Source organism: Carassius carassius, chromosome 47 (assembly GCF_963082965.1).
Source record: "Carassius carassius chromosome 47, fCarCar2.1, whole genome shotgun sequence".
Lineage (NCBI taxonomy): Eukaryota > Metazoa > Chordata > Actinopteri > Cypriniformes > Cyprinidae > Carassius > Carassius carassius.
This window is the reverse complement of record NC_081801.1, coordinates 14,162,352-14,304,970: the sequence shown is the minus strand read 5'-3', so window position 1 is coordinate 14,304,970 and position 142,619 is coordinate 14,162,352. Positions and strand designations below refer to the sequence as shown.

At 36.8% G+C, this 142,619-nt stretch overlaps 12 protein-coding genes and 1 pseudogene across 19 annotated transcripts in view; 5 read left to right on the top strand and 8 right to left on the bottom strand.

The window, feature by feature from the left end:
• Positions 1 to 45,175, bottom strand: part of LOC132130641 (pyruvate carboxylase, mitochondrial) — a 126,040-nt gene extending 80,865 nt beyond the window's left edge. The window contains exons 1-9 of the mRNA XM_059542413.1: positions 45,017 to 45,175; positions 40,167 to 40,308; positions 39,246 to 39,430; positions 37,852 to 38,017; positions 37,499 to 37,644; positions 37,169 to 37,286; positions 35,727 to 35,878; positions 26,026 to 26,144; positions 3,665 to 3,827 (exon numbers count right to left, since the gene is read on the bottom strand). Coding sequence (XP_059398396.1) covers positions 3,665 to 3,827; positions 26,026 to 26,144; positions 35,727 to 35,878; positions 37,169 to 37,286; positions 37,499 to 37,644; positions 37,852 to 38,017; positions 39,246 to 39,430; positions 40,167 to 40,308 — 1,191 coding nt within the window. The 5' untranslated portion in view covers positions 45,017 to 45,175. The remainder of the gene's footprint in view (positions 1 to 3,664; positions 3,828 to 26,025; positions 26,145 to 35,726; positions 35,879 to 37,168; positions 37,287 to 37,498; positions 37,645 to 37,851; positions 38,018 to 39,245; positions 39,431 to 40,166; positions 40,309 to 45,016) is intronic.
• Positions 45,176 to 45,874: 699 nt separating this feature from the next.
• Positions 45,875 to 49,554, bottom strand: LOC132130674 (calmodulin-1). Its single transcript, XM_059542454.1, has 6 exons — positions 49,225 to 49,554; positions 48,367 to 48,397; positions 48,140 to 48,283; positions 47,950 to 48,056; positions 47,710 to 47,845; positions 45,875 to 47,490 (listed from the first exon to the last, which is right to left on the bottom strand). Exons 1-6 carry the CDS (start codon positions 49,225 to 49,227, stop codon positions 47,462 to 47,464), a joined length of 450 nt encoding a protein of 149 aa, XP_059398437.1. The 5' UTR covers positions 49,228 to 49,554; the 3' UTR covers positions 45,875 to 47,461.
• A 762-nt stretch (positions 49,555 to 50,316) lies between these two features.
• Positions 50,317 to 54,657, bottom strand: LOC132130671 (4F2 cell-surface antigen heavy chain-like). Of its 3 annotated transcripts, none has more exons than XM_059542450.1 (9): positions 54,533 to 54,657; positions 53,367 to 53,604; positions 53,055 to 53,245; positions 52,440 to 52,613; positions 52,072 to 52,160; positions 51,804 to 51,946; positions 51,284 to 51,593; positions 51,149 to 51,202; positions 50,317 to 51,051 (listed from the first exon to the last, which is right to left on the bottom strand). In XM_059542450.1, the coding sequence occupies exons 2-9, from the start codon at positions 53,579 to 53,581 to the stop codon at positions 50,704 to 50,706; spliced, it is 1,524 nt and encodes a 507-aa protein (XP_059398433.1). In that variant the 5' UTR covers positions 53,582 to 53,604; positions 54,533 to 54,657; the 3' UTR covers positions 50,317 to 50,703. The 3 variants fall into 3 exon arrangements, with proteins under 3 accessions (XP_059398433.1, XP_059398434.1, XP_059398432.1); XM_059542451.1 differs by having other exon boundaries at positions 54,528 to 54,551; XM_059542449.1 differs by lacking the exon at positions 54,533 to 54,657 and adding an exon at positions 53,680 to 53,818.
• A 2,526-nt stretch (positions 54,658 to 57,183) lies between these two features.
• On the top strand, positions 57,184 to 58,877 carry LOC132130675 (barrier-to-autointegration factor). Its single transcript, XM_059542455.1, has 3 exons — positions 57,184 to 57,327; positions 57,875 to 58,045; positions 58,150 to 58,877. Exons 2-3 carry the CDS (start codon positions 57,920 to 57,922, stop codon positions 58,294 to 58,296), a joined length of 273 nt encoding a protein of 90 aa, XP_059398438.1. The 5' UTR covers positions 57,184 to 57,327; positions 57,875 to 57,919; the 3' UTR covers positions 58,297 to 58,877.
• A 1,371-nt stretch (positions 58,878 to 60,248) lies between these two features.
• On the bottom strand, positions 60,249 to 63,126 carry LOC132130676 (guanine nucleotide-binding protein G(I)/G(S)/G(O) subunit gamma-3). The gene is made up of 3 exons (XM_059542456.1): positions 62,966 to 63,126; positions 61,750 to 61,849; positions 60,249 to 60,606 (listed from the first exon to the last, which is right to left on the bottom strand). Exons 2-3 carry the CDS (start codon positions 61,846 to 61,848, stop codon positions 60,478 to 60,480), a joined length of 228 nt encoding a protein of 75 aa, XP_059398439.1. The 5' UTR covers position 61,849; positions 62,966 to 63,126; the 3' UTR covers positions 60,249 to 60,477.
• A 2,742-nt stretch (positions 63,127 to 65,868) lies between these two features.
• On the top strand, positions 65,869 to 70,336 carry LOC132130673 (seipin-like). Of its 2 annotated transcripts, none has more exons than XM_059542453.1 (11): positions 65,869 to 65,932; positions 66,496 to 67,043; positions 67,216 to 67,297; positions 67,550 to 67,693; positions 68,262 to 68,396; positions 68,545 to 68,642; positions 68,762 to 68,903; positions 68,980 to 69,061; positions 69,145 to 69,210; positions 69,523 to 69,582; positions 70,160 to 70,336. In XM_059542453.1, the coding sequence occupies exons 2-11, from the start codon at positions 66,727 to 66,729 to the stop codon at positions 70,306 to 70,308; spliced, it is 1,275 nt and encodes a 424-aa protein (XP_059398436.1). In that variant the 5' UTR covers positions 65,869 to 65,932; positions 66,496 to 66,726; the 3' UTR covers positions 70,309 to 70,336. The 2 variants fall into 2 exon arrangements, with proteins under 2 accessions (XP_059398436.1, XP_059398435.1); XM_059542452.1 differs by having other exon boundaries at positions 70,103 to 70,336.
• Positions 70,337 to 71,305: 969 nt separating this feature from the next.
• LOC132130670 (nuclear RNA export factor 1-like) lies at positions 71,306 to 82,370 on the top strand. Of its 2 annotated transcripts, none has more exons than XM_059542447.1 (21): positions 71,306 to 71,568; positions 74,619 to 74,841; positions 74,929 to 75,097; positions 75,221 to 75,304; positions 75,407 to 75,511; positions 75,691 to 75,771; positions 75,856 to 75,925; positions 76,026 to 76,114; positions 76,711 to 76,818; positions 76,903 to 77,012; positions 80,417 to 80,453; positions 80,610 to 80,681; positions 80,763 to 80,818; positions 80,898 to 81,005; positions 81,142 to 81,203; positions 81,369 to 81,484; positions 81,564 to 81,606; positions 81,703 to 81,775; positions 81,857 to 82,039; positions 82,162 to 82,222; positions 82,306 to 82,370. In XM_059542447.1, the coding sequence occupies exons 1-21, from the start codon at positions 71,535 to 71,537 to the stop codon at positions 82,342 to 82,344; spliced, it is 1,923 nt and encodes a 640-aa protein (XP_059398430.1). In that variant the 5' UTR covers positions 71,306 to 71,534; the 3' UTR covers positions 82,345 to 82,370. The 2 variants fall into 2 exon arrangements, with proteins under 2 accessions (XP_059398430.1, XP_059398431.1); XM_059542448.1 differs by having other exon boundaries at positions 71,311 to 71,568; positions 81,706 to 81,775.
• Positions 82,371 to 82,795: 425 nt separating this feature from the next.
• LOC132130069 (peroxiredoxin-5, mitochondrial-like) lies at positions 82,796 to 86,431 on the bottom strand. Its single transcript, XM_059541691.1, has 6 exons — positions 86,261 to 86,431; positions 84,402 to 84,536; positions 83,899 to 84,030; positions 83,737 to 83,775; positions 83,549 to 83,613; positions 82,796 to 83,116 (listed from the first exon to the last, which is right to left on the bottom strand). The coding sequence occupies exons 1-6, from the start codon at positions 86,270 to 86,272 to the stop codon at positions 83,011 to 83,013; spliced, it is 489 nt and encodes a 162-aa protein (XP_059397674.1). The 5' UTR covers positions 86,273 to 86,431; the 3' UTR covers positions 82,796 to 83,010.
• Positions 86,432 to 90,412: 3,981 nt separating this feature from the next.
• LOC132130942 (steroid hormone receptor ERR1-like) lies at positions 90,413 to 106,692 on the bottom strand. Of its 3 annotated transcripts, XM_059542823.1 has the most exons (8): positions 106,498 to 106,692; positions 102,427 to 102,532; positions 98,487 to 98,876; positions 97,988 to 98,104; positions 97,753 to 97,866; positions 97,426 to 97,593; positions 94,833 to 95,102; positions 90,413 to 93,581 (listed from the first exon to the last, which is right to left on the bottom strand). In XM_059542823.1, exons 3-8 carry the CDS (start codon positions 98,869 to 98,871, stop codon positions 93,328 to 93,330), a joined length of 1,308 nt encoding a protein of 435 aa, XP_059398806.1. In that variant the 5' UTR covers positions 98,872 to 98,876; positions 102,427 to 102,532; positions 106,498 to 106,692; the 3' UTR covers positions 90,413 to 93,327. The 3 variants fall into 3 exon arrangements, with proteins under 3 accessions (XP_059398806.1, XP_059398807.1, XP_059398808.1); XM_059542824.1 differs by lacking the exons at positions 102,427 to 102,532; positions 106,498 to 106,692 and adding an exon at positions 101,794 to 102,025; XM_059542825.1 differs by lacking the exons at positions 102,427 to 102,532; positions 106,498 to 106,692 and adding an exon at positions 100,993 to 101,016.
• Positions 106,693 to 115,565: 8,873 nt separating this feature from the next.
• LOC132130797 (high choriolytic enzyme 1-like) lies at positions 115,566 to 118,226 on the top strand. The gene is made up of 8 exons (XM_059542611.1): positions 115,566 to 115,716; positions 116,228 to 116,284; positions 116,641 to 116,805; positions 116,876 to 116,993; positions 117,326 to 117,504; positions 117,636 to 117,717; positions 117,809 to 117,936; positions 118,040 to 118,226. The coding sequence occupies exons 3-8, from the start codon at positions 116,652 to 116,654 to the stop codon at positions 118,045 to 118,047; spliced, it is 669 nt and encodes a 222-aa protein (XP_059398594.1). The 5' UTR covers positions 115,566 to 115,716; positions 116,228 to 116,284; positions 116,641 to 116,651; the 3' UTR covers positions 118,048 to 118,226.
• Positions 118,227 to 119,469: 1,243 nt separating this feature from the next.
• LOC132130831 (potassium channel subfamily K member 4) lies at positions 119,470 to 129,111 on the bottom strand. 2 transcript variants are annotated; one of them, XM_059542655.1, is made up of 8 exons: positions 128,853 to 129,111; positions 125,292 to 125,394; positions 124,859 to 125,120; positions 124,030 to 124,144; positions 123,721 to 123,881; positions 121,896 to 122,082; positions 120,867 to 121,000; positions 119,470 to 120,542 (listed from the first exon to the last, which is right to left on the bottom strand). In XM_059542655.1, the coding sequence occupies exons 3-8, from the start codon at positions 125,045 to 125,047 to the stop codon at positions 119,910 to 119,912; spliced, it is 1,419 nt and encodes a 472-aa protein (XP_059398638.1). In that variant the 5' UTR covers positions 125,048 to 125,120; positions 125,292 to 125,394; positions 128,853 to 129,111; the 3' UTR covers positions 119,470 to 119,909. The 2 variants fall into 2 exon arrangements, with proteins under 2 accessions (XP_059398638.1, XP_059398636.1); XM_059542653.1 differs by having other exon boundaries at positions 128,880 to 129,111.
• Positions 129,112 to 134,140: 5,029 nt separating this feature from the next.
• On the top strand, positions 134,141 to 137,328 carry LOC132130107 (protein RD3-like; annotated as a pseudogene).
• Positions 137,329 to 138,036: 708 nt separating this feature from the next.
• LOC132130106 (syntaxin-5-like) overlaps positions 138,037 to 142,619 on the bottom strand; it is a 4,936-nt gene continuing 353 nt past the window's right edge. The window contains exons 2-11 of the mRNA XM_059541759.1: positions 142,166 to 142,366; positions 141,964 to 142,034; positions 140,161 to 140,216; positions 140,005 to 140,075; positions 139,789 to 139,905; positions 139,653 to 139,709; positions 139,501 to 139,582; positions 139,313 to 139,410; positions 139,115 to 139,236; positions 138,037 to 138,624 (exon numbers count right to left, since the gene is read on the bottom strand). Coding sequence (XP_059397742.1) covers positions 138,465 to 138,624; positions 139,115 to 139,236; positions 139,313 to 139,410; positions 139,501 to 139,582; positions 139,653 to 139,709; positions 139,789 to 139,905; positions 140,005 to 140,075; positions 140,161 to 140,216; positions 141,964 to 142,034; positions 142,166 to 142,363 — 1,032 coding nt within the window. The 5' untranslated portion in view covers positions 142,364 to 142,366 and the 3' untranslated portion in view covers positions 138,037 to 138,464. The remainder of the gene's footprint in view (positions 138,625 to 139,114; positions 139,237 to 139,312; positions 139,411 to 139,500; positions 139,583 to 139,652; positions 139,710 to 139,788; positions 139,906 to 140,004; positions 140,076 to 140,160; positions 140,217 to 141,963; positions 142,035 to 142,165; positions 142,367 to 142,619) is intronic.

The following is a 142,619-nucleotide window of genomic DNA, read 5'->3' as shown; positions in this document are numbered from 1 at the left end:
GAAGCAGAGCACCAACCAGTTTTCTAAAGGTAATGGAGGAACATCCTTATCAGAGAGAACCAGCTTTCTTTTGATACAGCCAAGACCCTTGTGGCTGGATGGAAGAACAAAGATTTCAGCCAGGCATTGCACATCCGAGGATGCATATGGACCATACAGGGTTGCCTAGCCAATGAGCTGGTGGAGTGAGGACATGACTGGATGATTATAGCATGTGGCTTGTGGGCTAGTCATATCCTTGGGGCATCTCTATGTGTATGTATACACATCTAGTCAGTAAGATCTCGAACAGAGACTCTCAGAGATCCCGGTTAACCTTGTGGCTCAAAACCAGATAACCGCACAAACAGACAGCACAATTTGCATCTGTGAGATATACGGACAGATGTAAGGCTTGCAGCTCAACATTGACTGGGCACAGAAATCTGATATCAATATTTGTTCAATTATTCATCCACAAATAAATTATTTCTATACAGCCTCAAAAGGTAAAAGCTTCCGTCAGCAACATCTCAGACAATTTCACACCTCCACGATATCACCATATGCATGTACACACTTCAGAAGGACGCAGCTACAGAATGTGTGTGGGACTTGTTTGTGGTGGTCAATGTTCGATTTACACTGAAGCTTTCGGCAATGTCCAATATTTGGAAGAGCAGTCCTCATCCCTTGTGGTCGTTCCAGGCGTTTACACTTAACCAGTCATCAAAAAGTACTCTTCAAGGGCACATAGCAGTCCAAAAAGGGGGTGTTTGTGAGCAACCTCCTGAATCATGGACATATCCTACTGTATATCATTTAAGACACAGCCCAGGACTTACAAAGTGGCCTGTACTGATATTTAGGGCTGCAACAACTAATCGATAAAATCAATAATAATCAAAAATCAATCATGTCGTGTCGTGTAGATGCTGTGTGTTTCACTGTGAAAGTGAAATTACTTTGTTTGGCCTTCCAAAAGAGGACACGACTAGAAATCATGTTTATATCACCTTTATAATGGGTTTTATGTAGTGGTGGGCCGTTATCTGCATTAACGTGCTCCGTTAACGTGAGACTCTTATCGGGCGATAAAAAAAAAATATCGCCGTTAATCTATTCTCAAAGTTGGGTTGGGAGCTGGGTCTACGCAAGCTATGATGACTTTCACCTTGATATTTTAGCATGGATGTACACCTAGCCGAATCTGTAGGGGGCAAGAACGAGTCTTTAAACCTGTGTGTATGCCTACTGTGAAATTACCACATCAAACATGACGTGCTAACACGGATGCAGCTGGGTTTGCTTCAGGGAATTTTTTTGAGAAACCCGTTCTCAAAGACTTAACGTTACTTTTAGTCATTATTTTATTTGGGTAGCACACATATTCTGAATGCCTTCGGCAGAATTCAAATGAGCCATTGTAATCTAGATTAATCTAGATCAATTCCAAGATTATAGTGAGATTAATCTAGATTGAATTTTTTTTTATCGATGCCCACCACTAGTTTTATGTTTATGTCTCATCGCTCCGGCCGGACAGGGCATCACAGTATGTTAAAGGAACACTCCACTGTTTTTTGAAATAGGGCTTATTCACATTATTTCCTACATTTAGATAGGTGGGCAAATGCATTTTTGTGTCAGTGCATGCATTGTTTTAGTTTGACTGGGTCGGCGTTAGCTTAGCTTAGCACAATGAATGGAATCCTTTGTTGCCAGCTAGCATGGCCTGAGTAAAAGTGATCAAAAAAATAAAAAAAAACCCACCTAATTACTTCTTGTGGCCTGCGTATTCACAACGAGTACAAATAGCGATCCAGATTAACACTAGGCGATTTCCTAGGCAGATATTGACTTGGGACTATATTATGGGGAAGCACAGGCGAAGCACTGCTGCTTAGGCGAAGCACTGCTACTTCAGCGCAGAGATATCACGCAACACATGAAATCCCACGAATTCCGTCAACATACCGGCGTGCAACGCATCAAAAAAACAGAAGAGGAAGAACATACCAGCGTGAATAGTAGCTGCCTGGCTATTTTCCTTACAGTACACGAATGGCGATGAACATGGCTGATTTTGACACTATCAGTGTTTCATGTAGGAAGAAAAGGGCTCCAGCCTACATTCTCTACAGATAGTACCAGTGCTTATGTACTACTCAGTCAACTGACTCATCTTCTCTGACAGTACAGGATCTATAATAATAAAAATATATAAAAAATAATATATATGTGTGTGTGTGTGTGTGTGTGTGTGTGTGTGTTACATAAACAATGAAGACCGTTCTGCTACCTCCTTTGGTCAAAATGCTAGTAGCCTTCTCCTCTCTAGTAGTTATACTAAAACTCCCGAGTCCAACTCGGTGAGAGAAATATAGCTAGCTAACTTACCCCTTAGTCATTTCATTTTACAGGTTCGTAGTCTAGATAGTAGTCTAGTCTATCCGTAGTCTAGTGCAGCATCTATTTTACATCCGAATAAAAACACAGATTAACATAAGGAAGAGAAATAAAAGACAACTTACATGTGCACTTTGTTCTTCCTGTGCTTTGAAAATAGATGGGACGGCCGTATCTTTCAGACGTAGTACCGTCTTTCTGGACCCATATTCCATTTTTTCAAAAGTAGTCCTCTGGTGCAAAATGTTCTTTGCAAACACGATACTGCTTTATTTTGTTGAGAGGCGTTGAACTACAGATCTCCAGAGCTGCTAGCCATTTATTTCTCAGTTCCACATTAGATGGAATTCTGTGAAACATTACATTCGTGTATGTCCTTTGCTTGTTCTCACAACCTTTTGCTATGCAGGTAATAACCATGTTTGCTGTAACTTCTCAAAATAAATCATCCAAAAGCGAAGACACTCGGTGCAGGTCACGCCGGTATGTTCTTCTTCTTCTGTTTTTTTGACGCGTTGCACGCAGGTATGTTGACGGAATTCATGGGATTTCATGTGTTGCGTGATATCTCTGCGCCGAAGTAGCAGTGCTTCGCCTAAGCAGCAGTGCTTCGCCTGTGCTTCCCCATAATATAGTCCCAAGTCAATATCTGCCTAGGAAATCGCCTAGTGTTAATCTGGATCGCTATTTGTACTCGTTGTGAATACGCAGGCCACAAGAAGTAATTAGGTGGGTTTTTTAAATTTTTTTGATCACTTTTACTCAGGCCATGCTAGCTGGCAACAAAGGATTCCATTCATTGTGCTAAGCTAAGCTAACGCCGACCCAGTCAAACTAAAACAATGCATGCACTGACACAAAAATGCATTTGCCCACCTATCTAAATGTAGGAAATCATGTGAATAAGCCCTATTTCAAAAAACGGTGGAGTGTTCCTTTAAGGGCCGTAACTTTCCATCACACGCTTGAGGTATTTGGCCAATCACAATGCACTGAATAGCTGGCCAAACAGAACACACCTCGATTTTCAGACCGATGAGCCTTGTAAAAATTGGCATGTTTCAGAAGGCAGGGCATAGAGGAGAAACAATAATTTACAGTATTTGGAAAATAACTTGCTTTTTTTTTACCTTAAATCGCATAAACATATTTCATTATACCAAATAATGTTCTTTTTAGTAGCAGCATATGACCCCTTTAATGTGTTCTTCTCTGGAAACATTGCTGAGGGCAGATGTGCGATAGCCCAGCTGTTGAATGTAGGACGTTAACCTACCTCCAGTCTTCCTGTGTCAGGCTGGAAGCCACGTGCCGGATCTTCTGTGGTCACACGGCACTGGATGGCATACCCATTGATCCGTATCTTATCCTGTTTCAAGCCCAGCTCTGGCAGGCTGCGACCTTCACACACTCTCAGCTGAGCATGTACTAGATCCACACTGAATGACAGAGAGAGAGAAACAGAAACAGTGGTTACATAGCATTTGGTAAACAACAAAAACACACCCTGCCACGGGCTCCACAGCCAAAAAGATCACATCCAACACAGACACTTTATCACTCTAGACGAGTACATGTCATCAGGCCAGACCCGTTCAGTGGTCTGGAATCACAACAGATTCACTCAAACTATTTTCAGCCGCTTGACATTCCAGCAGGTGCAACACGTCTAGGCAGCATTCACACCAGTGAGGCGAGAAAGCGTGAGATGCCTGCTTGCTCCAATAACTTCTATTAGACAGGCTTGACAACTAGCAATCCGCTTCATAGCGCTGCACTCGTTTGACAAGGAGTGGGATGAGGGGATTGTAGAAAGGAAACGAGCGAGTCACTCAGCGACATACAAACAGGAAATGCCTGCTAGATTCATGGCTAACAGCTAGTGCCTGCTCCACTCCGGCCTCAATAGCTTCACAATTAAATCACTCCCTCAGCTCAATTGAATGAACCAGGCTTTTCCTGGGCTGATTGGCTACATTTGGCTGAATATACCATCTTATTGGATAAGTGCTTTCCCCAGTGTAAAGTTGGATTTATTAAGAGCCATATAAATCACACTGATATATTTACTCACCCTAGATTCACCGAACTCATTCCTCATGTCCCACAAATCAGGTCAATTTTATTCTTAAAAGGCGCAAAGAGGATTGAACCGGATTGACTCTAATGAGGGAAAAGATTCATATACTAGCAAACAGAAACACTAGAAAACCTGCAGCCTTTTCTAGGAAATCAATGTCAGCATGTAAGGGAACGCTAAAAGGTATTTATTCCCCATTACAAATGCTTTTTTCATCATATATCAGAAGGAATAAAAGACATTCAAAAGGCTAAAACTTCACATTTCAACCCCTTTAAGATGAAGGAATAATCAAATTACAAAGTGTTGGAGTGTGTGCGCAAGACAAACCGTGAAAGCACCAGTGGGTCCGAAAATATTTTTAACCAATTAAATTAGAGCGAGATAGTATTTGCTTTCATGCTGTGCATCAATAATTTATGCTACAAAGTGTCTGCTTTTTTATCTCCAGCATGGAGGTATTTAGAAAATGTAGGATTTCTCAAAGGCCGACATATATAACCACACAGCATGCTTTTGATAACACTGCGGCAATGCATTTATATGCACATACACACATGGTGAAGGCAAAGGCAATATGTTTGCACAGCTCTCAGCATTATCTTGCTAAGCCTCATTAATTTTTTAACAACGGTACAAACGGTCTCTGAATATTGCACGTATATGTCTTTATGACACTGGCGTCTAATGATAACTCTGGTCGTAATAGCTGCAAGCTGAAATTACCAATTGATACATCAAAATCAGATTAATGGATTATCCCTATTATTTTTGTCATGTAAATACTCCAGCAGATCTGGAATTGTTAAAATTACATTTATCAGATATTTGGGAACAGAGTGGCAAATAGTAAGATTGCAAGTTTAATCCAAACTAGGAGAAACCATTCTGCTTTTTTTTTTTTTTTTTTATGGACCCTGATCAAGACTCCAATTAAGTCTCTCCAATTACTGCACCGATAGCAAGTCAGTGTGAATGAGCTCATGTTTACAACATTAATTCTGCATTCAAAAGCTATTCTTAGACGCTATATGAGTATTAATGTTAGGTTAATCTTTCAGAAAACCACTAAACAAATTTTAAACGGATTCTTGAGTATTAGGTGAAAAGTGCAAAACTAAAGTTTATATGTACTTCAATTTATTTATTTTTTGGATTCAGAGGCATTCACTTATGTTTTCATGCAAACTATTTATTCCCAACATTTTTCCTTATTTGCCCATCACACAGTGTCAACAATCTGATGTATAAATAATAGAACCATCATATCAAATATTTAATATAAACTGAGAAATCTAGCACCGAATTTAAATTAAGAATGAATTGAGGATACAGAATGAGACTTATCTGACGTTTTAGACGAAACAAAAAAAAATACAGCTTTGAAACCTTATAAAAGAAGTTTATTTGTAAAATGATTCTCTTTGTATTGTCAGGAAGAAATCTTCCTTTAAAAGAAACAAACACACTTAAATCAAATTTCCCTTTCTCTACTGTGACATACATCCAAACTTTCTCTCCAACTGGGATGAAATCAAACATTACTTTCTCATTGTTGGACTGGTGCACACGTCAACAGAGCAGAGATTTCATAGCAAGGTGGATAGGACATTAACAATTTAGCTTTGCAAGTATGATGTCTAAGTTTAATTAATTTATGATAAACACTGCAATATTCCATAAAAAAATATTTATGGAATTTAAATTTAAGCCAATAACTAAGGAGTTTGTAAGCCTTCATTTCACAAAAAACAGCTCATAAAAGTTGTTTCTTCAAGACCCAAGAGTGTATGATCAATGTATAATCTATTTAGCAGTTTGGTTTTTCAGAGCTGGACAGGAATAATAATCTGCAGTAGTGAAAACATATTCTGGGATTCAATGTACTCATAAAATCACAGCTATAAGGGGCCGCTGGTCCAGTCTCAAGGGCACAATGTTCACTTCCTCACTCCCTCACTTCACTCCCTCAAGCTTCTCCTGACTATATGCATCTATACCATTCCCATATCAATACTAACACCAAGCAATCCATGCCCAGAAAGTTACATTGACTTCTGTAATAATGTGAAGCAATAACTTAAAAAGGATTACTGCAGTAGTATAAGAACATGCTTTGATTCAGCAAACATGCATCACCCACCAAACTTGCCAAAATATACAATATCCATAATTTCATAATTGTTTCATGACTAACCTGTTTTAAAAGCATCAAAATGAGATGAGAATACACAAATAGTTTCATTTTAATCAGTGACTCATCTGTCGGTGACTCTTTTTTTCCTGGCATGCATTAAAATCGCGGGCAATTGTGCATTATGTGGGATAATACAATAGACTGTGGCTGATAAATGAACCATTTCTTAAAAGGGTGTCATCAGTTTCTTCAGTCTTCAACTATATGGCAATCAGAACGGTTTAAGCCGAAGAGGTAATGGGTGGTTGTGGTATGTCTTTTGCCATACAAGTTAGTCATATTAATTAATATAAATATATTAGCTATATGGAAGTAATTATCAGACAAATTAGTTTTAGTTATGTCACTACTTTCTTCAAATTCCACCAAATATTTCAATATATCTGCCAAAATGACCTGATACTTCAAAGAATCCATGACATCTTTCATATAATCTAGATTTCCACTACCTGCAACAGCAAAACACCCCCATAACAAGACAGATCCACCTCTATGTTTGACCATAGGGATGGTGTTTTCCCATTGTTCCAAAAAGTCCAAAAAGTTCCAGTTTGGTCACATCACTCCATAAAGCATTCTTCCAGAAATCCACAGGTCTATTTAAATAAATGTCAGCATATTCAAGTCAGCCTTTTGTGTTCTTTTTTGGTTAAGAACAGCATTCAGCTGTAGGTGTACTGACACGAAGGCCATTCTTGTTCAGCGCTCTTCTAATAGTTTGCATTGAAATGTGTTTTGCTCCTCTCATCAGATCTTCTTGCAATTATGTCAGTAATTGAGGGTTGCCTGGATCAAACATTGTATAAAATTGTGATTTTTCTTCCAGGGTTTTTGATACAACACATTTTAAACAAAGCCGCCAGCTGTGTCTCTATGAATTTTAGTGTCTTCTTGTAGTACATAGACTTTCTAATGTACAATTTACATTAGAACAAATTCTAATGCACAATAAAACAATTTCTCTAAATATTTGGTATTAAGTTTCCAAAGGCTTAACTGCGTTACCCTACCTTACAAATAAACAACTTAAAAACAGCAAATCTGAACAGGAGTTCAATGATGACCACTTTATTTTAAAAAAGTAACTTACAAATATTTGCACTATATATTGCCATTACAGATACACCAATGTTTCAGACAATAATTTGTATCCTGCCGATAAAAGCAAAAAAAAAAATCTTATCAATTGTTTAAACCCAGTCAACAATCGGGGCGATTATTTCCTGTCAATCAGCAACTTGCATTAAGAAAATGTTTCTTGTGTTGAATTTAGTGCTGTCCAGGTTAATGCAATAATAATCCATTAACAGGTTTTATTTGACCCTATGAATCACCTGTAACTTAAGCAAGGGTTGCTAGGTCCTCGGTTTCCCTTCACAAAACATTATTTGTAATGCGCCTCCAATCAAATTATCACAACTAGCATTGTGCTTTGTTTCTTCTGATAACAAACAAAGTCTCAGCTTTCAAATCTTAAACATTTTACCACAAAACTCAAACAATTAATGCCATTTTGATGCTTTTAAATGTTACTTAACAGATCGCTGTAGAGCCTCAATTCAAACGGCAGCACGGAGCATGAGTCTCTTCCACTTTAATACGCGTTTTAGTGCAAAATAAATATGAATGAACATCAGAACATGTTGAAAGATACAGTACCACTTACTAAAATGTATCAAGTCTCATATAATCACTCATAGACAGCGTTTCAACCAAAAGAAAGACTTCAAATAAAACAGCTTATGAAAAATGTCACCTAACATGGGTGGTGAATCATTTTAATTGCAATTTTATTTATCTTCTCTATTGACAGTGCTGGTCAATACCTTCTGATAAAGAAAATTTCACATTTACAGGCAAAAAAAAAACACCAACATTACACACTTGCTACCCCCTAACTGCTATCGTGTACTCTTCAAATCACCAGAGATCACAGCATTTACAGCAGCCTACAGTCAGACGAATGAGAAAGAGTGACAAACAATGAAGACTGGGAGCGTCAGACACACAAAACGAGAGCAGAGAGAAAAGGAGGACAGCAGAACCGAGCGATTACAGCAAGCAGCATGAGAATGGTGATGGGAGCAGCTCAGTCATGAGGTGGGGGGGCCATGTTCATATATTCAGTCTGATTCACTATTGCATTTTAATTGCCAAAGCCAGGCAGCAGCATATGCAGAAATTATGTGGGAGTGGAGCAATCCCAGTCAGTCATACAACACAGACTGAGCTGTCATGTTATTGACTGTGTGTGTGTGTGTTCTCCCACAATGTTTAATATCGGTCCTTGCTGCTGAATAGGATCATACCAGAATTTGAAGTAATCAACATATGGTGACACTTGAGTGTCCAAGCCAAAAGAAAGTCAAAGTCTGAAGTGTGACAATATTCCCTCAACAATATCTCCTCTAATTTTTGTTGACCCATTTCTATACATGTATACACACACACACACACACTTTATAATTTCAACATAATAGAATGATTGAAAACATGACTGAAATATTTAGCTTTCTCTCTACCATGTGTAAACGTTCAGGGGTAGACAATAATTTAGTTTACTTTTTTTTCTTTTATTGTAAATAATGAGTTAACAACTGTAAATACCTACACATTTACTATATAAACTATATACAATAATAGTAATAAAAAACTATTGATAACACTACGATAATAATAATAATAATAATAATAATAATAACTAGATAAAAAAGACAAAGTTTCAGTTGGCTTGAGAAAGCCTGACCAGAAAGTTTGAAAAAGTTTGAAAAACTTTAAATGTGACGGTTTCAGTCTAAAATAGTAAAAAATTTAAATAAGTTTTAAATGCATAAAGTTTGAGCGATCGTTGCTATGTGGTTGCTAAGGGTACCGGGGCTTGCTAAGGTGTTGCTATGCGGTTGCTAGGGTACCCCGCAGGGGTTGCTAGGGTGTTGCTATGCGGTTGCTAGGGTACCCAGGATGGTTGCTAGGGTGTTGCATTGCGGTTGCTAGGGTAAACAGGGTGGTTTTTAAGGTGTTGCATTGCAGTTGCTAGGGTACACAGGGTGGTTGCTAGGATGGTTTAGATAGTCGCTAGAGTGTTGCTATGATTAGATAGATAGATAGATAGATAGTCAGATAGCTAGTCAGATAGCTAGTCAGATAGCTAGTCAGATAGCTAGACAGATAGATAGACAGATAGATAGACAGATAGACAGATAGAAATAGTCAGATAGATAGATAGATAGAAATAGTCAGATAGCTAGTCAGATAGATAGATAGATAGAAATAGTCAGATAGCTAGTCAGATAGATAGATAGATAGATAGAAATAGTCATATAGCTAGTCAGATAGATAGATAGATAGATAGATAGATAGATAGATAGATAGATAGATAGATAGATAGATAGATAGATAGATAGATAGATAGATAGATAGATAGATAGATAGAAAGTCAGATAGATAGATAGATAGATAGATAGATAGATAGATAGATAGATAGATAGATAGATAGATAGATAGATAGATAGATAGATAGAAAGTCAGATAGATAGATAGATAGATAGATAGATAGATAGATAGATAGATAGATAGATAGATAGATAGAAATAGTCAGATAGCTAGTCAGAAAGATAGTCACATAGATAGATAGATAGATAGATAGAAATAGTCAGATAGCTAGATAGATAGCTAGATAGAAATAGTCAGATAGATAGATAGATAGCTAGATAGATAGCTAGAAACAGTCAGATGATAGATAGCTAGAAACAGTCAGATGATAGATAGCTAGAAACAGTCAGATGATAGACAGACAGACAGACAGACAGACAGATGGATAGATAGATAGAAATAGTCAGATGGATAGATAGATAGAATTAGTCAGATGGATAGATAGATAGAATTAGTCAGATGGATAGATAGATAGAATTAGTCAGATGGATAGATAGATAGAAATAGTCAGATGGATAGATAGATAGAAATAGTCAGATGGATAGATAGATAGAAATAGTCAGATGGATAGAAATAGTCAGATGGATAGATAGATAGAAATAGTCAGATAGATAGATAGATAGATAGATAGATAGATAGATAGATAGATAGATAGATAGATAGATAGATAGATAGATAGATAGATAGATAGATAGATAGATAGATAGATAGATAGAAATAGTCAGATAGATAGATAGATAGAAATAGTCAGATAGATAGATAGATAGAAATAGTCAGATAGATAGATAGATAGAAATAGTCAGATAGATAGATAGATAGAAATAGTCAGATAGATAGATAGATAGATAGATAGATAGATAGATAGATAGATAGATAGATAGAAATAGTCAGATGATAGATAGATAGCTAGAAATAGTCAGATAGCTAGATAGATAGCTAGAAATAGTCAGATAGCTAGATAGATAGATAGAAATAGTCAGATAGCTAGATAGATAGATAGATAGATAGATAGATAGATAGATAGATACATAGAAATAGTCAGACAGATAGATAGATAGATAGATAGAAATAGTCAGACAGATAGATACATAGAAATAGTCAGACAGATAGATAGATAGATAGATAGATAGTCAGATGGATAGATAGATAGATAGATAGATAGTCAGATGGATAGATAGATAGATAGATAGAAATAGTCAGATGGATAGATAGATAGAAATAGTCAGATGGATAGATAGATAGAAATAGTCAGATGGATAGATAGATAGAAATAGTCAGATGGATAGATAGATAGAAATAGTCAGATGGATAGATAGATAGAAATAGTCAGATGGATAGATAGATAGAAATAGTCAGATGGATAGATAGATAGAAATAGTCAGATGGATAGATAGATAGAAATAGTCAGATGGATAGATAGATAGAAATAGTCAGATGGATAGATAGATAGAAATAGTCAGATGGATAGATAGATAGAAATAGTCAGATGGATAGATAGATAGATAGATAGATAGATAGATAGATAGATAGATAGATAGATAGATAGATAGATAGATAGATAGATAGATAGATAGATAGATAGATAGATAGATAGATAGATAGAAATAGACAGACAGACAGACAGACAGACAGATAGAAATAGTCAGATAGATAGATAGATAGCTAGAAATAGTCAGATAGCTAGATAGATAGATAGATAGATAGATAGATAGAAATAGTCAGATAGCTAGATAGATAGATAGAAATAGTCAGATAGCTAGATAGATAGATAGAAATAGTCAGATAGCTAGATAGCTAGACAGATAGATAGATAGATAGATAGATAGATAGATAGATAGATAGATAGATAGATAGATAGATAGTCAGATAGATAGATAGATAGATAGAAATAGTCAGATAGATAGATAGATAGAAATAGTCAGATAGATAGATAGATAGATAGATAGATAGATAGATAGATAGATAGATAGATAGATAGATAGATAGATAGATAGATAGAAATAGTCAGATGATAGATAGATAGCTAGAAATAGTCAGATAGCTAGATAGATAGCTAGAAATAGTCAGATAGCTAGATAGATAGATAGAAATAGTCAGATAGCTAGATAGATAGATAGATAGATAGATAGATAGATACATAGAAATAGTCAGACAGATAGATAGATAGATAGATAGATACATAGAAATAGTCAGACAGATAGATAGATAGATAGATAGATAGATAGATAGATAGATAGATAGATAGATAGATAGATAGATAGATAGATAGTCAGATAGATAGATAGTCAGATAGATAGATAGTCAGATGGATAGATAGATAGAAATAGTCAGACAGCTAGATAGATAGATAGATAGATAGATAGATAGATAGATAGATAGATAGATAGATAGATAGATACATAGAAATAGTCAGACAGATAGATAGATAGATAGATACATAGAAATAGTCAGACAGATAGATAGTCAGATGGATAGATAGATAGATAGATAGTCAGATGGATAGATAGATAGAAATAGTCAGATGGATAGATAGATAGAAATAGTCAGATGGATAGATAGATAGAAATAGTCAGATGGATAGATAGATAGAAATAGTCAGATGGATAGATAGATAGAAATAGTCAGATGGATAGATAGATAGAAATAGTCAGATGGATAGATAGATAGAAATAGTCAGATGGATAGATAGATAGAAATAGTCAGATGGATAGATAGATAGAAATAGTCAGATGGATAGATAGATAGAAATAGTCAGATGGATAGATAGATAGAAATAGTCAGATGGATAGATAGATAGAAATAGTCAGATGGATAGATAGATAGAAATAGTCAGATGGATAGATAGATAGAAATAGTCAGATGGATAGATAGATAGAAATAGTCAGATGGATAGAAATAGTCAGATGGATAGATAGTCAGATAGATAGATAGATAGATAGATAGATAGATAGATAGATAGATAGATAGATAGATAGATAGATAGATAGATAGAAATAGTCAGATGATAGATAGATAGCTAGAAATAGTCAGATAGCTAGATAGATAGATAGATAGATAGAAATAGTCAGATAGCTAGATAGATAGATAGAAATAGTCAGATAGCTAGATAGCTAGACAGATAGATAGATAGATAGATAGATAGATAGATAGATAGATAGATAGATAGATAGATAGATAGATAGATAGATAGATAGATAGAAATAGTCAGACAGATAGATAGATAGAAATAGTCAGATAGATAGATAGATAGATAGATAGATAGATAGATAGATAGATAGATAGATAGATAGATAGATAGATAGATAGATAGAAATAGTCAGATGATAGATAGATAGAAATAGTCAGATAGATAGATAGATGGATAGATAGAAATAGTCAGATAGATAGATAGATAGATAGATAGAAATAGTCAGATAGATAGATAGATAGATAGATAGAAATAGTCAGATAGATAGATAGATAGATAGAAATAGTCAGATAGATAGATAGATAGATAGATAGATAGATAGATAGATAGATAGATAGATAGATAGATAGATAGATAGATAGATAGAAATAGTCAGATAGATAGATAGATAGATAGATAGATAGATAGATAGATAGATAGATAGAAATAGTCAGATGATAGATAGATAGCTAGAAATAGTCAGATAGATAGATAGATAGATAGCTAGAAATAGTCAGATGATAGATAGATAGCTAGAAATAGTCAGATAGATAGATAGATAGATAGAAATAGTCAGATAGATAGATAGATAGATAGATAGATAGATAGATAGATAGATAGATAGATAGATAGATAGATAGATAGATAGAAATAGTCAGATGATAGATAGATAGCTAGAAATAGTCGGATAGATAGATAGCTAGAAATAGTCAGATAGTTAGAAAGATAGCTAGAAATAGTCAGATAGCTAGAAAGATAGATAGATAGATAGCTAGATAGATAGATAGATAGATAGATAGCTAGATAGATAGATAGCTAGATAGATAGATAGATAGATAGATAGATAGATAGATAGATAGATAGATAGATAGATAGATAGATAGATAGATAGATAGATAGATAGATAGATAGTCAGATGATAGATAGATAGCTAGAAATAGTCGGATAGATAGATAGCTAGAAATAGTCAGATAGTTAGAAAGATAGCTAGAAATAGTCAGATAGCTAGAAAGATAGATAGATAGATAGATAGCTAGATAGATAGATAGATAGATAGATAGCTAGATAGATAGATAGATAGATAGAAATAGTCAGATAGATAGATAGATAGATAGATAGATAGATAGATAGCTAGATAGATAGATAGATAGATAGATAGCTAGATAGATAGATAGATAGATAGATAGAAATAGTCAGATAGATAGATAGATAGATAGATAGATAGATAGCTAGATAGATAGATAGATAGATAGATAGATAGCTAGATAGATAGATAGATAGATAGAAATAGTCAGATAGATAGATAGATAGATAGATAGATAGATAGATAGAAATAGTCAGACAGATAGATAGAAAAAAAAAAAAGTCAGACAGATAGATAGAAAAAAAAAGTCAGACAGATAGAAAAAAAAAGTCAGACAGATAGATAGATAGATAGATAGATAGATAGATAGATAGAAATAGTCAGACAGATAGATAGATAGATAGAAATAGTCAGATAGATAGATAGAAATAGTCAGAAAGATAGATAGAAATAGTCAGATAGATAGATAGAAATAGTCAGATAGATAGTCAGATAGATAGTCAGATAGATAGTCAGATAGATAGATAGATAGATAGATAGAAATAGTCAGATAGATAGATAGATAGATAGATAGATAGATAGATAGATAGAAATAGTCAGACAGATAGATAGATAGATAGATAGATAGATAGATAGATAGATAGATAGATAGAAATAGTCAGATAGATAGATAGATAGATAGATAGATAGATAGATAGATAGATAGATAGATAGATAGATAGATAGAAATAGACAGACAGACAGACAGACAGACAGATAGAAATAGTCAGATAGATAGATAGATAGAAATAGTCAGATAGATAGATAGATAGATAGATAGATAGATAGAAATAGTCAGATAGATAGATAGATAGATAGAAATAGTCAGATAGATAGATAGATAGATAGATAGATAGATAGATAGATAGAAATAGTCAGACAGATAGATAGATAGATAGATAGATAGATAGATAGATAGATAGATAGATAGATAGAAATAGTCAGACAGATAGATAGATAGAAATAGTCAGACAGATAGATAGATAGATAGATAGATAGATAGATAGATAGATAGATAGATAGATAGATAGATAGATAGATAGATAGATAGAAATAGTCAGACAGATAGATAGTCAGATAGATAGATAGATAGATAGAAATAGTCAGACAGATAGATAGTCAGATAGATAGATAGAAATAGTCAGACAGATAGATAGTCAGATAGATAGTCAGATAGATAGATAGATAGATAGAAATAGTCAGACAGATAGTCAGATAGATAGATAGATAGAAATAGTCAGACAGACAGACAGAAAGATAGATAGTCAGACATAGATAGATAGATAGATAGATAGATAGATAGATAGATAGATAGATAGATAGATAGATAGATAGATAGATAGATAGATAGATAGATAGAAATAGACAGACAGACAGACAGATAGATAGAAATAGTCAGATAGATAGATAGAAATAGTCAGACAGATAGATAGATAGATAGATAGATAGATAGATAGATAGATAGATAGATAGATAGATAGATAGATAGAAATAGACAGACAGACAGACAGATAGATAGAAATAGTCAGATAGATAGATAGATATAAATAGTCAGATAGTCAGATAGTCAGATAGATAGATAGATAGATAGATAGATAGATAGATAGATAGATAGATAGATAGATAGATAGATAGAAATAGTCAGACAGACAGACAGACAGACAGACAGATAGATAGAAATAGTCAGACAGAGATAGATAGAAATAGTCAGACAGATAGATAGATAGAAATAGTCAGACAGATAGATAGATAGAAATAGTCAGACAGATAGATAGATAGATAGATAGATAGATAGATATAGATAGATAGATAGATAGATAGATAGATAGATAGATAGATAGATAGATAGATAGATAGATAGTCAGATAGATAGATAGATAGATAGATAGATAGATAGATAGATAGATAGATAGATAGATAGATAGATAGATAGATAGATAGAAATAGTCAGACAGACAGACAGACAGACAGATAGATAGAAATAGTCAGACAGACAGATAGATAGAAATAGTCAGACAGATAGATAGATAGAAATAGTCAGACAGATAGATAGATAGAAATAGTCAGACAGATAGATAGATAGAAATAGTCAGACAGATAGATAGATAGATAGATAGATAGATAGATAGATAGATAGATAGATAGATAGATAGATAGATAGATAGATAGATAGATAGATAGAAATAGTCAGACAGATAGATAGTCAGATAGATAGATAGAAATAGTCAGACAGATAGTCAGATAGATAGTCAGATAGATAGATAGATAGATAGATAGAAATAGTCAGACAGATAGATAGATAGATAGATAGATAGATAGATAGATAGATAGATAGAAATAGTCAGACAGACAGACAGACAGACAGATAGAAATAGTCAGACAGACAGATAGATAGAAATAGTCAGACAGATAGATAGATAGAAATAGTCAGACAGATAGATAGATAGAAATAGTCAGACAGATAGATAGATAGATAGATAGATAGATAGATAGATAGATAGATAGATAGATAGATAGATAGATAGATAGATAGATAGATAGATAGATAGATAGATAGATAGAAATAGTCAGACAGATAGATAGTCAGATAGATAGATAGATAGATAGATAGAAATAGTCAGACAGATAGATAGTCAGATAGATAGTCAGATAGATAGATAGATAGATAGATAGATAGATAGATAGATAGATAGATAGATAGATAGATAGAAATAGTCAGACAGATAGATAGATAGATAGATAGATAGATAGATAGATAGATAGATAGATAGATAGATATAGTCAGATAGATAGATAGTCAGATAGATAGATAGATAGATAGATAGATAGATAGATATAGTCAGATAGATAGATAGTCAGATAGATAGATAGAAATAGTCAGACAGATAGATAGTCAGATAGATAGTCAGATAGATAGATAGATAGAAATAGTCAGACAGACAGACAGAAAGATAGATAGTCAGACAGATAGATAGATAGATAGATAGATAGATAGATAGATAGATAGATAGATAGATAGATAGATAGATAGATAGATAGATAGATAGATAGAAATAGTCAGACAGATAGATAGATAGATAGAAATAGTCAGACAGATAGATAGATAGATAGATAGATAGATAGATAGATAGATAGATAGATAGATAGATAGATAGATAGATAGATAGATAGATAGATAGATAGATAGAAATAGACAGACAGACAGACAGATAGATAGAAATAGTCAGATAGATAGATAGATAGAAATAGTCAGATAGATAGATAGATAGATATAAATAGTCAGATAGATAGATGATAGAAATAGGCAGATAGATAGATAGATAGATAGATAGATAGATAGATAGAAATAGTCAGACAGACAGACAGACAGATAGATAGAAATAGTCAGACAGATAGATAGTCAGATAGATAGTCAGATAGATAGATAGATAGATAGAAATAGTCAGACAGATAGATAGATAGATAGATAGAAATAGTCAGACAGACAGACAGACAGATAGAAATAGTCAGACAGACAGACAGACAGACAGACAGACAGATAGATAGAAATAGTCAGACAGACAGACAGACAGACAGATAGATAGAAATAGTCAGACAGATAGATAGTCAGATAGATAGTCAGATAGATAGATAGTCAGATAGATAGTCAGATAGATAGATAGATAGATAGAAATAGTCAGACAGATAGATAGATAGATAGAAATAGTCAGACAGACAGACAGACAGACAGACAGACAGATAGATAGAAATAGTCAGACAGACAGACAGACAGACAGATAGATAGAAATAGTCAGACAGATAGATAGATAGATAGATAGATAGATAGATAGAAATAGTCAGACAGACAGACAGACAGACAGACAGACAGACAGACAGATAGAAATAGTCAGACAGATAGATAGATAGATAGATAGATAGATAGATAGATAGATAGATAGATAGATAGATAGATAGATAGATAGATAGAAATAGTCAGACAGATAGATAGATAGATAGATAGATAGATAGATAGATAGATAGATAGATAGATAGATAGATAGATAGATAGATAGATAGATAGATAGATAGATAGATAGATAGATTTTGAATTTTTGACAGTTGGAGTTTACGGAATGTTCAGGTGAGCAGAGACTTTTCAATGTAAGTCTATGGGATTTTTATTATTTTTAATCATCATTTTGATGAAAACCGTAAATTCGATCAGTTAGAAAAGATAAAGCAACTTGAGTCAGATTAGTCTGAAGAGCTGGGCTGAGTTTGGAGTCTGTATAGTTAAAGCTCTAGGAGGAGTAGCAGTCAGAAATTTAGTCTCAGAAGAATAATAATAAGTTTAAATAGAATATCAGTAAGTTGGCTTTCTCAAGCCAACTTAATAAATATAATAAATACTCTAATAATAACAGAAACATGTTAATTTTAATATCATATACTGATTGAACACATTACTTATATTTTCTATATTATAAAGTTAAGGATAGAAAATGGAACAAATTAAAAAAAAACTTAAATAGAAAATTAAATTATAACTAAATATTTAAGGAGTATATAGATGTTGATTTATTCTTATAAATAGTTACAAATTTAATGTATAAATCATTTGAATAATAATATCTTAGTACTAAAATTAAAAGAATATCTAGAGATATTATCCATACATAAAGTATCTATAGCTAGAAAGAATGACAGATTGATAGAACAACAAAAAGATAGAAAGGCAGACATATGGACATTCAAAGTATTGTTCCATAATCATATCATCCTATCGTCAGCCTGTGAGATCATCGATAACCAATATTATCATGCTAATTTATTACTTAGTTTCATAGAAAGAGAGTGGACCAACTCCAGGGTAAGGCTAAAAGCATCCCAATGTTACTGTAGTTGTTAATTACACATATATATGCACATATACACATATAGATGTCATTTCAGAAAAAAAAAAAAATTATTGAATTTGTATTTAACATGATAACAATTTTATAGAACCACTGTACGTTGCCACAAAACCTGCCTCAACTGAAGGCAACTCCCATATCATACAAAGATTTCACTCCCTCTCCACAAATGTTTGGGTCTGCTTTATGGAGGAATAGCATCAGAAGAGCACAGACGAGCCCCTGTGCAGATTAATGGAAACTCTGTCCCTCAGCATCTTATCTCTGGTCATAAGTGTGTGCAGGTGTCTGGTCCAACCAGCCTGTTTAAACAGCATCATTACACACCGCTGTTGACAAAGCGCTTGAGCCAATCAGCCTATGGATACCTGCTGCTAAGGAAACACACACAAACACACCTGGAAAGGGATGCTGGCACGGATCAAGTCTCGGTCATCACAGAGGGCTCTCAAGGGCCCCCTAGGAGCGGTTGTTTTTATCTCCTCCATTCAGAGCCAAATAAGAAAGCACAGAAGCTTTACACATCAATACCACAACAAATCCAAACAACTAAAATCTTGTTGACAGTAAACAGTGCTCCATTATCAGATGCAACACTATACAGGGGAAAAAGGTCACGACCAAACCCACAAAGGAATGAAATCCCCCCCCCCCCAGGAGAGAGAGCAATGGGTTTGTGTGGGTAGTCCACATTCAGCTTAAATAACCTCACGTCAATCAGTTTCTTCCCTCCTACACCATTACCCTCAAATTCATTTTTTACCTTTAATTACCAAGTGTTCTCTCCAGCTAACTTTCACCCTTAAAACTTTTGGCACCTCGAACATCCCATAATGATCTATACCATTAGCCGGCGGTCCATTAAATGTAAATCAATACGCTTGCAGAAAACTCACTACAACAATGCACTAATGTCTCAGCCCGTTCTCCTGTTAGGTGAGAATGGTTCATCCACCTCATTCATCTTGCTTCTCTCTCAGTGTCTTTTTCTCGCTCTCTCCTGCACCTCCATCACTCCGTCTACCCAAGCCCCCTAATGCCCTTGTCCAATCTCTTCCCTGCAAAAATGGACCAATACAAATGAGCAGCTGCAATTTAGCAACAAACCAAAGTAATTAGAAACCCATTACCAGGGTCACCCAGAGACAGTGCACCCACACACACACCAACACAAATAACATACTTTCTCTCACACACACACACACACACACAGAAAACAAACATGAATAGAGAATGAGCATGAAAAGTCATGGCGTAACCGCACAGCTATGAGGCGTGGAAGGAGGCAGTGAGTGATGTACTGAAGCACTCTGTCAACTCTTTGCCATGCACTTGCAGGCTTCTGCATAACTGAGGAGAAATGGGGAGAGGAGACTTACGAAACCAGAATCCTGAGCATCAGCATCAACTCTTGTTCTGGTCAAAGGGTCAGGCTCATTTTGATTTATTTGACATTATGATATATTAATTTAATGTGTTGTCATATTTACCGCTCTGCGTTTTCAGAGGACTGTGGGACATGATGGAGCCCATTCACTTGTCTAATATCTTCAAAACAGAATATGTATGACTTAAACCAACATAAGCCAACATATGACATATTACATTTATGGGCTCATGTACCTCTCTCATTCAGCCCTGATATATTATACTATAACAAATGTCATTATACCGTAATAAATGTTGTTACCAGTGCCAGATTTTCTTCTGGCGTGAAATGACTTATTTTTTCCGGTCTGCTGCCTTTCATGTCACAGCTTCGGATAGTTGCTAATGAAAAGAGCCAATTGGATTGAATCTTGCCATTTTTGTGGGCAATATTCATTAGAAACTAGACAGATTGTAAACGGTCCAAGAGAATGACAGTGAAACAATAATCCAGAACTGACAGGAACAGATTAGTACTAAACAACTGTATTTTTTCCACCAACTCTTGCTGTGGTCAGCCGTCTTTTTACTGTCCTAAGACTTTCTGACCCAAAGCAATGACAGAAAGATGAAGGAGATATCAAATTATAAAAACATGATGGATAATTATGGGCAGCTGGCATATTTTATTACCTTGCCAGTGGCAGAGTGGCAGAGGGTAATTGATCTTAATTTCTGTGCCCAAATGAAGGTCATATCACCGACACAGAGAACAGAAGACTAGGACAGAGGAAATACCGCCTGCATACAAATACACAGCTGAATATGATTGTCTCAGGATCAGAAATACACACACCAGTGTTTAAAGCGAGAGTAATTGGCAGGAAGGGTCAGGAGGAATGAGGCTGTTTCTGCAGGAGTCTGAAACAGCCTGGCACAAAAGAAAACACATTTTTCCTGCCCTTTTTGTCTTGCTTTAGAGGCCTACACTCATAAAGGAAACAACCTAAAAAAGCACTCATGTCATTTGCATGCTTTAATAAACCATTATGAAAATACAGACTGCTTCAAAAGCAAAATACAAGCCAGATGATAATACAAATTTTATTCACCTTAATGGAGGGCAACAGTGGGAGGTGTATTATTAGTAAAAATACTGCAGCTGCTGTGTCAAAAATGTATATTACAAATATAAACTATTGTTTAAAAGTTTGGGGTTCAGTAAGTATTTCTTGAAAAAAAAAAATGCTTTTATTCACCAAAAAAACTCTTACAAACTCTTACCAAAACTTTTGAACAGCAGTTTATATTAAAGGTCCCGTTTTTCGCGCTTTTTTTGAAGCTTTGATTGTGTTTACAGTGTGCAATATAACATGTGTTCAATGTTTCTTGTGTAAAAAAAATAAAAATAAAAAAATAAAAAAAGTATACCGTATCTGTATACTGCCGTTTTCACGGTCATAAAAACGGGCTGATGACTTCCTTGTTCTATAAAGTCCCTCCTTCAGAAATACGTAGCGAGTTCTGATTGTTCCAGCGGTTCCTGTGTTGTGATTCGACAGCAGCTTAGCTCACACGGCCCTCCTGGAAACGCATTTGGGCTAGTTTTGGACTAGTTTTGAGAAGCAAGTAAGCAGGAGCATGTGCTGGAGATGTACTTATAATCACAGGAGCGTTTTTACTGACGAGATGCGCATGAAAATCAATAATTATATAATAATAAACGCACCAAATTCAATAATAAAATACACTTACCGATTGTGGTCCATAAACAACACCTTCTCCAGACAAAGAGGGAACTGCTCCATCTTTCAGGAATAATCTTTGTGCGAATCCAGCATTAAACGGATTAAGATTGAGAAAGCTGTCCTCAGCAAAATGTGCTGCACATAGTTTTACATGTGGATTATAATTTTCAGGAACCGAGTTAAACATAAATTGTAACCATTGATCTCCAAATACAGCGTCCCTGGGAACACCAAACAAAGGTGATTGGACTCCGAGATAGGGCTGAAACGATTCCTCGAGTAACTCGATTACAAAAAATGGCAAATTCCTCTGCCTCGAAGTCTCTTTTAATTTATTTTAAATCTCACGTCAGGTTCTTTCGCAATGATCGTTTTAATGTTACAACGCGTTTACATCACCCACAAGAAGCGCTTCTTCATTCATTAAACACACTGAAGCGCGCGTGACGCTCCGGTGATTTCAGCGTCTGCTGTCTCACTAAATAAGGATGTGAACACATGAACAACATCTCCAGAACTGCTCTGACAGTCACTTCATGACTATCTGACCGTTTGATGTGAGTAAAACTAGCGTCACATCACATAACCAGAACTGTAATGGTATGTCAACCCGTCAAAATAAAAGTCCGGTTCAGTTATTGCAGTTTAGTACCAAAAAGTTAAGTTTGCTTAATTTTCAATAATTAAAAGATAAATTAAATGTTTTGTGTGTTTAATGTGCATCTCAGAAAATGCTTTATTTAAAACCCCAACTGAATGGCACTTAAATGCACTTAATTCATCTGTCAACTTTATTGTCATTGTTCACAGTACAAGTACAGACAGAGAAACAATGGGTAATAATTAAATGTTTATTTTTGATGTATGCATTATTTTTGATGTATGCAAGACCCAGGAGTCTTATTTTAACAAGACCACGCCCCCTTTTTTGTGTATTCCTGTGGGCGGAGGTTAGTCAAAAAACCGTTTTAGTGACGTCATTACTGCAGGAACATGAGGGATGTAGTCCAAATGGGTCGTTTTTTGTAGGCAAATTCTGTTAAATAAAATATCTCGCTTGGCATTGAACTTTGAGCTTTAGAATTGTACAGATATTATTTATACTCTAACAACAACATTACACACTAACTAAAGTTTAAAACATGGGATCACAAAGAACGGGGCCTTTAAGCTCATACCCACTTGGTCAGCTACAGCCATTTTAAAAGGTTTATTTTTTTGCTTGTTTTGTTTTTTGCACATATTATTATTATTTATGTATTACACATTATATTTGTTTCTGGCTAGTTTTTCCTTTTCTTTTTTTAATAGACAAACTGTCTATTTGAACTTTCACATCATGAACAATCTATCCAGTATAATTAAAATATTTCAAATGATCCAGATTTCTCAATTTTGGATCATACAATTTATATACAAATTTAATATAATAGTACATCTAACATAAAAACACATGCTGAAAAGAGTGAGAATGATTGGCACTGGACATAACATGAATGCACACCGTGTAATCGGGCTAGTCAAGTTTCAGAGTGTGTGTGAAGACTTGATCCCGGACAAGTGTAAAAGCCAGAGAGTTAGCAGAGCAGAGCAGGTGTAGGGATGTAGAGTGACTCAGTATGAGGACCCGAAGGTGGCTGCTGGTGAAGGTCTTGGCATACAAGCCCAACTGCTGGCTGGATAGCTGGAAATCAAGTTCATTACAATCATGCGTTTCCGAGGCCTCTCTCTCACAGCTGGGTTGCCACGCGATGCCAATTGCAAACTGACAGCTTCAATTTCAATTTAATGAATGGAACCCTGGTACATCTGCACAGTCACGCTCTGAATTCACTAAGTCAGGACAAGCAGCAAAGATGCAAAATCGTCTGGAAAGGTCAAAATCACATGTACCGTATTTTTCGGACTATAAGTCGCACCTGAGTATAAGTCGCATCAGTCCAAAAATACGTCATGGTGAGGAAAAAATATATATAAGTCGCACTGGACTATAAGTCGCATTCATTTAGAACCAAGAGAAAACATTACCGTCTACAGCCACGAGAGGGCGCTCTATGCTGCTCAGTGTAGACTACAGGAGCACTGAGCAGCATCTCTGGCAGTATAGAGCGCCCTCTCGCGGCCGTAGACGGTAATGTTTTCTCTTGGTTCATTTCTCTCGGTTCATGTCAAATTAATTTTGATAAATAAGTCGCACCTGACTATAAGTCGCAGGAACAGCCAAACTATGAAACAAAGTGCAACTTCTAGTTCGGAAAATACGGTACTCATTTATGCAAGCATGCATGTGTATAAACTTAAAATTCTAACACATTAATTAATCCTTTGAGTTTTTAATAATCTTTTTTTTTTCCGGCACAATATGAATTCAGCCCATATAAAAAATAAAAAATAAATGTGTTGGCATTAAAAATGGTGTTAGAAGAATCACTTTCCCCCCTCTATATTTAAACTAACACATTTTGCTCTCCTTCTGTGTGTCTTTAGCCTCTGGGATGGAAAAGATAACAACAAACCACTTCCCTCCTCTCAAGACGTGCTTCTATCTGAGCTTTTTACTAAAATGAGGAAGGATGGGATTCAGATACAAGCCCACTGAGAATCTTACAGGTTTCAAAGGGTCTAAGATGATGATGTCGTGCACTGACATTTTAACAGACGGAGTACAATACAAATTTTGAGTGTTAATTAGTGTTATGGGGCTGCTGAACATCGCCCCACAGTTATGCAAGTTTAATTGCATTTGGCCACACAAAATGTCTTCATAAATGTCAACGAATATTTAGCCGAGTCATTATTTTGCAGAAAAAAAAAGCATATCTTCTCAGAATCTAAATGTCAGACAGTCAGGTGGTCAAAAACAGAATCATTATTTTTTGCATTTGATAAACATTCAGTTTTGTGTGTGTGTGCATGTATTATATACAGTACAGACCAAATGTTTGGACACACCTTCTCATTCAAAGAGTTTTCTTTATTTTCAAATTGTAGAGTCACACTGAAGGCATCAAGGGCTATTTGACCAAGAAGGAGAGTGATGGGGTGCTGCGCCAGATGACCTGGCCTCCAGTCACCGGACCTGAACCCAATCGAGATGGTTTAGGGGTGAGCTGGACTGTAGACAGAAGGCAAAAGGGCCAACAAGTGCTAAGCATCTCTCGGGGAACTCCTTCAAGACTGTTGGAAGACCATTTCAGGTGACTACCTCTTGAAGCTCATCAAGAGAATGCCAAGAGTGTGCAAAGCAGTTATCAAAGCAAAAGGTGGCTACTTTGAAGAACCTAGAATATGACATTTTCAGTTGTTTCACACTTTTTTGTTATGTATATAATTCCATATATAATTCCACATGTGTTAATTCATAGTTTTGATGCCTTCAGTTTGAATCTACAATTTTCATAGTCATGAAAATAAAGAAAACTCTTTGAATGAGAGGGTGTGTCCAAACTTTTGGTCTGTACTGTATGTATATATATATATATATATATATGTGTGTGTGTGTGTGTGTGTGTGTGTGTGTGTGTGTGTTTGTACATGCATATACTCAAAATCAGCGAGAACACAGCAACATTACTGATTGATTTGTACTTTTCAACCCATTCTTTTTCATGAACGGAGAGACACTTACTCTGTGATCTCCTCAGTAACTGTGTGCTCCACCTGCAGACGGGAGTTGACCTCGATGAAGTAATGTTTACCGTGTTTATCCACCAGGAACTCCACTGTGCCTGCATTCTCATATCCAACCTGAGGAAAGAGATGAAACGGCTATGAAAATTACAATGTTTTCAGAGACTTACATCCTAATGAAAAATAAAATAAAACTTTTTGCACAATTTGTGATTCCCTAGTGTCACAGCGGATGTAAGTACTGTACATGTGTACTCTATATGTGCAGATAAAGTTGGACATATACAAGTCAAATTTTATATAAAGGTGATAATAAAGGTACATGTTGCCACCTTTTACCAAACTCAGGACTAAATACAGTTTGAAAGATCTGCATCATTTTGTTGATTACAAGTAATAAACATTAAATATAAAAATGTAAAAAATAATAGCTTTGTTCCAATTAACCAAATAAATATTTGATTATCATACAATAACTTTAGTAACAGGGTTGAACGATTGAGCTTGATACAGTAAAATAGAGTACAACAAACTACTTCCATACTGATTTTTTCTAGATAATAGTTTATCTAACAATTCTTTCTCCAAAGGAACCTGGATGTGTCTTTAATGGGACACTGCATGTATGTAATGGGACACTAAGTGTATGTTATCCATAAAATATGCCACCATAAATAATGCTAGTTAAATTTTTTTATGACAGTTGTGGCTAATATCAAGTTACCATATTTTTCTTGCAACAATAATAGTATGGTATATTTTTGTGGAAATTATAGTACATTGTGTAAGGAAGGATTATTGGAAAGGCAGCAAGACAGCAGGTTGCCTCTTAGTGGGCCACGTCTTGACACACACCACAATCCCGTCCCCAAATTTCGCAGGAGTGCAATCCAATTTGTCCTTAGGCCTATCGCAGCTGCCAAATTTCCTAATGCAACACATTTGGATACACACCGCCTCTCACACACACACAGTAGTGTTTGGAGTGTAAAGCATCCTTGATAAATGGCTGCCAACACACACTGAGATCAAACAAGCAACCCTTCAAATTCCTGGCTGATATTCACACTCACACCTATTCGAAAATCTCGCAAGCCCTGTGAGACCACAAGAAGACATGAAGACTGTACAGTTAAGACTTGAGAACATCCATCATTCTCAGCACCTTCTCAACCATGTGCTGAAATACAGCGAGCAGATTAGAATTATTAGACCATCGCAATGAAACAGATGAAACTAAACAAGACAGAGCACAATGCCCATGAAAAGAAAGGTAGACAGGTAATTAAATGGGTAAAATGAAAGGAGAAAAGGATGGAGAGCAAGAGAGGGGGACAGATGGCATTCCACCGAGAGGACTAAATAGGGTGATAAAGAAGGGAGAGAGATGAGCAATTATGAGTTTCACAGCTTGATACAATTTCTAATTACTTCACAACATTCAAGGCATAAACAGGGTCTGCTAAAAACAGAAGAGGACGAAGAGGGAGGAAGAGTCAATATATGAAATTATAACCGACAGAAGAAGAGAGAAACAGAAGAGGAGCTTAAAAGAAGAGCTGTGACCACCATTCAAGGAAAACTGTCTCAAATTCAAATTCGTGGTCAATTATTATGAATTAAATTATTCAACTAAAACTTCAGACTTTTTTTTTCATCCCAATGGAACAATCAGATATCATTTCCACTAAGTTTCTATTAAAATTCTATATTTTCCTTAAACCTTTAAATACATGAATGCACAATCTTAATCCCTATTTACAAGAAGTCTAGCATGTGATATTTTATTATATAATTTTCTTTTATTGCAACAGTAAAGACATTTATAATGTTACACAAGATTCAGATTTCAAATAAAAGCTGCTTTATTTATCAAAGAATCCTGTAAACAAAATTATAATGATTTCCACAAAGAAAAAAAACTAATAAAGGAAAAATCAGCTGTGTCAGAGGAACATTTTAAGTTACTTTAAATCACAAGATTATATTTTTACTGTTTTATCAAATATAGTAGTTTTAATTACATTTACATTCTTTCATTTTTATTTTATACATTTGTATATAGACATATATTAAACCCCAAATTATTTTCCATCATGAAACCTGAATAGAGGCAAGGAAAGTGGATTGCGATTTTATACTGCCAAGCTAAAAAAAGGACAAAAAAGCAGCATTAAAATTTCATAAAAGCAGCGTTTACCATTTGAGAGGCTACATTGAAGTCTTCTGAAGTCATTTGATAGCTTTGTGTGAGGAACGGTCTGAGAAATGTGTCAGTGTTTACTAATAATGTCTCCTGTGGTGTAGCCATCAAACTCTCACTTTTGTCCATTTATTCATAGTTTGTCACATGACAAGAGAAAACCGGCAAACTTCATAAGACTCTGAATAAGGGTTGTATGAGTCACAGACTGCTTTAATAGCTCTTTTTTGAGTTTCAGTCTAAATCACTTTTCACATCATCATAGTGTCAAATCCATTTTCCATGTATTCAAAACAGAAGCCCTGACATTCATCTTAAAATCACTGCTGCGTTTGTGTTTTACATCAAAACGAAAATATGGGATGAAAATAGACAATTTGCAATTTTATGTATTCCTTTTTTTTTTTGCCATCCAATTTTGTTGTACCAAAAAGAGCAGCTCAGATATTCTGCCTAACACTTTGAATAATATGAGGGATGATAGGATGTGTAAATGATATTCGGGTGAACTATTCCTTAACACTTGTAGATTCAGTTAAATCCTTGCACGAAAGAGACAGAAGTAAGAGTGAGAAAACCGATTCTGGCAGAAGAACGACATGCAATCACTGGAGTTAAACAGCGTTATGTAAATACCCTAATCTATTACTGATGATTAGCAGCGAAGATGCTTTCTGTTCACAATTAACCTCAGCATGCCTAAAACGCATGCAAACGGGGTTTATGACAGTGAGCGTTGAGTCAAAGCTGTGATCCCCAACCTGTGCTTCAGGCACTGTGGGTGGAGCAACTGTCTCCATGGCAACAGCTGACATGAAACAAAAAGGCATTAAAACTGGCGGGATGTTTTTGTCATGTTAATACCATTTAATTCCATATTATATGTCTAACCAGCATATAAAAAAGCTGCAATAGTGACCACAACATTAAGCGGCCCCCCAAGAAGAACAAGGTCAATGAAAGGTGTGTAACATAATTGGTGAGGAGAGTCTTCCCACATTTTCCTTCCTCCATGACAACATGGTTATCCATTTAACAGGGCTACGGCAAAAAGGACAAATTACAAGGCTGACCATCATGGGGTCAACACAGAGAAGTGTATGAACTATTGAGAGGAATCTGTGCCGGCAAACATGCTTCAGGCCCTCAGAGAACATAAAGGAACAAAAAGACAGACATCCAGCAAAAAAAAAAGGGGAGCATGAAATGGCGATAGCTCTGAAGGTCAGACAGAACACCGCCACATTCTCTCTTTTTATTAGTAAGGACATGGATGAGATGTCTCAACTCTGTAGCACATGGTTGAGTAAACCTATAAACAGATGATATCTGTTACATGTACATATAAATAAAAAGAATTTTGTCTATTTTGTTTTTTAACCTTTTTTTAGCTAGGGTTAATTTAATTAGGGTTAATTATATATTACAATGGAAATAAAACCAAACATTGTGTTTATTGTCTCTATTAAGTGGTTATATTTCCAGTTGACAATGTATCATCAAAAAGATTTTAAAGTTGTGTCCTTAGGTTGCATAATAAATCATTTCAAATAAACAAATTGTCAAAATCACATCACCCTTTACAAAGTAAACTCCACTAATTAAGGCTGCATCATTTTATCTAATGTTTATGTTTGTGATTAGGGCACAATCTTAACTTTTCAGCTCTGTTACCAAGTATACATATTTGTAAACATTATTATGAAATTATTCAAATAAATCTTAGTAGTTTCAAAACTTTACACATAACTACCTGGCAAAACAATCAACCCTGTTACCATCAAGTTCAACTCTGTTACATTTCGAAAGACAATGAAATATTAAAATGGAACTAAAACCTAAAGCATGAACGTAAACTTACAAAGAAAATAAAGTATTATTTAAAAGTCGTGTTTTTAAAAATCAACCCTGTGACCATGATCTTTCTGCCCTATTAAAGTAACAAATCATTCAAAAAAATAAATAAAATAAACTTTAAGAAAGTAACCTTCACTGAAAGTCCACTCATTTTAATAATTTTATCATACGTTTAGTTTTGTCAGTGAGTAGGGCACAAGTTAACAGGTCAACTCTGTTACCAAGTGTATATTTGTAGACATTTAGTATTAAGTTCTCCAAAAAAAAAAAAAAAACTAAAACAAAAACAAAACAAATGCATTATAGTTTCACAACCTGAGGATAAATAACTGGCAAAATCATCAACCCTGTTACCATCAAATCGGTTCCCTTTCTAAAAGGATTATTATAAAGGATTATATGTATAGATTTGGCACAATGCAATTCATTAATGCTTATGCAAACTACTTATCTAATTAAATGTTTAAAACAATACCACATATCTAAGAGAAGTATCATAAATCAGAAAAATCACCTGTCTCATGGAACACTACAGTTTATATTCTTACGGCTACTGTTGGAAACGGTGTTTAACTTCTGCTAAAGGGTTAAGTCATGTTTGCCCCAATATGAAGAACAGGAAACCTTGTCACACATGACATTCACATTTCTGTAACACACAGTCCTAAACATGATGGTGACAGGCCATTTCGTTCTTACAGAATCATATGACACTTCTATCACACTTCCAAAAGAGGAATCAGACAATTAAAAGATCTAGGGAGAATTTTCTTTGACATTAAAGATGAAGCGTGAGAGAACAAAGGAATACATCCCACTGCCCTTAAAAAAAAAGCTGTACTCAGCAATAGGACATGAGACTGAGGGGAGCTTCAAGTGTCTAAGGGAACATGTTAAATGCTCAAATGAGGTTTTAAAGCTTGCTCTGAGAAATCTGAAAGCCTGGCCATCTTCTCCATTTCCCTCGTCCATATGATAGAACAGATGGAGGAGAGATTTTAACTCGCTCACTCTCTTCATCTCTCTTGCTCTCCTCCTTCACCAAGTTCCCTCACTTCTTATACGGACACACACACACACACACACACACACACACTAGATTTCTCACGCTCACACACGCATGCACTTAAATGCTAATACATTCATAATCTCCAGAATGCCAGACAACTGACAGCAGAGAGTCCAGAAGGAGTGAAAGACGGGTGACCAGCACACTATTTTATCTGTAGTGTCTGTTGAATTCAGAAGTCATCAACAGGAACTCTGCACCAATAAATTAATCTTTTCAGCGTGGCAGAAGATTCCAGTCTATCCAAATATAATCATGCATTTTTATTCAAGATCTCTCTATCTAAAATTGCTATGTATTAAAAAATACTATGCAAGAAATGTCATGTTTGTGATTCATCAGACTGACAAACTCTGCAAGGCAGGCTTGCAATTGCGCATATAGAGAGACGTGGTGTATCTGTGCGTGGACATGATTACACATGCTCGCACAAACAGGTCAACAGAAATTGCAAAAACTACTGCCGACCATTAAATGAAATGAATTGCAAGTGGCTTAACAGAAACATGTGTGATGTTCTGAGTCCACTTGCTGAAACGGATATTACATGTTCAAATATGAAATTTACTTCCCTTGGTTGTTAAAGGGATAGTTCACTCAAAAGTGAAATTGTGTCATCATTTTCTCACCCTCATGTCGTGCATGACTTTCTTCTGCGGGCCATAAAACATGATATAAAAAAATATATATATTAAGGTCCAAAATTACATTGTACCCTATTAACACCAACACAATTTCACAGAAGAAAGTCAGGTTTGGAATGACAAGAGGGTGAGTAGGGTTAACTCTCCCTTTAATGTGACTAAAATTGCAAAAGCATTAAACGCAAAAGATGAAACACTGAAGTTGAACAATTTCAAGCAATTCTTCTACTTCATACCAGAGAAGTCAATTAAATCTGCACCCAGTCTGAGAGTAATTAATCTTTTCCCTTCAGAAGCAGGCTTCAATATACTGAGTTCAGAATGACTCTCTCTCATGAGGTCAGATCATCGGCACAGGCACATGTCAATAGTCAGTCAATAATGTGCGCTCTTCAAATACAGCTTTCAAATGTCACTCAAAAACGCATCAGAACTTCAAATATAAACACATTGGAGCAGCACATTCAATACCAATAATGATAGAGAACACAACAGAGGGCAATAGCGGGTTTCCATTTCAGTTTATGCATTTCTTCAGACATTTTTATCCAAAATGACAGACATGCACATGTATCCTCATTGGCACTTGATCAAAGATGCAGCAAAAAGCACCTGTCAAGAAATACTGTAACTCTTTTGATGGCAAGCTAACTGTCAAGTGTGGCTTGAGTTTTCAGCTTGTATAAATGTCTTGCTTAAATCAGACTGAGAACTCTACTTGCATTTATATGTGACACGAGCTGAATGGGGACAATTCACTCAAAAATGAAAATTCTGTCATTTATTGTCGTTCCTAACCCGTAAAGCCTTAGTTCGTCTTCAGAATACAAATTAAGATATTTTTATTGAAATCTGAGAGCTTTCTGACCCTCCATAGACATCAATGCACCTGAAATGTTACCAGGTCCAGAAAGGTAGTAAGGACATTGTTAAACTAGTCCATGTAACATCAGTGGTTTAACCGTAATGTTATGAAGCTATGAGAATACCTTTCTGTGCGCAAAGAAAAAAAAAACATTATTTTTGTGTCCCTTGTGCACAAAAAGTATTCTCGTAGCTTCATAACATTACGGTTAAACCACTGATGTTACATGGACTATTTTAACAATTTCCTTACTACCTTTCTAGGCCTGGTAACATTTCAGGTGCATTGATGTCTATGGAGGGTCAGAAAGCTCTCGGATTTCATCAAAAATATCTTAATTTGTGTTCTGAAGACAAATGAAGGTCTTATGGGTTCGGAACGTCATGAGGGTTAGTAATTAATGACCGGATTAAACATTTTTTGGGTGAATGTCCCTTTAAGAGCAAAAACTGTTTAAATGGCGAACAGGGTCTGTAGTTTGTGTTACAAAAGAAAAACTCAGCCTCAAAAAAATTTTAATGATCAATATTGTTAGCAGCTGATGCCATCTGCAATAGTATCAGACAAGCCTTTGCTCTTTTCTCGAGTACATGGAAGTCCTGTGTTGGTTCCTTTAAACTGAATTCAGAATTTATGCAGAAATGTGTTAAATGTTGTTACCGGATCAGCCACAGAGGATAAAAACTTATTTTTTTCCTCTTCCAAATCTTTAAATAAACCCTGACAGGTGCATGCTGTCATATGTCAGCCTTCATTCCCAAATGAACAAGTACAATTCAGTAAGGACACCAACATTTGCTCCAAGGTAAATTAAGCTTACTAAGTTAAATGTTAATTCATTTACTTATTGATTAGGGTCAAAGCAGAGTTCATAGTGCCAGGTGAGCATGTTCTGTTCACTTAACACTGATGTTATCAGATTTCATTCTTTTCAAAAGCTGCTTTTTTTCCAACAAAGTGTTTGGCTTGATTCTGATCTGCAATCTGTGCGGTTTCTTCGAGGGAAGTCATGTCCTAATGGTTAGAGAGTCAGACTCGCAATTGAAGGGTTGTGAGTTCGAGTCTCGGGCCGGAGGGAATTGTGGGTGGGGGAAGTGCATGTACAGTGCTCTCTCCACCCTCAATACTACGACTTAGGTGCCCTTGAGCAAGGCACTGAACCCCCAACTGCTCCCCGGGCGCCGCAGCATAAATGGCTGCCCACTGCTCTGGGTGTGTGTGTGTTCACTGCTCTGTGTGTGTGCACTTTGGATGGGTTAAAAGTAGAGCACAAATTCTGAGTATGTGTCACCATACTTGGCTGAATGTCACGTCACTTTCTAATCACGTTATGTTATTTAACAATTTCTTTAAAAGAAAAATTGCTGATAAAAATTGCTGTAAAATGTCCTTATACATTTTGGCCTACTTAAAAATAATATCCAGTTCATTAGAACCTATTAATATTACTTAAAATTATGGTTTGTTTGAAAAATACTGTAAGGTTTGTCTCGGTTAGCAACAATGACCAAGAGGGGAGGAGCTTATCAAAGGATAAACTCACTTGGGTTGCTGTGCAGCTTCAGATTTTCCCATTATTTTTGTAAGCTGGTGCCAAAAATCTCTGCTAAAGAAAAAGCACCACTCTCTCTCATATCTCCAGCAGATAAAAAATTAAAATCAGAATTGAGAGGTTCAAACCTCCCCAAATGCCAGTGCAGGCTGTGCATATGCTCGCTCAGACTGGCATAAAGAGATCAGAGTCAGCCAGATGAACAACATATGAAGAAATAAAATAAAATAAAAAACTCCTGTAATAATAAACAGATATCAGTGTCAAGACCCATCTGGATATGATTTGAAAAACATGGCACAAGTAGTTTTATGGAGGAAACTGGTTATCAATAAAAGTAATGGATTGCTATAGAGATATTCAGGAGCTTTGTTACTCTCTTTAAAGCAGATGTTAGTGTGTTTCTTTAACAGCTTGTGTGCTGCAGCAAAAACAGACATGTTTATGCAGTGAAATGGATGAATGGAAAAGTTTGATTATAATTGTTATTCATCCAAAGGCACCGCAGCGCCACCTGCTGTCTAATTCACTGTACTGCATCCTCAGGTACAGCAATCAACCTACATTTACATTCACACCATTTTGTTTTCTAAATGACTTCATTCTTACTAGCTGCCAATAAAAATAATAATAAAAAATTCATGTAGTAAAAATTTTAACTAAACGTACTGTAAACAGATATGACGAGAAAAAAAACAATGCCATATATTATGCAATACACTATAAATGTTTTCGAACAAGAAAAGTCTAGAAATATATTACTTTTAAAAAAAAAAAAAAACGGTCAGTAATCGGAGACTGACCCGCTTGACAAGTGTGAGATGAACAGTGCAGAACACTGTAAACTACTAATAGTTACGGTGTAGTTAGCTTTGTGAATATGCTTCTTCTGTACCACTGAAAAAAATGCATAAAGAAATGTGCACTTATTAATATAATGTTATTCTTTCAGGAGATTTGTGTTCGTAAGTACAGTATCCAAAAATTATTTTCATTATATAATGTTAATCATTCAATTTAATACTTCTTTTCATTTATTAAATAGTTTTATAATTTAATCATTATTTCTACTACTACTACTACTACTATTATATTGCCATTATTATTATTCAATTACTAGTATTAAATAATATTAATTTATAATGGTTTAATTTTGCGCTTTAAACTAAAACGTTCTGTTGGCTAAAATGTGTTCTTCCAGGACAATAAATTAAGTCAATTGCCTAAAATAGTTAATATACGTCAAGACAAAATATTTACTACATTTAATGGATGTCTTCATATAAAGACAAAAACTGTAGAGATGAGCAGGTCTAGTCAGTGAGATTCTGTGGTAATATCAAGTTATTCAGATCAAGTCGTTTCACTCATAACATCCATTAAAACTCAATGTTTGAGCAGCAGTTTATCCATACATTACTTTCGAACCGTAAACTTCTGTAAATCAGCATTTGTATACAGTTTGGAAAAAAGCCAGTGCTACCATCTGTCAGATGTTTTCACTTGTACCTGTCGAGCGAGGTTGACGGAGTCAGCAGTGAGTCGGTCTCTGAGGTGTTGGTCCAGCTGTGTGGCCGGTGCGATCTCCACCACCTTCTGGTGTCTCCTCTGGATAGAGCAGTCCCTCTCGTACAGGTGAATGACATTGCCGTATTTATCGCCTACACACAAAGGACTGATCAACTCATTGAGCGTTACACAGAAGTCTTAAACCCATCTGGCACTGTAAACAAACCCATCTGCCAGTATTTCTCCAAAATATAATAACAAACAATCATATGACTAATCAATAATGCACTATGCATATCAGCAGGAAACAGAGAACTGCACCATTCTGTTCATTGTTGAGAACAGTGTGCTAATGTTTTAATCATATACCAGACAAAAAAAAAAAAAAAAAGTAGAACTATTTACTTATCCATCCTTATGTCTTTCCAAACCTTAGTGACTTTCTTTCCATGGGACACAAAAGGAAACATTTGAAAGTCCTTGTTGCTCTTTTACATTCAATTGCAATAAATGAGGACTGAAGTTTTCAGACTCTAATAAGAAATATATTATAAAAGCTATACACGACTTGTGTATATCATTTCTTCTGAAGCTTGGAAATCTTGACATCACACCTTTGCTTTGCATGGTTTGTCCATGAGAGAAGTATCGATTCATACACAATTAGTTGCTTTGTGAGACATTCGATCTTTTCAACATTTCTAAATGATTTATTCATAGCTTGGACTGATCAGGTAAACCTACAAGCAAATGAGTGGTTTTAGTGTTGTGTTTTATGTTTTAATATGGTTTTATTATGGGTTTACTTATTGTACAGCACTTTGGTCAAAGGTTGGTTGTGTAAAAGTGCTCAAATCAATAAAAAAACTAAGAAAAAAAAGAAAGAAATAATTTGTAATCAGGTTGAATCAGACTGAAGAGTCTTCATATAAACATTTAATTTGAGATCAATCTGAATGAAAATTTGAGTAGAGTAGATCTTTCATAAGGAATATTTTTGTTTTTAATATTTCATGTTTAAAAAAAAAAAAAAAAAGATTTTCTGACTTGAACATAGCAACTTGGCACTGCGAATGCCCCAAAAATTTGGATTCATTCAGATTGACAAAGATTGTAAACATATCTACCGACTCGATCCGGTGAGAGTTTAATAACTAACTAAAGGGGAAGATTTTTTGTGAATGAAGATTTAAATCTTAGTCTTACCTCGCACTAAGCTACTACACGGCTTCAAAAAACTGTAGCAAACAAGTCATGTGGGCCACTTTTATAGTGCTTGTGTCCTTTTTACAATTGAAAACTTCAAGAACAAAGATCAACAGTTTTCCTTTTGTGTTCCACAGTAGACGGAATGTAATACATGTTTGGAATGTCATGAGGGTGAGTGAATGATGATGGACCATTCCTTTAATATTAAAATACTTGATCTGCAGTTCACTCACCCAAGATCTGCACCTCGATGTGTCTGGGTTTCTCAATGAACTTTTCCACAAACAGAGCTCCATTGCCAAAGGCTGCCAGGGCCTCAGAGTACGCACGCTGATAGTTCTCCTCTAGTTCCTGATAACACACGAAGCCATAGAGTCTCCCAGTGCAAATAGCCAGCAAACCAATTCATACAGCACAAGTAAATCAAGAGTAAAGTGCACACAATTTTGCGTTCATTTAAAAGTCCTCCGTTGTCAAAGATCACAAATGTAACTCAGAAGGAACCGAGCAAATATTAATGTGTTCCAATCCTACACAAATAGTGTTACTCTTGGCCATAGTACCTCATACTCCCTGACCACTCTCATTCCACGTCCTCCTCCTCCGTAGGCAGCCTTGAAGATAATCGGGAATCCGTAAGTGTTGGAAAACTCCTGAGCTTCCTGCAAAGACGAGATGGGAGCGTCTGTTCCAGGTACCACCGGCACACCTGCAGGATGACCAGACACATCTGCTTCATTACATGCGTTTTCTTTCTTTTTTTTTCTTTTTTTTTTATTCGTCCACTCCCATGAAGCATGTAAATGTAAATGCTGTAGAGTCAGTCTCCCAGGATCTCAAATAATGATGATAAGATGTGATAAGAGAGAAAACCGAATGGTGTTCCCCCTAGGAGACCTGTTGACGTATGCTTCACCTGCACTGATGGCAATGGAACGGGCCTCAACTTTGTCCCCCATCTGGCGCACCACGTCTGGGGTGGGGCCGATAAAACGGACCCCAGCATCCACGCACGCCTGAGCGAAATCTGCTCGTTCTGACAGGAAGCCGTAACCTGGGTGGATGGCATCCACGTCATTCTCCTGCCAGACACAGATTGCAAAATATCACCAATTGCCAGCACAAGTATTCTCTCACGGTGAAATCCTGTAATATCTATTCAAATGACTGTGATGCTGTCACCTTGTTGTTTATTTTTGAGAATGATAAGAGATGACACCGAAGACAGCTGAGATGACTCCAGACTTTTGAACCGTAGTGTATTTGAATCATCGGTCTGATGATTCAAATACACTACGGTTCAAAAGTCTGGAGTCATCTCAGCTTTCTTCGCAAATAAACACTTTCATTCAGTAAAGATGCATTGTACTGATCAAACGTGATATATTTCCATTTCAAATAAATGCTGTACTGCTGAACTATCGTTTCATTGAAAAATTCTTATGAAATGTAGAAACAGCTTTCTGTAAACAGCTAAAAGTTTTGTTTAGTAGCCTGTATTCAAGGTTAGCCGACTTAGTTCTCTAAACAAGCCGAGGCAAGAGGTTAGGAATGTTACGTGTGCTTAACACGACATGGGTCATTTTCTAAGACACATAAGGCATAGTGTTAAACTGACAAGCTGTTAAAGCCATGGATTTATTCATTGATTAAGCCATTGACTGTCTGGTTGTCCATTGATTGTTGCCTGAGGCATTTAATCAGAAAATGAGATGTGGAAGAACGATTATTATTTTACAATTAAACTACCATCTCTTCTCAGTCAGACTCTGAACCCTTTGTCAGAAGGCATAATTATATACAATTACTGCTCTTCACAGACTTGTTTTTGCTCGGTCCGATAACTGATAACCGATAACAAGCTGTGTGTGTAGTTTACATGTCACGAGATCCTAATCTGCTGAAACACAAACACTTTCAACAAAAGCTGCAGGTGTTAACAACATGTGAATACACTCCACACCAAACACAGTTCTCACGCGGATTCAGGATCACTGTCATTTAGAGTGTTTTGGGCCAGCTGATGGATCTGTCAGCTGTTGTGTCAATGCTATATATCCTACATTTTCATAAGTGCAAAACTCGAAAATATGGTTTTCGGAGACATCTTTTTGCTGAGCAAAAAAAAAAACTTTTTGCAAACTTTTTTTTTCACACACACAACATTTTAAATGTTAAATTAGAAATGTCATATTATACTTGCAAAAAAATACATTACAAATTCTTGAAAAAAGTAAATGTACGCAATCTGTATGTAATGTAATCTGGTGCAAAAGATTAACAGAAAAGCACTCAGGTGCAAAGTCTGACCTTGGCCACTTTGATGATGTCTGGTATATGCAGGTAGGCTGCTACAGGTGGCAGCCCCTTCCCAATGAGGTAAGCTTCATCTGCCTTTTGTCTGTGCATCTGGCCCGTGTCCTGCTCAGAGTAGACGGCCACTGTGCGGATCCCCAGCTCTGTGCAGGCCCTGAACACCCGGATGGCAATCTCTCCTGCAAAAAGCATTGAATTAAATACAATTCAAGAAAATACAATTAATTTATGCCATCATGTGTTTTTATACCCGAGGAGGACAGAGAGAGACTAAAAACAAATAACTGCCTTTATGATTTCTGCAGCTGAAGGAATCTATAATGCTATTTTAAGAAATACACTGACATCAGAATTCTGTCTAATAACAAGAAGCAGAACTACATGCATTCGTGTTGTTAGAAAAACAGACATTAAAAATATATTCTAAAAATGGCTTCAAACGATTCAGTTCGATTTGGTGAACTGGTTCAAAAAGATCCGGTTTCATCGAATGATTCGTTCACGAACCGGATATCACAAACTGCTTTGTTTTGAACTCTCTCTCACAACAGACACGGAAGAGAAGACAATGCTGAATAAAGTTGTAGTTTTTGCTATTTTTGGACCAAAATGTATTTTCGATGCTTCAACAAATTCTAACTGACCCTCTGATGTCACATGGACTACTTTGATGATGTTTTTCTTACCTTTCTGGACATGGACAGTATACCGTACACAGTTTCAATGGAGGGACTGAGAGCTCTCGGACTAAATCTAAAATATCTTAAACTGTGTTCCAAAGATGAACGGAGGTCTTACTGGTTAGGAACGACATGAGGGTGAGTTATTATCCCTTTAAGCTTAGTATACACTAGTATGTACAGCACAGCATGCAGTGTGCAATCAGTTTGTAATCCATACTGAACACTGACGCACCTCGGTTGGCCACCATGACCTTTTTGATGGGTTTGTATTCCAGAGTGTGGGGTGCGGTATGGGCGGAGCGGGTCATACTCCACACCCTCCTGATGGCCAACAGGCCCAGGGCGAAGCGCTTTCCTCCCACCTGCAGCAGCATCTAGTAAGCGAGAGCAAAGATAGATGGGTTACAAAAGCTTATTTTGCTGTAGCGATATCTTCTGAGTGTTATCTGCATTTCTAAAGAACCAAAGTGATTAGTAGCCTCTCTCACAGGAGCCCAGCTACTGCTTTTATGGAGATAATAAAAAGAGTCAACGCTCAAACTAAAGGGAAGGTGAGGTCCAAGATAAGAATGCATGAGACAAGAAAGCAAGCTTGATAGAGTACAAATGAGCAAATAAATAAACTATCAACAAGAAATACTGGCCTCTACTCTGTGAGAAGATACTCAAGGCTGTCTTAAAAAAAAGAGAGAAAAAAAGCTGTATTTCAAGCATATCCGCATACCACTGCAAAACATGAATACAGTCCAGTGCCCACAGGGCCAAACTGAACAAAACACAATATCATATTGCCCAAGCGCACAGCTTAAAAAGCTGAGACTGAACACCTGAAACAACAGCAGTGCCGATTAATCTCAGTGGGAAACACTGGAGGACCAGAGAGACTATGAGGAGACAGGAGACAAGGGCAGAATAGCCTAGAAAACAGACAATAAAAGGAGATTCACATTAAAAATCTGATGAAAGAACATGACTGAATCAAAACATGATGTGTGTGCAATCAAAAAGTAAAATAGCTCACTTGGCTTATCTACTACTATTCAGGTGTCAAGAGGCAAAAACCATCAGTGCATCGAGTGTGCTCTCACTTACATTCAATGAAAAATTACTAACTAAACCGTAACTAAAACTCCATGGGTTCATTTCTTTTTTTTTAAAGAAAAGAAAATTGTTAAGAATTAAAAACAACATGTTAAATGCAATTAAAAGGGCTAAATAGCATATTATACTGAATTGTGCTATTTAGACTAAATAAATAAAAAAATACAACAATAAAAAAAATTTGATCAATCATTTTAAATACAACAAGGGAATTTAGGCACCCCAACTAGACATGGGCCGATTACCGGTTTCAAGGTATACCGCAATCTGAAAATTTCACGGTTTCAAAACCACTAATATTTTCCATTATACCGTTCTTGCGGTATGCGCTGTTTTCCATGTCTCCTCAAAGACTGAAAGAGTAGAATCCCTCAGGCTGAGAGCAGTGTAGAGAGTCACACTGAGCCCTCCTCGTCCTGTTGGTGCGAGCGAGCGGTCAGTCCCGTGTGTGTAGGGTGGCCAAGGTACACCTTTAGCATTCCTTTCAGTCTGGTGCCCATGTTACCAATTTGGGGATTTTGTCACCATATTTAGCTACTTTCTCATTGTTGCTGTGACTGTTTTTTTTTGTTTTTGTTTAGTTTTTTGTGACAAGGAGCTATTTCAGCTATATTTAAAATAAAGTAAGCGATTTTTTATATTTTACTTGGCCACACCCTGCTGTAGGCCGTGACCTCTCACGTTTGCTCTCAATCATGCCAATGAGTCTGCACAGTGAACACACCAGTACTCCACGCCTGCCATGATGCACACCACAATTTCATTTATATCAGGGTACCAACTACTCAGTGCATGAACATCTTATTTTAACCACGAACACAAAAGTTATACCCCAATTCATGCACAGTCATGTCAACCAGATACTGAGAGACACAGTGCATCATTTGTGCCATGTGTGCAGGGATGCAGTATTTTGCACTTACTTTGTAATAGAGTGTGTTGACCGAAATAACATAGTATGAATAAAGATTTTGTTTTTGGAGAATCATATTATCTCTTATCTGTTGTATTTGAGCAAGACAGGGATGCACTTTGGTGACACATAAAAAAAATTCCATCATATTGGGACATTCATCCGAGTAAAAGAGAAAAAAAACAATAAATAAGATGCATTTAGGAAACAGATGTTTTTTCAGCTGTTTGAACTCTCATTCTGATGGCACCCATTCGCTGCAGAGGATCCAGCGGTCAGCAAGTTATGTAATGCAAAATTGTTCCTGTCTGTTCCAAAGAAGAAACAAACACATCTACATCTTGGATGGCCTGAGGGCAACTTTTTGTTTTTGGGTGAACTATTCCTTAAACATGGTTACTAAATGATATAAATGTAAAATTAAGAAAACTGAACATGCACATTTAAATATCATATGTCAGGAAATAGTGATATTGTAACAATATAACATGCATTCCTAAAACACCATTTGACCCAAAGTTTGTACTTCATTTTATGTATAAGACAATTTTGATTTCTCTAATCATTCCATGTCATGTTAATAACTTTGCTTACTGTTTGAACTATGCGGTCCATGGTGATACTATTGAAATCTTCTGTTTAGGAACATTATGTTACTTTTTTTTTTTTTTTAACCATCCTGGTACTCTGATGGGTCAAATGACATCCAATGTACTGACGCAAAACCAGTTGAAAAATCAATGCTTTAAATCAATTCATTAAAAGAAACACCACTTTGTTCATATTTGCCAACTTTCTAAAGAAAACATGCATTTGATAACTAAGGGGATATTGCAAAAACGTGCTCAAAGGTCTTCCTGCTTCAGAGGAAAGATATTTGCACAGCATATATGGCCCCTCAGATGAAAGGGCAGAGAAAAAAACATGCATTTATACCGAATCAGCAAAACACATAATTGTTTAAGAAACGTTTAGGCTGATTTCTTCTGGGAGCACATTTAAGGGGTCTCATTTCACTCAAACTATTCTGTGGTTACGGAGTGGTTCAACTGTTCCTTAAACTTGTCTGCTCTTAAATAAGGAACATCCCTCTGCCAAAATCACAACAATACAGTGTCTGTCCTGGCTGAGAGAGAACATGGCACGGTCACACGAGCTCTGCGGCAGAGACACAAACTGAAGCTGCTGTAAACAATAGTGTGAGAGTTTAGGACAGTATGGAGATGGGGCAATGTAATTGTTCGCATTCTGCATGTGTAATGGGGCATGTAAGATAGTGAGGGGGGAGTTGGTTGCAAAATGATCATATCTTCCTGACTGGATGGAAGCAGGTGGCTATGAGAGAGGTTTACTGAACCATTCAGATTAAACTTTTAACTCAGGAGTATGTTGGCACAGCCTGTGGTTTCCTATATAAAAAAAAAGGAAAAAAAAAAAGAATTGTACTCCACTCAAAAGAAAACAGATCCACTTACAAACTCACACACAGCCCGATTTATGCTGTGAGAACACAAGGCCATTCATTTGCATTTACAATGGGAAAAAAAACTGCCTCTTTTCGTATTCGATCTACTAAACCTTTATTACTCGTTAAAGCAACGGACAAAGTGGATTCATTTGTCTGTTACACTCAAACATAAGGCCAATCCAATGTTTAAACTTTCTTCTGTTTGTTCTTCTGATTTAAATGTTTTAATCTACTAGATAGACAGATAGACAGACAGATAGACAGATAGACAGACAGATAGACAGATAGATAGATAGATAGATAGATAGATAGATAGATAGATAGATAGATAGATAGATAGATAGATAGATAGATAGATATTCCTGCTTTTGGCACTTCACAGGTTCCCACCACGTGGCTGATGATGACTCGGATATATCCCAGAGTTCAAGAGTCATCAGATTCCAGGAGATGATCATAGTGTCATATTATCAGACACCTGCTGCTTTTCATAAAGCATGCTCAGTGTTATGTTACTGTGTTTAATATAACAAAAATCTGAGTCAAGGGTGATTCTCTTACTATGGTAATGTGACCAAGAGCAAATCCAAGAACTTCCAACTTCATATTTTATTGCAGTGACAACAGCATAGCTGTAAATTGCAGAGGATCTTGTTGAATTTAGAGGGAAAAAATGGTTTATGGACATCAAGATTATTTACATAAGAGAAACTGTAGATCACTGTAGTGTAAATGTAATGTGTATCAATATTTATTTTAAGGTATTTAAAATCACCTTTCTGTGTGACGTTCATTTTTAATCTTTCAATTTTAATTCCTTTTTAAGCTCTCAATTATGAATAATTTCCACTCAAGGCTCAACCCATCAAAAATATTTTTAAACTGGACATTAATTAACATAGCTGCAGAAGAACCTTTTATAAAAGAGATATGGTTTATCCTAACCCCCCCCCATGCATGACATTCAGGTAACCAATGCAACTTTGCCATAAACAAGATAAAGATTCCCCAATATTTGTAATCTGGTTTGTAATCCTTCCACAAATAAAAGGCTCGTGGTTAACGTGTCAATAAAAAAACTAAAAAATATAAAATAAAAAAGGTATCTTGATTACGATTAAAATGCCATCGACATCTGCCAACTTGAACCTGAAGTTGAATAACCACTTTCTCATTAGAAAGCTGCTTGCTGCTTTGCTTTTCAAACTGACTTGCAGTAATGAAGGGTTTATGTTTGGCTATGTGTTGGCGAATAGTTTATAGGTCAATCAAGTGAGCTAAACCCAACAGCTTGTCCAGTTTGATTCATTCAGTTGGCACATGGGTTAGCAAACAGGAAAGCATGCCTTTTGGTCGCATGCTGCACGACTTCAAAAAACAAACTCTCTGTTTCATAAATATTTACTGCAGAAGACACGGCTGTCTGTTCATTGAAAATAAATAGACTTATGATTAAGTTTACCCATCATGCAGCTAATGTTTAGTAGGACAGCAACTTTTACACATCATACATGTAATATAACAGATTACGACAGCAGTCTAAAAAAAACGTGCATCATCGGATCTGATGAAGGGATTACATGCGAGAATGCAGTCTTACCTTCTTATTCTTGACTCAAAGCAGTCACGTTCTGGTGGTGCCCAATCCTGTTCCTTGAAGAAGGAAAGTGCAGATGTAAAAACCTCGATGCGCAAGATCAGTGAATATCAATGTTACGTCGCAAGCGTGGATACGTAGTGGAGTAACTATGCGCCTGGTCGGACCTCGCTTATTTACATCATCTGCCAGTGTGTTACACCGTAGGCGATGGCCGGTGCTCAGTTGTGTGTGTTCAGGTCGTCTAAGTTGGCTTGTCCTGCCCCAAATCACTTTACACTCTCTATTATTATTTGGCCCGTTGCAATATTCTCCTTGAATCAATAATCCACCCTTCTGTATGCTGCTAAACTATTGGTGGATGCTCTGAGACAGGCCCCACGTCTCCCTTGTCATTGATGTGATTGGTTGCCGCTAAAATCGGCAGTAAATTATTCGTTCTGCGTCACGTCAATCAGCAACAGCTCTGTACAGGCGCCGCTACTGGACATTTGGGGAAACTAAACAGTACTTGGGTGTTGTAGTTTCACGGTGGGATAAGACTACAAACGGATAATGGACTTTCGGTTTGACAAATTCAGAAATTATCTCTTAACGGTTTTGTGTGTAATATGTGCATTATACATTATGTAATGTGTTTTTTTAGATGATATGCTGTAGACACTATGGTTCTTAAATGGACTAAAAATTCAATTCAAAATTAAAAAACAGCTTAATATTGCCTTGTGCAAACAAATGACAATAAACACAATAGATATACATTAAATACACTTTTCTGACTCTCTTACACTATTTTTTTAATATAAGCCCATGCAGGTTTACAGATATATAGGCAACAGTGTTATGAACAAAACGAGGTAATTTAGAAACAGAGGTCCAATACGTTTATTTCGCAAGAAAAACAGAGTTCTGCAATGGAATGCATAACCTTTCATGTTTTACTATATTACCTTATGGGCAGAAGAAGAGAGAGGAAAAAAAGAACCAGACAGTAAACTTAGATCTCAGAATGAAAAAACTGCATATAAAGATCATAAAAAAAGAAAACACAACAGTAGAATAAATTAAGAACTGGGGCAGAAGATGCAACACTACCACCATAATGAATGTGATTCTACCATTAAGCGCTGTTTTGTTTAACCTTGGTCTATACAGTTACAAAAAATGGATTTCATTCAAAGCACCTGCATTCACAGGTTTCAAGGCAGCAGTTGCTGCACCAACATGGCGAACACAGTCTAACTGGACGACAAGCATTTCGCACCATCCCAATTGCCACTGTGCATGAACCACGACAGGACCATGGAAGAGGAGAACATGCTGTTCAAAAAGGTTTCTATGAGAAAAGATCCTAAAAAGATCATAATATGCAGGTGTTTTGATGTATACAAATATATCGAACAGCCTGCAGGAAGAACCAACACACAGCTTAAATGTAATATTTTTCCCTAGACAGAAATGGTCCACTGACTAGGACATCAAGTGCAGCATCAAAATGTAAGACTGTATAATAAGGTATAAACTATTCTACTTCTTCAGTACAAACTCCACATGAATAGAGCTCCAACCAAACATTAAACCTCTCTACACCAGTCTTGAACAAATAGGTGGCATTTGCTTTGCGGTAGTGAAATTAGTGAGAAAATGTGAGTTTGAAAGAAGGTCAAAGCCTTTTTCCACCATGTTTCTCTGAAAGAATACAAAAAGGGGGCAAATAAGCAAACTAACTGAAATAATTGGTCCCCAAATAACCATTTCCGGATTATTCTACACAGGATTGTCTAATTTTCGTTAGTTTCGTTAGTTATGCAGTCCCTAAAGAACAAGCCCTATACCAAAACGTAAACTGTACTTCGTGGCTCCACTTTAAACCCAACACTCGCTCAGACACACAGTTCTACACTTACAAAAACAATCACACTATGACATGGAAGTTTGAGCCATTTTGTTATATAAAGCCCCTGATTAACCATGAATGGTTATTCACCATACAGTTCTAAGACCACTGAGCAGAGGTTGCATGAGAAACATGCAGTTAAAGGAGAACTAGCAAGTTAGAAAAAGAGGCAAGCTGGGAAGAAGAAAAAAAAACACAGAAACATGCCAAACGTAAATAAAGCATGCATTGCTCTTGTCCATATACCATGTCACAATCTTTAAAATAATGATACATGTGTTACACTGCTATTATCATCACCATCATATGCAAGGTTTGAACTTTGTTGTGCATGTAAATATTTTCTTCCAAAGAAAACCAGATAATGTAGGGAAAAAGCTGACAGGAGATCATGTTGGAAAAACAAGCAGAGTAGAGGACTGATCAAATTAAGGGAAAGTGAAGGAGATCAAAACTAAATGGACAGGAGTAAGAGACTGGGTTGTGAATGCTTGTTGAAGGTTGACAGTGAGAGTGCTGCCCACTGTTTTGCTCCTTTTGGTTTCCAGTTTTTACTTTGCTGTCATCATCTGCACAAACTCTGTAGGGTAAAAAAAATAAAGTATGAGATCAACATGCAATTCTTCATAAACTGATTTCACAACTACTCTGCAGTGAATAAACTACAACTAAAGCCTTTCTTGGTGTCCGTTTTAAGAAATGTTCTCAATCTCCTTAAACACAAGCTCAGCGTTTCAGACAAAATATAAATTCACATAATTAAAAAAAATGCATCAATTAAATTAATATATGGAAATACCTTCATAGTTGACCTGACCGTCCCCATCAATATCTGCCTCCCGGATCATCTCATCCACTTCCTCATCTGTAAGCTTCTCCCCCAGATTTGTCATGACATGACGCAACTCAGCTGCACTGATATAGCCGTTTCCATCCTGCAAAGCATTAGTCATTGAGACAGGTGAACATTCTTCCACTTTTTTTTTTCTATAGAAATAACTTCAATAAGAAGCATTTATAAGCAAGTACACTTCCATACCTTATCAAAAACTCTGAATGCTTCTCTGATCTCCTCCTCGCTATCGGTGTCCTTCATCTTCCTGGCCATCATTGTAAGGAACTCTGGGAAATCAATTGTTCCATTGCCTGAAGGGCAGAAAAAGCCAACAGATTTAGAAAAAGAGAAGAGCTATTCTAACATGCCATTATTTGTGGAAGGGCTTCCTCACCATCAGCATCAACTTCATTGATCATATCCTGAAGCTCTGCCTCTGTAGGATTCTGGCCCAAAGACCGCATGACAGTCCCCAACTCTTTAGTAGTGATGGTGCCATCACCGTCTTTGTCAAATAAGGAGAAGGCCTCCTTGAACTCTGAAAAACAATAATAATAATACGTTTATCATCAAATTGCTGGTTTAAGATAACGATTTGAAGCAAAGGTTAATCTCGCATACCAGCAATCTGCTCCTCTGTTAGCTGATCAGCCTATAGGAAGGACATAAAAAGAAAAAAGTTATTATTTTAATAGCACTGGCATGTCTTCAAATGTTTTCAATCAGTCTGAAGCTCAGTTGTGTTGTTTGCGTCTTAAACTTAACGGAAGGTGTTTAACACCTGATACCTTGTGTTTCACAAGTTTGATGATGTCATTCATGACTACAACGCCTAGCTCTGGCGTTGTGAATTAGAAAATTACAAAACGCTTTAAAAGGCAGACTATCCTGTTGTATTTGAACACATTATCATAGTGTGTTGTTTAATTTGTCCATAATGAGGTTTACAGTTACTTAAAGACCAGCTGAATGGATTAACGTTAGTGCGCATGCTGTAGGGAATTACAAACACGTTGTGACAGATCAGATATATTAGAAGCAAAGGCTATTTTTTCACAAGGGACGACACGGGTTTTGTCTAATGTAAATGAGGGCGATCTTAACATCCATCATCGATGCTTTCCAGGCTGCTGTCTGCATGAGGAGAGCTAGCAACAGGGAATCAGTCAAGGATGTGCTAGTATAGCGCATTTTATTCTATAAACATCTCACGCCCATTTGCGATTAGAGGAAGCGCTCCAAAAAGTCACACCGAAAGCGATAAAGCTGTTTATTGTACAACGAGAAAACTGTGTGTAACCCGTTTATGTGACGTTAGCCCAGGAGCTCGCGCGCTTTCAACTGAATGACGGTTAGCTCTCGAGGAGCTAGGCTAACAGTAGCCCATTTACACTCATCACTTCGCCATGGACGCTCAGCCATTTTTTGTAGCTACGCTGCACTTTAGCTATTAGGGTAAAGAGTTATAAAGTAACTTACCATCGTATTTGAGTGAGAACCACGTTAGGCTGTACGTACAGGAATTAAACGGAAACCCAAGCGTTTGCTTTCCACCCGTGCGAGTGTCGAGCACTATCTTCTGCTGCTGTGCGCCCAAATGTCAATATCACTACGCTTTGGTACTTTGGTCCAAATTGGGACGCCGCACTCCTTGACAACAACGCTGTTACTATGGTCTTCCTCCGCCTCGTAGTTGAAATTTTCGCACTCTAAATTGCACGGTGAAACTGTTCCGTTTTCGTTTATATAATGTTAACCGATATATTATACGGCGTTGTTTAATTTTCAATTTTTGTATTATTCTTCTCATACGCCATAGCACACAAAAGTGGTTTTCAGAGTTGAATGAATGGTCCGGAGAGTTTATATATAGAAGTCTGATGGCGCTCGTCAGCTGACCTAGGAAATGTATTTTGATTGGTTGACAGCCACCTGCAATGCGTCAGGGAGTCCTCGAAGAGAGCAGTTCTTAAAGAGACAGGCGCATCCTGCAGATGCAACACTAGCAACATGTAACAGAAAGAGTCTGCTGGTGTAATTACGTCTTTTTATGGTCAGTGCTATTAGGTTCTTGGTCAGGTTTGTGGTCCAAAATGAGTAATTGACCTAGAAAAGTTGAGTTGTGAAAAGGTAGAGGACACAAAAAGGAAACTAATCAAATTTGAATCTTTTTTAGATCTAAAATTTCAAAATATTATCTTTCATAAAAAAGGTTTTGCTTCTTGTGATCATTAGGTCTATTTTTTCAGACATCATACACACTTGATATAATTTCCCTTATCACTCTTAGGCACTGAGCCGATCTCAGTAGGGGTTAATAAATCTGTAATGAGTTAAAATAGCCAGGTGAGACTGTGCTCTCCATATGCATAATGAATAACTCTAAATAAAGAAGTCATCAGAAGAGACACCTGATATAATGCTATGCTGGAGACAATGAGAGGCGCTCCATTTTATGGCAGTAGATTTTAATAATTCAGCCATGTCTCCGTTACATTATGCTGGCAACACTTATGAAAACAGACGAGGGAACCCCACCTGAATACAATGACAGAACAAAAAACAAAGATGAACTGCTCCACTTAATTTATTGTCAACAGCTTTCATTTTCATGCATCTTTTTAGCCATTACATATCAGGAACAGCCATTGAAGTTTAGAACATTTTTTGTGTGTAGGATTGCGCTACATTTTAGAAACTAAAAAACATAAGGTTCCAAATAAAAACAAATCATTTTTCTTCCTATGGAATGTATTCCAAGTAACAGAATAAAATAAAACTACCAACTCAACCAAATTTAGTAGTCATGTAGTGCATGTGATGCATGTAACAGTACAGTACAATGTGATAATATATGCCAGTGTTTTTGTACTAAAGGATAAATAATGTAACAGGATGGCCAAACAAACGCTTGTAATATCAACATCCTCACACTAACTGCGGGTTTACAATGTGTCTTCAGGGAGTGTAAGGGAACTTCAGCATTATACCCTGTTCTGGCTTCAGCTTTAGTTGTGCAAGATTAAGCACTTCATCAGCATGTTTATCATCACTAGTACTGAACACTACAGTAGCATGTTCAGGGATCTCAGCATGCTTTAGATGAAGAGTGACATTTTCTTCTGAGTGCCAGTTAAGTGCAATGATGAAGCGCTCATTCTGGTCCCAGCTTCGCACATAGGCCATGGCGGAGGGCGAGCTGAACAAAGGCAAGTATTCTCCATGCTGCAAAGAGCGCTCTTTCGACCTTTTTTCACTCAAGGTTTTGAAGAACTTACGGAAAGTGGTTATTTCATCCATCTTGCTCTGTAAGACAAAACATGAAAATGTAACTAAAGCTGCCAGTCACAACATTAAATAGGGTCATTCTGGAGATTCAGCACTGTGTGCATATGCTCCTTACCTCTGTCAGATTTTCTTGAGAGTCTTCCCATACCATGGTGGGGTTTTGGGTCACCTAAATGGAAGGGTAACAACATTTTAGGATCTGCTCTTGGAAAAAATCTGGATCTGTGTAAATTCTCTTACGTCCACTCACCTCATCTTGCAGTCCAATCTCATCCCCATAATTAAACACTGGTGTGCCTGGCAGAGTGAGCAGCAGCAGGTAACTCAAATTGACTTTGACAAACCCCACCAGTGAAGCCAGGTGTCCAGCAACACGCCCACCTATGTTCCAAGCCAGTCTGGTCTGACCGTAAGTGGAATACAGGCGATCAACAGTACGAGCAACATCCAGAGCAGATGTGGTTCTTAAAGCACCAGTGAGGAGCAGGTCCACACCAGTTTTGTTCATCACAGCAATTATATCATCAGGAGAGGACTGTTCCGTAACACCAATTAAGACCCTGGAAAGAAAAAAGCAAGAAAAGTCAGTGTAGAAAACAATACAATTAATATAAGCAGCATGTGGAGCTGTTTGGTTGGCTACACAATCTCAAAAAAAGAAACGGCCCACTAGTGTCCCCTTGACTGGAGATCAGTTTGTAAAAGTTGCTCCTTTACCTCACAAAAGATTCCACTGATAAAATGTAAAAGTTCAACTATGGATTGCTCACTTCTTTTTTTCCACTGATTCCGTCTGGTTGTGGATTAGGACTTCAACATCCTCCCAAAGGGACAGGGCTGCAGTGGAAACCTTCTCGACACCGTAGAAGAGGAATCCATCTACACCTTCTCCTAGCCAATGGATCAGAGCAGGCTGCAAAGACAAAAGTCACAATTATTACTCTGAAAACACAAGTGCACAAATCAATTTCAAGTGACAATGTCGATTAAGAAAATTAAGAAATTATCCAGATCTATTGCTCACAGTCAAGGTCATACCTCAAGTTTGACCACAGTGCTGACAGCATCAGCAAACCATGGCTCTTTGCCTTTATAGTTAGGGGTCAGGTCCAAAACAACAGAGATACCTAGAAGTGAACAAAAAATAAATGCATTTAATAAAAAAATAGCTTCTATATAGTGCTGAACTGCTAGTGCTGCTTTTTTTGTGGAACTATCTATTGACAAAATGAAACAGCATTTATTTGATTATACACTGCTTGGATCATTATTACAGTGATTAATACATTTCTGATATACGTTTTGCAACATTTTGCTTATTTAAATCCAGACAGTGAGTCAGATTGCAAAAAAACAAGATAACTCAAGTAGAAAATGCTTCATTTATAGTGCAAACTATAACTCACCTCGCTTGTGTGCAGCCTTAATGAGCTCTTGAAACTGTATCAGATTACCAGCCTCTTTAGAAATCTCAGTCAGTTTCAGTTCCTCAGGCTCGTCAGCACTGGACACATGGATCGGGCCAATGATCAGACCCTTCACCTTCAACTCATCCATCGCCTGAACCTTTTCAGCCAAACCTGAGAGGTAACCAGTCAGAACGAAATAAATATGCAATATTGCAAAACATTAAAGACATAAAATAAATGTGGAATGTTTAAGATCATGGATCACATTCATGTTAATACTGACTTCATTGTACCTCACATAATTATTATTTTTTTTAAATATATAAACACATTACATGAGGTTCTGCCACCATTCCTTTAAAATCAATATGATATTCCTTTAACATAGTCCACAGACTGGTATATGAGCTGAGCAAACAGGATGGCATGGAAGTGGATAAGGGAGGAAACCAGATTTGTCGAATCAGCAGTGTAAGTACAGAGCAATTAATGTGTTTGAACATGTTTAAAGCCTGACATCCGCCTTTAATCCCTTAACTAACCCATCCCTGCAAACCCATCCCTCCTATTTTGGTTGCTTGGATGTTGGTCCATTGAGTCACCTGTCTTTACCTTTCAGATCTGAAGACTTTGTAAAAGAGTTCACATCTCCAATCTGGTACAGTGGTCCATAGTTCCACCAGTTCATCTCAGGGAGGGGCTTGCATCGAGGAGCTTGAATGATAATGGCAATCGCACCAGCTAGCATGCCCAGCCAACCAAGCCAGAACAGGATAAGAAGTGCCCAACGAACTTTAACCCACCTATTCAAGAGAGAGGGGAAAAAAAACACCAGTGATAAATCGTTAGTACCTACAAACTTGAAAATCCACACCAAGGTCTAACTGAAATAAAATAAGGTTTAACCAAAGGGGCATTCTGTACCCTGGTGTTCCAGCTACTTTCATGAGCTCTTCTTTGGATAACCCGGTGAATTTGCTCTCCTCATCTGGAATCTTCACCTTTACAATGCCATTCTTCTCAGATACAGGCGAGATAGCGTAACTATTTCCAGCCTCCCTCTCTGTCATAGGCTGCTTCTCCTGCTCCACCTCATTGAGCTCCACATCTTTCATATCCACTTCAGAATTGTTGCTCATTTTGTCAGTTTATGTCGACCGTCCTGAAAACAAAAGGAATCAGCTTAGCTGCAAGCACTAACTATTGGCACAGCACCAGAATTGTTCAGGAAACATACGTTTTATGTCAAGGACAAGCAGAGTTGCCAAGTAATTGGGCTGCTTTAACACTGCTGCCGCAGGTTGGTCTGCTTGTACGGGGTGAACCCCGTCAAAATACGCGTATTTTACCCCAGAACAGGTTTTTATGGTTAGTTTTGAGTAGCAATTGGGCGGGTTTTGCTGTAAAAACCTGCCAACCCTGTACAAGACACCAGCAGGCAAGATACGCTGAAGGTTGCATCATCAAAAAAAAAAAAAATTCAAGCAGAGATGACTATTTAATAAAAAAGTTATAACTGATGTACTAATATCCCAAACTTGGCGTTCTAAAAAGATTTGGGCTCTGTTATTAAAACCAACAGTTAATCCATCTTAAATCTCCAGCGACCGTAGACATAACAACCAAATGCCGGGTGCCAGACCACCAGATCTATTCTCATCGAATCTAACGTTAATAAAAATTTAATATATATATTAAAACAATATTCCGTTTAGACAAAGGCCTAAAGGTTTTAAAGCATTAGTTGTAAATCACAGTATCAAATCGTTTAAATCTTTAGTTTTTTTCAAAGTACCTTCAACGCTGACGTATGGTTGAAGTAACTGCAGTTTGTAACCGGATTGGTCCAGTTCTGTGTGCGCCTGTTTACTGACTCACTCAGGCTGAATGAATTAACAGCATTAACCGAATCATAAACAAGTTAAATAAATAAAATAAAGAAAAAACATAATAATGTAATAGTGCTTCTAAATATGAATAAACACAAAAGTACGGCTCGTGATACCCGTAACGTAACGTTAAATACCAGGACACCGGCAAATTTAGGAACTAACGTTAAATACATTTATTTAAAACAAAACCAACCTTACCCAACTGCACTGGAATAATGAGGGGAATCCTCGTTTAAATGATATTTGATGAGAAATATCCTGCTGGGATTCGGTGGTTTTGGTCGTGACTGTATTCACAGTGATGCTCAATACAGCTTTTATACAAACAGCTCCGAGTTTCTCCTCCCAGTTAAGGGCGGGCCACACAAAACCTGTTTCCAAGCTAGAAATTCCCTACAACATTTCCGCGAATCGATTCTTTTGGACAATTCATTTGAAACAACCTTCTTTGCATCATGATGAAACTGGCTCGCCAACACATTTCAAGTATGTTTTATTAGTTTCGTCTGCTACATTTCTGCTTTAGGTTCGTTAAAGTAATTTTAGCTGAATCAGCCAAATCCTACGGTCACTCCTAAAGATCCGATTCAAAAGAACGATTCGCTCAGGAATCATCCACGACCGTGAATCGATTTCAACGTGCGCAATTGTAAAACTGAACCAGTTACTCTTTTTGTCAGTCACTGGCATATTATTCCGCTTTCTTTCTTGCTTTAATGAGTAATACAGATTTAGTATGAATCTTCTCTCGATGGCCTGATTTTAAAAAAACGAACAACTAAGGGGGTACGCTGACCTGTTTTTCAGGCGGACAATCCAGTTTTGTAGCATTTAAGAGAGTCCACCTTAAGAGCCTGACATTACTGCCTTAATCTCTCTCCTCCCTGTTGTTTTCGTGACTGTACCAGACCTCCATAAACAAGTTTTGGGGGGTTGAGGGTATTTAGTTTCTTTCTTAGAAAGATCTTTAGCAACAGAAGAGTTAACAGGAATCTCAATGTGCAGTTCAGTTATTTCCTCAATGCTCAAAACTATATTCAAATTCTACTGTTTACCAAAATATTTATACCATGTTGTATGTAAATTAGGTTTCTACATGTAAAGTGTAAAATTTAATGTATTATTATAAAAAGACCAATAAATGAAAAATAGATTGATTTATATAGTGCTGGTGCAAATATATTATTTGACAACAGAGTTGGTCAACCTTTGCCCTAATTTTGTTCGCTGTTAAGCAGCTAAGCCTGATTAAATGCAGCTCAATGGCTCTTTTATTTGAATTTACAATAGACTCTGAAAGTTCTGTGAGACTGCTTTATTAATCAGGACTAAATGAAACAGCTAAAGAAATAGCACAGATTCAAAATAATAAACAACAAATCCCTAAACATATAAAACCCTCAAGGTTTCAAACTATTCATTACCTTGTATTTCCATTATGTGCTTGTCTTTTGCACTATAAAGTTCCATCTCCTAGTTCTAATGTCCATTGAATGTAGCACAGCAACCCATGCTTCAGAAAAACATTCACGGCATACAAATGATTGTGCTTCCACGTGGTCTCCTAGAAGCTGTCAGGAGAACTGAAATACGATCTAACAGTAGAAACACTAAGGAAAACATGTCCTGGTGTTTTAATGAATATTTAGGAGGATATGGAATATTTAAGTACATCACAAGCATATTTTGATTGGGCTGAATAAATCATTTTGTAGAAACACAAAGGTTACGTGTGTAATTGTCTGAATGTTTGTGGAGCTCTGAAACTTATTCAGCACTTTTTTTTTCAAATACAGGGTGAAGCTCCTCTTTTTATTTCCAGATAGCTTGTAAACACAGCAGAGCTCATTCTCAGTAAAGACATGTTTCTGACTGGCGCCTACAGTCTCACAGGCAATGGACAAAGAGTGTTCTTCCTTTTGTTGTTCTGATAGTTTTTTTAATCAGGAATACATAATTTCATCACTCCTCGGTATGTTAAAGAAATCAGAGAAGACGTGAGAGTAATCAATGAGAACCATAGAGAATCAGTGCTAATTTGTGCTGTCCTTGATCATGAAATCATTCAAGCGTCCTGAAAGGACTAAGCCAATCAACATTACACAAACCCTTGATTCAACATCAAATCATTCAGTTTAACAATACCAAAATCAACCAACTGGTTTGTGGTACAGTTGAAGATTAAAAACTGTTTCTAAAAGAAAGACACCTTTTGACTGTGCTAGTTTATTAAGTCAGCATGCTGACCTCTCTTTTCATTCCAGGCTAGTATGCACAATTCTTGGATTGGCGTCGGGAAGAGTTATAAATAAATGCATGACCATAACATGATGGTTCTGCATGATCAGCATGAGACATCTGAAATATCCCCTTCAAAAGTGTAGGTAGTCTTGCAATAAATGTATTAGGATAAAATACAGCTGAACAAAAAAAAACTTAGCATAAAAATCTATTTGTCTGCATGGTTGATGGAAGTAGTTTTTAATGTATCACTGCCCCCTGGTGTTCATCTGAGAGTATGAACTCCTGTCCGTCTATGCAGAAAATCAGAATCAGAAAAAAGACTTGTACTGTCAAACTCGTCTGAAATGTGAGTGTGGGATGTGAGTTTTCATTAGCACAAGTACTGAATTCTTGGATGAAGATTCTATTCTGGATGTTACACTTTTAAAGCATTTCACACTGTAGAATAACATTCTACAAGTAAAGAACTTGTTAATATACAATTTGTGTTCATTTGGTTGTAAAAAATAAAATAAAAATATAAATCTGTTTACATTTCTATTTGAGTTCCACCAAATAGCTGGAGCCACTAGGGGTCCGTGTCTCTGAACAGAAGCATTGTTCGAGCGGAAGTGGCGTTGTTCTTTCCAAAGGCGGGAGCAGGTCAGGAAGCTGCGCTGTGTGTTATTTTTGGGCGCATTGAGACTGTGAAGTGTGAGCCCCTCGCCGTTTGCGGATGAGGATTGAAATCTCTCCATGATAGTGTGCAGGTATGATATAAACAATGATACAGCTGCACGTTTGATTAAGAATGCTGTTCATACTGTTGTGTTTGCCACTTAGGTTATTATTATTATTATTTTCATTATTAACAGAGAATGGTGTGTCAGCTGTCGTTGTGTGGCGCTGACCGCGAAGAAATGAGGCGAGACCGCAAAAACTAAATTATGAACTCTTTACTCTTATCATCTGCATAATTTCATAACAATTGATTTATTAGTTATCTATCTGATGCGTTTTTGATGGTATTATTAATCCTTTGTGTAGTTTTGACTTTTGCTTTCACTTTAGTTCTCAACTTACCTTCACTTTCCTTTCTCAGTGTTATGATACATATTAATATTGGCTGATTTTCAGGGAAGGCACATTTGCATTTTTGCAATAACGTTAGCTTAAATTATATCAGGAGTTGAATAGATATATTTTTATACTTTCCTTTTAGTTTGAATTATATGTGCAGTTAGTTTTTGGCTGTGAAGAAATCAAACCTTTTAACACCAATGTTTTTGTCCTGTTTCTCTGCTTATGCCACTGAAGAAAGTCAACCTAAAATCCCACAACCCTCTCTGATACAAATCAACAATGTCGTCGACATCACAAAAACACAAGGACTTTGTGGCGGAGCCCATGGGGGAGAAGACTGTGATGGCTCTCGCAGGAATCGGTGAAGTTCTTGGAAAGAGATTGGAAGAGAAGGGCTTTGACAAGGTATGATGTAAAAAGATGTTTCATTAATATACTCTGTAGTCATGAAACTGAAACTATTAATTTTTCTTTCTTTTTCACTTTTTGTTTTGTTTTTCTTCCTATAGGCATATGTTGTTCTCGGACAGTTCTTGGTGCTGAGGAAAGATGAAGAGTTGTTTCGGGAATGGTTGAAGGATACTTGTGGAGCCAACACTAAACAGCAGGGCGACTGTTACAGCTGTCTGAGAGAGTGGTGTGACTCCTTCCTGTAGTGGAATTTTTGTTGTTGTCCTATATCACCCCCCAACACACACATGCACATATTTTTATGTGAAATACATTTACCTCACTTTATAATTTCAACTTTTTGGACATGATTTGTGGATGTATTGATATTAATTCTTAGCATAGAATTATTGCACTAGAAGGTCTTTTAGATAGGTACACGTGTAATAATTAACTACTCATCTTGTGTTGTTCAATCATCATTCACACTGGATCTGTGGTTTTGGGGGTGTGGCACAAAATCATCCAAAAATCCATGCATATGCAGTTCCGTTCCAGGCTGTACATGCAGCAGAAGTCCAAAAACACATTTGCCAGAAGCAACACAAATCATTCTACAAGTCTTTCCCCTTCTCTGTTTATGATGTTTGAAAGTTTTAACTGACTATGTCCAAAATGTGCCACTTTTAAAGGTTTATGTGAACTTGTCACTGTTCTGTAATATGTATTACCCAGATGATCAGATGCATAATGGTATCATTTCGTCATGGTTTTTATGCTCCCCAGCCACTAAATTGCCTTAATAAAAATCTGGATTTGTTTTACTTGTTCATGTGTACCAAAAGAAGCGTACTCCTGATTCTTTCTGCATAGTTAAGCCACTTCATACATCTTGATTGGCATTTGTTGCTGTTAGATGTTTTTTTTTTTTTTTTTTTTGCATTTTTGTTTCTTTTTGATCAGATTATCCAAAAAGTAATAATTGATAGGGTGTGTGGTGAGTATGTGGAATGAAAAACCGTTTTACTAATCCAGCTCAACCTGTTGTTACACTAGTGGAATTACCTGTTTTGATTTGAATTATTAAAAATCATGAGCTTACACCACTGTTAAAAAGTTTGCGGTAGTTAATACATTTTAAAGACTAAGATGTATCTCATAATCATCTAGGCTGCATTTAATTTATCAGTAAAAATAGTAATATTATGAAATATATAAGAATAGCTTTTCTATTTTAGTATTTCTTTAAAATGTTTTTTTTCTTCTGTAATAGTAAAGCTGAATTTTCAGCATCATTATTCCAGTCTTCAGTGTCTCATGATCATTCAGAAATCGTTCTAATATGTTGATTTGCTGCACAAGAAACATTTATTATCAAAGTTGAAAATGGTTGTGCTGCTTAATTTTGTAATAACGGTGATCCTAGAATGATAACTAGAAAGTTTGAAAAGTATATTTTATTTACGTTTTTGATTTGAAATAGAAATCTTTTGTAACATAAATCTACTGTCACTGATGATTTTTCGTGCTTGCTGAATAAAAGAAAAAAATAGAAATTTCCTCAAAAACAGTAGTGATTTCTTCTGAATCTCAATAAGCGGTACACATAAGTGTTTTGTGTTTAAAAGTTTTATTCATTCATTCATTGGATTCTGTCTGCATTATTTAATCCATTACTTGGGACCACAAGTTTTGACAAATATTCTCTTTACATTTTTCTCCAATAATTCGTCTTTTAAGTTAATTTTCAACTCTTAGAGACTAGATACCTCTACCTCTTGTTTAAGTGGTCAGAAAATTTTTATTGGTATTAGGAAATAACAAATCCCTTTAGGAGCGCTGTGCACTGGTGGTATTTGTGTGTAGGTATCAGCAGTTTCACCTTCTCACAATGATCTAAACTTTAGAAGCTCTACCAGTTCATCAGAAATGTCTACCAGAGTACATAGCCACCTCAGGCAAAACATTAAAAAAAAAAAAAATCTAAATATATATAAAGAATTTGTAAATCACCAGAGTTTGCTATGCGAAGAACACAACGAATGTCTTGAATATAATAATATTTGAAATCATTGAAATATCCAGACCCGCACCTATTTCCTTTTGCTCAATTAAAAAACTGTGCTTGCATATGTGTGTATCAGTGTGTGATTTCATCTAATCAGTTTGCATCAATCTTGATGTTATTTCGTCCCCTTAATTTAAATAGAAATTAATTAAAAGGAACAAGCCCCCCCCCCCCCCCCCCAAAAAAAAACAGGAGAGTAAAAATATTCTCACAAGCATGTTTTTGTCAATTTGGCGCTGTCAACTGCTGAGATTTGCATTTATTAAAGCTCAATTTGGGATTTATTTTGCTGTGTCGAGTAATGTGTTGTGTTGTGTGATGTGCGTACATAAATCATTATCATCTAAATGAGACTAATTCTGCCCCTCCAGTGTCCTGTTCAGAGCAGAGCACAGAAGAACTTTTTCTCCCTGAACGGGTTTTCTGAAGTGGGCACAGGGGTGATGAGAGGGTCCTCACATGCGTGGGCATCACAGTATGCCATCAAGTCCGCCGCTGCCTTAGACACCTAAGAATTCAGGTAGATTATCAGTGCTGAAATTAAAAGCACTACAACAGTTATTGATTCTTAGCTGATCGATTTCTGCAGGTGAATCAGGTAAAAAGAAATGAACAAATAGATATCACCTTTCCCCAGTAAATTAAGATAATTGTTTTGTATTATACGTTTTCTGAAATGTTGTTTCAATTAAATATGCACTAATTTGTATACATTTCTAAAAGTACAAAAAATCTTGTTTTGTTTTGTTGAGTTTTTACAGAGAGGATTTTGGATCACTCCATAAATCAGAAAATATTGTCAAACATCATTTAAAAAAATTATACAAAAATCAGGCAAATGTTATATGAACAAGCTCTTTTGTAAACACCTTCAGGACACAGTTTAATGTATGTAAGTGCCACTGAGATTTCTGCACATGAGGGAAAAAAAATTGAGAAAACATGCTTGCAACTGAAGACACTATACAGACAGAAATAAAGTGTAATATAATGAACACTTGAATGGGTATTTTGAGTCTTTTCTTTCTACTAGTCTAAACTGAAGACAAGTGATGGATACAAAATAATTTCAAAATTGACCAGCACCTGAAAAACACTGGTTTTGCCTGTAGTGTTCTGCTTAATAAACTGCACCTTCGTATTATGGATAAAACAGCATTTTATTTCAATAGAACATTATATGAGTGAAATGCAAGGTTGAGGTCAATGCTTAAAGACTGTCGAATGCTTCAAATTCTACTTGTAGGACACACTTTACCAGGGGGACTGGAGAATTAGGTCAAACCTATTAACCTGATTCCAGATCTTTGATCACATCTGATTACAAATTAGTCTGCTACGTACAGGCTGGTATAATAAGATGTATTTATACACTCTCAAAAAAAACAAAGGTACAAAAACTGTCACTGGGGCGGTAGCTTATTAAAAGGCACACCTCTGTACCTAAAGAGTCAATACTGGTACTTTAAAGATACATATAAGTACCTAAAGTGAACATATTATTACCTAAAAAGTACAAAAGTGTCCCTTTTGAAAAAGTACCACCCCAGTGATAGTTTTTGTACCCTTTTCTCTGAGAGTGAGGCAGGATTCCCACTGATCTGATTCCTGTTTGTCACATTTTCTGGTTATTTTGCATGGCAACCCTCACCTTGATCCGACAAAAACTGGCTTCAATCTTCAGCTGTTCCACCAGCTTCCTGGCCTGACCGACGCTCATGGTGCTGTTCACAGGGGTGTCTCCTTTCATCCTGCCACATACACACACAAAACCATAGATGCAAATAAAAAAAAAATCTAAAGAAGAATGTAATTGGTTTAATGATGCTACCACTATTAGAGAATCAGAGGATAACACTTTACAACATACAACAAGGTCCTTTTAGTTAATAGATTAACTAACATTAACTATCAATGAACAAAACATCTGTTACAGTATTTATTGACGCTTATTAACATTTAAAAAAAAAAAACAACTGTTATGTTAGCTCACCCATTAAATAATGTTAACAGATACAACTTTTGATATAAATAATGTATTAGTAAATGATAAGTACCTAATGCTAACAAATGAAACCTTATTGTTAATTGTTAGTGTCTGTTTATTAGTCTGTTTATAGTGCACATGCAGTCTCTAATGGAAGCATCTTCTTGTGGTCCAAGACTCTCATACCCTCTGCTTCACTTCCTGTCTTTCCTCCCTTGGTATTATTTACTACTGCTTTGCTAAAAGCTGCTGCCCTAGAAAACCAAAACCTCACCTTTGATTGCAATGATCTGATAGCAACACATTTCATCATCCTGAATCCCTTAATTTCCAGGAGAAGATCATTGGAAATCTTTCTATAAACAGATTTAGAGCTATTCATGATCATCTCTCTCTCTCTCTCTCTCTCTTTATATATATATATATATATAAAATAGTCTATGAGTAGCATAATTCTGAATAGGATTTAAGCAGTGTATTGGGGCATGCCGGCCCCATTTTGCACATAGGATGTGCTTGAAGGGATCTAATCACCACATGTAATATACCATATTATTCTGAGTAATGAAGAAGAAAAACAGCCGTTTTGAATGGAATCTGGTTCAATGTAACATTTAGGCATATATGGATGAGGAAATCATGTGTTGCAGACAGAAAAAAAAAAAAAGATACAGATACAGATACAGAAATGACAATCACAGCTACTCAAACAGATAAACAGATATAAAAATGAAATGATAACAATACATTAAAACGATGTATAAAATAGGAGTTAATGGAGATCAAGAAGCATAAAAAAAGACCACAGAGCTGTATACGTCTATTTTTGTCATTCTGAGCGTATTTTACCTTCTTTTCTCCATTTCACTCTATTTCTTACCCTTGCTGTATTCCTCTTGTGGTGATATCTCTCCCTCCTCTTCTTTCTTATTCCTTCTCTCTCTCTCTATCTGTCAGTGTTGTTGCTCTCAGTGCAGCCGGACCGCACCCTCATAGACAGTGTGGATGCTACCCAGTTCTGTACAGTCCAGTGCACTGCAATTCTGCTACAATGAACACCAGTCTCTTGGTACATTCCTAAAACTCCCCTCTGCAGTGAGTGGAATGTGCCAGCCAGAGGGAGGGGGCCCGATTGTGACTGATTTATTCTGTGGGCTGGCTCATACAATTTTTCTACCAGCATGGGGTTGATAGTGGGGGAGGGAAATGTATTGATGTAAAGCAGTGAATTTAAAACTAAAATCTCACAGAAATTATTTATATTGTTTAAAATGATACTGAAATATTTGATAGCAAGAAATATTTCTTCTTTAGTTTGCCGGTGATGTTGCTGAAGCTTCTGAATAAGTGAGCCTTCCCTCTCGCTGCTCTGTTACCATGGGAACTGCTGCAGTCTCAGCATCTTTGTCTTGTACTGAGGCTCCATTTTGACTCAGTGGTCTCTCCCACCTTGGTTAAGATCTTAAACCCCCCACATCTTTACATCACTCCACCCTCCCGCTGCAATCTTTCTCATGTTACATTCATTTTGTTGCAAATCTGCCCCCTAGTTTCCTCCAGAGAAATTAAAATACTGTTATCTGAAACATTTGGTGGCTTAAAGGGAGAATGGTTCTTAATGGTGCTCAGCAAGTTTGAACATGTTCTTGATTCATATTTCACCAATGAAGATGTCCAAGATGATAAAACAAATAATTTTTTTAATTTTTTTATTTATGTTGACTTTATACATGTTATACAAAATGTTTATACTGTTTTCGAAAAAACACATAATAGAATATGTAACGAAGTAGAAAGAACATGCCTCTTCATGCCTCTCTTAACATAAAATGTGTGATTTTTAGACAATTTAATTTATTTATTTATTTTAATTTTGTTGTATTTAATTTCATTTCATTGTAATTTTGAATTTCTTAAAGATTTTTCACACCATTGACCCTTGTTGTTTAGATGTAGATAGACTATTTTGCTCTATACTTATGTGTAAAATATTGAAAAAGAGATTCATTTATTCTACCATTGCAATCAAGTTTTATCTCTTAGAGAGAACTTCTTTGGGAAGTTGTTGTCTATCTGCTTTTAAAAAATGTGATATAAACGTTTTGTTAAAATATATATATATATATATATATATATATATATATATATATATATATATACAGTACAGACCAAAAGTTTGGAAACATTACTATTTTTAATGTTTTTGAAAAAAGCTTCTTCTGCTCATCAAGCCTGCATTTATTTGATCAAAAATACAGAAACAATTTTTAATATTGTGATATATTATTACAATTTAAAATAATTGTTTTTAAATTTATTATACTTTAAATTATCATTTATTTCTGTGATGCAATGCTGAATTTTTAGGATCATTATCACATGATCCTTTAGAAATCATTCTAATATGATGATTCATTATCAAAGTTGGAAATAGTTCTGCTGCTTAATATTTTTTCAGAACATGTGATGCTTTTTTAGGATACTTTGATGAATAAAAAGTAAAAAAAAAAAAGAAGCTAGGTTTTTAAAATATAAATATTTTGTAATAACAATGTACACTACTGGTCAGTAATTTGGGGTCAGTAATTTTTTTTCTTTCTTTTTTTTAATAAAATCAATACTTTTATTCAGCAAGGATGTGTTAAATTGATAAAAAGTGATAGTAAAGAAAATATATTATTAGAATATATATTATTAGAAATTGTTTTTTATTTTGAATAAATGCAGTTCTTTTTAACCTTTTATTCATCAAATATATTAGACAGCAGAACTGTTTCCAACACTCATAATAAATCAGAATATTAGAATGATTTCTAAATGATCATGTAATAGACTGGATGTTACATGTGACACTGAAGGCTGGAGTAATGATGCTGAAATTTCAGCTTTGCATCACAGGAATAATTTTTTTTTTTAAGTATATTCAAATAGAAAACTATTATTTTAAGTTGTAATAATATTTGACAATATTACTGTTTTTTCTGTATTTTTGATCAAATAAATGCAGGCTTGATGAGCAGAAGAAACTTCTTTCAAAAACATTAAAAATAGTAATGTTTCCAAACTTTTGGTCTGTACTGTATATATATTTTTTTTCTCGCAGTGGCCGTTCTATTGTATATTGATGTTTTTTTGTGTGCGTGTGTTACATTTTAAATAAAAAATAACCTCACAAAATGTATTAATTAATTGATTAATAAAAAAATCTCAAGAATTTGTTTTTTTCTGAAATTTCCATCGTTGTTAATTACTGATAACAATAAGAATAACAGGTTTCTTGAGAATTATGATTATTCTTTATGTTTTTTAACTGGTTAAGGCGCCATTGTTACTTGTTTCTGTTTTTGATTTTTTCATATATATTTTATTTTTTTTACTTTCATTGTGGTAATGTTTCTTTTCTTGCAATAAAAAATTTATTTTGCTAAAAAGCATTTGATAAAATCATTTTCTTTTTAATCAAAACCGATTTTCTGTAAGCAAACAAATGAATAAATTGCAACACTACATGGGCAGCACCGATGCAGAAACGCAAACGCGTCGAACAGTATATTTTGTACCTCTTCTGTTGCCGTACGCGTGTTTCTATCACACCAGCAGCGGCGCCACTGTGTTAAACGGATAGTTGTTTTTCTCTGATCTGTAGAAAGAAAGTGAGGAACAGTAGTTTTGGTTTTTGATTAAATATGATTTGTAGATCAATTGCTCTTCCTTAAAATGCATAAATTATGCGTCACTAGCACATAACAGAGGAAAGGAAGTGAAAGGGGTCGGTCCACTGGAGTTGTAACGTTATTCTGAAGCATTAAAATTTATTTGTCCATGGCGTTTATTCGAATTAAAGAAGGTGAGTTTGAGGTTTATGTTTCAATATTATGTACTTAACAGATAAAAACAACAGCATAATGTAAACTGCGGAATGAAGACAGGTAGGCACCAGTATGGTATCATTTTAAAGATACAGTTGTATGTAACGTTAACTGTTAAAGGATAAACTGAAATTACACGCACATCTTTTTATTCTGTTGTTTAATTCTTTCATATTTTACCGTATTATCGTTTTGCTTTATTCGTGTATGACTGTCAAATGTACAAAAAATGCATTATGCTGTAATAATTACAATTAATGAATTAAAGTTTCTGCTTCATAGAGGACGTGTGTGTGTTTTTTATGTATTTAAAACTATATAAGAATATAAAAATGTGCATAAACTTTAAAAAAAAAAAAGCGTTTGTTTTCTGAGCATGCAAGTATACAGTGCACAGTACAATATGATTTGTATTTAATTTTGTCATGTCTTCATCTTAAAAAAGTACAAATGTGCTAATTAATGTTTGTGTATATTATTGGAGTTATTTTGCAATTATAATATAATGAATGTGTTTAATTTTTTTTCATTGCTTTTTTAGGGCTCTCTGTGAATGCATCGACAATAATGGAAGAAAGCTGGAAAAGCACATTTAAATCGTCAGATAAGAAACTAGAATTAGAGCTAGATCCAAATGTGCCTTTGGTCAGATTTGTGTTATGAGCTTTTAACTGATCCCTATATTTTCAAACCATTCATTCTGACTTTAGATTAGAAGAATTATTAGATGTTGTGATGGATATATTATTGGATAGCGTGTGAGGAGGTTTGGATGAGTAAAGAGGGAAAGACTCCTTTGCCTGCAGTGGGAGGGCTGACGAGCAGGCAGCGTGACATCAGAGGACCCACGTCTGGACGTGACACCGAAGGACTGCTGGCTATGGGAGCAGCAATGGGACCGTTACTGCTTTGGCTCCAGGATGTGGCAGCAGTAACTCTGCTGAGAGCTCGCAGGACGCTTCTTAGGGCTGCCATCCTGTTCTGTGTCCTGGTGCTTCTTCTGTGGGTCTCAATGTTCCTGTATGGAAGCTTCTACTATTCCTACATGCCCAGTGTCAGCTTCTCCACACCAGTACACTTTTATTACAGGTACAGACACGTCAGGGCTGATCGGGAACGTCCCCGTATTGTTTTTTACAACGGCCTATTTGCACATGACTGAATTCTTCATTAGTTTGGTCCAATGAACAAATACTGTTGAAGGCATTACTGGAATTCGCTTTGTGGTTGATTCCTCTCCCCTCCGTTTCTTGTCTTACAGGACAGATTGCGATGCTTCAGATTCAGTCCTCTGTTCTTTCCCCATGGCTAATGTCTCACTCTTGAAGAATGGAAGAAACCAGGTAAACAAATTATAATTGTAATCAAATTATAATTAATTACACTAATTATAGACATGTTTTTAAAGGTTCTTTCGGCATTAGCTAAATATACACACAGTGAATAGCCTTTGCTGTAAACATTATCTAACAAGCCCATTAATGATGCACAAGAAAATTGTAATACTTACATAACTGATGTATGAACACGGAGTATAAAAATTAATTTTTGTTCATATTTACAGCTTAGTGTATTGGCTTGACTGTTTCTGGTAGGTGATGATGCCTGGTCAGGCCTACAGGATCTCTCTGGAGCTGGAAATGCCTGAATCTCCAGTTAACGCACAGCTTGGCATGTTCATGGTTAAAATGTTTTGCTATACCACTGATGGGACCGTCGTTCAGTCGGTGTCCCGCTCTGTGAGTGCAGACAGCTCCCACAAATTTCATTGTCGTTATGGTTGTGTAGACATAAACATAACAGTAATTTAAATAATATTAAATTATACCAATAACCTGTTCTAATAAGTGCTTAAAGTGGACTTCGGTATCACAACATGAAAATGTACAATATGAAAAATGGGTATTCATTTTGAGATTTGGTAATGATTTAACATTCAATTATTTGTGTTTTTTAACATTATTTCTGTTAACGTTTAGTGAGCTTTAGGTAATGGCAAATGTAATCTAAATATAAAAATAGGGAAATTGTGCATGCACAATCAATTATCCCCTATAATCAATTATCAAAACTGTAGTTTTGATTAAATAACTGCAGCGTAAAAAATGTCTTTAAAACAAAATCTTACACACTTTTAGATGCACTCAAATCTCTGGTAGTGTGGAATGTGTTGTCCATCTTCAGTCTGATTTAGATTCACATTTGATGTTTATGGACCTACAGTCAACCTTTTATATTACAACACCTGTCTGTAAATGGGTGTTTTGCTCATATTTCTTGTGTCTTGTTTTGTTTTTTCCCCATCAGACAATGCTGCACTACCGTTCTAATCTGCTGCAGACCATGAGCACGCTGCTGTTCTCACCCCTCCTGCTCACAGGTGTGTCTGAGCAGAAACAGCTCATCGAGGTGGAGTTCTTTCCAGATTTCAAATCCGACCTAGTAAGTTTATAAAATATGAGCTATGACACTGAAACATGTCACTGACATTTTTCAGATTATTCATGTCAAGAGTACATATCTGGGTATCATACATTTCAAAAATTTGTATTAATAAAAATCATGCATTATATTGACCTGTCCTCCACAGTACCAGCCTGCCGTTGGCGCTGTGATTGAGATTCAGTCCCGCAGGGTCCAGATTTATTCTACCCAGCTCAGGATCCATGCCTTCTTCACTGGCATTAGGTATTTGCAATGGTTTAGTTTTATTGGTTTATTTTACTATTCATGTTCCGTCAAGTAATGCTTCTCAGCTCAAGACTTTCCTCATGACCATCCTGTAATTCTCTTCTCTTTTGCTACAGATACCTCCTGCATAATTTCCCTGTGATGTCTGCAATTGTTGGGGTGGCGAGTAACTTCACCTTCCTCAGTGTCATTGTGCTTTTCAGTTACTTGCAGTTCATCTGGGGAGGGCTCTATCCCCCCGAGCAGGTCAGAGTGAAGGTAAGGCCATCTGTCGAATTTATTTAACCTTCATGCTGTCACGTTTCCACTGGATGATGTCTGTTTACATACATAGGTGATGATGGGAGACTCGACGCGTCTTCAGCAGAGGAGGGTAGAAGCACGGAAAAGCATGCACTCATCTGCCAGCACTCCTAGTAAGAAACCACAACCACTCACACATGATCATTTCAAGCAAACAGATCAGTCACTACTATACAATTTTTCCACTGTCCCCCAGTCATGAAGTATGGAGGAGATAACAGTGAACTGGCAGATCCACCACAACGAACCAGTCGAAACAAAGGTGAGACAAGTAGGAAATTGATTAAACTGATGCAGTAGATCTGTGTATTATTGTTATGATCCATATGGGGATCGAACTCAGGTCGGTGGTGGGAATATCCTTGGTGCTTATATAACTGCACCACTGGAGGAGGTCAAAACCAAATGCAGAGGAAATTACAGTGAGGCTCAAAGTCTGACTCCTGAGATCTATCCAGTGGGAAACCCAGGAAATCTCAGGCAGAACATTTCAGATTATATTCACATTCTATGCCAAATAAATGCAGTGATTTATGTCAATGAAGAATCATACAAATCATGTCTGTTTGTGCAGGTGAGTTAGACACTCCTAGTGCGATTGGGACAGAGGATCATCTGCAGGAGGATGAAGCTGGTAAAAATATGAACTTTAAACTTTAAAGAATAGAATAAGACCACTTTGGGGTCTGTAAGACTTTTAAAATGTTTATGAAAATTCTGTTAATGAAAATAAAATATAGTTCATTATTAATATTGTAAAATATTATTACAGTTATATAAAAACAACTTATTTTTGAATATATTTCCTTCAGAAATAATTTAAATGTGCTGATTTTGTGCTCAAGAAACATTTCCTAATATGATCAATTTTGAAAAGAGATGTGCTTCTTAATATTTTTTAAAATACAGCTTCTCTGTATTCTTTGATAAATAAAAAGTCCACAGAAGAGCATTTATAAGAAATAGAAATATTTTGTAACATATTTAATGCCACTTTATCAATTGATATCAAATATCACTGATTTCAGTTTAATGTGCCCTTGCTGAATTCATGTTTTAATTTCTTTAAAAAAAAAATCTGGACCCCAAACTGCGATGTAGTTTATAGAACAAGCCCATTCTTGATGACCACTGGTTAATATTTCCTTCAACAGCTCAGGACTCCTCTATAGATGAAGGTCCCATTTTCCTTAAGGCTCCTCATATTGCAGAGACCAGTTTGAGTGAGGAGGACCCTGATCATGAGCAGAGGGCAGCAGGAATGGGAAATGGGACTCAAGATGAAGAAACCACCCAAGCGCAGTCCTCAGACTGCGAGGCAAGGCTTAGACAAAGGCATGGACCCTGGATGAGGCTCTGAGCTTAAAACACTGGAGCCACCATAAACGCACATGGTGCCACCATAAACGCACATGCATTCTGTTACATTAGAGCACATTATATGACTCCTAGCTAGCATATTTGAGACATTCCTTTTGCAATGCAATGAGAATTACCTTAAGAATTTTTCAGATGCATCTGGAAACTTTACCTCATGGAGCTGATATCCAGCTAAAGAGAAATTCCTGCTCTGCTGCTTTTGTTCTCCTTTAGCTGATTACTTACTATAGGACTTAAAAGTCCTGCCATGCTTTAATCTGGTCTGTGGTTCTGTTACAATATCTATTTTGCATGTAAACTGTAACTAAGTGTGTAAAATGTGTCAACACTTCCATTTCAATCAAATGCTTTCCTCTGCATTGTGATGTTCTCACAATCTTTAACATGGCTAAGCAGTTCCACTCAACTTCTAGGGATATTAAATTATTTGTTTAATTAGTTCAAAACTTCTAAGGGTATTAAATTATTTGTTTAATTAGTTTAAAAGTTATTCGAAAGCCGAAAATGCAAAAAAAAAAAATTTGTTTGAGAGAAGCATGTTACATATTATGAAAAATAATTAGAGGACATTGAAGTATCATTGATTTGGGGAAAACAAATGTTACTAGTATTATTATAAATATTTATAATAATTACTATCATTACTGCTACTGTATACAATAATATTCATGGAATATTAATCCTAATATGAAAAGATATGGTGTTGTTTTGTTTTTTATATTTATTTAATTAAATTATATTAGTGGTTCATGCGTATTTGTTCGCTGTAACCAAAGATTTACTAGTATATCCGCTATATTCGTTGCATAGAGATTTTGATCATATCAGTAAATTATTATGAAAGGAAGAATTTGCAACTTTTCCTTTTCCTTCGTATGTTTTTTTTAAATGCTTTTTTGTTTATTGAATAAATCGGACATTAAAGTAAAATGCTCAGTCACTGTGTTGTAATCTTACTGTCCAACACTAGGAGGCAATAGTGACGTGACGTGAAAACACCCCACTGGCCATTAGAAGAAGAATGTGGCGCAGCTGCGTTTGAGACGTTGTTCTCACACAAAACACTGGCAGACAGAATCTTCCGATCTGGCAAGCTTACGAGGCGTTTATCTTAATTTCTCTCGGCTTTGTGTTATTAAAAAAGAAAACAGCGACTGGGGATCCTGTATTTTAAATTTTAAAGTCGCGTTAAAGCCTTCTTCAAAGATGGCGGCAGCGGACGACTCGCGCTACTATAGTGGTAAGTTTGAGCCGTTGGCGAAAGCGCTCACAGACATTTAAATTCTTTGACATTAATAATGTTTAATTCAGATTATTCACAATCTTATTGCATCTCAAATACCGTTTTCTAACTCTGTGTGGTCTGTCATAGTTTAACGCTAATCTATAATTTACATAAGTAACGTTAACATCTACGTTAGCTAGCTAGCTTTTGTTTTTGTAGGTGCACGATGTTAGCTGTTAGTTCAGACAAACGCATTATTCAACTGATTTTACCGAATATTATGTTATACTTTGTGATTTTGTGAAAGATTGAGAAACAAATGGAAATTGATCGAGGTGAGCTGACCACATGGTGAATGTGTTGAGATTGACCAACCTGAAGCTGTGATATCAAGATATATTTGTGTATAAAATAACCTCAGAGGAGCTTTATTTCCTTCATTGTTTTTCAGACTAACACGTTACAGTCATGGCCAGAAGTTTAGGCAGTGACGTAAATTTTGTGTTTTGCAAAGTTTGCTGCTCAAAGGCATACTCCTCCCCAAAGTGAAAATGTTGTCATTAATCACTTGCTTACCTCCACGTCGTCCCAAACCTGTAAAAGCTTCGTTCGTCTTCGGAACACAATTTAAGATATTTTGGATGAAAACCGGGAGGTTTGTGACTGTCCCATAGACTGCCAAGTAAGTAACACTGTCAAGGTCCAGAAAAGTATGAAAAGCATTAGCAGAATAGTCCATATGCCAACAGTGGTTCAACCGTAACATTATGAAGCGACGAGAATACTTTTTGTATGGGGGATGGAGCTCTCTCATAATTCTGCACATAAACCCTGCCCTGAATAAAGAATGGTATCAAAACGTCCTGAAAGAGCAGCGACTTCCAACGAAAAATTTGGGGATGATCCATGCATTGTCCAGAATGTTGGAGCACAATATCACAAAGCAAGAGTGATGAAGAAGTGGCTTGGAGATCATTCAATTTAAATTTTGGATCCATGGCCAGGCAACTCCCCGAATCTCAGTCCCATATAGAACCTGTGGTCAGTCCTCAAAAGGAGATTGAACAAGCAGAAACCCACAAATTGTGATCAACTCCGAGAACTATTAAGGCAAGAATGGATCACCATCAGTCAGGATTTGGCCCAGAAGCAAATATTCAGCATGTCGGAGCGAATTGTGGAGTTTATGAAGAACAAGGGTCAACACTGTAAATATTGACTCATTATATTTCTTTGCCAATAAAATCCTTTAAAACTTAAAATATGCTTATCAATTTTTTTCTGTATAGCATAGAAACATGGAAAAGTAATCCACAAATACTGAAGCAGCAAACTTTGAAAAAAATAAATTCATGTCACTGCCAAAACTTTTGACCAAAACTGTATTTTTGTGCATGAAGCGGCATGTGCGTCTTAATGTGACGATTAAACTTCAGAAGGCTATGATTTCATTAAATGAACACGAGTGCAGCATGTTTCAGAGTCCGGTGTTATGCTGGCTGCACACTAGACTTTTTTAACTGATTGTTAGTCTTATAGTCTTCTGAACACACACACTAGATGATTCCAGCAAACTGCGAGACCACACAGTTGATGATTGTAGGAACGATTTTATAGTGACTCTAGATATCATGGACACTCGCGATATCAAATGTGACTAGAGAAGATAAAAAAAATAGAGAATACCGTATTTTCCGGACTATAAGTCGCACTTTTTTTCCTTCGTTTGGCTGGTCCTGCGACTTATAGTCAGATGCGACTTATTTATCAAAATTAATTTGACGTGAACCGAGAGAAATGAACCAAGAGCAAACATTACCGTGTACAGCCGCGAGAGGGCGCTCTATGCTGCTCAGTGCTCTTGTAGTCTACCACTGAAAACAGAACGCCCTCTCGCGGCTGTAGACGGTAATGCTTTCTCTTGGTTCTAAATAAATGCGACTTATAGTCCAGTGCGACTTATGTTTTTTTTTTTTTTCTCGTCATGGCGTATTTTTGGACTGATGCGACTTATACTCAGCTGTGACTTATAGTCCGAAAAATACAGTAATTGTTGTCAGTTGGCTCTCCTGGCACGTGTTCTGTTTCACAGTTAAAAGCAAAGTATAACAAAGAATACGGGCAATGTATTCTGCTTTCCTGGCATTTTTTCATGCCTCCCAATCTTTCAGAAATGCAAATCGGCCTTAAAATCAGCCTTAAAATCCTCTAGTGTGTACTGTGCAGCCAGCATTGCTGGGAAACAGCTATATTTCTGCTGTTCCAAAAGCGCCTCTTAATGGCAAAGAATGAATTTGCATTTTTCAGTAAGCCTGTCTGCTGTTTCTGTTCGGACCAGTGTGAAAATCGACCCATTTTATGCCACAAACACATGCTGATGCATTATAAAAATCTAAACAATTAAAAGACACTAAGATCTATTTATATGCTGTTAATAATCGATTGCTAATTCACTGCAAAAATGCATTTCTTAAAATTTTTAACAAAAAAATTTAGTTAGTTTTTGCTTAAAACAAGGAAAAATATCTGCCAAAGGGGCAAGAACAATGTCATTGCTTTGCCTGTGAATTAAGTTTATTTTTATTACCCCACTTGCGGATTTGTTATTTTTAGTTTTAAGCAAAAATTTAGAAAATTATAAAAAATGTTATCTTCAGAAATAGAGATTTGTTATAAGCCATTTTACAAAACCAAGACAAAAGTACTAAGTACCTTGTTTTTTTTTTGCAGTGTAATTGTTTAATATAATTGACACTTTTGACTCATCAATTTTCTTAAATCTGGTTTAATGGTTGAAATGGGATGTTTACCATTTTATAAAACTATTCTTTTATGTGAAAACCTGTATCTGAACTGTACATTCAGATTTGTACAGTCATTGTTTAGTATGTAACCATAGACATTGCTCTACCCCGCTCGTACGGTATTAATTTTATTTGTGCAGGTGTCAAAAAGGTCTTAAAGTCTTTCATTTGATTAAAAAAATCCTGCAGGTACCCTGACAGTCTCTTTCGAAGTAGTGTGTAATAGTCACACCTCTGACTCTTTCGGCTTCCATCTATCAGAGCATGATGATCGTGTTGGTGGACCAAAGCACCGTAATCGTAAAGGCAGAGGCCCTTTCAGAGCCCCCCTGTACAGCGATCAGTTTTCTCGACCGAGGCATCGAGGTGGTCGTGGTGGTGGAGGAGGAGGAGGAGCCCCTGGTGCTTGGTCCAGACTTCAGGATGATGATGGAGATGTGACCATGTCAGATGGTCCTCAAGACATGGGCTCCCAGCGCAGATTGTAAGCACTTTGGGACATAATTACTCTTATTTTCTTATTTAATTGTTGAGGTACAGCAGTCAAGATTTTGCTAATGCTTGTTTTCAGCAACCCATATGGCCGGCCACAGAATCGCCGTGAGGAACGCAATCGCAAAGGACGTGGCGGAGGCAATGGCAACGGAGGTGGAAATGAAGATAGAGGTGGCAATCGATATGGAGGCAGAAATGGTGGAGGTGGTTCTGATGGAAGCCGCAAGAACTGGTTTAAAATGACTGTTAGTGCTTTAAACCTTAATAGCACATCAATAAAGCAGTTATTAATGTTTAAGGCTTTAATTTAAATTGTTTGTGACCTTATCGGAATATTACATTTTGATTGTATTTGTATCTGGCCACAGATTCCTTTCGGGAAGAAATATGACAAAGATTGGCTTTTGTCTTCACTTCAGAGCGCCAGTTCCACAACATTTCATGCCGTTCATGTAAGTCTACACTAAAAAGCATTACCTCAACATGCCTATAGAAAAGCTTCAATGTTTGTCATATTGCTGAATCTTTTCCGTCTTGTCTTTTTTTCCTCGTAGTATCACACTGATGGCAATAAGGCCGAGTTTTATGTTGATGACTCCACGACTGCTAATGCTTTGTTTAAAGCGTCACGAAAAATAACAGACAAAGATGGATATAAGGTAATATTCAGTATATTTGATTCATCATAAACACTGAAAGATGGTAAAAAAAAGGTATTTTTTCATCGTTCTAATGATATTTTTCTAAAGTATTAATCTTTTTATGTACGTATTTAAGAATTTCTAGTTTAACCCTGTGTTTGAGTTTGTAATTTAGTGTCAATCTGTTGGTTGGATAGGTGACTGTTCTAATGAACAGCTGCCCACCTCCTACTTTGATCTACACTGATCTGAAGGCCGCAGATCTGGAGCATTTGAAGGTGAGTGAGTGTTACTTGCAGGAGCCTTTAAGAGGATGTTTTAGTTTATTTCATTAATGGCTAATAACTGACTGTCTTCTGCAGCAATGCATGGCCAAGCGCTTTGATGGGTCGCAGCAGGCTCTGGATCTGAACAACATCAGAGTCGATCCAGGTTAGAATTTCATCCAGTCATCTTTCTCCTAATGAAAACAGTTATTCTGTTTGGCTTGTTGTAGGGCATGGCTCAAATGTTTGTTGTTCTTTCCTGGCAGATTTGGTTTCTCAAAATATTGAAGTCACTTTGAATCGGAGGAACTCCATGTTGGCGGTTATCAAAATAATTGAGGAGAACATTCCTGAGGTACGTTATATTTTACTCGAATGATGTAATGCCTTAAAATGTACATTTAAAAAAAATCGCACTGTTTTAAAAGGTTTGGGTCCAATTTATTTTTGAAATGAAAAATAATAAATGAAAAATAAGTTAATAATTTTATTCCGCAAGGACACGTTAAATTGTGAAACCGTGACATTAAAGACATTTAGAATGTAATGATTTCTATTTCAAATAAATGCTGTTCTTTTGAGCTTTAACAGAGTATTAAATGTATATTAAGGAGCATTAAGGAACTGTTTTGGTAATTAAATATTTTTTCAGCAGCAAATCAGCATTTTAGAATGACTTCTGAAGAGTAACGATGCTGAAAATTCAGCTTTGCGATCACAGGAATAAATTTTAAAATATCTAACAATAGAAAACAGATATTTTAAATTGCAATAATTTTTCAAAGTATTACTGTTTTACTGTGTTTTTTAACAAATAAATGCAGCCTTAGTGAGAATGAGTCTTCTTTTGAAAGCATTAAAAATCTTACAATCCCTTACCAAACTTTTTAACATTAGTGTACATTAATGTTTAACTCTATAGGTGTGATCCAAAAACTTTTCCTTTCACAGCTGGTTTGTCTGAACCTGAGCAACAACCGGTTGTACAGGCTCGATGACTTGGCAGATATTGTCAACAAAGTCCCCAACTTGAAGATTCTCAATCTGTCACATAATGAGGTACGTTTATGCTCCCGGACACCTGTAGATTTACTGTTTCCTGTAAGTTTTTCAGTCATGTCATGACATTGTGTCATCTTGTAGCTGAAGACAGAGAGAGAACTTGATAAACTGAAGGGTCTGAAGCTGGTCGACCTCTCATTGGAAGGAAATCCATTATGTGGACACTACAAGAACCAGGCTGACTTTGTCAGGTTAGTCTTCTCTGCCGCTTATTGCCAGAAAAATACTATACACAAGTACACAAATCCCAAGTGCAGGACTTCCAATCATATATTCTTATATTACTTGGCAGTAACAAGCCTCTTAAAACTATAGATAATAATCCGATTGATTTTCGGTAAAGTACATTAGAATGTAATGCATACATGCGTTGCGTTATGAACTGCATTTTGTCCAGCAATACAAAATCAGGCTCGCACAAACATCTCCGTTCACGTACTTGAGTAGAGTATCTTTCAGGCCTGAAAAAGAAAAGTTTTGCATGTTAGTGCACACATGCACAGGAATGCATGCAATATGCAATGACACACCCCATGTAGTTCAGTTAAACAACAACAACAACAACACTGAGAGGGGGTGTTGATGGCTCTATAACCAGTGTGTAAAGACGCCTAGAAAACATGGCAATCATTATATCTCCATTAAAGACAGACACATATATTTATATAGTGTGTTGAATGTTTCAGATTTGTGAGTTGATATTCACTTTGCTTTTGTTCTGGAGAAACAGTAATTCCCTGGCAGGAGAGAGTCTGATGTGACATTTGTAAGGACATTCTTAGTACAAAGTGTCCTTTTTGTAACATATTATCACAATTGAGAACAATGTGTTCTTAATTGCCCCTAATCACTGTATGTTGTTCTAAAGAAAAAGAATAATCCCATCTCAGGTAACTCCCACTACGAGTGATTTAAATGCTAAAGTAGTGATCATTCAAGCCTGTCTGTAATATGCAGGTGTATTCATTTTCATTATTTTCCACTAGTTCAATCATCAGGCATGTGATAATGATATTTACTTGTTTGAGTTCCAGTGGCAGTCCAGTAAGGAGCATAAGTTTGTCAACACCTCTGGGTCTTTATGGTTTCCATTACTGCTGTACTTCATTCTTGCTTTTTTCTGACCTTCTTTTCTGTCCCTTTACTGTTGGCCCTGTAGCTTTTTGCACAGAACACGGCAATTGGTTTTTCTAAAGCTTATTGTAAATCTCATAAGCTAATACTTCATTAGTTAAATTAAGTTTAAGCAGCAGCTTCTGCATGTGACCTCCCAGAATGCAAATGAATAAGTTGGCGTACAAGGACAGAACAACCATTGGAGATGATGCTCTGTTAAGTACATTTGTGCTCCACCTGTCTAAAATGCTGGCACCCTCCTCCCTCCACCCGCCCTGTACATGTCTAACACCTGAAGTACTGCTGATGCTGTTTGGCCAGTGAGAGGCTGGTTAGTCAACGACGGGTAAGATCCCAACTTTTGAATCTGGGACAACCTAAGGCAGGCACAGCCGCAAAACTGGCCACAGCCAACGTCTTGAAGATGAAGAAGACCATTCAAGGAAGAAGATGAGCTGTCTGTAAGGAGATGCCACGGGTGGGGAAGGAGAAGGGAGGTTTTTAAGAGAAACCTTGAGCCAAGCACTCCTCAGAAACGTGAGCTTTGCTTCACGGTGCAAAATGAAAAGTGAGAGTAGAGGCAATTCTCTCTCTCTGTTTCTGTATTGAAACCAAGGTGGAGGATAGTTCAGTGGTCAATCTGACCATTTTCACGATCCTTGTCCTAGAGCACTTTGGAAGAAAAACATCAGATCGTCATTTCAGCAAAGACAAAACATTGAGAAGAAAATACTTTAGGAGGATCACAAACAAGTTTTTGAATATTAATTTCAGTATAAAATAAGCTCAACTACAAATCAGACTAAATAAGAAATAGAAACAGAAGGTGTCTGGGCTCAAATTAAGCTTTAATTAATTGTTTGAATGAATACCCTACTGTTCTTAAATTTAATAGTAGGGTCCAAATAAAGTAGGGTGAGTAACCCATACACCTTTTATAGCTCTCATTTATTTTAATCGTTTTATGATCTGTTCAGAAGCTCGGGGTTCAACATATGTGTTCTTCCAAGTTTATTCTTTGCCCTTTTTTTTCTGATCCTGATTTTATTAACTCGCACTCTTTTAGTTTGGTTTCTCACTGAATTGCTATTCTTTTACTGTCTTCTCTGTGGTTCATCCATAAGTTTTTAGTGCCCCCCCACATACTGTTATTTTCTATTATTAGAACTAAATGTATTTATTTTAATTTTGAACTTTTCCCCTTAACTGTTAAAGCAATCAATGAACAGTTTTTCACTTTAAGCTTTAACAACTCACCATGCCAACATTTGTCAGGCTATAAGCTAATGCCTGATGCTGTCTGTTTAAAAAAATAAAATAATAATAATACAAGAGCCCCATTGAGATTATACCGTAAGAACCACCAGTGTGATTACAGGGTGTCAGATCTCAATGAATTCTATCAAACTCTCCCCTTCCAATGAATACACTTCTTAAATGTGCTAAAAAATTAATAAAACTGACTGACTGATTGATTGATTGATGGTGTGAATGTTCACCAAACTCTACACCTCACAACACCCCACTGCCCCCATCCCTTGCCAGCCTGCGTGGGTCTGTGTTTCGGCCTGTAGGGGGCACCGGTGGTGAGTATTGTGATTGGGTAAGTACTGTGCCGGGGGGAGGGAGGGAGAATGAACAGCGCTGTGATTGGCTCATTGTTACCATGGCTCTGATGCCCTACAAAACAAACTTGATCAAGTATTCAGCAAACCTTCACTGTTTGTTCAAATGAAAAGAATGGTGTTTGTTTAAACGGTTACACTACTCTTCAAATGTTTGGTGTCACTAAGATAATTAAGAAATGTATACTTTACGTTGGTATTCAGAAAGCTCATTAAATTGAGTGATACATTTATCATGTTAGTAAAAAGTTCTAATTCTACTAAATGGTGTTCTTTCGAATTTTCGTTTCATCAAAGACTCCTAAAAAATTGTATAAAGGTTTTCACATATATTTAAAGCAGCACAACTGTTTCCAACATTGATAAGACATGTTTCTTAAGCACCAAATCAGTATATCAGAATGATTTCTGAAGGATCATGTGACACTGATGTCAAAGCTGAATTTTCAGCATCGTTACTCCAGTCTTCAAAGGAATTAATTACAATTTGAAATGTGTTCAAATAGGAAATTATTTTAAGATAATTGTAGTAATATTTCACAATATTACTGTTTTTACTATAGATTTGATTAAATAAAAGCAGCCTTGGTGAGTATACATAAAAATAAAATAAAAATCCTACCGACCCCAAACTTTTGAACTGTAATGTCTAAAATGTGTAAATCCTCAGTTTTACAATATCTCAGGCCTGATTGATAATTATCTGTAAGCAATACTCTTTACCTGTTTGTCCCATACATAAGATGGCCTGATTTAAGTTTTTGAGTGTTTGTGTGGGACTGTTTCATTGGCACGTGTGCAGTGCTTATTAACGTCGTTGTCTCTCTTGTTTTGTCTTTGTGATTTTTGGACAGTGCCATTCGGGAACGATTCCCTAAGCTGCTCAGACTGGTAGGAAATCCACAGTGTTCATCTGTCGGTGTAACATTATTAGCTTTAGACCAAAAATTGTTGTTAACCATAAGAAGTGAATATGTAATCACACTCGCTCTTTGGCTTAATTATTTATTAGATTCATTATTTGTCTGTTTATTGTTTAAACCACAGGATGGACACGACCTTCCACCTCCCATTGTTTTTGATTTGGAAGTTGCTCCTGCGACTCTTCCCCCCTGCAAGGTTTGCTCAAGTTTTTTTTCCCCACTTTGAGATGCCCATTTTTAGCTTTCAGTCTTAACTTCTGTTTTACTTCAAACACAGGCTAGCTACTTCTGCTCTGAAGAAATCAAGAACATCATCCTTTGCTTCCTGCAACAGTATGTATTATTTGGTCTTTATACAACAGTTAAACTAAAACATTCAGATCAGTGTTCATGTATCTGTCTCACCCTCCAGGTATTACAGCATATATGACTCCGGAGACAGACAGCCCCTACTGGATGCCTATCATGATGGGGCAGCTTTCTCCCTCAGCATTCCCTTCACCCTGCAGAACCCTTCAAAGTACAGTATACCTTCTCTCTCCTCGATCATCCAGTCAGCATCACCACCATTGACTTGTACTGAGCAGTATGATCTGATATTTCTTCCACATGGTCTGCTAACATTTCCTTGTTTTTCTCAATCCTTTTGTCTGCAGAAGTAGTTTAGGCGATTATCAGAAAGACAGTCGCAATATCAGACGTATGAAAGATGACCCCAGTAAGTTATTTAATAATCTAAATCAAGCTTCTGTTGTCTTCTAATTTGTTAGTTTTTGCAACATTAAGGCACAATCGCATGTTTGGATTTGGCCTGCAAAATTTCACTGTGTATTTAGTATTAAATTGGGTCCTGAATTGTTTGAGTTGTGCCGTTTTCTTTCAGCTACACGGTTTCGTCTGATGAAACACACAAGGTTAAATGTTGTGGCTTTCCTGAACGAACTCCCCAAAACTCAACATGACGTCGCCTCCTTGATCGTAGACGTCAACACCTACACAGTGAGTCAAATTTGTGGGTTGCTGGTTGCATATTTCACGTTCAGGTTTGCGGTTCTTATAACATCGGTGTTGTCTGCAGGCTACATTGTTGGCATTTACAGTCAGTGGAGTTTTCAAAGAGAGTGAGTTTCATCTAAAACGATTCTAAATCAGTAGTTTACTCTGAACTGAAAGAGGTTTGTGACCTGGAACATAATTTTCTCTTTTTTTTTAATAAGTAGATGGCAAATCCCGAGACTCGTTCAGAGCCTTCTCCCGGGTGTTCATCGCTGTTCCTGCTGGAAATACTGGGTATGATCTCACGTATGAACATTTATTTTGCTTAATGTGCCATTGGTCTCATCATTGTAACATTTATTTTCAACTCTTCAGCCTGTGCATTGTGAATGATCAGCTCTTTGTTCGAAATGCCACTACGGAGGAAATTCGGCGTGCGTTTGTTGCTCCAGCCCCCACACCGTCCAGCAGCCCTGTGCCCACTCTGTCTGCCCCTCAACAGGAAATGCTTGCTGCCTTCTCCCTCAAGTCTGGCATGAACCTAGAATGGTCTCAGAAGTAAGGACTAAAATACAGGTTTATTATGGCTTTTGCTAGATATTTGTTCTGCTAGATTCATATAAAGCTGGATAGCTTGTCAAGGTCAGAACTGTCTTGACTTGCAGACTTTGTTTTTTCAGGTGCCTACAAGACAACGAATGGGATTTTGAAAGGGCTGCTCAGATCTTCACTGGCCTTAAGGTACACTGTAAAAAATGCTCATGTGTCCTGCATTTATGACTGTCTTTTGTCCTTTATTGAATTTTTATTTTATTTTTTTGTAGGCACAAGGAAAGATCCCAGATGTTGCATTCGTCAAATGAAGAGTTTTCGTTAGGGGTCTTCCTGATTCTTCCCAGCCAAAATAAATGCTAGTTTTTTTTTTCTCCGTATTTTTGGGGGTTCTTTTTTTTGTTTAAAAGTTGTCAATTTAAGATTTTTTAATAGGAAAAAAAAAAAAAAACCTCTGGAAGGCACCAACACCATTTACTCCCCACTATGTAAATTGTAAAAAAAAATTCTCCCCTAAATTTTCCGTTAGTTGTACCTGTTCAATGCTTGTTTTGTAAAATATTAACCATGATTTTTATGTACTAGACTGTAAGAGTGAATAATTTTACTGTGAATTACAGCTGAGAAGGAAATCCATACGACCCTTTTCATTATTATAATATAAATGCTATTTGCACCATGGGGCACCAGCATATTGTTTTACATCTATTATACTTGAAGTATGAAGTGCTTCAAAAAAAAAAAAAAACACACCAAACTGGATTTAGTCATGAGGAAAAGGTTTATTGTTGCTTTGGTAACCAGTATACTGTAGGTTTAGCAATGAAGTATTGCTTCGAGTAAACAAGTTAGTTCCTCACATGGGTTTCCCCACAGTATATGCAATAGTGTTGTTCATTGTTTGGAATTTCCTGTTTCCATGTTTTTGAAATGATAATTGGTCTATGATGAGAGTGACAGACTGTACACACTAACTCTTAAATCTCACTGAGAAAGTTTGGAGCCAAGCTGCAGGTCAGGCCTTTCCCATCAGGCTCCACGCTGAGCTTCCGGACCACTCCATCTTCAATCAGCATGGCATACCTGCACATTTACAGTAGAATCAGCAGAGGCAATTGAGAAGTCAAAATTGTCAGTTCCACTTGAAAATGAAAGTTTAGCTACAACATGTACTTTGAGAACCATCCCATATTTTTTTTACGTAAATGTGATTGTGGCCATTTGGAAGGCTTCCCGTTTCATCCACTTCCAGTTATTCTAGCTGTATAAAACATTATGCTGCTTGATAGTACAAACGGTTTTCTTATCATTTTAAATGTACCGTTTTACCTCAAAACACATTGGTTTAGTGCAAACAGTTTTACGGTTTATTGCATTAATTTTTTTTTTGAGCAGCTAATGATTCAGAAGACTTGCACATTCCCAGAAAATCATGCATTTCCATGTTGCGAGATAAAGTAGATATCATAATCATGACTGAGGGACATGTTTTGTTCAGAAAGACAGTCAGCTCACCTTTGAGACCTCAGGTTTCCAAGCACCTCGAACAAGTGATCATTGTTCAGGAAGAGATCCACAGCCTGTATAGAGAAAGAGAGGTTTAGAAGATCTATACATCTCAGACAGGGACTGCATTTGAACTAAAATAACATTTAATTCAGTTATATTTCAATGGATGAAGGTGCTTCAAAAGCAAGCGTCACCTTTGTGAACACTCCTGTGGGATCAGCCAGCATCCGAACCTATAATAAATCAACCGTGTAACAACGAATTAGATAATTCCAGTCTTTCTAAACCCTTAAAGAGACAAATTAGACATTGTTCTAGTAAAAAACAGGTTAATTACGGGCGGAGAGTTTTCCCACCTTGCCATCTGCTCCGTTCTCCTTTCCCCAGGCAGACATGACAAACACATCATTAACAGACACACATGCGATCTCATCCACACCTTTGGCCCTTAAATCCCCAGCCTTCTGTATGAACCCTGGGAGATGAGTCTGAGAAAACAAGTGAATAAAGACAAACAAGACTTGCTTGCATTCTCATACAGATGAGATTTATTACACTTCTTTCACAAACTTTATAGAGGTCTTTTTCAGGGACAAAATGAGTGTCTCAGTTCAGGCTTGGCCATTACTAAAATGCGTATAGCTATACAGTATTTGTATAGCTTGTGATGATGCATTGCAAAACAATTAAAATTATTACTGATGTACTGAGCCACAGTACATGTTATGTTTTAATGTGGTAGATCTTTAAGCTTTGGTTGAAGTTAACGATGTATTTTTGTTATCCCCCCCCCCCCCAAATTAGCTTGAGATTAAAAAGACTTGTTACGGTTTAATGCCAGAAGATCCCATGTTGATACCTTTGAACATCCAGGTGTGAACGCTCCTGGAACACCAAAAAGCACCCCTTTTTTGCCCTTGAAGAGTTCGGCCACTGAGATGCTATTCTCTGGGTTTCCCTCGTAGACCAAAACATCGGGAAGACGTTGACCAACCTGAAGAAAATGAAGCAGCAGCATGAATAATGCAGCAGGAAACGCATAAAACTGATCAAACCGTTTCAGGTCTTAATCCATTATGTATTAGTGAGTCAATTCATTTCCACAGCAACATAAACAAGCTCAGATGACAACAACCATTCCAGGAAACTATCCAGTTTCACATCATGTGCTGTCATCTTAGAGAGAAAGAAAGAAAGGTTTGGACACACTTGATTGGCTGAATGATTCTTGTGATCTTGGAAACCTTATGCTTGGAAACTGTCATGACTCATGCTCAACAAGAACCTGGTACTCCTATACAACAACAAAATGATGTTTATAGACCTGCCAAACAAAATATTATTGAATTGAATAGATTTGGGCAATTCTCCAGCAAAAAAAAAAGTGATGTCATTTAATAGTCTTTAATTGTTGAAGAGACAATTATAATATAAAAATACTATTTAAAAAAAAAAGATGATAAACATGTACAAAAACCTGATCAACTGTAAGATCTAACACATCATTTCTGTTAAATGTACAGTCCTTGGAAGTGAAAAAGAATACGCAAGTAATCCGATAATTTCCAGAGAGGGTTTATGTTACATCTACTTACGATGAGCTTTTATTCATCATCATGTGGCTTCTTTAAAACCACTTGTGTTTTTATGGTGGTTGCCAGTATATTATAAAAGGAAGATAATACATTTTAGTACTTTGGTATATAAATATGAAGAGAGTTCATTAAACATACATTTTTACTCCACATGTAATTTGAATACATAAATATACAAATGTTGCTAGCATTTGTCTTAGTTCTGGCAATCATAGCTGCTCTTTTTAAAAACACGGTACTATTTCCAACAGGGTAGATTTTATCAAACTAGTATTTATTTTTTTCAGAAACCAACTAAAGTAGATATTTTGGGACTAAATTATGATTAACATCACAAACTCCGTTAATAATAAATATTTACCATAAACAAAAATATTTATTTATTTACTTTTAAATTATGTACAGGGATACTTTAATGAGCATGTAGCCTAATGTTAAATATTTAGGATTTATTTTCTTTTCTCGTCATTTTTGGTCATAAATACCTAAAGTAATATTTATGTTTTGTCATGTGTTCACGCTGGTGTCTGCTGATGAATTTGTCTTGCTAATGTATGAAAGTCTTCGTTATATTGTTTAGTTAATAATGTTGTGGTTGTTGGATAAGTGCACCAAAAAAAAACTGCTTTTCTTCTCGGTGCGTATATTAGTTCAGTATCCTAATAATCTTATTTTAACAGAACTGTGCGGTCATACGAATCATGAACCACTCATCTTTACAGAAAGCGCGCGGCTTTACAGAAAGTGCTCTCGTTCTAATCAAAGGTTTCATGAAATCGTACTAGTTGTACCGCTTAACTCGCGTTGTGCGTCAGGCCTACGAGGAAATAGTTAACTCCCTTCACTTTGCGACTTTAACTGATCGTATTTGAATAAGTATCAGGAAAACAAAATCGAAACAAAAATCTCAGTATGCTTGCGTAACATCACAGACACAGCAAAAAACAACCCGTGCTTGTAAAAATGCTTATGAAATGCGCCTAACAAAAGCACCCACGGCCGCCACAATATCCCAGAAGCATCTAATGAGTTTATCTTAGGCGTCGCGCGGTGAAAATAGTTCCTAGGTCACGCGCAAGGCTAACGCCAGTGCGGTCTCTGGATGTCCATCTACAGGTCTTACCTGGATCGGCATGCTGACGGTCTGTGTGGAGTGTGTTTGGAGTGTGTTTGAAGTGTAGCAGTCTGTTCAGTGCGCGGCACGGACGGCTTTCTGTAGCAGTGGAGTGAAAATCAGATTTTTTTGTGTGTGTGGTTTTTATAGGAGCGGCAACGCCTGCGGGAACACACGCCTCCCGCCCAGATACTGAACGATTTTCATCAAAGCACCTACTCACCTGCGACTACTTAACTTTATTACTCTATTAAAGATAATATACTGGTATTAGGACAGTGATTAACTGTTAATGCTGGCTTAATTTATTATTATTATTTTGTCTGTGTGCATAGTAATATAAATTGCACACATTTAATATGCTGAGATTCTATTTGATCTCTAGGTCAAATCAAACTACAATGTGCTTTTTCAGAAAGAAAGGCAATGCTGATATTTATACAAATGTGAATATATGAATATGTTACTTTGTTATTTATTTACAATATATATATATATATGGTAACAGAGTTGATCATCCACTGCTGACAAACATAACAGCATAAAACTTAAAGTCAATGTGATAAAAAAGAAAGAGCTTAGTTTCTGGAAGGAGGAAGATGTAATTGCAACAACCGTTTTTTTTTTTCGTTTTGCAATAATAAAAGGGAAAATTTGATGTTGCATGATCTGCCCACAGGTCAAGGGAGCCAATCATAATGTTTAAAAGTAATTTTTAATAAGACGGCTTAGACCAATATACAGTCAGAGAGCCCAATTAGAAATTGTTAGCAGTGGACCCCAGTAATATTTAAATAAGGTATCTGTCTAAATCAGAGACATTAATGTACTACCTCTTTCAAATATGCTGAATATGGGGCACTTTGTAATACAAAATAATTACTGTAGCCAAATAATGACATAATGGTTGGTATAATAATGGGAATAATGGCTTGGCACAGTTTCAGAATATATCATTTGTCATAGGAATATAATAATGTCTCCCCACAGGATAAAAAATCAGCAGTAAATCAAAGTCAATGCTGTACCAATTTTCCCATCCTAAAAGACTTTTTTCAAATGACCTTTTTTCAGCTGAAACCATCTGTCTTAAATTTCAAATATCTGAGAAACCCCAAAAAATCGTCACCTTTACAGTGTGACACGTGTTTAAAAGCATTAAAAAAGATTACTTCTTGACCCAGACCACTTTCATATGCAGTAAAGGACACATATTTTAGTGTTAAATTTTAAGAACTTTATTTTATTTTTTTAATAAACTTAATAAAATAAAAGACCTGCTGAGATCATTTCAGTAAACGTCTTGTTAACTCAGGTGAGAACGTTGACGAGCACAAGGCTGGAGATCATTATGTCAGGCTGATTGGGTTAGAATGGCAGACTCCTAAAGAGGATTCAGCTGCGGGATCGGAGTGCCACCAGTGCAGAGCTTGCTCAGGAATGGCAGCAGGCAGGTGTGAGCGCATCTGCACGCACAGTGAGGCCAAGACTTTTGGAAGATGGCCTGGTGTCAAGAAGGGCAGCAAAGAAGCCACTTCTCTCCAAAAAAAAACATCAGGGACAGATTGATCTTCTGCAGAAAGTTTAGTGAATGGACTGCTGAGGACTGGGGCAAATTCATATTCTCCGATGAAGCCCCTTTCCGATTGTTTGGGGCATCTGGAAAAAGGCTTGTCCGGAGAAGAAAAGGTGAGCGCTACCATCAGTCCTGCGTCATGCCAACAGTAAAGCATCCTGACAACATTCATGTGTGGGGTTGCTTCTCATCCAAGGGAGTGGGCTCACTCACAATTTTGCCCAAAAACACAGCCATGAATAAAGAATGGTATCAAAACACCCTCCAACAGCAACTTCTTCAACAATCCAACAACAGTTTGGTGAAGAACAATGCATTTTCCAGCACGATGGAGCACCGTGCCATAAGGCAAAAGTGATAACTAAGTGGCTCGGGGACCAGAATGTTGAAATTTTGGGTCCATGGCCTGGAAACTCCCCAGATCTTAATCCCATTGAGAACTTGTGGTCAATCCTCAAGAGGCGGGTGGACAAACAAAAACCCAATAATTCTGACAAACTCTAAGAAGTGATTATGAAAGAATGGGCTGCTATCAGTCAGGATTTGGCCCAGAAGTTGATTGAGAGCATGCCCAGTCGAATTGCAGACTGACTCTTTGCATAAATGTCATGTAATTGTCGATAAAAGCCTTTGAAACGTATGAAGTGCTTGTAATTATATTTCAGTACATCACAGAAAACTTTTTGAAAACTAATATTTATGTAATTCTCAAAACTTTTGGCCACGACTGTACGATTGAGAATCCTTAACCTTCACGAGGGCGCTGTATCCCCGCGGGTCGCTTTCACGCGCGTGATGTCATACAGCACGTAAGCACACGAGGGCAGCACGCACGCATACTGTACATGACGCAGTTGGCACGAGTGATGTTTCTCCCTCACAGCGGATGGTAACCAATTCGCACTACTTTTCCGTAAGTGATATCGTTTTATCTCTGCAATAGTACTAAATGTAACTATAACATTTACATAAATATACCTGTAAAGGAGAGCTGCACCATATCTTTCACCATAGCTTTGTCTGCCCTACAACCATAGACTGTAAAAAAATATGGACAAAGCGTCTGTGACGTCACCCATAGACTTTCTGAAGAATGGGTTTGAAGCCGTTTATGGGGGGTATGGGCTGCGCCATCTTGGGAAATCCTAACCCCGCCCACCTTCTGACGCAGCGCGCTTCACTCAGCTCGCTCTGCAAACTCGGTCATCTCTGTGTATATTTTAGGCAACGAAATATGTTATAAAACACCATACTAACTATTTTCGTTTTCATTAAAAGAAATCTTAAACATTATAGCCACACAAATGTGGTTCAGGCAACGCATATTGATTATATTCAACTACACATAACGTTTGCCTATTTATGAAAAAAACAAAATATAAAACACAAACCTGCCTCTTTTCATTTAAATATAATATAAAAATATTAAACATTTTATGGTCCAGGCAATATGTGCATTTGTACTAAACAACAGATTTTGCAGTAAACAACATTACAGATCATCTTTGTTGTATTAAAATTTAAAATGACAAAACTCAACCCAGTCTCTTTTTGTTAAATTTCAGTTTTATCAATATTAGCCATTATAAAAGTATAAGTAAAAGGTATAAGAAGCTATACAAATAAAGCCAACAATTCAGTTAAACATACAAAGTCAGCGCTCTAGTCTAACCATACATCGGTAAAGTTAAATAGCTTATAAAGTTATGAAACTTCCCCTCAGCCAAAACGATTGCCCAGGGAAAAAATTATAGATTTACGAGACCAAAAATCGCCCATTAGATATACACAAGATGAATTATATCTCATGTTTAACCACTACAGAGACGCCAGAGTCCGCGGCATTGGCGGCAAACTTTAGAAGGTCTAGCCGAGGAAAGACTGCTTCAGGCGGGGTACATGAACGCCGAGCGCCCGGTCATCGCTGGATCAACTGGATCAAATTTTCATAAATCTTTAAATAAACCACAGATTTGAGCTTTAAACAACTACATTCTCGCCTGAAAACCTCTTAAAACTACATTTCATGATACAGAAACAGTAGTATTATATGTCAACTGAATTAAAAAAATGGCGCTTCTTGTTGTCATTCTCCGTGGCGCTGCCTTATCAGCTGTCAATCCAGCTGTCAATCAAAGTTAACCACGCCCTTATTGTCATATATTTTATATCTAAATACGATCTAAACTAACGAGTTATAAAAAAATTCACAGCCCTCACAGTTGTCAGGCACTCGGAAGCTATCTACGAATACAATAAAAGTCCATGGGACCAACCTGTAAAAGCATGAATTTATGCTGTGAAAACGGACATTTTAACATGGGGGGCTATGGTCATTTGCTCCCTTTTGGGACCTTCCCCTGGCGGATTTTCGATGTATTGCAGTTTTTCGAACTTCCGGGTAGGCTTCATTTTTCAGATCAGAATGTTGCCGCTTGCCTACAACATAAAAACTGTGGAATGGACCAGAGACTTTATATGAATAATGTTCATTCTCTAGAATTAATGTTAAAGACGCCTAAATATTTGTTTTCACCCACATGAAAAAAACAAACAGACATGATCATAACAAAACGACATAGAAATCCAATGACGCGTTAATTTATTACAAAACACATATCGACACTGACAAGATTTTAAAACACCTCTATTTTTCCTGTGGTGTTTTAGTGTTTGCTTTCTCTTCACAATGATTCAATATGACCAAAGTGTTGAAACAGTTTTACTGCAGAACCACTGAGCTTTACAAAGAGGAAACCAAAAAAAAGCACAGACATTTACAATCAGTTGACTTCAACTCCCACAAATACCAGAACGAGAATATTAATAAACATCCGCAAATTGAGTAAAAAATAGATTTTAATCTTTTAAATACATTTTGGAATACAAATATTGATTTGTTCTTTACTGTAGTTCTTCTTATTACTTTTGACTGTTATCACCAGTGTTACTGTTGAGGTTTGATTTACAGTATATCAATATACAGGAAAATGTCAAAACAAACATTTTGGTAAATTCTGGTATTGCTCATTTACAGAAATATACACAGACACACGAAAACACCTAGCCATGAATTTAATTTCTCTCTCAATCATATGTTATGTTCTAAGTCTGACAGACAAAATGGCTTTATATAATGCTTACCATTATGAAAACACTACTGTTCTATCATCTTTATATTAGAGTTATTATTGACACAAACATTGACATATTTTACAGCTGTCTTTGAATGGACCCATTCATTCATGGTTATGTACAGTCCACGACATCCCAATAACCACTCAGGAGAGACATTAACTTCCTGTGCACAAAGGAAAAAACAAACAAACATACTGAAATGTTAGAAGAAAAAAAAACAGTTTTGATAAATGCATATAGACTGAATAAAAAAAATTATAGTTTTATTGAAATATCCCAAAATTCCCTTAACAGCCAAACTAGCAATATTAAAAAATAAAATAAAAATAATAATAATAAAATAAAAAGCAGTGAAAGTTTTGCAGTGATAAACACATATGTGGTTGAAAACTGCAATACTATATATTAAACAAAAATAAACACATGGAATATAACATCCACTGGCTTTCATATGTCTTAAAGTTAGTTATTTAATTTGCAAAAAGAAAAAAAAAAAAAAAAAATTAAATACAAAAAGACATTTCATAACATTCTCCCAAATGAATTGCTTTATTTTAATACCAAACCTGAGGCTAAGCTTCATAGTCTATATGGAAAACCAAATCCTAAAGCCATGCCGTAAGCACAAAATGAACAACAGAAACTCATATGATCACCCAAAGGCCTAAATCACAACACGTCCCCTCAGTATTTTGGACTAGAAATCTGCAGACCCAGATTAAACCTATTGTTGAGCTGAAACTATCCTCTGAAGATTACACTTTCAAAAGCACTCATACAATCATTGCTGCGAACAGCATACAGTGAAAAACATCCCCCTGAAGATCTGGTATCACCTCCGAGGTCTGACTATGTACAACAGTGGTTTTCATTTTTAGTACTTAAAATTGGTAAAGAGGCCAAAACGGCAACTGGCTTTTCTTCCTCCGGTTTTCACATGTGTAGAATAAATAAAAGGTAGAGGAGTTGTAGCACACTGAACGTAGTATGATTGCATATAATACCAGACAAGTGTCTGCAAACATACAACTATGAGGAGACAACGCAAACACATCCTAAAACAGCCGAACGAAGAGTCTTGAAGATGAGCCCACCTCGTGAGGCTTTCCAATTTGCATTTAATGTTGATCTGCACCACAGAGGCTTTCAGTCTGGATATCACAGAACAAACCTCGGATGGAGGCTGTCTACAAATGGAGGATTACAGTACAGATTATGATCTTTCCTCTGAATGACTGAAAAAGTCTCTCCAAACAAATTACTCCGAATCATCAACAAGCAGGCCAGTGTCATCTGAAGAATTGAGGATGATATATGAATGTCCCACAGCAAAAATCAATGACAGTAGAAGCCTACAGGAGGAAAAACTCCCAGTTTACCCCGATTTAGACACACAGTTGGTTCTGTTCAGCATTTAGTACCCATAATCTCCCATTCACATAATCCATATCCTAAAACGATGACATTATTCTTTCTAAACAATTGGCTATTATACAAAGGATGGCCTGGTTTATAAAAAAATTCTACAATAAAAAAAAAAAAAAAAAAAACACTGACTTTGCTTGCTATGCGACTAAACTACTAAATTCTGTTTTGAAGCAAGACGTGGCATGACAGAGATCAAGTGAGTTATGAAGTCTTTCATATTGCTTTCCATAATATGATTTTGCAGTATATTTGCAGTACCAGTGTGTCCCAGAAAACTGAAGTTTGTCTTGAGCTGTATTTCCTTCACCTATGTGTTGCATATTCCACAAAAAGCTAGCAGGACAAAGTTAGATAGCACTTGTAGTATGGCGAGTGCATTATAAAAGACATTATTAACTGTACACAAGTGCCTTTTATGCACTGTTTTAAGGAGAAAAATAAGCTTACTTGATTATAACTGTAGTGATAGTGACTTGTGTTTGTTTCGTTGGCCTACCATTGTTAAAGAATGAGATAACGAACGCTGAATCGTGTGATTCAGGGAAGAGTTCATATTGCTGCAGTCTCAGGAGACGTCCTTGGCACGTAAATTTCTCTGAGTTTACAGTAACGGTTAGTTCCTAGAAACACTTATCAGGATGACTGTGGAGTGACAATGAATTACACGTTGTCTGTGGTTTCTCGAACACTGATAGAAATATTAAGTGTGCCTGAACTGACCCAAGCCTGTGTTGACGTGGTACCCATTAAAATCAAATGAAGGTGGATTGGATGTGAAAGACCAGTACCGGCGGACAGTTACACAAAACATCTTCTTCATATTAAACACCAAAAAGTGTTTTCTTTTGGCTTTTGTAGCCCTTGCAACATACAAAAAGATTTAGCCCGTTTTCTTCATCTTCCATCCATCCGTCGTCCATCCGTCGTCTCTTCTCTAAGGTGAGTCCATCATGGCCTCCAGCATTTCCAGGAAGAGTTTGTGCATGGGCACGCCACCACGGGTCTTGATGCTGTAGAAGGTGGTGAGGGCTCGGCCGGCAGTCTGCCGGAGGAGGGGCAGGGTGAGGAGGAGTCGTCCCGCACGCTGGGGGTCATCAGGGCATCTCTGGACCTCCAGCTCCAGCAGAGCCTGATGCAGAAGGTCCCTTAACTTCTGCACAGCCTCCATGTCCTCAATGTACACCGAATCTAAAAGAGAGGAAGACGACGACGAAGTGATTAGACCCTCATTTCTAAATAAAACCAATGTGTCACTCTTTTCAAAGATTACAAAAACAATTTGCAAATTAGCTAATTATTCCATCACATGATGTTTTGGTGAATTTATCCAGTATGTGCAGACATTCTAACTGAAATGAAACATTTCTCCACCTCAAGTGAGTGCATACATTTTTTATTAATATTTTTTGTATCTTTTTGTTTCCACCCAGCATTTTATGCATTATACAAAAAATCTGCATACAAATATGTAGATGTAAACCCCGAAAAATCACATTTGGTGGCATGAACTGAGAACATGAGGGATCTAAACATCACAGATTTACCTCAAGAATTTTCGCAGCTTTGCAGTGTAACGGTTTTATTTTTAAATTAATAGCTGAATTTTGTAATGAAGAGCTGAATTATCAGCAGCCATTACTGCAATATTCAGTTTCACATGATCCTTTAGAAATCATTCTTACATGCTGATTTAAGTATTCAAGAAGTATTTATAATTATCATTGTTGAAAACAGTACTGTAACTTCTGTTCAATTTACTGCATCCTCCCTGAATGTTTTCACTATGTTATATACTAATGCTAGTGTAAATTTTCACAATTGAATGTATTATTATTTGTGATTTGTTATTTATTAAAAAGGATTCCTAGAGCGTGACATCCTGTTTGTTGTGAAGGCTAAAGAAATTCTGCATGCTCCAATGTGGCCACAGCTTTATGAGGATTAATGCAAGAAATTACAAATGCAATTGTGTAACAACAAGTAAAGAAATCCAAAATATATAAATCTCTCTAGCTAATTAACTCTTGCCACGTGTCAAAGGTCACTGCCACATGAATACTTCTGTTGGTGGGGGTCAATGTTTATCATGGACACAAAGATATGTGAGGTGTAAGGAAGAGGTTTCGGGTGTGTTCAATATTCAAAGCATGCAACTCGCAGTATTTGCATAACAAATACAGATTCTGTGGGTGAAGCAGACACAGAGGTTGAATTTATTATTTACAGTAATCAAATCAAACGTTTCATGTGTTCTTCCGGGTGGGGGATGAATTTATACAAGCAGACGGTGACAAGAGAGTTATGTTTACAACACAAAACAGAATACGTTCTGGTCTTAATTACTGGGTGACTCAGCCGGGTCATGCAGGTTTTGATCAGAAAGGAATAGACTGTGGATGTAATGAGTCATTAACAGGAAAATCTTGACAGGAAGTGCACCTGAGTTGGTGAGAGCGATGGCCTTTAGCATGACGAACTCCTCGCGGTCCAGCTGCAGAACCCTGAAACGGCGAGCGAGCTGGCTGATGGCGGCGTTGAGTTCAGTCAGTCCGGCCACACGAGACATCTCCTCATCCAGCACAAAGTCCTCAGCAAACACCACCTCGTCCTCACAGCCGAGAGAACGGTACGCCACCCCCAACACCAACACCTCCAGCCACACCGACTGCAGCACGGACATCTGGTCAGCCAGAGATAGTGAAAGAAAGCCTGGATGAGGGAGAAAAAAAAAAAAGAGAGAGGTTAACACTCCACTAGTGAAGAAGAATACAAGCTCAGAATGCACAAACACAGATGCCCCGTCTTAAAATTCAAGCATAAATAAAGCATAAAATACCTGCCACAGTCTATTATGTCAGAAATATTAATAAAACATTTTTAAAATGACATGAAAAAGAGAAAACCACTCAACGGTTTAATGTATTTGCTTCATTTTGATATGCTACATATTAATACTGTTATAGTGTTTTAATTAATACTGTCTTTTTATATTAATATATTTACTTTGCCTTGGTACTGAAATTGGTGTTGAGATTCTGAGAAACTGCATTTGACATATGAATTTAATTCAATATAGTAATATGTAACAAAGTGAAACTCCAGGACTGTCGGTAGATTTTGAAATGCTTATGACAGATGTCATCACCTTCACCTTATAGAGACTGACTAGTTTTCACCACTCATTTGCATTAATTGAACGTTTCTTAACTTTTTGACTCTGTCAGGGATTTAATCCCACAATCCCCACCTTCTACTGAGACCGAAAAGGCCCGATCATCCGATCTAGTGTTCTGTGTAGTGCAGAGAGCAGGATAAGAGTTGTTGTTGAATACCGAGACATGGTGGACACTCACAACAGGGCTCTAATTTTAGAGGTCTTGAAAATAGCCAGAGACTGACAAAAGCAGTTGAAATCGCTCCTTCCAAGACTGAACTCGGACAGCAATTAGGAGAAAAGTCTTCCACGTTCTGACTGTAGCTCTGACTCACCTGCTCCTGTTCCCTTCAATTAAAATCTTTCTTCAGGCAGCTGTTCTCTACATATAGATTGATCAGCACTTTCAGGCGGTGCAGAAAAGTAAAAACTATCTAGCTGGCTTTTTCATAGCCTTCAAGTACAGTATATTAGTGAAATTAGGCTAGTAAGAAACACTTCCCAGCAAAAAGTGGCTCTATAAGTACCCAGATCAACAGCTTGCATGAGTAAACATGATGAATAACTTTTACCACAAAAGGAAAAGAGGATATTTCAAGAAGAGGATGTCTGCTACTTTTTGCACAAAGGGATCTTTTCTACTACAATTAGTACCATAGTGCTATTTATTTCTAGTGGAAAAAAGTAGCCCTTCATTAGATCTGGTCAACAGTGCAAATTATTTTGGACAATTAGCTTATTCAGTTGCCACAATTACCACTGTCTAACAGATGAAAAGCAAAAAAAAAAAAAAAATTGTTCATTTTGTTTTTACATGCCTTTTAGGGATGGCATGAAATTTAATTGCCCTTATTATACCTTTTTAAGGTACCTAATATTGTTTTGTAAGTATCCTACAATAGGTTTACATGTATGCAAGGTCAAAAAATGCTTTTGCTTTCTCAAAATATATATAATATCACCTCATTTTCCAACAATTCTTAAAGATTAGTTCGGAGTAGTTCTAAGATTCAGTGTCTCTAAATCGCTCATTTCCCTGAGCCAACTCTGCTCTGATTGGTCAGATGGCCCTGTCTTTTAGTGATTGGTCTACCTCGAATATCGCGTGTAGGAAACTGGGTTTCTGTTAAGGGAACATGGTGACCATTGATGCTCCCTGGTTTTCATGGTGTTTGTAGAGAGTGAATGTTTCAGTGCACTGGAAGGATTTTGATTGAGACAGCTTCCCTGATCACTGCCCTTCCTACTGAACTAGAGAACTGTTTACTTGACTGTGAACTTTAGTCAGTCAATCAATTAATAGTTTACCAGATCGAAAAATTACTTTTTAGTTTCAATGCAATATAAATCAGACAGTGAATCATGGAGTCAAAGGCTGAGACAGACACAACTATGTGTTAGTTTTACTTTAGCTTAAAGAGCACACGCAGCATACGGTGATATGGAGAGACACAGAGAAGACTGCTGACAAAGGAACTATTGAATAAAGTCATTATTTTAGTTTTCTTTGCTTACAAAAAGTGTTCCTGTCACTTCATATAACCCAGATTGCACGTCTGATGGCAGATGGAGTATTCTGACGATGACTTTTCATACCTTTTATGGACCGTGACACTGTTATTTACTTGGCAGTCTATGGGACATTCAGGTTTTCATCCAAAATATCTGAAATTGTGTTCTGAAGATGAACTGAGCTTTAACTGGTTTGAAACGACATGGGGGTATGTCATTAATGACAAAGTTTTCATTTTGGGGTGGAGTAACCCTTTAACTTCAGTAACAAGAGCGTGAGTAACCGGTATTTCAACACCAGAATAGCTTCATTGACATGGACTCTTTGCCAAACGTCTTGATGTTCCTCTTCTTGCTCTCACTTACCAGGAATGTGCTTGGCCCAGCCGATGATGACAACTAGTTCCCGGTCGGCCAGGTCGCAGAGAGTGGTGAGCGTGCGTTGGGCCGTGTCAGGCTGCAGGGGGTCTGGCATAGCAAACAGCTTTTCTGGCTCCGCCACCAGCAGATGAGACACAATGATGCTAGATGAGCCTGAGATAAACAGACTAAGCATTACTCAGGCAAATAATCAAGACAAGTTTATCCAGCAGTAATTGCAGGCCATAAAATTAGATTTTGTTTTAAAAAATTATTAATTAAATTATTCATAAATGTTAAAGTATAAACATATACTTTTATTATTACTATTACCCTTCTCTCCCTCTTTCCTTAAAGGTATCGGCGCACTCTGGTATGTAGCATTCTCCATCTCTGGGCGTCTCTTGTACTTCTGTCGTCCGCCTCTAACTCGGTCCAGGCGGACACCTACACCAAACACAGAAAGAGGATTAGGATTTTGGCACAGGCTGTGGATCACACTGTACACTGAGGTACTTATGTATCGTTAGAGAGAGGGACTGGTTGTGCTGGCCATGTGCCACGTTACCTTCTTTGAGCATGCCTACTTTGAGGCACTTGGTGAAGCGACATGCCTGACAGGCCTTCCTGCGGCGCTTGGTGATCTCACATTCATTAGAGGCAGGACAACTGTACTCAATATTACCTGTGGGATGGAGGTGAAGATGTTATACAAAAGTTCATAGCAGTGTTTCCTACAGAAGTGAAGAGCTGAATCAGTTCAGTGAAGGATTCTTGAGAATAATTTAACCTATTAATTTATGTGTTTTCAAGTGATTCATTAAAATATTCTAATGAAATCAATGCACTAGAAAAACATGCTTTCTTGGCATAATTTCAAAGTACACCATTTTTAAATCTCATCACAATACATTCTGGATAAATATGACTTGTCTTGCTAAGAGGCTGACGCAGCGGTTGGCTCTCAGGAGGGCAGAAAATACTGATTCACACAACTACCGTGCTTGGCTTACTTACAATTTATCTGTAATGAGAAGTGAATCTGTTATGCAACATGACATGCTCACCCTGTATAGTTCTTTTGAAGAAAGCCTTACAGGCTTCACAGGAAGCCACTCCGTAGTGGTAGCCAGATGCCACATCTCCACACACCAGACACAGCCTTTTGGGAAGCGTGCTTAGTGTGTACTTGCAGCGGCCTCCTACGCTACCAGTGGAGCCCTCCTCGGCTCCATCCGCACCCTCCTCCTTAAAATGGCAACGTAACGCAGGCGTGTAAGGGGGCGGGGAGTAGCGGCCAGCACTTTCTCCTCTGGATCCCCCTCCTCCACTCTGAGAGGAGTCTGAGGACGCTCCTCCCGGGCTGGTCCTCCCATTGCCACCACCTCCTCCCTCGGGACTGCTGGGTTCAGCCTTTATGTACAAATCAGACCGTCGCTCTCTCGAAGACATGATACCTGTAGAAAAAAAGGTGAGACAATAGGGAAAATAGAAGACCTTTTCAGTTTAAATTTCATAATCATCATCATCATCTTGAAGGTCAAGACTCGATGTTTCATCATCTGATTTTGGTCACTTTCAAAATCTTGTTTTAAATCGAACATATGACTTTCAGACATTTGATGTACATCAAGATGAATGCATGGGAAATGATGTGTGTTAATCCTGAGGGTCAATCATCAAATTGAAGACATGCATCTAATGTCACAGAACAACCAGGGTCAGAAACTAACAATGGAAACCAGTTGAGGCTTAAAAATCACTCTTAAATGGTAAAGACCATTTGTGATGACTACTACTAAAAAAACAAACTAAATCAAAGACTGTGTGTGTTGTTGTCAGCCTAGTGCATCTTGGCAGGTCATAATACAAACACAATTGGTTTGACTTAAAAGAATGTATACATTCCCAAAGTGTGTCTAAATACTGATTATGTGCATTAGGCCTTACAATGTAAACGCAGCATAAGCCTCCTTTAAACAATAATTTTTAAGAAACAATAAATGACACAAATGAATTTCTTCTGTAAAGATGAAACTACAGTTTATTTTTCAGTAATCCTTGCTCTTTCTTCCTTTCAGTTAACATGCAGGTGCATGCTGAGCAAGCAGACAGCATTCAACGAACAAGCACCTATATGTCCTCACACTCTCGAGCGTTATGTTGGGAAGTCTGTGAACTGTTTCCTTTGTTTTCTCCACAGAAATTACATAAACCAGTTCACTACAATTAATCAAACATCCCAGCAGTCCCCAAGAGAGAGAGGACTCCATAAGAAAGTTCCTGAAATTCTCACACAACACCAGCTCCAAGCAGGCAATACATTCAGACGTTGTTAAACTTTAAAATAGCTTGCAATTTCATTCTATTCGTAGTATTATAGCATCTTAACCAGTATGAATGCATGTGTTCAGTATTAATAAATTACCTTGAAGTATAGCTACACTAAGAAAAGATCTACATGCATCACATACAGCAATTCAAATAGATGAAGATGATTTACAAGGGTTCTCCTAGAGAGCAGGACACACATATGGACGTGACTGAATTCTGCACAAATCTGTCCATAATCCCAGTGGCACGGCCTCCTCCCACGCCAGATTAGGGTCATTAATCCAGGAGAGAGAACCAATCCTCTAATTATACCTCCACAAATGATGCCCTACAGACTCTGGAACGCTACCCACAGTTCATAAAACCCCCTCAGGGACAAACTGACCCATCATGCCATTTCTTAAATTTGCAGATCTCGCCATTTTAAGCATTTCATGAGAAAGAGAAATGTTCTATCGCATTAACACATAAAAAATTACCCAAGAAGCAGAATGACTGCCAAGTAGTGAATGCAAACAGCAATGACATTTGCTCCTCATAATTATTGGAGCAATAGAGTTTCTGATGTGACTCCCTGATACAGATACTAGTCATACAGTGTATGAACTATAAATGGTTTAATGCACATAATGACTCATATCATGATTATTCAATGTCTGCTACTCAGATTATGGATACTCAAATTAAATTTTTGCCTTCCTTTGTCCTCGGCGGACATCACACTCACACACACACACACACACACACTATTCCCCTTTCACCTGATTGTGTGTGCTATGTTGCAACTTTGGCGAGTGTGCAGAATGTAACTCTGTGCCCCAATGCCTCCAAGTCCACCGTACTTTCTGCCAAACACGTTCATTCTGCCACAATTGCATAACATCCGAATTTTAAATTTAACCTACACCAACAGAAAAGACTGCTTGTACGATAAACATGGAACATGTGAGACAACGGTTTCTTCGTTTAAGCAAACCCAAAGTAACAGTTGTGAAGTTTACAAGTCACTTGTTCTCCAGTGAACCTAATAATGACCACGTGGCTACAGTAAGGACACGCGCCGCTGAGGAAAATGATTCAGTCGCTCATTTTGAGGACAAGCTGAGATCTCTATATCCCTCATCAAACTGAAGGAACCGGATGATGGAGGAACGTTCCTGTTCAAACACATGTAAATGACAGACTATAAAGGAAAAGGTGCAAACTGATCATGTGGTGCCAAGGCCCGTCATCACACACGTGCGTCTCTGCCGCAAGGCTACACGCGAACCCAACCGATGTTTGACATCCGATTCGGTTCATTACATAGAAACGAAGGACTTTAAACGGTGAGCTTGTTTGAAATTTAATGTTATGACGGGAAGTCCAACACATTCACATGAGTCGGTTCTTTCGAACAGTTCCAAAGAACCGGTTTAAAACGTAATCACGTGGTCCCTGTCATCTTGGCGCGGCAAACGGTCCGTTTGTAGGCACAAAATATAATGCCATTTAATAAAACAAAATAGCTTGTTTGCGTGTTTATATAACTGTTTTACAATAAAATCGTAAATATATTTATGTAATCATAAATTAATTGTAAAAGCAACTTCTTTTTCGACCCAACAGAAAAATGTTCTCCTATTACACCATCAAATGACTCGGTTCTCTGTTCATTACGAATCGAACATAACGGTTCTCAGTTCAAAGAGTCGGAGTTGTTCAATAGAGAACCGTTCGGACAGTAACGTTAAGTCCGGTTCACCGAAAAGATGACTCAAAAAATAACAATTCGTTTACGAGTCGTACATGGCTAATGTGAATATAAAAACATCAATATTCAGAGTGCTATTTTATAATTTTATCAACCAATTCAAACATTTCCTATAGTGTGTATCCTATAGTAAATGCATACATCCAGACTGATGCTTGAATTCGAGTTTGAATGATTGTTTCCTATTCTATAATGTTTAAAAAGTTTTAAGTCTTATTGAGTTGAAGTTTGTGTTGCTCCACACTCATAAGAACAAACCAAACTAGCTTAGCTTTCGCTAACGTTACCTTTACTCGTTCAAGATGCGTCCCACCTCCTCCAAACGTCTCTACCGGAGAACATGTAACGTTAACGCTATCCAAAAACAGCTATTCATTGACTCGACAACTTTCAAACACAAAGAAATCTGTCCATGTTCTCATAATCATGCCTGAATACGCTTAGTTTAGTTAGCAGTGTGCATCTTTGAACTTCACTTTCCCCGGACAAACGTGTCATGAGTCACAAGCTGCCTGCAGGAGGGAGGAGAGTTGCTCACGAGCACTGCAGCCACGCAATTTTATTAATATATTTAATAAATCACGCAATAATGATTGACAAAAAGAAAACCCTTTAGCATAAGTGACTGGTTATTCCATATTATAATGGAAGCAAAGGGGAAAGAACCAGACACTGAGGCAAGTCGTTTGTTTTTCTTCAACTCAAGGCAGTTTTGTTAATAATTTTGATGTTATTGAGAGACAGAAAATGGCAAGAGGTATTGTGATTGCTTAAAAAAAAAACTTTTATATTAAATGTATATTTTAAAGAGTTACATTAGTCCTTTGAAGATGGCATATATGATTAAAAATACATAGAGTATGAGTACAGAGTATGAATAAAAATAAGAGAGAAAAAAATATTTAGAAATATTAGTTTACCTTTTGCTCAAAAGCCAAAGGTCTTTAGTCTTGTGAATGCTGAAAATCCTCTCTTTCTTTTGGTGCCAGAAGACTACAGGTCAGTTCAAACTGGGCATCAGGAACCCTGGCAAGAAAGAGAAAATCAATCAGTCATCAAAAAATATATGAGACAGAATATACATGACAGATCTATGCATTACAAAATAAGGCCTTAGAGATTGGATTGCATCAGCAGAGACACAAAATGCTATCACGTGGCTAAATGATAAATAATACCGAAACCACCATTAGTATGAACCACATCTTCTTCTCGAAACTAAAACTACATTAAAGGGCTCATATGATGGGATTTCAATTTTTCCTTTCTCTTTGGAGTGTTACAAGCTCTTGGTGCTTAAAGAAGATCTGTAAAGTTGCAAAGACTAAAATCTCAAATCCAGATATTCTTTATAAAAGTTAAGAGTCAACCATGCCTACCTAAAACAGCTCATTCTAACAGGCACCCATGCCTACATCACAATGTTGGAAGATTTGCATAACATTGCCCGAATGTTCATGCAAAGAAAGAAGGCGTAACTTTTTCTCTCTGTTGCTGCCATGTCATGGAGTCGCTGTGTGTTTCGTTGTGAAAGCGAAACGACTTTGTTTGGCCTTCCAAAAGAGTTCACAACTAGAAATCAGTGGTTAAGTTGTATTAACAACACTATTCCAGAACAATTCAACCAAAATATTCAGATGTGTGCAGCGCATTTTCTGGAGGAAGAGGGCTGTTTCTTGAACCTTATAGTTCTATAAAGTGGGGCAGTACCAACTTTGCAAGGACAGTCTGGTGTAATGTTTGTTTTTTTTTAACCTTAAACTGCATAAACATTTGCGTTGCATTGCATTATACCAAATACACAAAATAATGACCCCTTTAAACCTCCCATGGAAGCATTGCAGATAACTTACAAAAAACACCAGATTTAAATACTAGCTGTAAATCTCAGCATCAGGTCTTGCAAGGTGATTTCTCTCTTTTATTTGTTTAAAAATAAAAAAGTCAGTCCTGGTCAATGTCAATAAACCTCTTGTAGAGCTGATTTGTACCCCATAATAATCAGTTTGCACCGTATCCATGTTTTACACCTCACTACCTACACCATTAGGCACAAAAGGCTGACTGAGGAAGAAACCATTCCCCTCTCTTTCGCTTAAGCACCCATGCTCTGGTCTTGCTCACTGTCTTTCACTCAATCTTCACATGCATTCGGTTACTCAGATACTCTCATATGAGGTCTGAGCACCACACTCCACCTCCCCCCTCCCCTCTGACACATTCCAAAGGTCAAAGTCACTGGAGGGGTTTGAAGGACAGCCACATAAACTCCAAACGAGCTCTGTGAGACAGCAAATACACATGAAGAACAATGTGCTTCACAGCTGAGAGACATACCAATGAAAGATGGCAATAGCAGGTTTATTATATACTAAAACCAATTTTTTTTTTAAACGAACAGAATGTCAGTCACAATTTGTGTTACTTTTTTTTTGTACAAAAGTGACTTGAGTGCTGAATATGTCCTGTAACATTAGTTAAAGATTTCTACTTGTCTTTTTATATCACCTGAGGTTACTGATTTATTTTTTGAGGTACGTTAAGGACAGCTCTACTTCAGAATGCTATATTTTTTTAGTGACATCAGTCCTATTTTTAAACTAGTCACAGTAGTCAATATTATCATCAATTGGTGCTGTGTGTAAAATTAAAGCACAGTATCAGTGATCAGCTGATTTCTAATCTAAAGTTTACTGTGTAAATCTGATTCACAGCAGAGAAATCTGAGATAAGTAGCATGTGTTAGCCTTTGAACTTCGACTACAGTATGCATGAATTACAACTGTAGAGCAAAGACTGCCAGAGCAGACCTCAAAAGGTGACCTTGTTCAGTGAGCCCTGACCAAGGAAAGTTTAATTGCTCAACTGGATTACAACTTCATAAGAAAAGAGATTCCCAATCACATCCAAGAGGGTCCTAGAGGTCACCAGCACTTCAAAGACAGTTTCTATAAATGATTTATACACAATCATTAGAAAAAGACTTGATCACAAATGTAACCTACATAGACTTATATGTAACTATTTTATATGAAAACTATTCACCCTTGACCTTCTCTGTGAATTCCAGAACCAGTTATGACCAGTATTGGGGAAAGTAACTTTTAAAAATAATGTGTTACAATATTGTATTACTCCATAAAAAAAAAAATAAAAAAAAAATAATTATGTTACTTAATTACTTTTTATGGAAAGTAGTGTTACGTTAGCCTACTTTTTAAATCTGGACAGGGCTTGCTTGTTTGTTTTTTGGCAAATATAAAAGCCTTTTCACACCAAAAGTGAAAGGAATAAGCCTCAGGCTGAAGGCAAAGTATATTTCCGTCCGTACAGTAGAATGCAAAAGAATAAATTTCAACACTTCAGCAATAAAAAAAAAAAGACACAAATGCTTGTCTAGAGTAATTTTTGCATATTAGTATGGTTAAACTGGGTCATCCAAGGTCAGAAGCAAAGATATTGATTAATATAATGGGATTAAATACATAAAGGATATTTGTGTTTTTTAACATTTAATTATTGCAGGTATGCATCATATTCTGAGTTGCATTATTTCTATTTATTGTTTTATTTATTATTATATTAAATCTGTGGTTTATGTTGTTATTGTTTTTTTGTAATTGAGATGAATTAATGCATATGCATATTTGTTTTAGAACTATCTGATTTCTCTCAGTATGGGGACATGAGAGCTGTCAATCAATAAAATGTAAAAGTAACTTGTCTTATTTGAAAAAGTAACTCAGATATTCTCTTGTAAATTAAAAAGTAATGCGTTACTTTTTGTTTACTTGTAATGTGTTATGCCAACCAACACTGGTATACCAGTTTTAAATGGGACAGGAAACCCCCACTAAACTGTAACCTTGTCTTTCGTCATCAGTGATTTAAAAATGTATGAATGCTAACTGAAAATTTGATTTTATTTATTGTATACTATTGTATAGTTACGACTGTGACGAAGTGCTGTTAACAAGAAAGTGTATTTTGGAATATATACTGACACCTATTGGTAGGATGCAGGATCACACAGATTTCAGTTATGAGAAATGCAATCAACCTTGCAATAAAATATTTGTTGGAATAGTCTAACTACGGTATACAACTGTGTCCAATAACAAGCATTTGTACCAATGTCACGTGATCTCAACATCTCTGTCCTCATGAAGACAATGTACTCCATTAAAAATAATCAGCTTTTATTGACATAGCTGGAGACTATCTCTTGTCAGAGTACATCGTTTTAAACTTATTTTTAAAGCTATTTTTTCTTTATGTGTGATATTTTTTTAACCAGGGAAACGATTTAAGTACGTACAGCTTTTGATTATAGTATGACAACACAATTAGTACTAAGTCTGCTACAAACTGTGTACACAGACTTATAAAAGCCAAATGAAACTACTGCCTTCTTGTACCAACTGCATTACGTCAGTGACGACGTGAAATACCTCAAATACAAGAATGCAAAGATTTAGTTTGTTTCCAGACTGAAAGGCTGATCCTACTGGAAATGCGACATGACTCGAGTAGACTACTAAAGTCCGAGGTAAAATCTAACGCTCTGACACAATGTATGAGCTAGGGGACTCGATCAAGGTCAGCCTGCTGCAAAGTCTTACTGCGGACTTTCCCCTCTTTTTATCCCAAATGAAAGCGCGTAATACTCATTTGTATGCAACTAAAAAGCTAGAGTCTGCGAATTTAAATATTAGGCACTAAATCAAATCTGCCAAGTGGTGTAGCCTACTCGTGCTGTTAGTAGTCGTACAAACTGTAAGAACACACTTGACCTATTTACAGTGCAAAGTTTTTACTGCTGAAGATACAATATTGGTAGCGACAGCGAACATTTGCCAGTGACGGACCATCAGAATCATGATTATCAGACAGGTTTACAACACCACGCGCATTAACATGTTTCTAAACGTCTACACTCGCACAAAATAAAGAGCGTTGCGTTGCTGGGAGCCGGTTGGATGAACACTTACCAGTATTTCAGAGAGCATTGCTGGTGCCTCGAAGCCAACCAAAGAAACTCTCGAGCAAACAGTAAATCCGATATTTACTTATAGCCTAGTATCACATATATTACAGTACTGTGTATTGTCCTACACAACGAATTAAAGAGCATATGCTCTGCCTGTTTGTTTAAGTGGGCTACCTTAGCAATTCAGGTGTTGTATTATGTAGCCTACGATCAGGATGTGTGTCATAAAAATCAATGCAACTAGGCTACTGGATATTTTGAATGAATATCAAACTCGACTCGAGTGCAGTCAGTGGAGCAGACGCGTATGTTTAATCCTTGCTTGATTCGCTCTTCCCTGGACTAGTTCCCCATATCGCTGATTCGGTTGTCACTGGAAGCCTGAATCCTGTCTTCCGCTAATACAGCTGAGATCCCGGTTACGTATATCCTCGTTGTTTCTCCTCCCTCTCTCTGCTCTTGCGTCTCCGTTACGTCCGCTGCCGCTTCCAATCACGCGTCCTGGCTCCTCCGTCACACGCGGCCGCAGAGCTTTAAACAATACGGAGAAATGGACCTTCTGTATGTTTGACTCATGCGTTACACACTTATCCGAAGCCTTTATTCAGATTCCGTAGTTCCCGGGCTATTTTGTGGACCGTTTGAGGGGTAAAATGACACTAAGCGTGGTCTAAACAAAGGTCGTTTAATAACTACCATGATTCGTGACTACGTAAAATAATTTGGCCTTCCCACAGACTCTAGCGAAAAAAAACCTTTGCATTTCATCCTGAATTGTAACGCTTGGCAGCTGGTTAAGTCTAATGGTGATGCATTTCACTGTAATGCAGTATTTTATTATTATTATTTATGAAGGCAACACAACCATTGATAGCCTACCTTAAAAGTGTGATTTAATGCCAACCCTGACAACTTTTAATGGAACTCATTTGAAGTCATTCACATGCAAGCATAGTGCAAAAAAAATATATAGTTTAAAGGGAAAATAATAATAATAGCGTAATAAATTGTTAAAATTAACGAATTCCACAAATCCTGTGAATTGAAGTTACTGTTGCCTATATGGAGGTAAATTATATTTAATGAGACATGCATTTTACAGTAAAAATATTTTTTTTAAGTCACATTATGATTTAGGCTGCAGTGAAAAACAGTAGTTCTGCAGAAGTTTCTGCGTGACGCATCACCTTTGGTTATGTTTCTTATTTTGTTATCTATTATTTAAACCAGGCTTACAGTATATGTAGCCTAACATTTATGGCGTTATTCCACGTGTATTGTGTTTTTCTGAGTAAGTCTGTAAGATGTGTAGGCTATTACTCCCTTTTCATAGCAAATCCCATTTAAATATCATAATATGGCCTTTTGTTTTACTACTTGTTTTAGAAGTGCTCAGGTTATATCGTGTTGAATATAAGCTAAAATATAGCCTGTGTGGTCCAAACACGTCACGTTCAGAAAAAAGATGCTTTAGATGGCATGGAAAATGTCAGTCTGCTCGGTCTTGTGACACTGACCCAACTCGCTGCTCTAGGCCTCCCATAGTCAGCTGGTTCATACAACAGTTTTGAGCTGTGAGCTCAGAGTTCAGTGACTGAGGAGAGAAAGAAGGAGAGACTACAATCCGCGAAACCTGATCACAGCTCAGGGCTGAGAGGAGGAGAGCGCTGCGTCTCAGAGCCGCGCAATGCTGTAACGGAAAAGACTCCCGTGTTAAGGAAATCATTAGGCTATTAGTGGTCTATTTTAGGAATGCGTCTCAGACGGCGTGACTGAAAACTGTCTGTTTGTGTTTTGTAAAAAATAAAAGAAACGAGGCATTCATAAAAGCTCCAAATAAGAACAATATCCATGTAGGCTACGTGTGGTTGTAGAAGCCACGCGGTAAATGATTAAGGAAGAAACACGAAACGCTAGTGTTCCTGCTGTCATTGAGAACGCGCACGCGACCTTGAATCCAAGGTCATTCCCCGACGCAGCTCGCGCATTCTGTCCGAAGCGCTTTCTTAGAGCTCCTTAACGGCACGTTTCCTCACGCGGCCTCGTTTTAATGGTTATGTCACGGTTTGGTAGATGTTTTACAACTTTAAAAGAGTATCATGAGGTCTTCTCAGCCAGATGCTTTTGTGCAAATTTGGTTTATGGTTCTTCCACAAAAGGTCACACCTCGGTGCTCTGGAATGCTGACAGAGGTCATGACCCCAGAAACAGGTGGGAACATCTACAGAAACACTAATAACCTCAAAAAGACAACAGCTGGGAGGTGAAGGCTATGTAGTAAATGGACACTGAATCATTCTCATGTTAAACAATCCACGACACCTTGTTTCTCTTTTTAACAAGCTCCCAATGAAACATACACAAAACCATTTTGTCCTCCTAAGAGATATGGTGACTTGAAAAAAAAATAAACTGGATACAGTTCAGCCAAAGAATGCACTGGCTTAATTCCCACGGACATTGATAAAAACGGTCATTTTAAACATGAGAAGAACGTTTGGTAAAGTAATTAAGAAATAGTATTCATAGTTGTAGTCTATTTATGGTAACTGAGGTTTTAGTAATAAAGTAGCCTAATAAGTCATAAAAGACTGCCATTCATAATATGTAATTTGATAATGGCACCCGTACACCGTAACATAACCTGTTTTTGATAACAAACCCAATCTCGATTTGAATGCAGCACAAAACGTTTTTCATATTAGTTTAGTATAGATTAGTGGTCTATAATGAAACACTCAAAAGAGCTAATGGTGTAATTGCATCATGGTGGACGCGTGCAGACACACCGCAGCGCCATCTCGCGGTGATGTGTTTATGCAGCAGATAAGTGGATTGTGCTTGGTCTGCCGACTAGTGCAATAGTGACGTCTTTGTACAGAGTGTCCTCGCACACAAGGTCATATGTTTCCGTCCACGAAAGTTGAGACATCCGAGCATGTGGCTCCAGTTTAAACAATGCGATAACAGTGAGAAATACAAAATGCAGATACAATTTTTTTAATTTATCACATATTAGTCACGAGTACTCAAAGTTGTTAGGTTGTTTTGTAATTCTCATGGTACAACATTAGATGATTGAATTATGATGTCAAATAATAGCATATTTAATGTTTGTGTTTATTTTTGGATTTATTTCAGGTAAGAGGAATTTATAATAACAGCCCCATTTCTGTTGTTGTTGATCAACAACAAATATAATAGTTAAGTCATAATTTCACAAGAAAGCAGTGTGTTCTGCGAATTTAAAAGCCAGAACATCATAATCACTATATTTATAGAGTTTAAATGGTAGACTTATCGTCCCCTTGGAATTATAAGGTTCTATCTGCATTCCGAGTAGTTTTGAGATATTGAGCTTCAAAGTTTTTGCATTCCATTCGACTGTGTAGATAGAACCTTATTGTTTCTTAAATAAAAATCCCATATTGTTTCTTAAATAAAAATCCCATAATGTATACAACATAAAAAATATATATCACATAATGCAAATAAATTGTCACAGAATAACAATATGGCAATAACTACATTTTGACAAATATCAGATAGATCCTTAAAATCCCAAGGGGATGTTATTGCCTGACTGCTTCTGGGGGTCCAGGATTGGGACTGATTGAGGTTTTGCGCACAAAGGAAGTATTGTTTTTAGTTAAAAATAGATAAATATTAAATAAAAAAATCTGTGTAATTAAAGTGAACTACAATTTTGAACAAAGTCTTCTGGATCATGTCTGAATTAATTGAAAAGATCTGTCAGTTGCAGTGAAGTGTTATTTCAGCACATCACAGGGTTTAAAGCAGTGGTCTCAAACTCAATTCCTGGGGGGCCACACCTGCACAGTTTACCTCAAACCCTAATCAAACACACCTGATCCATCTAATCAAGGACTCCAGGATTACTAGAACAGTTAAAGATTAAATCGAATTTTTTTTAAAATTATCACACAACTATCAGTTAGGTGGTGAGATGCATTAAGCATGTAAACGACCACTGAACAAAAGAAAGAAAGAACCAGCATGGCACGCTTTTTCTTGTCCATGTGCATCCCAAATCGTGTACTTAAGCACTATTCTATGATGTTAAAGGGGTCATATAATGCCCATTTTCCACAAGTTGATATTATTCTTTAGGCTCTTAATGAAAAGTCTGTAACATAGTTTGTTTAAAATTTCTCAATGGTAGTGTAAATTTTTTTTAACCAGTCAAAAACAGCTCTTTTCAAAACACACTGGTTTATTCTCCTTTAAATGTTAATGAGCTCTGCTCACCCCGCCCCTTTCTTATGATCTTCTCTCTGAGGGACTGTTTACTTCATAGTGAAACTTGCTAATTAGCACATTATTAGGAAATGCCATTTGCAAGGATTCATTTAAATACATTATACTCACTGCTTCTGTAGGTGAGGCTGGATCATGAATGATTCGCGTGAACATAAACGCATTTAAGTAGATCAAGGGGGCATTCCCTTCAGATCAAAACGTAAGCTAATCCTCTGCGGTTTCAGTCGCTCAGATGTCAGGAGTAAATGACTCCTGTTATGTTCATTATTACATCCAACAACAAAACACCTCAGTAACTTAGGAGTCATGCTTGTCTGCATCTCGGACTGATGACGATTCACTCAGGGCGGGTCTGAGGTAAGACCATAGACTGTATAAAAACATGGACGTTTTGTCCGTGACGTCACCCGTAGACTACTTAAGTGTGTTTTTGAAGCCTAAAATGTGCAGAGCGTGCCGTTGCCATATTGGCAGCGCGTCACCGCGTGACTCTCCCGGACAATCAAAAGCGGGAGCTACTTGCTGAAGCCACGCCCACCTAGCGCTAAGGCAGTGTCAGCAGTGGCAATCCCCCTGTCACTCAAGTGGCCACGCCCTTAATTATGCAGACCTTAAGTCTTAATATAATTTAAACGGATGAGTTAAAACATTTTTTAGCCCCCTCACAGTTGTCATGAAGGGCAAAATTAGCTATTTAGACCAAAATAATTTTTTGCACCAGGCTGTAAACATGTTTTCTTCTGCTGTAAAGATGGGCATTTTAACATGGGGAGTCTATGGGACTGACTCCCTTTTGCAGCCAGCCTCAAGCGGCCAGTCATGAATTGCCGTTTTAGTCACTTCCTTATTGGTCTCACGAGAGAGAGCGGGAGGTTGGCGCTTGGGTAAGACAAGTCCAATCTGTGCTGAAACGCTTCTGTCAATCAAACAATTGAGGGAGGGGTCTCCGACCGTGTGACGTCACTTGGTCCGACGGCTCAATTTGAGAAAGGGGAAAACATTTAACGAAATTACAAAAAAAAAAAAAACACTTGGTGGATTTTTATCATTATAGGGTGGTTGTGTACACACACTGCCAACACACTTTGTTCAAACAACTTGTAAAAGTGCATGTAGTATATATGACCCCTTTAAGAAGATGAAAGACTGAAAATTCCAAAAATAAAAAGTCCACTTAAAACACCCCGATGATGCACTTAAATAACTGAAAAAACAAGTGTGGAATGTTGGACTTCATGCACTCAACTGTTGCATCTTTAATTACGTAAGGAAAAGGGAGGGGTTATCAGACTCCGATTATGAATGACAAAATAACCCTATATAATTCATACACTACATGGTTTAGTACATAGTGCATAAGTACATACCGTATTAGTACATAGTGTATGGTGCGTCATTTGGGACCCAGCCTCCGTCTCCATAGTGACTCATTGATTCGTCACTCTGTTGAGAATGTCTTGAGTCTTAACCAAGAACATACTCCGAGTTGAATTAACTTATACTCCCGGATGCGTTTTTGGAACCACATACCTTGATAAATCACGATTAGGCAGAAGCTGCAATTGTCAAGAACAGTGAAGAAAGGTTGTGTGATAAGCAGTAAATCTCCATCTGAAGACCAGAGGGCGATCTCGCACTGAAACTCCAAATATGCCTCGCAGAAGAAATCCAGGAAATGGGTTTCCTGAATAAACAGAGATAAGTGGTTTTATTAATTCAACGTGAATAATAAACACATGATTCACAATTACGACAATATATGGTTTGAGTTCGTAATTTTTATTATAATGAAGTATATAATAATGCAATGCTAATTGACATAGCCTTTATCACTGCTTCGAATACTATGAAATATGTTGCTTGCCTTATTCTGTCAAAGAAAGCCACATTATCTCACAAAAAAGATTATTTATTTCAAACACTCGACTGACGTTATTAAGTGAGTTTGAAGTAAAAACATGTTGTTAAATGTGGTATTTTCACATGCTTTCAGATGGAGCAGCATTTACTAGACCGAGCTGAAGTTCACTTACAAGCTATGCAAATGAAGGCAATTTCAAATGCGATTGATTAGTTTTAATAATTTTGAGTATAAATAAAGAGTACCTCTTGGGCAAGTTTAGAACATGCAACCACAATTACGGGAAAGCCTACTGACTTGACAGTTGTCTAGAAGACGATCATCAACACCCTCCACAGAGTGCTGTATCAAATATAAAGTTGAGTGGAAGGAAAAAGTGTGGTAGGAAAAGGTGCACAAGCAACAGGGGTGACCACAGCCTTGGGAAGATTGTCAGGAAAAGGTGATTCAAAAACTTGGGAGAGCTAGCCAGAGTCAGCACATCAATAGTCATCACGCTCTGACGTCTTCAGGAAAAGGGCTACAGCTGTCACAGCTGTCACATTCCTAGAACTAAGCCACTCCTGAACCAGAAAAAAAAAACATCAGAAGCATTTCACCTGGGGTAAGGAGAAAAACAACTAGACTGTTGCTCAGTGGTCCAAAGTCTTCTTTTCAGATTAAAGTAAATTTTGCATTTCATTTGGAGATCAAGATCTGGAGTCTGGAGGAAGACTGGAGAGGCACAGTATCCAAAGTCCAGTGTGAAGTTTCTGAAGTCAGTGATGATATGGGTGCCGTGACATCTGCTGGTGTTGGTACATTGTGTTTTATCAAGTCCAAAGTCAATGCATCCATCTACCAGGAGATTTTGGAGCACTTTAATTTTCCATCTGCTGACAAGCTTTATGGAGATGCTGATTTTATTTTGCAGCAAGTCTTCAGCACCTGCACCTTCCAAGTGGTTTGATGAACATGATATTACTGTGCTTGATTGGCCAGCCAACTCACCTGACCTGAACCTCACAGAGAATCTATGGGGTATTGTGAAGAAGAAGATAAGTAGCCAAATATCAGACAAAACAGGAGCTAAAGGCCGCGATCAAATCAACCTGGACTTCACAGGTTCTTCTACCTGGACTTCTACCTGGGCTAATCGACTCCATGCCACGCCACATTGAATTAGTAATTTGTTCAAAAGGACCCCAACCAAGTATTTAGTGCATAATTAAACCTGCTTTGGAGATCTTTAACATTTCTATTTGATCTTTTTTTGATTAATCTTTGAGTAAATGTTTGGGGAATGAGCACTTCAGTATTTTGTTCGCATATTCTGCGGTCATATTTTCTAATATTAAGATTGCAAACCCTTTTTTATGTTTATAGGTGTTTCCATTTACTCTTGTTTTTGTACATTTTGTATTTTTGTTTTGCATATTCACGTACAAAAGGAGATATTTTTTTTCACTTAACATTGTTCTATAGGTTTATTTTTTTTGTCCTATAATTTTTTTAATGAGTGGAACCAGGTGTGTTAGATAAAGGAGACATACAAAAGGGGCAAGGCAGGGGGGCCTTCTAGCCAGGTTTGGGAAGCACTGTACTAGAAACTTCTAGGCAGGTGTGTGGAGGCATGTTAGAGCTAAACTCTGCAGGACACTGGCCCTCAAAGACCAAGTTTGGGGACCTCTGTTCTACACATTATTGAAAGTATCTTTTACAATGATTTACAACATAGCTTGGGTTTAACATCAGAAAAACATAAGTTTTGAATCCAGCTCTGCCTCCAGGTCTTCAGGAGGTGAATGGCCAGCACCTCCTCAGCAACTCCAAGGACAATGCGTTGGACACTGGAAAGAGGCATTGTCAAACCACCTGGCAATCACATTATGTTGTAACACTGGCAGACAAAAACACCAGGGTCTGGATTGTGGCACCCAATCACGGTTGCCATTCACTTCTCAGAAGATCCAGCAGCACTGTCAGGGTCTCCATGCTCTGCTGAAAACCATTAAAAACCTTTTCAGCGCTGGCACGTTCAGCGTTATCCTGCAGTACAGGGGTCTGGTCTGATTTAGGGAAAGAAGGAAAAGAGAAACGGTTTAGAGCCATGACGACAGAATTAGAAAAAATATTACGGTACTTTAGTAACCAACCGTAATACCATATTGGGGAAAAACTTTTTTGGCTGAATAATTAAGTAAAAATATTATTTTGCATACTCTAATATACTTGCGGCATTGAGAGTAAACACAAAAGATATGTACTGTATTGCGGAGTGTATTTAACGAGTGTACATCCTTACACTCCACCTCTGATTATTTTGAAAAATAATTTTTTAATAAATTGAGTGTTTTATATAAATAGTTTTTTTTTTTTTTTTGCTAAACTTATTAAAGGCTGCATCAGTGATCAGCGGTCACTGAACATTGGGCTGTACCATGCCTTTATATTTTTATTATCATTATTTTTAATTCCGTTTATTTTTATGCCTACGTTTCCTAGGGTTGGAAACTTGTCTGCATATGATCACCATGGCCAAGACTATATACAAAAATCACACCTTTGTAAGACTTCAGTCAGCATTTGAACCTCCCTGTGTGTGTGTTGAAGTTTTTCGTATCATCACATTATTAAAGTAAACTCCAAGCCAATACCTGCATTTAAAGTTGTAGGCTAATCCGAAAAAGGACGCTGCCAACCAGTGTAATTTAACTGGCCTCTTTTAGCTAAGCCTGAGTCTGAGTCTCCTCCGTTCTGATTTAACACGCACCGAAGTGAACGCACTTTGGAACACTGCTTTCGGGTAGTAGGCTAAATGCTGCTCCATCTGAAAGCACGTGCTGGAGCTTTAATAGTAATCACAGAACGTCTTTTGACGAGATACACCTGACAATCACATTCGACTAATCGTGCCGCCCTACAAATTCTGGACACGCCCAGATGTCTTCTATAGAAAAAAGTCTTCTACTTGATCCTCACACAGAGCCACTCTATGGTCAAAGTTTTTTTTGAGACGTACTTGGGGGGGAAATGGCCTGTATATTGTTTTTCTCCTTATCGGCTGTGCTGCTGAACCTCTCTGGAGCTCGTCCTTTGGTAAGAGATGCAGCTCTCAGATTTGAGCATTCTTCACTCATTCGCTCATTCACTGTGTGTCCTATTTTTTCCCACAGGCTGATCAAGGTGAGTTTCTATTCAACCCTCATGCCTTCTTCAAATTAGGTAGAACCGTGCTGCTTGACTCGGATAAGATGAGTTCATGTAGCTCTCTCTTTATTCGAGTTGCTTCGTTCACTTGAGTGGCGTGAAATATTTTCAATAGCAAAATTCCCCAAACATTTCCACATGTGTAATCTTGATCATTTTCCAAATGGTAATCATTATAATGCAACCAAAGATAAATTTTTATTTTTTTTTGAGGAAACTGACTTTCCAAGTCTAATTCATGTGACATTATAGACGCAATTAACACAGTTCATGAATGACCAACCAATAACTCCTAAATGACTCCTTTGGGTCCTAAGTACCAGGATTATTAACCACTCATTAAAACAATGAAATGCACAAAAATCTAGATAATGACTTCATATTGCTCTTCTTTCTTCAGTTGTCCAGTCTAATACTGGTGTGGATCTTTTCTCAAAAATTCTGGAGGCAAACAAAGGTAATGGTTATTTACTACTTGACTATAACAATGTTAAGTCACTTTGTGTGTTAAATGGTAAATTATTTTTGAATTAAATGAATCCAAATAGGAAGATAAAACTACCAAATCTCAATTTTGGTGGCAAATGACTGAATTGAGGGACCACATAACGGGCTTTGCATCATGTTTGTCAACCGTATAAATGTATGAGGTACAGGTCTCGGGCGGGGTGTAAACCATTAGCCCTATTATAAGTGGCAATGGTTCACTTGTAACTTTTCTTAACTTTTAAATAAATTATAAAAAGGTCACGAGTTCGTAACTAATGTTAACTTTTTTTTTTTTTTTTTTTTTTTTTTTTTTTATAAATTCAGAGATCAGTGACATGCTTGCTGAGGGAGATATAGTTGTATCTGCATCCAAGAAAGCCATGACCAATTCCATGGAAAGTGCCATGAGCAGTGTAAATAGCTACATCGGCTGGCCAAAGTCCCCATCTGGATGGGTTGTAGTGCCATATACCATTTCTAAAGACTACTGTGAGTTATTTAAATCCACTTATGTCTGCATCAACATTCAATAACTTACATAATTTTGTGTTCATGACAGCTGATTATCAGAGAATGGTGATTGAAAGTGCAATGAAGAGTATCACTGCTAAAACCTGTGTCCATTTTTTGCCACGCACTAATGAAGAGGATTACATCAGCATTGAGAATCTAGGAGGGTGAGATTGATCACACCTGAATAATAAATGTACTACTACCTCCCTAATAAATGTACATGTACCTGAATCCCCTTCAAAAGTTTAAGGTCAGGAAGATGTTGCTTTAAAGATATTAAGGTTTTTACAAGGATGCTTTAAACAGAGCAAAAATGACCATAAAGACGTTTGTTATAAGATTTCTCACAAATTCTGAAGAAATGGATCACCGTTTTCACAAGATATTATGCAGCAATATATGAATAATAATATTGCAGGTTTTTCTTTTCTTTTTTTTTGGTGTGAAATTTTATTTTTATTTTTTTTTCACTTCTTTTGGATGCGTTTCTTTACAGCTGCTCGTCTACTGTAGGGAGAGCTGGAGGTGTACAGCAGTTGTCTCTGTCTGTGGACGGCTGTATTTATTATGGGATTGTTGAGCATGAGCTCCTCCATTCTCTGGGGTTCAGCCACGAGCACACCAGGAGTGACCGAGACAAGTACATCTGGATCAACTGGCAGAATGTTCCAGAAGGTCGTGTGTGTGTGTGTGTGTGTGTGAGAGAGAAGCGAGACAAGTCTCATTCTATAGGTTTTTAAAAACAATCTTTATTTTATCGCAATGAAAACCTCAGTGCCAATGATCACTTGTTTGCCCTTACACAGCATCTTCATACAACTTTCAGATAAAGGACACCGATACTCTGAATACCCCTTATGACTATAGCTCAATCATGCATTATGGAAGGTAAAGCTTCACCCATATTACTTTTCCATGCTTCAGTATGGATATATAAAGTACACCCTCAAGGGAATTCACTCTCGCCCTTCATCTGCAGGTCAGCCTTCGCCGTACAATCTGGCTTGGAAACAATCATTCCAATTCCTAACCCTTTAGTACAGATTGGTCAGAGGCAGGAATTGTCTGCCGTTGACATTCAGCGAATCAACAAGCTCTATGAATGTGGTGCGCTCATTACACCCACGTGGTCTCATTTTAAACGGCGTTTTGGACCGAAATGACTGTACTACAACTCGGGTTTTTTTTTTTTTTTTTTTTAAACCTGCAGGTTTTTAAAGTGAACACCGAAGATGAAATCCCAGTGAGATACAGACTGTGACCAGAATGATTATGGTACTGCATAACCAAAGTACATCTTTTCCTTCCTTCACTTTGTCTGTAACTTGACCACTTAAATGTATTGGACTGACTGCAGTGCTGAATTGCAATAAACCTTGTTATGGGTCAGTCCTGAACTGGTTTCATTTTAGTTCCTAGCAGGGCTGAACTTTGAATTACTTGAGTTAAGGGAAAATACGCACACCACACTCAATGCAGATTTCCTGTTTGATGCATATACCTATGCCTGTTTCTGCCTCCGTAAAAAGTTATAAATTTAAAGTGACAACAGTGAGATTTTAAAGTCACAATTACATTATGTAGGGCAAAATAAGTTCCGAAATAACTGTTAAATTAACAGTTGGAGAGGTGGATTTATGAAAAGTCACATTGTGTTAGTTTTAAATGTAGGATTAACACCGACTGGTTGAACATGGTATTGTGGTCCAAATTCAAAATATTGGAGTGGGGTTGGTGTGTGGGTGTTTTGTAATCATTTAAAAAAAAAAATTTTTTTTAACCTGGCCCCTCAGACTTGTTGCCCATGCAGGCTGCCACATTGACAACACTAACAGGAACTAGCACACCTGAAGAAGAAAGAAGTTAAGTATGCAATGTTTTCCACCAACTGGCAACCCGGGCTGCCGAAATACAATTAAGTTAACTGGCAGTGGTCAAGTTTCACAAACCAAGAACAACATTCCAGCTCAGAACACACATTTTCAAAGGAGAATAATTGTTTTTTTTCCAATAAACAAGTATGTTAACTTGGCAAGTTCCTTAAATGTCTGCAGACGTATGGTATTTTAATGCTTTAAGTGTAGTCAAAAACTTACAACACCTTTAAGATTATTGTTAAAAATTATGAGCTTGAGTCAATTGACAAATATAATTGCAACTGTAATGCGACACTTGATGGTCACAATTTCAAGATATGGTAGTTGTGAGATGTTAGTTGCATATATGGTAAAAGTATAAAGCTGCAATTGTGACATTATGAGAACAAGTTACAATAAACAATTAGCAATTGTGGAATTTACTCATAATTGCACATATCTATATGAAGATATGACATGTGATATGAAGTTGTATTTATCTGAAGCAAAGTTGCAGTTATGAGACATAAAATTGTAACTACAGGAAAAAGTGGCAACGAATAAAATATTAAGTCACAATTATGAGAAGTGCTTATATTGTGAGTGTAGTTTGTTATATATAAAGTTGCAAGATAAAATAAATATAAATATTTTCAACTCGAAGACAAAGTTGCAATTGAAGTTAAAATTAGTGGTACTTGTATTACTGGTAAATAACCAGTAATATAAAACCAATACAGTTTGAACTCAAGCAGTAAACATCAGTTGAGTTGGATTAGTAACATTAGTAACAAGTTGTCATCCATTTACTATTCTGATATTAGGAAAGTAGCAAAAGGCACACTGAAATCAAACATTTACTGATGGTCATTGCATCCATAAACAAATAAACCGGTCATGTGCAGTGGTCGTCCAGTAGATGGCACTAAGTGTCTGGTCACCTTGGCCTTCCTGCACATCAGGCCCCTATCTGATTACCCAATAAAATCTCACTCATGCTCAGGGGTCCAAGATTTGACCACACTTAACACCCCACCCCACCCCCCTTTCATTTTATGCACATGTATAGTTTCTTATTTAGTTCCTTATTTAGTAATAAAATCTGAGAATAATGCCAGGTGCCTTCAGTAGAGCGCAGCATTTTCTAAAGCTAGCAAATGTTGCAAAACTTTATTCCAGAGAGGCTTTCCTAAGGGGCTACAAACCCCATGAACACCTTGATGCTCACAGCTTTGGCATAGGTGGATCTTTCGGTCTAATGTCTCCATTTGGCTTTTTATTCTCTGGTTCATTTGGACTGGTTTTGGGAGTCTTGAGTTTCTGTTGATCCCTTCTCAAGTGTCTCCTTTGACGTCTCCTTTTGCGCCTGTCTGTGGAAGCTGGGTTCGATTCTGGTACATCCAGCAGGGGTACCAGGTGAACCTTGCCACTCACTGCATCTGAAGACTCATCGATGTACGCAAGATTTTCCCCAAGGTAATCCAAGGGCTGAGAGAGGACGGGATCTTTGGGCTTGGCATGAAGTTTTTCTTCTTCTTTCACTGAATCTTTGCCCTTGTCGCTACCCCCTCCTTCCGGGACCCGGTCTGTTTGGGTTAACTCTGATTGGGACTCAGAGCTGCTTTCCGACTCATCCGATGAACCAGAATAGGAGCTGGAGCCGGATTCGGATTCATTCTCCTCTTTGCCATCCTCTCCGGCTCTATCCTGACTGCCATCGTGTCTGTGGCGCCTGTGGCGCCGCTTTCGCCTGGTGCGCTTGAAAGGATCTTCAAATTTTCCAGACATGTTGAAATCCACAGACATGTTCTGGATGTTCTGAGTCCAGTCTGAGGCATGTGCTCTTAACCCCTCCATCTGAGAGCAGAAAGTAGGGCAGGAGAAATGGAAAGGCTTGAGAGTTATGGAGAGATTTGTATGTCACCATGAAACGAATGATTGAAATTTGATACAGATTTTAGGTTAAAGGGAGCTGTGGAGATGAATTACAGGCATGAGGGGAAATGGAAGGAAGGTTCATGAAGATAAGAGGGGCCGGAATTGAGAGAGAAGTTAAAAATCATATTTGAGTTGCAGTGTTTGACCAGGGAGGCTGACCAGGCACTAACCTTATTCATAAACTGCTCAAAACATTTGATTATAAAAAAATAATTGGATATCAAAATTGAATCTTTGACCTACCTCAGCTCGGGTTTTTTTGGTAAGAACAAGGATCCAATTCCCAATCATGGAAAGAATGGACACAAAGTAGGCCAATCCAAACAAAACCCAGAACCACACCAGAGGCTTGTACCAATGCTCTTGAATTGTATCACCTGATGGACAAGATTTACAAAACACATAAAGATTAAATTTATAGTTCACCCAAAAACGAAAACGGTTAATCAGCATAATTTGGTTCCAAACCAGTTTGACTTTAGTTATTCTGTTGAACACAAAGGAAAATATTCTGAAGAATGTTACAGCTGTTTTTGTTCGTATTGTGATAGTCAATAGGATATAAAGGTAGCAGGAAACGAATTCAGTGAAAACATTTGAAATGAACGTTTGATTAATGCAAGACAAAAATGGTGAGATAAACCTTAAATGTTTGGACAGGAACCAAATAGGTTTGACAGCATTTGATGTTTAAAGTTTGTGGCACCATATGTTTGCTGATCAATGTTTTGATTGTATTTGTGAGTAAATAAAGGTTTATTTTAAGCATAAAAATTATCATTTGAACTTAGACATCTTGGAGTATGGATTTTTTTTTGAAAGCTCCATTGACTTTCATAATATTGATAAAGACAGCTGAAACATTCTTCAAAATATATTTGTTTTGTGTTCTCCGTAAGTCATACACCTTTGGAAAAACTTGATTTTTTTAAGTTTTAAGTTTTTTAAGTTTCTTGGTAAATAGGAGTGAGATGATGGATTGGCAATAGTGGAATCGAGCCTTTGAAAAACAATCAACCCATTAAACACCCACCACAAGATGACTGCAGTGTTTTGTTTTTTAATGTAACATTTCATGAAAGAACGTACTAAGGTTAAATGAGGTCTTATTCACTGTGGGTTAACATCTTCTTGAGCAAAAAGACAATAGACAGGATGGATGCTTACAGGTTGATATCTTAGTTTCAATCAATTTGATCATGAAATAAAGTGCAAGTTATTTATTAAACTGTCGTAAGTGAGCAAACATTTCAGGATTTCACCCAGTGGTACCTGCAACATAGTCTCCAAAGCCCACTGTAGTGAGGGTGATGACTACAAAGTAGGCAGATTCTAGCCAATTCCAATTTTCAACTCTCTGGAAGACTAAAATTGGCACAAAGATGAAGAGAACACAGCCCAGCAGGATGGACAGCACAGCGGTGATGACACGTACAATGGTCGGGCTCACCTTCCACTTCTGAATGGAGAAAATAAAGAAGACTGAAGACAAATGTGCAGAAAGCTGGAAATTAATCATTGCAGCAAAGGTTTACAACACCTTGATATAGCAAAGTGTATGAAAGACTGTTTATAAAAAAAAAATAAACATGATTAAAGGGTTAGTTCATCGAAACACCAAAATTATGTTATTAAAACTCACCCTCATGTCATTCCAAACCAGTAAGACCTCCGTTTATCTTTGGAACACAGTTTAAGATATTTTAGATTTAGTCCGAGAGCTCTCAGTCCCTCCATTGAAGCTGTGTGTACGGTCTACTGTCCATCTCCAGAAAGGTAAGAAAAACATCATCAAAGTAGTCCATGTGTCATCAGAGGGTCAGTTAGAATTTTTTAAAGCATCGGAAATACATTTTGGTCCAAAAATAGCAAAAATTATGAATTTATTCAGCATTGTCTTCTCTTCCATGTCTGTTGTGAGAGAGAGTTCAAAACAAAGCAGTTTGTGATATCCGGTTCGCGAACGAATCATTCCATGTAACCGGATCTTTTTGAACCAGTTCACCAAATCGAACTGAATCGTTTTAAACGGTTCGCGTTTACAATACGCATTAATCCACAAATGACTTAAGCTGTTAACTATTTTAATGTGGCTGACACTCCCTCTGAGTTAAAACAAACCAATATCCCGGAGTAATTCATTTACTCAAACAGTACACTGACTGAACTGCTGTGAAGAGAGAACTGAAGATGAACACCGAGCCGAGCCAGATAACGAACAAAAGATGATTATACTGCGCATGGGTGATTCAGCGTGAAGCAGACTGACACACAGAGCGTTATGAGCCCAGGTAAACCGAAGGCTTTCATTGGCAATGATTGCCAATGACGCCATTACGTCGAGCGCAAAAGAACTGGTGAACCGTTTTCTTCAACCGGTTTATTGAATCGAACTGTCCGAAAGAACTACTGGTGATCCAGAAACCGATGCAACCGGTTCTTGACTCGTGAACGAGTCAGTCTTTTGTTCGTTATTTGGCTCGGCTCGGTGTTCATCTTAAGTTCTCTCTTCACAGCAGTTCAGTCAGTGTACTGTTTGAGTAAATGAATTACTCCGGGATATTGGTTTGTTTGAACTCAGAGGGAGTGTCAGCCACATTAAAAAAAAGTTAACAGCTTAAATCATTTGTGGATTAATGCGTATTGGAGACGCGAGTTGTTTAAAACGATTCAGTTCGATTTGGTGAACTGGTTCAAAAAGATCCGGTTACATCGAATGATTCGTTCGCGAACCGGATATCACAAACTGCTTTGTTTTGAACGCTCTCTCACAACAGACACGGAAGAGAAGACAATGATGAATAAATTCATAGTTTTTGCTATTTTTGGACCAAAATTTATTTTTGATGCTTCAAAAAATTCTAACTGACTCTCTGATGTCTTACCTTTCTGGACATGGACAGTATACCGTACACACAGTTTCAATGGAGGGACTGAGAGCTCTCGGACTAAATCTAAAATATCTTAAACTGTGTTCCAAAGATAAACGGAGGTCTCACGGGTTTGGAACGACATGAGGGTCAGTTATTAATAACATAATTTTGGTTTTTCGATGAACTAACCTTTTAATGATTGTCTTGTAACGATTGTCATTTACCCATAAAAGAGCTTCAACTTTAGCAATGGCCTTCCTCAGCGATGTCCCCAGATGGTCTCCTGCGGCAGCCAATAGAAATCCAAACAAAGGAATGCCAAACAGCGTATAGCAGATACAGAAGAGCTGTCCCCACTTAGTCTTTGGAGAAATGTTCCCATAACCTGGACCACAGACAAACACTTGCTGTGATCTGATGGCAGATATTTTTAGACATCGCACAGTGCATATGATCCCCAGAATGCAGAGGCCAGGCTAGGCTCTAGCTTTAACATGCAGGTGTGTTCAGCCAGTGATGTGGCAGTCCCATACCAATGGTGGTGACAATGGTGCCACAGAAGAAGAAAGCGCTGGCCAGGTCCCAACTGGTGCTGAATGTGGTATTACTTTTGGGGTTAACTCCAACCCTGACAGCTTCAGTCAGCACCTGTATAGAGACAATGGAGTATAGGGAAAAAAATTAGATATTAAAAACAGGTTGACTTAACATAATACAAGCTAATGTTGCAAGGAAGTTGAATAACAGTTTTCTTAAAGATGCAGTATGAAATATTGACAGCTAGTGGTTGTAATGGGCACTGCAGTCCAAATTTTAACTGCCTCTGATCAAAGAACTTTTAGTTTGTGTAGAATCTGCAATCGCACATTTCAAAGTAGATGGCTGTAGCATTGTTTTTCAGAGTCACAAGTATGTCATATTGTGGTATTTCTATGCTAGTACAGTCAGAACATTACATATACCTGTAGCACCTTTAAGCTAATAGTTTATTTCTAGGACTGATTGCCTGGTAACAATCTTTTGATTAATCTGTGGCTGGTTGCATAAAATACTAGACTAGTCTTACAAGTTAGTCATCATAACATTTTTAAGTCAGTTGCATAAAAACATAGATTGGTCTAATTTGAATCTAAAAATGAATCCAGACCAATTCCCCTTTGGCTAACTGTTAGTTGGTCAAACTAGTTCTGAAGACAGTTTTAACATAGAGGCTTTGTCTATGCAACTGTGTACCAATATGAAGAATACTGATCAGGATGTGGAATAACATGGGTTTTCTTTTTTTTTCTTTTTTTTTTTTTGGTATATACAAAATGTTAATTTGGTTGGACCAGAATAATCATAACTTGCAAAAATACTTACATCTATCAGATCTGTTAGATGCTTTGGGTCTACACATGTGTAGTTGCCCAAGAACTCCTGACGGGTAATTTGCAGCTTGTCATATTGGCTTTCCTCATTTGGAGCCTCCAGGGCATTGAACACCAAAGCCCCCATCATCAAGTACAGGAGCACCCCAATGAGGATGAATATAAGGGTGGAGCCATGCATGGCTGAACGTCTGCTGGAATCTGTCCGTTTCTTGTCCTTTCCACTGCTGGTAGCGTTCCTCTTAGGGACGAGACTGCAAAACCAGCTGAATCCATTAAAGAGAGCTGCAAGCACTTCATGGTGAAAGCTTAAGTGTGACCACAAATTAACTTTACAGAAGATTTTGGTCTAACCCATTAAAGCTGCAATATTGTTGGTCTACAGCTTTCAGAATTTAAACCTAATACAATGTTCAGCCACAAACCTGTCCCTTTCCTCCTTGCGTTTCCGGCTTATACAGCTCCGTCTGTGACAGTTGCTAGAGTCTTTGTATCCGTATCCACAAGGAAACACTTCATCCTAGTGATCTGATTAAGGTGAAGGGACAAGTGTTTTAGGAATATAAATGAAACTTGTACAAAAAAAAAAAAAAAACCTTGATTGGACAAAATAATGTGTTAACATTTGAAAAACAGGCAATATTTCTTTAAGGTGTTTTACCACCATTTGCCTTTAGCTTCCAATCTTCTTAGAATAGATTAATACAACTTTTGAATAGTCTCCAGTTGACTGTCATCTAGATGAATATCTACCAGTGGTTTCAGAGATGTTGAGGAGGGAATCTTCTCTCCTAGACTGCCTGCAGTGGTCTGATAATATTCAAGTCAGGTGATTGATTTGACAAGGGAAGATGTTTAAGCTTCAACAGTGCAGGTTTTATGATCTTTCAGGTTCAGCTCTTTCATGGATGTTGACTTTGTGGTTGGTTAGAGGAAACGGGGTCCTCAAATACTGAAGTTTGCTGTGTAGTTTGGACCCAGTCCTTCTTAGTGATCCCTGGTCCCTATCATTCACTTTCAGTTTTTAACCACTATTCTTCTTCGCTGATGAAGTCTTTCCTGCTGTTGTTCTTAAAACACTAACCAATTAGGCTGTTGAGGTTACAGACGCTCCTGCTAAATGGGCTCCCATGATTCGCCTTTTCTGGAAGTCTGACAACTCACCCATTTAACCCACGGCTTGTACTAAACTCTGCTGAACACAGCTTATACTACACTGCTATACAATCTAAAGAATATAGAAAACTAAAGGATAATTAAAAGACAATCACAAGGTTTCTTTCTCACTATAGCCTACACACAATATAAACCTCTATAATAATGGGTGTTCACATTATTTTGTCCAAGACCTGTATGATTTTTTTCTTTATTATTTGACAAATATACATTTCCAAGAGCCCTTCCTGAATATATGTCTAACTTTATTTTAATTTTTCTAAAAGTTGAAAATCTCAAACTTTTAAAAGGCAGTGTACATGTTGTTGTTTTTATAAATTCCTGGATTCTGATTGGTCAGCAGCTGTGTTTTATTCACGATACAGCACAGCTATGACTGCTTCACCCAACCTGTGTATCACTGAGCAACACCCTTAGCAACCAACCTTGGCAACATAAACAATCAATAATTTTTGGTTTTAATATTTTTAGTGTGTGGAAACCGTTTTTTCGCTTCGTGTCATGCCTAACAACACCCTTCAGCGTGAATTATTCACAATACAGCACGGCCTCTCGTACCTTATTGCTAACATAAACCACGCATTAATTATAGAAGTCTATTTAAAGTCCTTTTGATGATTTAAAGGACTTTGGTGACACACTGTCAAGAAATAAAACACATAAAGTCCTGGTACCCAATGTGAAACTGCTCTGAATGCTTTCCTAACTTTAAACAAATGTATTTTTGGCTTTCAGTGGACAGTTATACTGACAGGAATCACACTGAGGGCCAGGTGGCTCCTGTCAGGTCACAAAGGTTGCAACTTCAATTATGTTGCGAAACAAAACTCATGTTATTTACACTCTCAGAAAAAAAGATACAAAAAAAGTTGTTACTGGGGCAGAACCTTTTCAAAAGGCACACCTTTGTACCTAAAGAATTCATATTGGTACCTTAAAGGTACATATGTGACCCTGGACCACAAAACCAGTCTTAAGTGTCAATTATCAATAACTTTGACCCATGCTATGTTTTATTGGCTATTGCTAAAAACATACCCCAGCTACTTAAGACTGGTTTTGTGGTCCAGGTTTACATATTAGTACCTAAAGTGTACATATTTGTACCTAAAAGGTACAAAAGTGTACCTTTTGAAAAAGGTACCGCCCTACTGACTGATTTTTTTCTGATAGTGTACTGAGTAACAACATCAGACATTTACCAGCTGTTAGACAAACAAAGCCTTATATACAGGACATAGGGGTCAATTTGGGACACGAGGACTCATTGATTCAATCTCAGAACGATTCTGAACATGATTCTTATCAATACTGAAGATGAGCTCTAAATGTGAACTATATGCAATCAAATTACAGAAAGTGAGAGTAAGAAGCACTTACAGCCAGTGAAGGACGTGTTAGCTGTCAATAAAATATGTGAAGGAATAGTATCATGAATAAGAATTATAGCTGAGCAGTTATTGCTTATTATAAAGAAATTTGTGGAGGTTGGCCAGTTTTTATTGGTCATAGAGAACTGTGTGAGAAATCAGACCAGTGTAGTTGACACAAGGTTTTTAACATTTACCTTAGCTCATTTTCTGTATGGGCACATAGGCCTATATAGTTGTATTTCCACATTATACGGGGTAAGTTGTCACAGTAATATATACACGTAATATATAAAATACAAAAATGTATTAAAACAAAATGTTCATTGAACTATGAGTGTGTGTGTGTGTTTCATAATTGTTTTGTTTCAATTAAATTGTTATTGTGTTGATGTTTCAGTTCTTTTTATTAAAAACACACACATTGTATAACTTGTCTTTAAAAATGATCAAATAATAATTATAAATAAAAAAAAAGGTTTCAAACAATAAATATGAATAGTTAATAATTAAATTGTATACATTTAAAAACACTTGTGACAGCCTTCTCTGACCTGGGATTTATGAAAAATACAGTTTAACTGTTAAGATCTGACATATCTGGTGATATAAAGATTTACACTTTAATTTGGAAGACATAATTTGCTAAAAACATTATCATTTGTGATGGTTTCAAAATCTAATATACAAAACCAAAGCTAGAGAAAACGTTTCTTATAGTCTGTGTGAGAATGTCACATGTTGTGCGACCAAATAAATTATTTAGCAGTTCTCATATTTTTATTTTATAGTATCAAGAGATATGTGTAATGCTATACGCTGTGAGTTCTATTGAGGACAGCATTTGTGTATTTACGAGTGTATGACTAACTCATGTGCGTGTGAATGTGTGTGTGCGTGTGTGAGATCTGAGAAGCTTCAAATGCCAGGAGACTGAAATGTCTGTGGCAGTTATTGGGTTTAGAGTTTGTTTCAGAGCTCAGGAGGATCTGCTGACTGCATAGTTGCAAGCTCACTATAAAAAGTGGTTTCGTGAACCAGCAAATATAAAGACATTCAGGTAATTAGATCTAATTAATCTAACCAAAGCCAATCTCCCCAAAATATACATTGATTGACAGCCCACACAAGTCTAAGATTTCACAGCATGAATTTCCAACTCTCAGTACCTTTATAGTGTTTAAAACAACTATTTACACCTCATTTTACTTGCAGAGACATGCATAATTGCTATTTGCTGTGACTCAGTACACTAAACTTATAACCTAAACATAATATCTCCATGCACAGTAACTCAAAATATACCCCAAAAGACAGCAGAAGTAAGTCACTTGGTCCGAAACTTCCAAACAGAACATCACAGGACATAATGAACTTCCATGCAGGACTGTGGCACCAACAATGCAAATATTAGCATTAAACTTACAAAATGATTCTTACACACAAGCTCTCAAGCCCATCTCCCACCTCAGAGCAGATGATCCGGCATATCCAGAGTGCTGCAGCCGCAACTGCAGGGTTCCTTCCAGAGGGTGTGTAAGTGTGTGTGTGTGTGTGTGTGTGAGAGAGAGAGAGATGGACAGAGACTGCTGCTGAGTACCCAAGAATGAAAAGGTACTCAATCAGATGGAGGTAAAACTGAGAGAGTGAATGTATACGAGACTACCAACATGTTTGAGGGCTTTGTCAGTGTGTGTGTTTGTGTGTGTATGTGGGAGAGGGTGGGATCAGTGAGACAGGGAAGGGCTACTACAGTAAAGGATGGAGAAAGAGAGGGAGGAAATGAAAAAAAAAGGGAAAGGGTGTGGCCGATGCAGAGATTCCGTGCTTGATCGGATAATTGGTCTCTCCCTTTGGATCATTATTTTCCCAACTCAGTTTATTCCAGTTTAATGGGATGGTTCCGTTCCAGAGGAAGGTTTATGTTCTGCTTTGAAATGCCACTGAGGGGACAAAATGTGTGCATATACTCAAAAAAATTAAAAAAATTAAATAATAAATATTAACCAATAAATCAATAATATATATATATATATATATATATATATATATATATATATATATATATATATATATATATATATATATATATATATATATATATATATATATATATATTTACATAACTGTTTAACCAGCTATTAATTTTTATTATACAATTAATAAAATTCATGCTTAATTCATGTTTGTTCATTTAATAAATTGTTCATTTAATTTATACTTTAATAATAATTTATACTTAAACTTTAATTTCTATATATTATATGTATATGCCCGTGTGGGTGTCTATATACTGTACATATATATATATATTATATATATATATATATATATATATATAGTAATTAAACCAATAATTACAAATAAATAGAACAGCATCTCAATGATAAAACAACTTTCCTCAGATTTAGGTCAAAGTAAATCATATGCTGTTATTTGTTGATTTGTTTTGTTCATTTACAATAAATGTCAATAAATGTCTTAAAGACATAAATCTTAGGTATATTACAGTATACTTATTTTTATATTACTATAAAATATTTTTTATATATTTATTAATATTCAAGTTCTACTACTATAATTAATTTTAATTTATTAAATTCTGAACAAGAGGAGTGGCTAGCCGCACACTGATCCACTCAAAACCGGAAGTCTACAAAAACATTTTTTTTTTCAAATTGCAATTGCAATGCAATGCCATTGGCTCTACGCACCTGTAGTACAAGGACCTGCAGTACAAGAACTTTTTTTCTGTTTGGAGCGCTACATATTTTTTCTAATTTATACAATTCTAAAATCGATAACAATTTTTCCAGCTTGATAAAATATTTTATTAGAATATTATACTATTAATGAATTAACATTTACCTAGATTAACAAATTCTGTTTGAAAAACAAAGATGAAAAAACTCAGTTTGAAAGTACAGAAGTTATAATAACAGTAGGCTTTTCTAGTCACTCCAGATATTATATTGCTCAGTATATTTCAATACCTCCCCTTTAATTCCTCTCATATCACTCTCTCTCTCTTTGAGTAGCTGATATATAGTAAACCATCTTTTCAGTCTACCATCCCTTGCATTTTCTCACCTTCTATCTCACACTTCCCATATGTTCGTATCAGTATCAGAGTGACATGTGATTCACGCAAATGCGCAGAACATTTTGGAAAGTGCAGCTGTAACATTGCAGACATTGCATGGCTCTCTCAACTGTAGCCAGGAGCCACATGCTCACGCTGCTCACAGCACAGACCTGGTGGGCATGTGGTTACACTTCGCAGGACAGTCACACGTGACGACGAATCATTGTATGTGAATCACCACCTTTAATTGATTTTGTTTAGAATTATTATCAGTCTTGTCGAAAACAATGAAGTTTTTGTCTCTGAGATAGAAATGAGAGTTTGAAGCCAAAGGGGGAAACACTATGGCGGTGTAACAATAATATACTACAGCCATCGCCAACAAGGCCATTACATAACCAGATAAGGAATCCATCAGTAACTCTATTATTCATGAAGATATTTCACATTGCTGCTAATGTGGCTCCTGCAAAAAGGAAGCAACACCATCGTTGGCTCGTGCCCAAAACACCCCTCTTTACACCAAAAAGCTTGACTTACAGGGTCATACCAGCAGCCAGAGACTGTGTTAACAAGTATGGGAAAGATTATCCCCCTGTGGGCACTGAAATAGTGCAATGAGCAAAGTGTAACATTAGCACTCATTTGGAGCGCATTCAACAGGCACAAATGTAATTAAATGGCTGCATTTGTAGGTTAACTGTCTATTTGTTGACAGAGATATCTTCACTCAAGTCAGTGAATGACAGTTTACAGGATTGCCTGGGACGTTTTATTGTCAGTTCCTGTCTTTGCAGTAGGTACAAGAGGATCTAAACAAAAAAAAGATGAAAATGGTGGTTGCATTAATCTGATACAGATGCCCACTAACACACTTGCCGTTTAAATTCAGGGTGTGATGTTACATCCAAAACACCATGCATGATTACCTTTGCCCTTTACTCGTATTTCTATATAAAAGACCTATTGATGTTTTTATATGATAGCATAAATGTAATATAGCTGATGAAATTGATGGTGCAATTAATATCCACACTATGTTTTATTGCAGTTCAAAATACACAAAATCTCCTTTGTTTTTTTTTATACATCTCAAGAATAGATTTGACCTTTTAGACATTGCCTTATATTTTGTTTATAAGGATGGAAAAATTGTAAACGAACAAAACAAATCAACAAATAACAGCATATGGTTTACTTTGACCTAAATCTGAGGAAAGTTGTTTTATCATTGAGATGCTGTTCTATTTATTTGTAATTATTGGTTTAATTACTATATATATATATATATATATATATATATATATATATATATATTTATATATATATATATATCAGCACAACGTTTGCAATTAACAGATGTAGCACTGCTGTTTACACTGGGCTAGGAGCCATCTGTGCTGAAGATGAAATACACTTTTACTCATTTTAACAAGACTTGGTACAGACATGCTTCAGGAAACACCATAAAGGTCTGAATGATTTCTGCCCAACACACTTGAACAGTGTAGCTAACAGCAAACATGCACCTCAGTACCAATCACTTTGCTGCTCTGTCAAGTCTGACTTCTGTTTCTCAAGCAACCTACATAGATATAGACCTCATATGCCACCTGACACATCTAGACCGGGACTTTGATTCATTTTGCATTCTCTAAATAGACTTATACACCCTCTTTGATCCCTCAGTGTAATTTGTGAGAGAGGTTCTGGATCACCTCCTCAAATTCTTGGCTGGGATCCACAAGCAGTGGAGGATTTTTATTGCTCAAAGGCAAGCCGGGATAAATCAGAGCCGCACCCTGAGCAGATGCATATGGGAAATTTATGGCGACAACATACTGGGATAAATATAAAAACTGATCAGGAAGGAAAGCATGTTTGAAACCTGAAAATTATATAACAAACAAATTATATATATATAATTTCTTATGCCATCATTTGAATTACAGAGAAAATGTTGTATGAATAATTTTTCTATTCTATCTGTTAAAGAAATGTTTAGAGAGATCACTTCCCTCTAAATAAGATCTGTCACTCATTCCATGACAGATTCATTCTTAAAAACACAATTCCTTCATGTCAGCTGATAGTATATGGGAAATCCATACTTTATAAAAACTTTCTTTTTTCTTGGGTTGAAGTTACCAGTTTCCTTACCCTAATGTATTTTGATATCATGTTCATGTTAAAGTCCACACTAAAACATTTAAAGATAAAATATGACAGAGACATACTAGCAACTGTAACTGTAGAAAGCAATGTGATAATGCTTTACAGAGGGTTTGAAGAACGGATGGGAGAGGAATCACTGGTTTAAAACATCAAAATTGATTGAAATCTAATGGAAGGGTATTTTAGCAGGAACTGAATTTGCAGGGATGGAAGTAGATGTGAAAAAAAGCAGATGAGAATGAATGTGGATTGAATTTTGTATCCCATTAAGAAAAGCTTTTTAATAATAAACAAGCATTTTCATTGTGGTTTTTTATATTATTTTTCAGAATCACTGCTATATGCACATTTTATAAGAAAATAATAATAAAAGCATTTAAAAATAAACTTTTTTTTTTAAAACCATGGTTAATTTAGAAGGTCTCCATTTCTTATCCATTAAAAACACACATTACTGGAATGTTCAGATATGACAGGAATATCAAAATCATTGAAAAAATCGAGCTGAGTTGTCTTTTTTTTCTAATTCCTATAGACTGAGAAACACACGCTGAGTGGCAGCTCTTCCCTGAACACCAGTACTTAAGAACTCTTACATTACACATTAATCTAATCCCAGCAATTTCCCTGGGCTTTCAACAAGAGTGAAGAGACAGGAGGCTAAAGAATAAAAGTAAGAAGTTCACTGTTATTAGGATCATAACAAGACAAGAAATTAAATCAATTTTAAACTTTGATCTCCAGCTTCTTCTGCTTGAAAGTCAAGTTCTGACAAATATTAGTATTACGTAATACTCTACAACTTCGGTCTCTTCCGCGTGAGGGAAATGGAATGGACTCGTCTGAAACATGAGAACTGCAAAGCTTTTGTATTTCTCTGTTACTAATCTGATTTCATCTCATTTTGTTCACCTAAAAGGACAGCAGGGGGCCTTGCCAGTGTTTATTGAAACAGGATTGGGATCTAATTCTATGTTGTGTAACCCTTAAAAGAAATAATCCTATTAATACAGAATACTTCATCAGAATGACTAAGCTAGACATTCACCAGCACATTTTGCTTTCAGATTGGTTTGTTTGGAAGGATAATTTACTTTGACTAAATTGTTTTTTCCTTTCCAAGTGATGAACCTCTGAAATTAAGATCTTCTGTAGATAATAATCATAAGGGATTATCTTTAGCTCTTTATCTGGTGTTGAGAAGGACAACTAACTGCCATGTGGTAAATACACGTGTGGTCCTACGTAAATATTTCAGACTAATTTGATGGAAAGGCCCAGTGGGAATATAACCAACCCCTTGCACGTCTAGGAGAAGGTAAGTGCAATAAATCTTGAACCATATATCTAATTTTATGACATATTTTGGGACTAGAGTAGGCCTTTTTCTGAAATCGATGTGTTTTGGTGCACAATAATCACTGCATATTTGGTTTATCATTCGCTTACAAGTTCTTTACCATTTCAGATGTTCTTCTGGTCATCAGTGTTTCCCAAGGAACCCCAGATTCCTGGTCAGCGCTCGCCTGAGGAACTGGTAACTAACATGTTGATGTTAGAGCTGGGCTCTTTGGTGAAGCGCACTTAGCGCCTCCGCCAGGAGAGGACGACGGAGAACCGCAGGCGCAGCTCCTGTGTGGATTACAGCTGGCTGGCTGCACCTCCACAGAAGTCTTCCTATGAGATTCCAGCTGGGGAGATACTGGAGCTTCAGGACCTGTGTGCCAAGGTCTCTCCCTCCCAGTGCGGTCCCTTCGTTCTCAGGTAGGCCTGTGTCAGTAGTAGGCTAGACTTTGGTTAACAATGCTAGATCTCAGAGACAGCAGCATACGGTTTGTGAATGATCGATTACTTTAAGAGGCGTCGATTTTTAAAAAGAAACTTCTGTCCGTGAATTTTGGCGTGCAGTCTGTTAAAATTACTATTTTCTTTTATTTTACATGTTTATGATTTAATCAATTGTCTCGCTAACCACATTTTTGGGAACCTTGATAAGTGTTTCATAAGTGTTGGAAACAAAAGTTACATGATTTTTATGGTTTTTGCATTCTACCAAAATAGTGACATGTTTAACTATTAGGAATGGATATTGGTCAAGCTTGGGGACTCAAAAAAATAATAATTATGGGTAGATAGTTCAGACACTGGACATGAAAATATTCCACCCTGTTAGGGACATATAGATAGTTATCACAACATGTTAATAATGTAAATGTAAAACAATAATAAGCTTTTCTTGGATAGTATATGTCCCTTACTGTATCTTATTATTATTTTTATTTATTTTAAAAACAATAACGAAACAATTATTGATGAATAGAATATGTCTTAATTATTATTAACAGGTACTTTTTGTGCCACTTTTTGCCAATAGGGTTGTACATAATAGAATTATTTGCTCAAAAACATATATATGCATTTAATGCTCCTCACCTCACAAAATAAGACAAAAGTATGCCAAACATTTAACGTTGCTGTGAAATTATTATATAAAATTCCTTTTCTAACAGGGTGGAAAGGAGCATAACAGGGTGGAACACCAGTGTTAATCGGTTCATTAATGGTGGACAAGCTTTCCGTATACTGTCTGGCATGGTTTCCAATCTATAATGTGTGGAACTGCACCTATATAGTATTGTTTCAAAACGATATCAAAAAATTACACCCTGTTAGTTGCACATTCGACCGTTAGATTTAAAGACCTAACAGGGTGAAATCTAACAGGGTGGAAAACGTTGAGCTAATTTAGCCATAGCTCACTGAGTGATCAACATTTAGCTAGCTAACCTTCTACAGATTAACTACAGAAACATTTCTACAGAACTTTTATAACTTTGTCAGGTTTGTTTTTACATTTTTTTTTGATAGGACAAATATTCTCCATAATATAGCCTAACAGGGTGGAACTTTAAGGACAGGATAACATTTAAAAAACTAAAAAAAAAAAAAAAAAAGTTAGGGCTGAAAGTTGAAGCTTACCTCAGTTTGTACAGATGAATTCCAGTGGGAAAAATAAATAGTCACTTCTATAAAATGATCTCAATGAAACTAACAGGGTGAAAAATGACTTCAGGGACATGGTAATTGAAGAAAATTGTAAAAAAAAAAAAACTTATATTTTCACATGATTAATATGTATGATTAGAGGCAGTTTAGCCTAGTCTATAACATAATTAAAACATATTTTTAGATTTTATCATTTCATGGTTTGTATTTCTTGTGGAAGTTGATTACTTTGCACTGAGGACATCGTAAAATTGAATGCATATATCAATGAAAAAGTGTGTAAAATACAAAATAGTATTTATAATTTCTATTATCCCTGTTTAAGTGATAAAGAAGACCTAAATATACAATTTAAGCCATACCTTATAAATATGTGACTCATTTTAGAAAAATAAATATGATTAAATAAATCACATAGTCACTCCATAACAGGAATGACCCGTTTAATGGACTTTATGTGGTCAATAACAACAAATGGAATATTTTCTTTGCATTTTGATATTAGTATGGTACAATATTATCCTATTTAAATCAATGTAATAAACGAGTTAATCTAAAAGTAATAAAAAAGTCTGATTACATTATCTAAAATATGTATATAATTGATTACGTTAGAATCTAATAAAAATCACATTGGAATGCAACAATTTTTTTATTGTTAAATTGACCAATTCAATTAAAAATGTCAAAACCTAAGTTTTGTTTTTTTATAGTGACCTTCCCTCATACGCGACACTACATGAAAACACATAAAAAATACAAAACCATAAAAAGAAAAAATATTAAATCAAGTGATCTGCAACTAATACCAATAACTAATTTTACTGGGCAGTGATGTTGGTATTCATAACAGAGGACTTTTTCTTAGTTATTTAGGCAGAAAGTGCCTTAAAAGTTTTTTTTAACAATATTTTTAAACAATATATCTATTGTTTTCTATTTTACTATTTCAAACCAGGTCAACATTTTTGTGAAATCCTTTGCATGAAAAGATGTGTTTTAAACGACTCAAAAGTTTGCCACCATTAATGCCAAAACATTCAGAGTAAGTTGTATGTACAATAATGTTGGACAAATGCATGATTAAAACAAATCTATATCTTTGAGCAATAATCTACTTTTGTTTAGGCTGAGGAAAGAGGTGATAGAGGTAGAGCCAGAGGTGACCGAGGTGTCTCGTCTGTTCCGATCTGTCCTGTGTAACTTCCTGGACGAGGCGGAGGAGGGAGAGGCCACACTTCAGAGAGCACTGAAGGCTCGGACCAAGCGCAGCAAGAGCATGTCTGTCATCAACCTGGGCTCACGGATCCGCATCAACCCGCTGTGGAGCAGAGTCACAGTCAGGCGTGACGCCGAGGACCAAGCCGAGGATGAAGACAATATACACAGAAACAGGAGGATCCGAAGCATGCCTGATATCAGTTTAGTGGAAGAGCGCTGACCTGAACAAGCTATGTTTGGAGTAGGAAACTCCAGGTACAAAGCTGGCATCCTAAGCTACCCTTAAATGGTACACATTAGTACCTTTTGAAAGGATACTGCCCCAGTGACAGTTTATAGCTTTTTACTGAGTGTGGAAAGGTTTTACTGATATTAAAGGTTCTTCATGGAACCATAGATGCTAATAAAGGTCTCACTGATTCATCATCATGAACATTTTCTACTTTTCCCTTCCTTCAAATATGGCATATTTATTAAATGCAAAAGTTAAACATAGTATTAAAATGTCCCTATTCATTTATTTAAAAATAGTTTTAATTAACTTTTTTTTATTATCTTATGAGCGTTCATTAAACAGTAACTACATATGCTACTGTAAAAAAGAAAAACAGCAACAGACATTACAACCAAGCATAGATTTTCTATTTCCATTAGTTTTTCTTCACTTCTTTCCTTTTACAGTATGCATTTCACAAATGGTGGGGTGGGATTTTCCCCAAATTTGGAAAGTCAAGTTAAACACAAATGCATGTATTCTCTAAAAAAACATCATTTACGTTGAGAACTGGAAAGCAGTATTCTCATGGACCCCCCTGAGACCGTACAAAGAGATACAAATGGCAGTGTACAAACAAGCTTGTGAAGGATGATTAAAACACCCAATGAAATGGAATTTGGAAAATGTCACAAGCTTCAAATACTGATTTCTCACCTGCTGAACTAGCTGTATTAACATGTTGTGCCGAAGTGGTAATGGATCCCAAAATCCGAACTAGAAAGAATACACATTAAGCCTCTAGTCAGTCCCTATAGAAGTATAGATATGGTCTACTATAAGAGGGATTCTGTAACTAACCCCTAAATAAAGACTTCTCTAACATAATATTTAGACAACAGAGAGAGAAACTGCAAATGTATAAAAGTTCTCAGAACACATGATTTCTAAATGTGTGTATCATGATTAATACAATCATAAGTCAAACAGAATTTGTTAAAATGGTGGGTGGTTTTTTTATGCATGGGACTGCTGCTGGCTTTACTCAAGGATATCTCCGCAATCTGTGTGATTTAGAAAACCAAATTATAGACAATCATTTCCAAGAGCTTGATCTACAGATACAGAAACATATCAGATTGAAATGTAAATGGACAAACTGTTACAAACTGACAAATGCCCTGCCTATATAGAATTGAGGCTTATGAATATTAAATTCCATCCATTTTGAGGAAAAAGATCACTAAAACAGAGCTCGGCGCCAGTGAGCAGAGAAAAGACGAAAGAAGTCTGAGAGTACAGCCACTTTCATTCCTCAAATACTGAAACCTGCCCCTCTTAAGAGTGGGCATCAGGTCATGAAAACCACAAAGACAATGAAAAAAATTATGAGGATCAGGAACATCTTGATGAGCAGCCAGCGGTTGTTGGACACAGACTGGAAATATTTGAGTATCTCTGAGTGCGCTAGCTCCACGTTCAGCTGAGTGTCCTCTACATTGGCATCAATTCTGTCAGGGAAGAGAGAAGTTCAATGGAAAGAATTATTCTTTGTTTTTTTTATGATACTTGGACCATTTACTAAAGGAACTGCTGGCTAACTGTTACTGTGGCAGTTAAAGAGCCGATTACAACGGCAGAGAGATTTTCATTATGATCATAGAGAGTGAAGACCAAACCGCAAATGGAAAAAAAAACACTTGCTTATTGATTAGACACTGTAAATGGAACAAAAATAAATAAATAAAATAAAGACTGGTGTTTGAATTTAGTATACATTTCTGGATATAGATCAGAGTTATAGATCAGAGTTATTTATTCACTTATATTTATTATTCATGAAGGTTTTGAATTAGCTTTTATTATAGTTGGTTTCAGTAATTCCATTATGCACTCCGTCATTAGTTTTTGTTTTTTAACATTTCTTTTTAGCCCTTAATTTTTTTATTAGTTTCCATTTTACTTCCAGTTTCTCTCTAATAACTGAAGTTTTCGCCTCACCTCTGTACAGTCTCTTCCTGTTCTTTCACCATGTGAGCCAGCTGCTGAAATATGGAGCCGAGCTCCACAATAGTGGACTCTATATTCTGCATAGTGTCTGCACGGCTCTGAATGTACGAATCCTAAACAAACACAAACTTGAATCAGTTTCCCTGCAGCTGTACCGTTACAAACAAGCCAATGAACAATCAATCAAACCCGTTCATCGATTAACTGCATCTGCTGACTGGAGCCGAGGTCCATATCTATAGAAATATCCATCTTCTTGGAGTCGTCCTGCATAAGCACTGAATTATCTGTTTAAAGAGAAACAAAAGGGAGAGATAACTACATAAATGTTTAAAGGTGGACAATGTGTGCTTTTTCACAAGTAGAGCTGCTCTTACTGAAGCTGTTGGTGTGGAAAGAAGAGGATGAGGCAGGAGTCTGAGAAAACTGCTCTTGTCTGCTTCTCTGCTGCTTTAAGTTCTAAACAGAAGATACACATAAACAGAACTGTACCATGATGGATCTAGCACTAAAAAAGCAGCTCAATTACCTCTGTTCTGACTTCAAGGACTGACTTGAAGTCACTTGACATCGATGCCAGTTTGGACTAGAAACAGAAAACAGGGTGTTATTTCAAGCGGAAGTCCACTGATTTATGATGGCGCAATTAGGCCAGAGGTGAATACCTGTAAGGAGACTACGATAGTGTTGGAATGTGTCTGAAGATGTCTGCCATTCTGTCCACTCCGTGATCGAACGACTTCCTGCAGGCCAGCTATCTGCTTATTTAGACTGTTGATGTCCTGAGTGAACAGACAGACAGTTATGAGACACTTTACAGTATGAAATAAGTAGACAGAATAATGTGTCCTTCGCAAAGGGGAAGTAACAATCACACTAACCTGTTTCACAATGTAAGTGAGTTCGTCAATTTCAGTTGCTTTGTCATCAAAAAGGGACTTTCGTTTGGCAACTGCAAGTGAAAACGGATTGAGTTACACGTCAAAACAGTCCACAGTGGTACATGTGTGAGTTGGCGAGGGAGACCAGATACTTACGGATTGTGAGCTTCTCTAACTTGGCAAAAGTGTTGCTGAGGTCTCTTCCAATTCGCCTGTTAATAAGATGCAGTCAATATCTGTCATAAGGTCAAGTCGATGAAATAACACGGACCATTAAAGCTTAAGTAGGTCTGAATAAATTATGTCAAATGCAGTGTCTCGTGCCAATATTAAAGACAGTTGCAGGAAAAAGTCAGTAAAACCTGGATTTTCCAGGAAGTTGGTCATAAAATTTGAGCCGATCTTCAACAATAAACAAACAATAGACTGAAGAGTGTGAAGCTTCAAAAGCTAACAGCAGTCAGGAGTCAGCTAAATGTTGATTCACAAATTTGAAGTCTAACATTTAGGTCAGTCACGTGATGGTCATTTATTGATTTATTCTTGTCCAAATCTATTCATTTACTGACAAATACGTAAAAAATATGACTTTTTTTTTTACAATGTCAGAAATGTCAATCTGATACAACTGTCCTGATATCATAATAAAAATTAATTCTTGAAAAACAAAAACCCAAAGCAATAACATTTCAAAGTTTTTTTTTAATGCTTTTGAAAGAAGTCTCTTATGCTCACCAATGCTGTAAAAATGTTATTTAAGAATGAAAGGGCCCCTGTTATGGGTAATGAAAGGATCATATTTTAGTTTTGGGAGACCCCAACAACAGGTTAATCAAGCGGCAACCCTCCAGTCTCTCTCTATACCCACACGGAAGTGACTAAAACTTCAATTCATCGACTGGCAGCTAGAGGCTGGCTCCAAAAGGGAGTTGTGTAAAATGTCCAACTTTACAGTAGAAAAAAATATGTTTACAGCCTGGTACAAAAAGTAGTTCTGGTCTATTTAGCTAATTTTGGCCTTCATGAAAACTGTGAGGGAGTGATTTTTTTCTTTTTATAACTCATCTGTTTAAATTGTATAAAGTTCTCCATGATTAAGAGCATGAATGCCAACAAGGCATGCAATATGTTGATGTCAACATGAAACATCTTGGGATTCGTTTTAAAAATGACTTGTTTCAATGATTCAGGGTCGACTCTTTCTTTTGAGAGACAAGAACTTTACACACGGTGCACTTTCATATTGAAAACTTTGCAGTAACCGCAGAGCGGTTACACACTGCATGAGTAATGAGGTAATTTTCATAAATCCATAATGGGCACTTTAATACTTCTTTATATTACTATACACTATTTGAGAGAATAAACTTTCCTTCACAACTTTCCTAATTTTATCTTGTTTTCTTATTCTTTTTGTTTATGCTGGTAAATGCCTACATAATTGTACTTGTGACTGATTTAGTGACGTGACGTGACATTCAGCCAAGTATGGTGACCCATACTCAGAATTTGTGCTCTGCATTTAACCCATCCGAAATGCACACACACAGAGCAGTGAACACACACACACACACTGTGAGCACACACCCGGAGCAGTGGGCAGCCATTTATGCTGCGGCGCCCGGGGAGCAGTTGGGGGTTCGATGCCTTGCTCAAGGGCACCTAAGTCGTGGTATTGAAGGTGGAGAGAGAACTGTACATGCACTCCCCCCACCCACAATTCCTGCCGGCCCGGGACTCGAACTCACAACCTTTTGATTGGGAGTCCGACTCTCTAACCATTAGGCCATGACTTCCAGTGAGTTAGATCTCATCTTGATATTAAGATTACCAAAGCGTTATTCATTTAAGCAGACTACGCATGTGTATTGATGTGACTTGATCTTTATCAGAATGATCTAAATTCAACATTCACACACTTTCCCTCTTAAACCTTTACTGATTGAGAGTATAACTCACTTAGCCAGGAGCGTGAATTCACTTCGCTGTCTGACTGCGCTGTGGACAGCTCTGAAAGGTTGTGCTCCATTCTGAAAAAGAGCAAGAGAAAATCATGCTCATGCTACCAGTATGTACACAAACTCCACTAAGGGAGACTATATTATTGAATCTATTAGCCACTTGAAGGTTACTCAACTATATGCATTAGTAGTTATCGCACCTGTCTCCCCAGCAGGGACTTGCACACAGACTGAAACTCACTGGTACGGTCTCGGCAGGACATGCTAAATGTGTCTATGACAGGGGTGATGGGTGCTGGGACAGCCAGTGGGGTTTCCAGCTGGGTCTGGGTCTGAGGTGGCCCAGTGTACACCCCGTCCTGGCTGCTTCTGGGACCGTGACGCCGATGCACCAACATCCCCTTATGATAAGAGAGGAGAAATCAATGTTAAAGGGTTTTAACAGCAAAACTCCCTTCCAGTTTTACTTCTATTTTAATTTTAGGATTCTGATCAAAAGCAGTGTAATTGTAAATGTTTTTTTCTGTCACTGATCAACTTAAATGACAGCTGTTTTGACTAGAGCATGTCTAGAAACTTCTGCTTCTCTATTACTGTCATCTGCGCAATGTCACTGTTATAAAAACAAAAGAATGTGGGTGCATGCCATCTGCG

Bases quoted from the DNA above. Each gene is read 5' to 3' on its own strand.
- LOC132130671 (XM_059542450.1), bottom strand. From the start codon at position 53,581: ATGAGCAACAATTCTGAAGTGGATATGAAAGATGTGGAGCTCAATGAG. The intron at 51,594-51,803 runs GTGAGCAATCCA...TTTTCTTTCCAG, and splicing joins GAATCAGTGGAAAAAAAGAA to GGTCTTAATTGGTGTTACGG. The intron at 51,052-51,148 runs GTAAGGAGCATA...TTTGTCTTACAG, and splicing joins CTCAAGAAAATCTGACAGAG to AGCAAGATGGATGAAATAAC.
- LOC132130797 (XM_059542611.1), top strand. From the start codon at position 116,652: ATGCTTGCTGAGGGAGATATAGTTGTATCTGCATCCAAGAAAGCCATG. The intron at 116,806-116,875 runs GTGAGTTATTTA...TGTTCATGACAG, and splicing joins TACCATTTCTAAAGACTACT to CTGATTATCAGAGAATGGTG. The intron at 117,718-117,808 runs GTAAAGCTTCAC...CTTCATCTGCAG, and splicing joins TCAATCATGCATTATGGAAG to GTCAGCCTTCGCCGTACAAT.
- LOC132130673 (XM_059542452.1), top strand. From the start codon at position 66,727: ATGAGTAAAGAGGGAAAGACTCCTTTGCCTGCAGTGGGAGGGCTGACG. The intron at 68,904-68,979 runs GTAAGGCCATCT...TTACATACATAG, and splicing joins CCGAGCAGGTCAGAGTGAAG to GTGATGATGGGAGACTCGAC. The intron at 69,583-70,102 runs GTAAAAATATGA...TTCCTTCAACAG, and splicing joins TCTGCAGGAGGATGAAGCTG to CTCAGGACTCCTCTATAGAT.
- LOC132130670 (XM_059542447.1), top strand. From the start codon at position 71,535: ATGGCGGCAGCGGACGACTCGCGCTACTATAGTG. The intron at 76,819-76,902 runs GTACGTTTATGC...GTCATCTTGTAG, and splicing joins TCAATCTGTCACATAATGAG to CTGAAGACAGAGAGAGAACT. The intron at 81,776-81,856 runs GTATGATCTCAC...TCAACTCTTCAG, and splicing joins GTTCCTGCTGGAAATACTGG to CCTGTGCATTGTGAATGATC.
- LOC132130676 (XM_059542456.1), bottom strand. From the start codon at position 61,848: ATGAAAGGAGACACCCCTGTGAACAGCACCATGAGCGTCGGTCAGGCC. The intron at 60,607-61,749 runs GTGAGGGTTGCC...CTGAATTCTTAG, and splicing joins CCAGTTTTTGTCGGATCAAG to GTGTCTAAGGCAGCGGCGGA.
- LOC132130675 (XM_059542455.1), top strand. From the start codon at position 57,920: ATGTCGTCGACATCACAAAAACACAAGGACTTTGTGGCGGAGCCCATG. The intron at 58,046-58,149 runs GTATGATGTAAA...TTCTTCCTATAG, and splicing joins AAGAGAAGGGCTTTGACAAG to GCATATGTTGTTCTCGGACA.
- LOC132130069 (XM_059541691.1), bottom strand. The intron at 84,031-84,401 runs GTATCAACATGG...TTGTTTTCTCAG, and splicing joins TCACACCTGGATGTTCAAAG to ACTCATCTCCCAGGGTTCAT. The intron at 83,776-83,898 runs GTGGGAAAACTC...GATTTATTATAG, and splicing joins AGAACGGAGCAGATGGCAAG to GTTCGGATGCTGGCTGATCC.
- LOC132130831 (XM_059542655.1), bottom strand. From the start codon at position 125,047: ATGCATGGCTCCACCCTTATATTCATCCTCATTGGGGTGCTCCTGTAC. The intron at 122,083-123,720 runs GTAAATGACAAT...TTCTCCATTCAG, and splicing joins AAGTTGAAGCTCTTTTATGG to AAGTGGAAGGTGAGCCCGAC. The intron at 120,543-120,866 runs GTAGGTCAAAGA...TTCTGCTCTCAG, and splicing joins CCAAAAAAACCCGAGCTGAG to ATGGAGGGGTTAAGAGCACA.
- LOC132130674 (XM_059542454.1), bottom strand. The intron at 47,846-47,949 runs GTATGGAAGTGT...AATGCTTTGCAG, and splicing joins CATTCAGAGTTTTTGATAAG to GATGGAAACGGCTATATCAG. The intron at 47,491-47,709 runs GTATTTCCATAT...TTTACCCTACAG, and splicing joins CGGTCAGGTCAACTATGAAG to AGTTTGTGCAGATGATGACA.
- LOC132130942 (XM_059542823.1), bottom strand. From the start codon at position 98,871: ATGTCTTCGAGAGAGCGACGGTCTGATTTGTACATAAAGGCTGAACCC. The intron at 95,103-97,425 runs GTAAGTGAGAGC...TCCCTCATCCAG, and splicing joins CTGGGCCAAGCACATTCCTG to GCTTTCTTTCACTATCTCTG. The intron at 93,582-94,832 runs GTGCACTTCCTG...CCTCTCTTTTAG, and splicing joins CATCGCTCTCACCAACTCAG to ATTCGGTGTACATTGAGGAC.